At 32.5% G+C, this 144,179-nt stretch overlaps 1 protein-coding gene across 1 annotated transcript; it reads right to left on the minus strand.

Annotated features, from left to right (window-relative positions):
- Positions 1-44,745: 44,745 nt before the first annotated feature.
- Positions 44,746-103,497, minus strand: jus (julius seizure). The gene is made up of 9 exons (XM_068775134.1): positions 103,248-103,497; positions 62,722-62,877; positions 61,771-61,917; positions 54,695-54,835; positions 53,082-53,196; positions 51,216-51,312; positions 50,210-50,294; positions 48,632-48,673; positions 44,746-45,430 (listed from the first exon to the last, which is right to left on the minus strand). Exons 2-9 carry the CDS (start codon positions 62,837-62,839, stop codon positions 45,303-45,305), a joined length of 873 nt encoding a protein of 290 aa, XP_068631235.1. The 5' UTR covers positions 62,840-62,877; positions 103,248-103,497; the 3' UTR covers positions 44,746-45,302.
- Between the last annotated feature and the right edge of the window lie 40,682 nt (positions 103,498-144,179).

The following is a 144,179-nucleotide window of genomic DNA, read 5'->3' on the forward strand; positions in this document are numbered from 1 at the left end:
ACTTAAATTAATCTCACGAATTTTGCAAGTCTTATTATTTTTTGAATACTACTGTACAGTATAGGAAACACGAGGTTGTTTCCAATTTCCAAGAGTTTAAAAATCCTGGTTGGTCTTTATACTTTGATATTTCTTTTTTTTGTTCTTCAGTTTACTTCGGTCTACATTAAGAGCACAATTTTATATTTGATATCATTTTAAAACTTAGCAAAGTTTTTTTTTATTCAAAATGTTTATATTTGCACATCAGTATTCAAAAATACAAATCAACACAATTATATAACTAGAAATGCAACACAATTATATCACTAATTGATGTTTTCTTTTCGCATCTACAATCCCGTACCTGACTCCTACAACGCGATAGACAGTGTACACTGACGGTGATTCCATGAAATCCTGAGAAGTTATAGAAAGACAGATATTTTTTTACTTAGTCATCATAAGCGGAATGCACAACAATACATAAAAAAAATTAGCCCTGCGGATAGGAAAATTAAAATGGCAGTAGGTAGGCTACAACACGAAGAATAAATGGCCGCTGGGACCTTAAAGTTCTTGAGGAGAGATCACAATCTAGCAAATAAGTTAAGAACATTCACCCAAAAGGTAGACGACCTTCTTAAGTTCGTCTGAAGACGGTGCATGCGTGCCACTAACTACCGGCCTTTTAAGCAATCTATTATAAAGTAAAATCTTAAGTAATCCCAGCGCTGGACGTCATGTCGCTGAAATGAAGAAATGATTAGATATTTTTACTGAAAATTTATTTCGTAATACAAAATCTTATATACTTTAGTGAGAGGAACACAAATGAAAACATATCAAAAATACATATCATATTTGAAGATTGCGAAATTTCAAAGTTCTCGCGTCGTCAATCCGTCGACACATAGGAAGTTGTCTGGATCACAGGCAAGTAATATCCGGCGAACAAAGCCGAAGTCAAAAAGTCTCATAAAACTCAAAGCGGAATAAAAGTATAACAGGCTAATAACGTTTCATTTTGTTACGCGTATACAAAAACAGAGTTGTCGGAAAATTATAGCAAGTTTGGTAACGTTAATAGCGTTTCTGTTAAATAGCATGCTATTTATCTGTAGCATTTATTTATATGATATTTCTTTTCCTTTCACCCATTCTTTGAAAATGAGTTATGAAAGTAAACGAAAATACTTCGAACGTAAATACACAATGATTGCTTATTTTCCAACGCCGCATCTGCCGGCTTGTGGTTGCCACTCGAGAATCTTTCGGCACCATCTATTGCACTACCCCGCCCCGTGCCATTTCAGATGAGCAATTCTTCGAGCTACGTCGATAACCTTGGAATTTCTACGGATCTTCTCATTTCGCATTAAATATGCCATTAGTTACTATATTAATTGACAGTGAATGAAAAAAAATGTTTACCTTTGACATTACTAGATAAAAGTGATCAATTAATATAAATAAAATAAAATAAAACATAGTACGGATATAATTGCTTTCAATTAATGTAAACATTTTTTTGTTTCATAACTAAGTTAAAATATTTTTATGATTTCCGAATGAAAATTACGCTGAAGTTCGATATAAATATTATCATAAGACGAACGAAAACTGAAACATTTCTGTGTAACATTCCCCGAATTCCCTTTATTATAAACGCGCTTTAACATTTCATACGCGAAATCTAGACACGGGTAGGCAAGAAAACATTTCACTTTCGCAAACGAGGCAATGAAAAACTCCGAAAGAAATTTTATTTATCTCATTCAATGCTTTCGAACATCATATAATGTATTCGAGTCGTATGAGAAAAGTTAATTTTGAAATGTTACAAAAGATTATTACAAAAAAAAAATACAGTTTTGTAGAATACGTGGTGTTTTTAAAACTAAAAGATATGGGATTCTATTGTTGAAATAGATGTCAATATCTTAATGAGTGTTAGGAAAGACAGCCTTGTATCCGGCTTCACGCGCGAGTCTAACTTAAGTAAGAAAACAACCGATATTTAGCCACTTCCGCACATGCAGTGATAGTCGTGCAACAAAGTGCACCGCCCGCCGGCTCGCTGATAAATGCGTATGCGGCAAACAATGCGAATCATACAACCGCCACCGCCAAATTACTCAAAACGTGTTTCCTTCACGGGGCATCTTCAGGAGTTATGTTACACCGATTAGTGCCAAACACCAGAGTCTAACTTACCCTCATACTTGTACTTATACTGTGGACATTACCAAAGTTTAACTGCATTACAATGTCGTTTATTTATATTGTTAAAAACAACATCACAATATCCACGAGGAACCTCATATTGTCTGTGTTGTTTATTTATTAAATTAAACCAAGGTAGCCTACAGGTTTCATTTTAAGATTCACAGTGTTTGGAAGGCAAGACTCTTGTTATATACCTGGTAACTTACAGTCGTTTTACTGACTTAGACATAAATAATAAAAGATAAAATAGCCTATATTGTTGAAAATGATCATAGTAATAATATTATAATATAAATATCGGCAGACAGACATTAAATCCCTTTAGTTTTCCTTCCGTCAAAGGCCTTCTTTAACGCTTTCTATTCCATTCTTTATTTTCTTATCCATGTCGGACCCGCTATTTTCCTAATGTCACCTTCCAATCTTTTATTATGTCTACCTCTGCCTTATTTGCAATTTCGTGTATATCACTCTGCTAATACTCTTGTCAATTTATTCTTCTTCTCTCTCGTGTGCTCTGTTCATCTCCACTTTAATCTTTAATGTTTATTGCGTATGACTCTTAGAAAATTATTTTGCTATGTATATTATTTAATTTTATCCGTTATTTTCTTTTAACTTCCACTGTGCTTTTCTCCATTGTGTTTTGATAAATTTTTATCTTGCTTGTCCGTACAGGGTTGAATACATGTATTGTATACTCTTCTCTTTTACTTTGTTGGCATTTCGGTATTCTTGATAATATAATTACCTGACCATAATCGGTTTTAACGGTTAGCAATTTTTTTTAAAATCAAACCTAAGTACTGAAAATAGTGTTATTTAAAATAATATGTAGCGTTCATTTAAGAATTCCTCGTATTGCCGACCGCTACGTTCATAATAATTTGTTTGAAACAATTCTGCGTTCGAATTCAAATTCGAACGACTATTTAAATTCCAACGTTACCAGTAATGTAGACATCGTCTTTGAATTTGGGCCGATTTTTGATACACAATATTGTTTTATCTCTACATATTATAATTCAAAATTCACAAGCACGGGTATTTTATATGTACTACCATAAAAATATATAACGACTGTATTTAATATTTTTAATAGTATTTTATAAGCAAAACAGATATTATTAAAAGTTGTCACAGCAAGATGAAAGGATGCGAAAACTAATGAAGAAATAAATAATAAATAGTATTTTTTTTTCGTAAATAAATATTCTTGCTTTTCCAACACAGGAATAGGCGACTTAAAATTAGCTTAAAATAAGCACTAGAAGACTGCCTCTGCGATTTTTTTATCGAAAGCAAAAATGCAAACCGCATTGGAAGTATCAATTTTTTTGACAAGTTCCTAGCGCGAAGTATGACGAAACTTTTAAAAAATATTTATAACATCGGTAAAGCCCTAATAAAATCATGCAAAGATTAACATTTTCCACAACACATTTTCTGACAAATGAACTAACATCCTTTTGGTTCCAATGGCAATTAAACGAGCGCAATGCCTCGCCTAATACCACTTCAAATTCCTAGTTTCTTCTGCGGATTTTCTGATTTCAGATTCGATCTCGTAGCGAAACTCCGTGCATAGCATCTTCGTGGTTCTCTAGGTGACCTTGTGTCTTCTTATAAGGCCCACTAGTAACGACCACGTCAGGGATCCATAAGTTTTTTCCGGCAATACACAATCAGAAAGAAACAATCCAGAAAATTCCAAATTAAATCTCAAATTGATTGTAGACTTTTCGGAATTAATAGGTGAGCGACGTAATCTCTGAAAAGGTCAACTAGGAGCGCGATAGAAATAGTAATTACTAGCGCGGCTGTAGCATCCGATAATTACCCAATTAAACCGCAAAGAGTTGGCTTGTTCTCAACGCTCCAGTAATTCTCAGTGAATCAGTGGCGCTATAAAACCTTAACCTACTTGCTATTTGTAGAAACTCTTTTAATGCAGTTTCTTTTTTTTTTAAATTTAGAATTTATTTTACACTATCCGTAAGACGAGCAGTGTCATTTGATAGTAGATGACATGAGACTAGATGAAAATGTTTTTAGTTTTCTATAGACTGGATAGTCTACTTATCTACTATAAATTTTAACTCTATTTCATCACTGCCTATTTCCCTAATATAAATAAAAAGGTTAATACATAAATAAATAAAAGTTTCTGTGCACAAACAATATACAACATTTAGAAACTGAGTTAATAGTAATTACGTCTATAATTACAGCTATCACTATTATTCAGCCGAAATACACATACTGCTAGACTTTTACCTCTCCTATAGACTTCTAATAGGACTGGCTGAAAACGACTTGCATCCAGGGCCTAGAAGGTATTTAAAACAGACTGTATACGCAGATGTCGAGTCGTCTGCCCTAGTTTTAAATTAGCAAATATGACCATGTATCTAAATTTCGTAATAAGTTCAAATGGTTGCCGATTTGACTTCGCCGGAATACCTGCATCCTTTCACTTCTCTATGGTATACTCCCTCTTACCTAAAAACTAAATTTCTTCTCTTACGTGACTCACACGATTAGTTGCTTCGATCACCAGAGAACTTGAAATTGACTATGTCTGCTCATTTTACTATATTTATGGAGAAATCTTTCACTGTTGTCGTTGTCAGGTTATGGAATGAATTAACAGAACCAATAAGGTGCGCTAAATTGCTGTCAGCATTGAAAAAATGGTTACAGAGTACTTCTTTGGCCTCTGAAATAGGATAATGTCTAGCATTTGTAATTTATTCGTATTTATGTTATACGTTTTCCACGTAAATAAAGTATGTATATACATACATGTATATGTGTATGTTTGTATGTATTTATTATATACATTTTTTAGTCTTTATTGTACACGCTACGATACATATAAATATTTTCATAATAATAAACAAAAATGTACAAATGGTGGTCTTATCGCACAAGGCAATTTCTTACAGACAACCATAGTATGGAATAGGTAAAAGTAGAAGTAGTTACAGTACAGTTTAGTATAAGTAGTATGCAAACATACATTAAACATTTATTTAAATACATTATTTGTATTTATGTACATCATAAACTGCCCTCTCCTTCATGTCTTTTATCTCCATCCTAAGGTTGTCTGGTAGTGATCGCTCCGAGCGATAAGACGTCTTGTACTTATATATAAATTATTTAATTTTTTATTAGTTATTATCTTTGTTACATTTCATTACAGTCATTAAAGTTTTCGTGTACAATAAAATGTAAATAAATATGCTCATAGATTTCTCGTAAAAAAGTCTTCCAACGATGTACGGCGTTATTATCCATGATGTACAATAAAGTTCAAATAAATAAATAAAATTTGAAAATGGAAATAGTCGATTCCTTTGCGGAACATCAAAATTTCAAAGTAATCATTTTAATCCGCTCGTTGAAATGTAACACCAATTAATATCAGAGCATTTATCATTCACAAAGCCGGGGATTGCAACGCCTCCATACTGTCTCTATTGTTCGCACGCTGAATGTCGCGCCTGTAATAATTAAACCTCTGCAATGTCTGACTGGAATTGTCACAGTATTAAGAACTAACTGTTCACTTCTGCTAATATTAATTACAATTGTCGCTATGTGTAAAATTAAATTTCGCTAAGGTACATTGTAACATTGCATACACGATTAACGTCCCAAACATATTAATTAAAATTTTAACCAAACAAATATTATATAAACACGAGAAATGTCACATAAATTGCAATACAGTAAAAATTGTTAAAAATTTTGGTGGGGAACGGTACATCTCAAGTGGCGTAGAATCGTGGAAGCGTGCAATCGATTCAGCTGACCTTTGTTTTTATAACAAACATTTCAACGCAGTTTGCTACAGTTTGATTGCCCCGGAGAAGGACCCTGGCTTCGTTTGTGTTCACCAGCTACACGCCGGGTCAATTTGAATTCACGCCACTATCTTTATATTGCCCCACACGCCAAAAGGGTGCAAGTTTTATAACTAAAACAATCTTCGGTCATTGAGGTTGAAGTTATTCGTACTGCGTGCCGAAAAGAACACTGTCTACTACCGGCGCTCCATGTTTCGACCTGCTGCCGCCTGACCAGTCCTGGGAGATCATGCGGCTGCTTATTACCACCATCAGAGGAGTACCAACCTGCAGTGTAAAATCAGACCAGGCCTTCTGTCCACTACCCTTTTAAATTAAATATATTTTTCTTCTGTTACCGAGTCGCTGTTATCTTATCACCTTACCACCCACAGCTGAACACTGTACGATATTTTGAAATAGAATTAGAAGTTAACAGTTACATCTTAAAGTTTATAGGCTTTCCTATTTATAAATGCCATATAAACTAGGTGCCTTAAAGGACCACGCATTCATTTATTTATATTAATGTCTATCTTAGGTCATTTATGTACGTTGTGAAAAAAATGCCGGTAGAATTCAGTTCGAAAGAAACTAAAATCAAATTGAGTAGTTATTTCCTAAAAATTATTAGCGCATAAAAATGATTTTACCTTTTTGTGAAGTTTTTGTTAGTGCTACACTTTTTAGTAAATAGAAAGGTTTTCTTATCTTTATGGTAAAGCCAGTAAGCATATAATAATAGAGGCTACTACCACTGTGTTAATTGATGTTACACCTGCTAATGAAATCAAGTCAGTTATTTTAATACCTATTACTTTATTATTCATTTATTTAAACTTTAGTATATACCAAAATAATTATAAAAACACACATTAAATTAAACAATTTATATTAAGGTGTTACAAAAGGCGGTCTCATAAATCAATTCTATTGACAAACAAATCAATAGTTAATAGCCTGTAGCATTGCAACAGAGGAAAATAATAATGTAACGTATTTAAGAATGATTACATCGAATAGCTTTAAAGTTTGTAAATCTATTTCCAATCACCCTGTATACCAACAATTGTAAATGTGTCTCATTTCATTATCTACTTTCATCAATATAACCCTTATCATATTTTAATTGTTGATGTTAAGCGTCTGCCCATTGACAGAAGGTAATCTCCATAATTACTTTTTAATTTTTTCCTAAGTACACAGTGCCAAATACGTGCGTCGAGATAATGACGCCGTCAATTACTGCAAACGCGATGTAACGTATAATCAATAACTCTAATGGCGCCGCATCCATCACCCGGGGAGCTGATATCTCTCGTATTCTTTATTTAAAATAACCAATGAGACAAGCGTTCAGTATTTCATTTAAATGAGTGTACTGTCAATATATTTTTGTCTCGCTCGATCCGCGTCAGAATTGATTAGCGATAAAATAAATAGTAATAATGTCGTTAAATATAAAAATAATTTTGTACATAATGAAGACGTAAATTAAAATATCTATGAACATAAAAAGGTGGTGCAAAAGTTATGTCATGATGTGCCATAATTTTTACAAACGGCGCCAAATGTCACTGTCACTTTGACATTTATGATGTAGATATATCGGAAATTAGTTGCCAATAAGCAATGTAGTATATATACCACCTGTTATATACATGTATGTTGTATATATATATATATATATATATATATATATATATATATATATATATATATATATACGTATATCTACTGGCGTGGTAGGCGATAAATATACCTAGGCTTTTAGTGGTGTAAAGTATATGTCATATACTACAATAAAACAAATTTTCAAATTATTATATTGGAGGTAAATATGTTAAAACAGAGTGTAACAGTGACAGTTTCGTTGTTTTTACTCCAATTGAAGGTCCTATTCTCTCATATCTTTCCGATGTTTTAATTGTTTAGCAGTTTTGTAATTCCGTAAAATTTTGTTTTACATCATCAGTATAATTGACTTATTGAAAAAAATCTTAAACCCTTTTCATATGGTTAAAGTAGTAGATAACATATTTTTAAAAACAAAAAGCGTTGTCCAAAGCAGTATTTTGTCGTCGTCTTTTTATCCCATAGATAACGACTGCAATGCATAGTTCTCCCAAATAAATATATATGGATTACTAGCTGACCCGGCCACGCGTTGCTGTGAAAATTTAAAAAGTGGAAATAATTGAATTATACGGTATTTCGTTCACTACAAAATAAATTTAATTAATTTTAAGCGTCAACAACACGTGGTAATTATGCTGTTAAAATGTAGCTTATATGACACGTTCGTAGATTTACCATAGCAGCGCCATCTATTGATTACTTACTCAACCCAGTCGAAAGGTATCGACATCTGTTAGAATCATTTGGAGTTAACAGATAATTGTGACTGTCAAATAATAACAGACAATAATTAGCAATAAATTAAAATTGCGACTATAATTTGAGATTTAAACTATCCTATCTCTCAAGTTAGATCGAACTGCACATGGTGTGCGAATTTTATTATAATCGGTTAAGTGGTTTAGAAGTCCATTGAGTATAAACATTGTGACACGAGATTTATATATATTAAGATATGTAAAATAGTATTACGGGAATTGAACCCGTCATCTACAGTCACAAGTCTCAGTTCTTAACCGCTGTGCTACCGCTGCTCTAAAAAATGCAATATATCGAAGAAATCTCTCCTTAAATCATTTTTATATTGTTACACTAGTACAGGGGTGAGCAAACTTTTTTTACTCGGAGGGCCGCAGTTTCAAAAACAAGGGGCTATGAAGAAAATACAGTTTATATACAAGGTTCAAAACATTTTATAAACGTAGTATATGTTTGTATTTAAGATATTCAAAACTAATTAGACACTTTGTTATCCTTTAAGCCTTGCTTCTCGGCTTTTTTTTAATAAAAATAAATTAAATTTTTACATGCCTCAAGGGCCGCATGCGGCCAGCGGGCCACGGGTTGCTCATCCCTGCACTAGTATATCATGTATTATTTAACTAAAAAGTATATTCTAAGTTAGTATCTGTAGTGAAAAATCCGTAAGTGATCCTCTTTAACCATAATAAAAAGTGTTTGTGAATATTAAGAAATACAAAATTCGTACAGAGTATAACATTTCTAGGTATACCTGTAAAGGCCTACAGAAAATTTACACTCATCACACAACTAGTTCCGGTCAGGCGTGATGTAATGAACACTCTTCATACAAATACTTACGACACCAGCCGCCGTGTGCGCTCGCGCGGTCAAGGTCGGCCCGCGTCGCTCCCGACCGCCGTGCAGTCTTCGCACAACTTACTAACAATATATTACACACATACTACTAAGCAAGAAAAGGACCAATATATAGCTACTTCATGCAAGACGAAGGGGAGAGAGAATGCTTCCTCAGCTACTGCAGGAAGGTGGTGACAAATGCAATAGGTAAAAAAAAAACAAACACTAAAATATAGAAATAAAAGAAATATAGTAGTACCAAATATAGTGCAATAAACAGAATAATATAAGATGATAATTATAAAGAAAATACGTGTTAAATATTTGAACAAAAAATGTAATGTTGCAAAATAAAATAGTAAGGAAACCTAGAATGTAGTGGTTGAGGATGGATGTATGGCTAATGGAATGAAAGAGAAAGACTGGAAAAATTGTAGAATGAAAGAAACAGTGCAACAGATAAGATGATATAGAAGAAAGAGAAGAATGATAATAATAAAAAATATGAATAAATTACTAGAAATAAAAAGTCCCTGTCCCACACGAAATAGGGGAACGAGAGGTCCCCAACAGCGGGGACCATAAAAAAAACATATAGCTACTTCCGTTAATGCAGTAGTAGTCGCGCACCGCCCGCCAGCCCACGACTAATATAAAGCTACTTCCGCCAATGCCTACTGCATTGGCGGAAGTAGCTTTATATTGGTCCTTTTCTTACTTAGGATGGACCTCCGCAAGGTAACGCCTGAATCCATTAGATACATATACTACTACTTCTACGTCACAATACTATACACCTACACTGGTATAGTCCCTCTTCTTGCAAACTTCATCATTGTATCTGGAATATAATAGGCTAGCGTACATTTTTTAGCACGCAAACCTTCTGCACAAAGCCTAAGCTGTCAACATAACGTCTATCACATAAAATACAAAAACATTTATAAGAGTAAATGCAAATGAAATAAACAAAGGCTGCAGATCCTGAAATTGTTAAATTAGCTTTAAAACGATTTAAATCGCGGGAGGACATTAGATGAGAAAAGTTTAAGCTCGCGTTTGTCTTTGTTTTTGAGAGAAACAAAAACTGAACAACGTTTAGTTTGGCTCTGTTACTAGCGGACGACAAATGATAGGATATAATTAACGACTTTTATTTATAACAAGTGCTATTTCATACATGCATAGTATAATTAGTAAAATATAAGTATTGATAGATTGTATCTCTCCCCAGTGTTAACATAATACACTTATGAAAACAGCAATTAATAAAGAAAATTGGTACAAAGGTTCAGCTCATTGCAGAGGTCCTTAAATTCATGATTCATCATACTTAAGACATCCACCATTAGAAAAAAGGCACCCACAGAGATTTTCAATAGGACCTATAGGTAACGACATTTGGATAACGAGTAGTGTCGCGAGACTTTTCTAAAGTACTGCAAAAGGGTCATAAGTGAGACGATTAAAAGGAGTTCATAGGCAAAAAGTAAACAAGTGTTAAGACTAGTCAATACAAATACTTAAATCTAGAAAAGTAAAAATTAAAGATAAATAAACAAAAAAAAAATAATGCAATTCCGAACAAAATATAGAACAAACTTTAGTATTCTGGTGAGAATGCGAAGGAAGTGAGGTAATGAAATACGAAAAAATTAAAGAAATAAAATAATTTATGAAGATAAAAATATAAATGAATTTACAACATTGAATTTAAAAAAAATATGAACGCAAATCATGAAATCCGTGATAGAATTTTTATTTGTAAAAATAATCCCTATGTACCCAAGAGAGGGGAAGTAAGATTGACCCCCATAAATAGCGGCTATATTAAAAAAAGGTCTAAGGGCAAAGTATATATTACTAGATCAATAAAATAATTACTGACAATTACTGTCAGTAACAACAATGTTCACTTAAATGTAAAATTTCTTAAATTAGTTTTTTTACAATTAATAAGTTTTATCTAAGATATATCATCCGTAAATTAGATATAACAATGTGAATCTTTTCTTAAATAAATGTTAACTTAGTTACTTTCACTTTTATTATGAGTGACAAGAAAAATTCTCTCGAATTAACAACCAATTCTCCTTCGCCTTAATTCAATTCATCAACAATATTGGCACTTGAATTAATGTTAACAAGAATTACCGTAATCGAAGCGTAGTGGTAAATCGATAATCAAATTTACTGGAAGTAATTGCATATTCATCAATAAAGACATTGCGTCAGCTCTATTCAAGTCTAACTGTAATGTTCTTAGCTTTGTGATTTTCACACCGTAGGTATAAAATCAAACCTTTCCTGCACGTAGTAAATAACTAAAAAATATTCGACATCGTCACTTGCTTGATCAGAAACGAATAAAAAACCAATTCTATGCTCAATTCAATCAAACATCTTCAATCTTGTCGGCCAGTATCTTATTAGCAAAAAAAAAACAAAATAGAACACGTACGTAATTGTTACGTACTGTGGATTCTAACTCGAAATGAAACAACACTAGTTCAAAAGGAGTCATTTATTCACAAATCAGATGGTCACCCTACTTTAACACAAATTATGCTTTTGCTTAGTTCAAACTACACTTTTAAATCACTCAAGAAATCACTGTTCAAATAACTTACCAAATAGTCACTTTGTATCACTGATCGTAGATCTTAATCTCGAAGAACAACACTGTGTTGTCGACATGGGGAGTACATCGATTTATAATACAAAGAAGGTTCTAATAAGTTCGCAATAATACTCGGTTAGAAGTTCCGAGAACCGTACACAAAAATCTATAAATAACTTCAAGGTCACGCGTGTTTACGACACTTTTATGTGTTTACTTGGGGTCCACGTTTATTATTTAGAGGGTTATGTAAATCGTGATTAGTAACATAATTATGAAATATGAACATATTAAAAAAATATATCGAACCAATCCACTATTAGTTAGATATCTTCGTCAATTTTTTTCGAATTTGATTGAAGTTTTCATATGTCGTACAAAAAATTCACATAAAAATGTCGGAAATTTAAAAAAATCTCACAAAAAACGGAATTATATCTAGTGTAAAAGCAAAACAGGGCCCGAACTGTAGCTCTTTCGCCGACACTGTTTGTAAACGGCTCGTAAAGTTCAGTTTATTACTAAGTTCACCTTCATGGTGTCTAAGATTCGAGCCTAATAGCTGCGTTCATAAGTTACAAATTTCAACCACTAGTCCATCACAGACCAAATCTGTTACAAAATCAAAGAAAATAGCCTCACAGGTCCACACCTTAACCTAATTTTGAGTTATTGCTTCGCGTACCTCAAATCGAAGGCTTTTATCGGAATTGAAGCTTTAAAAGCTTTTCACAAATCTACGAAAACTATACCACGAGAAGCTAACAGGTGTATTATTATTGTACAATATTAGAAGAGAAACTTCTAATTCTAATCTAATGATAATGATAACCTGATAAACTCGATACATATCTTATACAGAATGAATTGATGATTGAAAATAGATCTAAAATTTTTAGATGTATAGCTAATTCATCATCAGTCTTTAAATCGTGTCTATAATGTACATAAATGAATCGATATTTCTATTTACGATTGATATAATTTCTCTTTTTATTATTATTATTATTATTGCGTAGAATAATTTTTAGCGCTCGTAGATGAGTAACGTAGGTGATGACTGGCAGCGTTGTGATGTGATGCAATTCAACAACATTATGCTGAACCATCTACCATTCACGACTACTAACAACTTTTTTCTTCTTCTTGAAGTGCCATCTTCTTACAAAATTCGGCAACAATTTTAATTTTTGACCTCTAAAAAGCGAACGGCGCTCTTTCCAAACCACTGGCGTACGTTTTTCAACCAGAATATTCGTCTTCTAACCACTCTTCTCTATCAGTGAACCTTATCCTTTACGATAAGTTGCACCATCTCGTATTTTGAGTTTCTTTTAACAGTCACTTAAGTAGTTGGTAGCCAACTTAGGCTAGCTTTGTTAGATTGATTTACCTCCAGGCATAACCCCTGTCATGTAACTTAGGTTGCAATTGTTTTTAATATTGTTTTTTTTTTCTTTATTATTTTTCGTTGTAGAGACTTGATTAGGTAAAGCCCAGTTACTAGTGATAAAGAATAACATGAGAAATCATTGAGGCGAATGTGTAGTTTATATAGGATTGCCAAGTAACCTTTTTGTTTGCTTTCGCGGAGTAAATCTTCCGGATCTTCAAGGTACTCTACCTCTGAGAGGATAGACAGAATTATGTAGAATATCTACCCACTATAACCTACTCGTTGGTCGGAAGAACCTCTTCGGACTCCCGTGTCACCATCAAGAACTATTTTTATTTTTCTCACAATCCGTTGCGATGGACTTAAAAGCCCGTCTGAGGGTATGTTTAGGTTGGTTGTCACTATCAAGGAACATGTGGTAACTTGTTTTCTTATCTAGGTCCTCGACTGTGAGAGAAAATAAGCTAAAACAGCGTTGAACAACTGTCCCCAAAGACGTAAGATAACGATGTCTACGTATAGGGAGATAAGGCTTCAAATTTAAGGAGTTTCTTCCCGGAGGCGATTCTTGAGTTAGGATTTACTGCGTGTACGTGTGAAGTGGGGCACATGTTAAGGATAATGTTACATCTGTCAGTCGCACGAGACGAGACAAATTGGGGCGAAGGCTCATTTCTAGAGCGTAACAATACTAACTCCGTAAACATATTACAAGTTCATTATTAGAGACGCGTTTTCGTGTATTAACAGCTTAGTAATTGTGGGTTCAATTGTTGTAGAATTACATAAGAAATGTATCCGATCGATACTTAGTATAATTCACCTTTTAATGAGACATCTTTTCATTTTATATATCAAAATTTAAGGTAACAAGAGATAGTTTTTGATACAAAAATGAAAAGCATATAGTGCAGTGATTTTAAATCAATTTTGTGGTACGTCAACACATCGCACATCTTCTTAAAACTCGCAATAAAACTGATTTTCTTTTAGTAACAAATTATAAATTTATTTATTAATTGTGGTTTTATTCCAAAAGATTCTTTAAAATTTGTCACGGTGGAAAATTCCACCAACGAACGTTAAAATTCGTTGACGACAAAAACGGGACGTGGAAAATTTGAACGTTTTTGATAAAATTCGAACAACACAAAGAAGTATTGAAATTACATAGTTAAGAAAAGAAGAAAGCATGAGATTATAATGTGTGCTGTTTAGATTAAAAATTTAAATAGCGGTAGCCCAGTGGTAGAAGTCTGAGACTTGTGATTGTATGTCGAGGGATTGATTATCGTGTTGCAGTCTTATATAATTCAAACTTGCATTCAATAATTGTACAGGATTGCCACTGACCACAAATATGTTTCCAGAGAATGGACAGTAGTATCCTCTGCAAGACATAATAATGCACTGATATCTTTGGGGAAGGCCTATGCCTTTCAGTGGACTTCTAGGAGTGAAACAATGAGGACTTGATAAAAAAATTAAATACCTGTCGCACTCTATAAGCCCTTAAACTGAAAAGGCAATAGGTTAGATAGCATGTTATGAAGATGATCAATGTATGATCCACTTTCATCTTCAACAAATAATTATAGTGCCACCCAATTAGACAGACCAGGAAAGAACAAGACAGGCAGACTCTAGGCTGAAAACAGCCTCGTACATGGAAATCAACATCTTATCAATATAACTAACCATACTCATCTAACGACACTTTTTAAGTATAATAAACCGTGATTTAAACAGGGTGTATATAAAACGTTATAAAGATAGATAGGCAGCTTCACTTAGTAGCAAAATAATTCGCACAGTGTTGCCATTAAAATAAACAAAGACATATTAAATTTCAGTATTGCTATTATTATACAAGAAATTTTGTAATTTTTAATAATTATTTATATAAAATTAACAATAGATTTTTATAAATAAACTTATACGAATAATAAACATTTGATGCTAGGCAAATTATTATATATTATAACAAAACTGTATAGTTATTTGAAACGGTTAGCTGAATAAATGATTAATCGTCAATTATCAATTAATAATCACTGTTACATTTGATCGGACACGGCAAATTATCGCGGCTTTAACGGTCGATTAAATCGTAACGATGTTAACATTGGTTGATTTTAGTTAAATTTTGTGTTTTGTTAGTTAGCCGTGCATTGCAATTTTAAACTAGAAGTTAGAGATTATGAGATAACACAGCCTCACACAGTCACTAACTCTGGACAGTCACTAGGGCTGCAAAGTACTTCGATAGCTCACTTCTCAACAAGTAGGGGTTACCATACACAAAAGGCGCATTTTCTCAGAAAATCCAGAAATTTTCCTCCTTCCTACGTCCCCTATATTTGGAAATGGAACATGGCAGTGGTACATATATCTTACGTCATTCAAAATGTCTGCCCATTGAACGTTGTAGTCAAAAATCTAAAATGTGAAGGTTAGACATATAAATCATGCGTGGATGTCTCCTGATGTCCGATGGCGATATTTCAGACTCCCTACCTACTCTTGAACATTCTGTCTGTCTGATCCATATAACAGATACGACTGAATTCGTATCCTCAAGCTTAGCAAAGGACTGAGCAGTATTGAAATTACATCATAGAGTTGTTATATAATATAGAAAAAAATAAGACACAAAAGAAAAAATTATGGGAAAGAAATAAATATTGTTACCAACTGTGATAAGAGAAACTATGATAAATACTGTGATATGTTTGGGAAAGGCGTAGAGAAATAAAAGGTGATGGATAAGAGGATGAGAATCACGCCAAGAAGTTAAAGATCTTAAGATGAATAAAAGGGAAGACAAAGCATCAAAGATAATATGTAGAAAGAAAGAAGAAAAACATTCCTGAACAAAATTATTACCCAAATATGTAATGTCCCTATCCCAATACATGATAGAAGGAACTTGAGGCCCCCAAAAATGGAGGCCGCAAAAAAAACTAAGGACTAGAGGCGATCCGATAGCGAAAACTTCACAGAACATTCGTGACGTGGGTTGCAAGCATAGAATAGATATTTATAGCAACGAGAAGGCCCACTTTGTGCTATATATGTATGTATGTATGTATGTATATATATATATATATATATATATGTGTGTGTGTGTGTGTATATATATGTATATACATACATATATATATAGTAAACGGATTGATCACAGTATCTCTAGAACTATATGACCTGGAGACTTTAAATTTCATAAAAAAAATCCTCTAACCGAGTAGAGGTAAGTTAAAAAATTAAAATAAATACATACTAATATGAAATTCCATCCACAAGTATTTATTTCATTCTAAGATGCCTTTTTATGTTTTAATTGACGTCAAATATTTGACAGCATAGGGGTAATGTTGTTTTTACTTGGTAACGTTATATTTATGCAAACATTAACAGAATAAAAAAATCCGGTAGAGCTGTTTTCAATTTAAACGCTTAGCGACACATTTAGTAGTAAATTTGTATTTGTTTAAATCATGTGTTTTGCATATACTGTTTGATATGTAATTTGAAATATTAATAAAATAAATTACAGTTGACTTTTGTAATAACTATTTACTATTAAAGTTACATAAATTTTAACTTTATAAATGATGCTAACTAAAAAAAAATACGAGCGCCATACAATTACATTAGAGGTAAAAATATTCACCTAAAACACCTTTTTTCTTCCTAAATTGATATAATTAAGTACATTGATTGATTTTCCATTATTCAATTCCAATTGCTCCTTTGTCAATGTTATCAGATAAAAGGGCTCTTTGAAAGGTTTTTACAGCGACGAATAGAATTAGACAACGGTGAAAACATACACACCACAATACAATTAATCTTATTGTATGTCGAATATATTTATCTTTTATTTCGTTCGTAAACCGAATTACGAATGTCACGTGCTTTTTCACTAAAAATTTACGTTCAAAAATATACAGAATAAAAAAAAATAATTTTACTGTTCTTGGTTGTTTAAATGCTTATAAGTAATAAATACACTCAATATACACATAGAAATTTGAAGTTAAATTGGAAGAATTCATGTTCCTCTCAATACGAGTACTTCAGTGTAATAAAAAAAGTATAAAAAGCCTCTTATATGATCCATGTTTTTGGAGAGCTTTCGTTTCCCATTTCATTTTTTGGGACTGGGGCTTTGATTTTACTAAGTTTTCTGTAAAATTTTATTTATTTCTCTTCTTTCTTTCGTCACATTACTGACATTCTATCTTCTTCCTTACATTTTCTTTCATTCTTATTGCTTTTATTTAACCACCTTCTGTGCATTGCTTTACATACTTCGCCACGTTTTTTATCCTTCCTTAAATTTTCTTTTACGATTCTTATTTTATTTTTCTTTCTTTATTACAGTTACTCTTATATATATATATATATATATATATATATATATATATATATATATATATATATATATAGAAGTTTATTTCTTTGCCTGTGTTCTTTGCCTTATATATAAACATATATATTGTTTATTTCTTCAACTTTATTATAATTTTTGGATATTGCAAGATAGTGTGGCGGTATCCTGCGTCCCTTATCAGGGAGGCGATGTTGCCACTGTCTATTTTGACTCCCAGTTCTGTCTTCAAATCTGTTGCCAAATTACGATGTAGTAAGTGATTACGTGCACTAAGGTCTCAGTATAATACAGCTGAAAAATTTCGTTACAGGGATAGTATTAGAGAAAAGCCTTAGATGAATGCATGGGTTAGTAGGTAAAAAACAAATGAATCAATATCATTTTAGTTAGCTATAGTTGTAGCAGTTCATATACAAGCTGTATTGTATACTTATTAACTAGTTTTGCAACTTGTGTTATAGCAGACTTAATACCTTATATGTATTCTCTACCTCTGAACTTATTACCTATTATCTCTGTACTACTCGTACAGAGATAGCTAGTAAGCAGGTATGTTTATTTTATGTTAAAATTTATAAATAATATATAAAATATTTTTACTGTGTACACGTAATTAATACTATATATATTATTTAATTACTAATAGATATATACTTAATCACAAAATCAAGCATACGTAGGCGTTTGTTATATATAAAAAAAATAATACAAACACTTTTATAAGTACACAGTGGTCCGTTAAGGCGATAAATTCATTCGATCCTATGTCGACGATCATAAAGGGAGCAAATGGGGCAATGAAATCTTACAAAGACTAGGTTAAAACCGTTGTAGCCACAATGTATCTCGACCTAATGTTTATATGTTATAGATACGGTTGAACACCGTTTTATTTGATATAGGAAAATACGTTGTTATAATTAATATTGTTTTTCTACTTTTCAGCCGGTAGATACGCACTGCAAAGCATAGACCTGCCCCAAAAATCTAATCTTTTCCTGCTTAAAACCAGGGACTTCCCACAACCTTAAGTAGTGGGAGGGGGGACTTACCCATGCCGCATCTTTCGGCTCGTGATTGCCACTCGAAAACCTTTCAGGCCTAACGGCCATCGATTGCACGATCCATGTGCTCATCCATTTCCCACTTCAGACGATTAATTCTTCAAGCTACATCGAAGATCATGATTCTTCTGCAGATCTCATCATCTCTGATTCGATCACGCAGAGAAACTCCGATAATAGCCTTATAATAATAGCTATATAATCAATGAAAACTTTTTTTTAATTTCAATTCTTAAAACAGAAGATTAGGTGCATGTCTCAACTAGTTCAACTCTTTTATTTCAATTATTACCTTTCTTTTTTCTCAATTACATACTTGTAATTCCGTGAGGCCTATTTTATTGACAAATGAATTACACAATCACTTTTTATAACTTCTATATCTATTACAAAACATATTATATACTATATAAAATATATGTGTAACTAAAATTTGTTATTTAAGTCATCTCAGTGGACCAACATTACATCCATCTTTGATAATGAACAAGACGTGTTGTAACTTTGTCATCCCAGGGGGCAGATTGCCTGGCCTTGTCATATATCCGCTTCCTTGTCGTACACTATAACATCTCTTTCACACCAAGGTTTTTTCCGACCATAATGTACCGTTAGCAACTTGTTACCGTAGGCTCTAAAAGTTTAATAATACATTTAATGTAACAATTAATGTTTTTAACATGTCTATAAATAAAAAAAAAATTTTGCAATTAAAACATTAAATCTGATGCAAAAAGCTATAGAATTTGTAACATATGTATACAACCCAGAAAATTTAACTAGAAAAAGTAAACTAGTGTGAAGAAGAAGAAAACAAGGCATGGTATAATTCTAAAAACTCGACTTCCTCTGCTTATAGCTTAAATATGTGACTTATACTTCCTTCCTGCTATATTATATGAAGCAGAACTAAAACAGTTATTAATAAACTGAGAATGACACAAATCGCAATGTAGTGAAAGGTGGTGGGTGTCGAAAAGGTGGTGGTCACCACTTGTTTAGTGGAACAGAAAATAAAACAAGTCACGGATATCCGCCTATAAATAGCAATACAGGAATAAAAATGGGCCGATGACATTTTCAAAAATCCGAAAAATAGAGGAGACAACGATACCAAAAAATACTACAAATACAGTGACGTAATCAAGGTGGCAATGGGATCTTCACTTTACAAAACATGGAGAAACATATAAGAGAGATGAAAGAAGACTGAATCTAGGGGGTAAATGTGAAAATTTTTGAATTTTTTTTTTTGACTTGTAACACGTTTGTCCACAAAAAGCTTTAAAGTTTTTGCATCTTTAAGACATTTTATTATTATTTTTTTTCTATTAGAATGCTACAGGGTAATTAATACAGGCATCGCAAACCTAAACAAATATAAAATAAAAAAATTATTTTTAATATGTATCAATCCTAACTTTGAAGACACATTTTCCCTTGTTTACATTATCACTCCGTTATTTATTATTTCTAGGATATTATTTAGACATATAGTACATTAATAGACATGATCATCATGGTTTTATATCTATAAATAATCATTTATAATAAAAAGTGTGACAAAGCATATATGATTATGGTTTAAAACGAGACCATTAAACCGTAGAATAAATTATTCAAATGATTAATATATGTGCGAAAAGTGGAGTTATTTTAACAAAAATTAAAAAAGAAATCTTTTTTGTTAACCCCAAAACCTTCTTTCTATATTTTAATTTTTAATACAAATAAGTAAAAACTATCGATTTGTCTATCATATTTTAGATTTCACTAACAGATTTCAAAAATAATTAAAAATCAATAAGGCGTCAACTAAAGCTTGAAAAATTTTGCATGTCATTTACATAATATTCGTAGTGCCAAAATTCCACAGGGCTTATCGTTATAATGCAATGTTAATAGATAATTAGATATTATTCACTTACTACGCATCAACGTGTTTGTTCGTAATTAAGTATACTAAATAAAAGGAGTGTAATTCATTCTATATGACAATTTATCGTCTCTCTGTGGTTGATTTAAGCTGTCATAGTACAACAGAAAGTTATACCAAAAAGGGAAAGGCATATTCAATGAAATGTTAAGTTATATAGAAGAAGAAGAAAGAAGGAGACCCTGGTCATTGTACAGTAAACAATTTTCGTAAACTTCCAAGAAGAAAGAATTAAATTTTCGACTTTTCTTTCCAAATCACCGTTTATCTCCGTATTAGAACTCAAAAGAGCGTTTCTTTCGGGCTTATATTTCAAAACCATTAGTAAAACCATGATATTGTCTCGTCTGTTTCACGTAATATTTGATGGATAGTAGCGCCCTCTTCGTACCATAATATCTCATTGCGATGGCCAACGCGCCTGCCAAGCGTGGCGATAATGAAATACAACACCCATAAAGCTTTAAGAAAGGACTATGCATAAGTAACTAAAGGACCAATATTTAGCCACAAAATGCACCGCCCGCCAGCCCGCTAATAAATGCGTATGCGGTAAATAATGTGAATTACACAACTGCCACCGTTAAATCACTTTAATATTGTTCAGCGGGCTACAGTGGCTAAATATTGTTCCTTTTCTTACTTAGCATGGACCTCCGCAAAATAACGCCCGATTCCAATAAATAGGACTATGCCTTTCAGGGCGTTTATCGCCTGAAACGAAGACCAGAAATAAATTATGCGTTTGTTGTCGGCGTTTTGAAGATCAGAGTGTTTTTGGTAATTTTAATCTAAATTGAAATTTAGCTTAATTTTATTCTAGCTTGAATCAAATTGGGTTTGATGCTTAGTGGATACTGATATGAAAAATAAATATTATATCTTGTTAAATATATCTTTTTTTTTTTCTCTGGTGTCCTCCGCATTTGGGGACCTTTCGTTCACCGTTTTTTATTATAACAGGGACTTTTATTTCGATGCATATTTTATTGACATTCTTCTCTCAATATTCACAGTTTCTATTCTTTCTTCTTTTATCTTTCACATTATCTTACATTCTCTTTTCGTTTATTCACAATCTCTTTGAACTCGCTGTTTATTATTAATAGTTTATCTTTCCTATAACTTATTTATACTTTTAATTTCTATTTTATTTTTATAATTTTCATTTCATTTTGCTTTAACCAACTTCGTAATTATGTGTCAATATTACAAAAGTACATGGTGTCACTCTCCGCCCTGCTCTCCGACTCCAGTTAGCAATCCCATCTTTGTTTTACATATACGGGACAGATAATTATTGCGTGCACACACACCGCAGGGTCACAGATATAACGAAGAACTCTCTTTAAATTTAAACCTATGTAGGTTTAACTATAAGGAGAAAGCCTACTCAGGGAGTCATGAGTTCTTCGTGAACTTTTGGACCAGAACCTTATCGAGCACTTTCCAGAGCACCCTGTATGTTGATGCTGTTATATCAAAAGTCACTTAGAGTGCGTACGAAGAGCGATCTACCAAATGGTCTAAGTTTAAGTATGACAATAAATCCATTGCGTGGACATAATTAATTAAATCCCACATTTAAATGTAAACAACTAAAAGGTATTTACGACATGCATGGACATTTAGATAACACTCCGTGCAGAGTAGATGAGATTAATTATTCCAGCCTGACGTACATTGATTAATTAATAGCTCGCTTATCTTGACGTCCAATATAACGCAGATAATTCTATATTTCGTATAGAAATTGCGACAATGCAAACCAAATCCTAGCTAGACAGACACATGAAGACAAAGTGACAAATTCAGGAATACATCTTAAGTTGCAAATAATTTAAAAGTGATCCTACTTAATTGTGTTAACTTTATTATTTACGTGACTAATGTAATTGATAGATTTTTTAAATAAGAAAAAGTAGTAAGGGCGGTGGAAATAGATTATATATTTATTTATATATAAAGCAATTATAAACACAATAAAGTACATAATTATAGCTACAATAATACATAAAAACATCAAATTAATTCGACAAGTTTGCATTTACCTGAGAGAGAAAAATAAAATACTAGAAAGCCTAATTATTTAATAAATAATCAATTGCCAAGAAACATCTAGAATGGTATTGCGTTCATTAAATGCTGTTTCGGCTACGGCCATACAAATCGAAAGGGACAGGTAGTACAAAACAAAACGTACATACTTTAGGAATAGGCTATAAAACTTAAAAATTGTATTTATTTGTGTGTCTACTTTTGTGACACATGAAGATAAATTTTAGTGAAATGTTTCAAGAGAGAAAGACTTCACACATTAAACGAACATTTTCTCATTACTTCATGTTAATTCTTCAGTGATAATGACATTCAACAACTCTTCATTAGTACTCCTCTTAATGTAAGGATTAAATTCAAAAGACACAAAATACAAACACGGTATATCTTCTTACAGCTGTAATTAAGGCAATTGAATTCAAGTGACACCTTCGTCTTAGCATTACTACAGTTTCTGTTGAATATGAACCTCGTTCAGTTTCGAGTTTTACTTTAACTTTTTGCTGGCATTTCTGTCTAAAATCAAATACGTATTTATTAGGGGCACCGGAAAGTAATATCGCTTTCTTAAGTTAAATTTACACGACTAAATTGAAAACAAGTTTGTGTTTCTAATCAACAATATATTCACCTTCGTTATCAAAAACCTTTTGCCATCTAGTATACAAATTTTCAATGTCGGCGCAGTAAAAATCAATCGGTTTTTCTGTAATATATGTCCATAGAAACGACGTTACTCTCCAGTCCCCTTACTATAATCGTATACGTTGTTTCTTTATCGAAAAATTTGTAGTAAAATTTGGTAATTACGTTGACTATCTACGTTGGACATAGGTTGTCAACTTCTGTCCGTCTTTCTATACACGGACAGATGTAATTTAAATATTATTATTGATTGTCAATTTATTACTAATTTATCTTTTAAATTTAATTTACTTTTGGCTCTATTCTGCTTCGCAAGGTGTTATGGTTGTGGTAACACATTTAAATTTAAGTTAATCTTTCTACAAAATTTATTATAATTCACGCTTCTTGTAATAATTATAAAGGATTGCCACAGCTTACAAACAAGCTTTAAGAGAATGGGCAGGCTCTCAGGGCTCTGTGTTTGGCACTAATCGGAGTAACATAACTCTTGAGGATGCCCCGTGGAGGGGTGAAACGCGTGTTGAGTGATTTGACGGCAGTTGTGTAGTTCGCATTGTTTGCCGCATGCGCATTTGTCAGCGGGCTGGCGGGCGGTGCACTTTATTGCACGACTACCACTGCATGTGCGGAAGTGGATAAATATTGGTCCTTTTCTTACTTAGAATAGGCAGCACCGTCCTTTGCGTAACATAGTACTAAATTACATCATCATATTCTACTAACGATTATCGTATATCTCCCCATAGATATCTTTGGAAGAGGCATACGCCTTGCAGTGGGCATCTATAGTCTATAACGTTGACGATTTTATAATATAATTTGGTTTTTCTTCCTATATCATCATTACTTTTCATTCTGAAACCATTGATTTTTGGACAAAGTACCATATATTAAGTGACCGCAAATGAGCACGCCTTTAAGTATGATTTACTCTTGTAATAAATTTTTACGTTACTTCGTAGAGAATGGACAGCAGCGTCCTTTGCGTACCATAATACAACACTGCGATTTCCAACTTGCCTTCCAAACGTGTTGATTCTAGTATATCATCTCACAGATATCTTTGGGAGAGGCCTTTTCCTTGCTGTGGGCTTCTCGGGTGAGAAGAGAGAAGAGAAATAACTTTATGAAAAAGGCATTTTAAAAATTCGGATTACTACATATTAAAATTAAATGTTATTTATTATCTGTCTTCATCTTCTTTATCTTCTATAGCTTCTTACAACGTCATGCAGACTTTGTACCACAAGAGGAGGTAGTATCACTTTTACTACTAGAAATTATTAACCTATTAGTTAGAAATAGAAATAGAAACTTCGAGAATAGCCTTATAATAATAGCTACATAATCAATGAAACCTTTTTTAATTTCAATTCTTAAAACAGAAGATTACGTGCATGTCTTAACTAGTTTATATACTTTATAAGTAAAGTGTATGTCTAACGAAGTATGTCTAATACTTCGCTGTCCTACTCTATTATTTTTCTTTTATTTCAATTATTACCTTTCTTTTTTCTCAATAACATACTTGTAATTCCTTGGGGCCTCTTTTACTGACAAATGAATTACACAATCACTTTTTATAACTTCTATATCTATTACAAAACATATTATATACTATATAAAATATGTGTGTAACTAAAATTTGTTATTTAAGTCATCTCAGTGGACCAACATTACATCCATCTTTGATAATGAACAAGACGTGTTGTAACTTTGTCATCCCATGGGGCAGATTGCCTGGCCTTGTCATATATCTGCTTCCTTGTCGTACACTATAACATCTCTTTCACACAAAGGTTTTTTCCAACACTATATACCGTTACCAACTTACTAAGCGTAGGCTCTAAAAGTTTAATAATACGTTTAATGTATCAATTAATGTAACATATTTTAATTTTTAACACGTCTAATTAAGGAATAATTGTGCAATTAGCACATTAAATCTGATGTAAAAAGCTATATAATTTGTAACATATGTATACAGCCCAGAAAATTATAATAGAAAAAGCAAACTAGTGTAATGACTTCTGAAGAAGAAGAAAACAAGACTCGGTATAATTCTAAAAACTCGACTTCCTCTGCTTAGAGCTTAAATATGTGACTCATACTTCCTTCCTGCTATATTATATGAAGCAGAACTAAAACAGTCATTAATAAATTGAGAATGACACAAATCGCAATGTTGTGGAAGCTGGTAGGTGTCAAAAGAACACTTCTTTAGTGAGACAGAAATTAAAACAAGTCACAGATATCCGCCTAAAAAGAGCGATACTGGAATAAGAATGGACCGATGACATTTCCAAAAATCCGGAAAAATAACGGAGACAAAGATACCAAAAATATAATACCATAAATATAGTGACGTCATGAAGGTGGCAATTGGATCTCCAATTAACAAAACATGGAGAAACATATAAGAGAGATGAAAGAAGACTTAGTCTACAGGGTTAAATATGTAAATTTTAAAGAGAGTGACGAGTAATACGTTTGTCCATAAAAAGCTTTAAAGATTTGCATCTTTGAGACATTTTATATTATTTTTTTTTATTGGAATGCTGCAGGGTAATTAATACAGGCATTGCAAACCTAAACGAATATAAAATAAAATAATTATTTTGAATTTGTATTGATCCTAATTTTGAATATACATTTGTATTATCATTCCGTTATTAATTATTTCTTGGATATTATTTTGACATATAGTACATTAATATATAGGAAATTAGCTATACATTTTCCTATTAAAAGATTTTATATCTATGATTATGATTTAAAACGAGACCATTAAACCATAGAATCAATTGTTCAAATGATTACTATATGTTCGAAAAGTGGAGTTATTTTAACAAAAATTGAAAAAAGAACTATTTCGTTAACCCCAGAACCTTCTTTTTATACTTTACATTTTTAATACAAAAAAGTAAAAATTATCGATTTGTCAATCATATTTTAGATTTCTCTAACAGATTTCAAAAATAATTAAAAATTAATAAGGCGTCAACTAAAGCATGAAATATTGTGCATGTCATTAACATAATGTCCGTAGTGCCAAAATTCCACAGGGCTTATCGTTATAATGCAATGTTAATAGATAATTAGATATTATTCACTCACTACGCATCAACGTGTTTGTTCGTAATTAAGTATACTAAATAAAAGGAGTGTTATTCATTCTATATGACAATTAATCGTCTCTGTGTGGTTGATTTAGGCTGTCATAGTACAACAGAAAGTTATACCAAAAAGAGAAAGGCATATTCAATGAAATGTTAAGTTATATAGGAGAAGAAGAAAGAAGGAGACCCTGGTCATAGTACAGTACACAAACCTTCGCAAACTTTCAAGGAGAAAGAAACAAATTTTCGACTTTTCTTTCCAAATCACCGTTTATCTCTGTATTAGAACTCAAAAGAGCGTTTCTTTCGGGTTTATATTTCAAAACCATTAGTAAAACCATGATAATGCCTAGTCTGTTTCATGTAATATTTGATGGATAGTAGCGCCCTCTTCGTACCATAATATCTCATTGCGATGGCCAACGCGCCTGCCAAGCGTGGCGATAATGAAATACCACACCCATAAAGCTTTAGGAAAGGACTATGCCTAATCACCGTCCGAAAAAGAAACGACGCCGGCCTTCCGGCGTCGCCGCCGCGAACAGCGTGGGCGATCCGAGATAGGATCAGTATCCTACCTTAGATTGCCGAGTGGTCCACGCTGCCGTTATTACACAACTCTTCATGCATCACACTTCAGCAACATCGATTATACACGCGCACTAACCGTGCGTTCTACCAGCCAGCATGTCCGCGACCGATTGTGTCTTCGAGGGGCCGACCAGGTTGTTCCTAGGTTGTTCCCGTGTTCCTGAGCATCATCGTCGTCGCTCTCCATAAGTCTCACCACCGTCCCTGATACGAGTTCCGACACTCGAACTTTGTTAAGTTTTAAAGTTCACGGACCCCTCCGTTCCGTGAACTCATACAGATGAAGCTGTAAAAGCCGCAAGGCTAACAGCAACAACTTCTCCAGAAACAATACAATACAATACTATGCCTAAGTAACAAAAGGACCAATATTTAGCCACTTCCGCACATGCAGTGGTAGTCGTGCAACAAAGTGCACCGTCCGCCAGCCCGCTAATAAATGCGTATGCGGTAAATAATGTGAATTACACAACTGCCACCGTTAAATCACTTTAGTGTTGTTCAGCGGGCTGCAGTGGCTAAATATTGGTCCTTTTCTTACTTAGGATGGACTTCCGCAAAATAACGCCTGATACCAATAAATAGGGCCATGTCTTCCAGGGCGTTTATCGGCTGAAACCAAGACCAGAAATAAATTATGCGACTGTTGTCGGCTTTTTGAAGATCAGAGTGTGTTTGGTAATTTTAATCTGAATTGAAATTTAGCTTAATTTTATTCTAGTTTGAATCAAATTGGGTTTGATGCTTAGTGGATACTGTTATGAAAAAAAATTATTATATCTTGTTAAATATATCTTTTTTTATTTCACTGATGTCCTCCACTTTTGGGGACCTCACGTTTACACATTTTTTACATATTTTATTGACACTCTTCTTTCAATATTCACAGTTTCTATTCTTTCTTCTTTTATCTTTCACATTATCTTACATTCTCTTTTTCGTTTATTTACAATCCTTTCACACATCGCCTCACTTCCTTCACCACAATCTTTGAACTCACTGTTTATTATTAACAATTTATCTTTCCTATAACTTATTTCTACTTTTAATTTCTATTTTATTTTTATAATATTCATTTCATTTTCCTTTAATCAACCTCTTAATTGTGTGTCGATATTTCAAAAGTACATGGTGTTACTCTTCGCCCTGCTCTCCGACTCCAATTAGCAATCCCATCTTTGTTTTACATATACGGGACAGATAATTATTGCGTGCACACACACCGCAGGGTCACAGATGTAACGAGGGACTCTCTTTAAATTTATACCTATGTAGGTTTAACTATAAGGAGAAAACCTACTCAGGGAATCGTGAGTTCTTTGTCAACGTTTGGATCATATCGAGCACGAATTTCCAAAGCATCCTGTATGCGGATGCTGTTATATCAAAAGCAACTTAGAGTGCGTACGAAAAACGATCTACCAAATGGTCTAAGTTTAAGTATGACAATAAATCCATTTTTGGGACATAATTAATTAAATCCCACATTTAAATGTAAACAACTAAAAGGTATTTACGACATGCACGGACATTTAGATAACACTCCGTGCAGAGTAGATGAGATTAATTATTCCAGCCTGACGTACATTGATTAATTAATAGCTCGCTTATCTTGACGTCCAATATAACGCAGATAATTCTATATTTCGTATAGAAATTGCGACAATGCAAACCAAATCCTAGCTAGACAGACACATGAAGACAAAATGACAAATTCAGGAATACATCTTAAGTTGCAAATAATTTAAAAATGATTCTACTCAATTGTGTTAACTCCTTATTATTTACGAGACAAATGTAATTCATAGATTTTTTAATAAGAAAAAGTAGTAAGGGCGGTGGAAATTGATTATATATTTATTTATATATAAAGTAATTATAAACACGTTAAAGTACATAATTATAGGTACAATAATACATAAAAACATCAAATTAATTCGACAAGTTTGCATTTACCTGAGAGAGAAAAATAAAATACTAGAAAGCCTAATTATTTAATAAATAATCAATTTCCAAGAAACATTTAGAAGGTATTGCGTTCATTAAATGTTGTTTCGGCTACGGCCATACAAATCGAATGAGACAGATAGTACAAAACAAAACGTACATACTTTAGGAATAAGCTATAAAACTTAAAAATTGTATTTATTTGTGTATCTATTTTTGTGACACATGAAGAAAAATTTTAGTGAAATGTTTCAAGAGAGAAAGACTTCACACATTAAACGAACATTTTCTCATTACTTCATGTTAATTCATCAGTGATAATGACATTCAACAATTCTTCATTAGTACTCCTCTTAGTGAGAGGATTATATTCAAAAGATACAAAATACAAACGCGGTATATCTTCTTACAGTTGTAATTAAGGCAATTGAATTCAAGTGACACCTTCGTCTTAGCATTACTACAGTTTCTGTTGAATATGAACCTCGTACAGTTTCGAGTTTTACCTAAACTTTTTGCTGGTATTTCTGTCTAAAATCAAAAACGTATTTATTAGGAGCACCGGAAAGTAATGTCGCTTTCTTAAGTTAAATTTACATGACTACATTTTTAACAAGTTTTTATTTCTGATCAACAATGTATTTACCTTTTTTTATCAAAAACCTTTTTCAATCTAGTATACAAATTTTCAATGCCGGAACAGTAAAAATCAATCGGTTTTTCTGTAAAATATGTCCATAGAAACGACATTACTTTCCGGTCCCCTTACTATAATCGTATACGTTGATTCTTTATCGAAAAATTGATAGAAAAAATTAGTGATTACATTGACTATCTACGTCGAACGTAGGTTATCCAATTCTGTCCGTCCTTTTGTACACAGACAGACGTAATATAAAGATTAAATAATTTTTTTTGGCCACCGCTATTGGAGGCCTCTCGTACCCCTAATAAGTTGGGATCAAGGTCTTTGTTTACAAATAAGTTTTTCAGATTTTTCATCTTTATTCTTCACTCACTGTCATACTTCTCAATTTCTTTTATTCTTACCTTATTACAATATCCTTCATTTTGTTCTTTCATTCCTTCTTACTTTCATCGCCTTCCTTTCATCATCTTATTACTCTTAGGTGGCTAGGTACATTTTGTTATTCTTTATTTTATTATTTACATATTCTATTTTTTTATCACAGTTTTCTTTGGGTTGTGCTTTCTTAATACATTACTATATTTTTCTTATTATATTTTTCCTATTAATCTTAATTTAAGATAATCTTCCTACAAAAATTATTATAATTTACGCTTCGTGTATTAATTATAAAGGATTGCCACAGCTTACAAACCAGCTATAAGAGAATGGGCAGCACCGTCCTTTGCGTACCATACTACCAAATCTCATCATCATATTCTACGTGACGATTTACTACGATACGATGCCTTGCAGTGGGCGTCTATAGTCTGAAACGATGACGATTTTATAATATAATTTGGTTTTTCTTCCTACATCATCATTACGTTTAATTTTGAAACCATTGATTTTTGGACATGGTACCATATATTAAGTGACGGCAAAAGGCACGCTTTTAAGTATAATTTGCTCTTGTAATAAATTTTTACGTTACTTCGTAGAGGATGGGCACCCGCGTCCAGTGCGTACCATAATACCACACTGCGATTGCCAACCTTCTTACCAAGCGTGTTGGTTCTGGTATATCACCTCACAGATATCTTTGGGAGAGGCCTTTGATTTGGTGTTGGCTTCTCGGGTGAAAAGAAAGAAGAGAAATAACGTTATGAAAAATGGGCGTTTTAAAACTTCGGATTACTACATATTCAAATTAAATGTTATTTATTATCTGTTTACATTATCATTATCTTCTGTAACTTCTTGCAACTCATGCAGACTTTGTACCACCAGAAGGGGAGGTAGCAGTGGCGTAGCTAGGGGGTGGCGAGCGGGGCGGCCGCACCAGGCACCACAAGCAGGGGGGGCACCAAAGTTAGAAATTAAATTTTTTTAATTTTTTTTTGAATGATGAATAATAAAATGTTAAAAGAAAAATGAAAACCATTATTTAAAGTAAATAACATAAAAAGAATATCGAACTTTACTATTTTTGTGTTAAAAAAGTTGATAAATAATATGAACATTAAAAAAAATAAACGGTTACAAATTATAATATACACAGTGTTTAAGCCTTTCATTCGCAAAACACAAAGTGTTTTTTAAAAGGGCCCTAAATGACAAAATAATAAATTATAACATTATTGCAAGATTATTTAATGATAAATAGATTAAATAATCTTGCAATAATGTCAATAGAACATGAACTAGTCGACACTATTGATTTTGAAAATGTGATTAATGACTTTACAGGCCAAAAAGCGAGGAATGTTCGTTTTTAAATTTTCCCAATAAATTTTATTAAGATCTAATGTTATTTAATATTTATTAATTATTATTTTGAACCAAAAACAATATATATAACTACATTCTGTTCTGAATTTTGAAATTATTTAGACTCTTTAGGGGGGGGGGCACCAAGCCCCAATCTGCCCCAGACCCCAAATACCATAGCTACGCCACTGGGAGGTAGTATCACTTTTACGGCTAGAAATTATTGACCTATTAGATTGAAATAAATATAAAATATTCACCCCTTTAAAGCTATTATTTATTTTCAATCACCGTATATGCAGGTAAAAATTTAAATAATATATATCTGTTGGGAATGAACCCTGTGAATAAATACCGCAAGTAAAATTCCTCAGAAACTAACCACTATAGTATTCATTAAAACGTTTATGATTTATGACTTTGTAATGTTAGGATGTTCGGTCGCTCGGCTGCACCTTTGTAAGTAAATCAGGCCCCAAATGTAGATAATGTAATCTGCTCATTCAAATGTAGCCACGTTGATTAATATCAGAGCATTAATCACCCGCAAAGCTCGGCTATTCGACGGCCATTGGAGATTGTGTGTATTGTTGACAAAATTGGTTTCGCTTTTCAATTCTACGGGAGTAAGAGAAATCATTAATAAATCAATCCGATTATATTGTCCCTATTTCAGTAACACAACTTTAAACAACGATTTATTTTTATTTTTTTATTATAATTTTTAAGGCACATCAATAATTTGAAAGTCAAAAAGAACACTTTATTATAAGCTTAAAATTAATACAAGTAAGACATTATATATGTTATAAAATCGATTCTATTAAATACGACTATTTCACTTTACACAACTTTGTCACGATTTATTCGTATTTACTAATTTTATTTTAATTTTTAAGCCACATCGGCAATTTAAAAGTTAGTAAGAAGACTTTATTAGAGGCTTGAAAATAATACAGGCAAGATATTATACATGTTATAATTTTAACTACAGGAACCCTCACTATATAATACTTTAAGCTGTATTGTGTACAGCTTACAGTATTATATAAGCTATAGCGCTGATTTTCAATAACAGATGAAGTATATTGTCATTTTTATATCTAGTCGTTAAAATACAGAAAAATAAAATCTTTAATGAAATATATCGTTGTTTCAACCAATAAACACCTACTGCAAGGCTCTAAAAGATTTCTATGGAGAGATATACCATAATCGCTAAGCTTGGTAGGCGGGTTTGCGAGCGGTGTAGTATTATGGTTGTTTGTTAACATTGGTAATCCTATATAAATAATTCACAAAGTTTGGTTTATGAGATTGTATCCCGGAAATCAAACCCGCGACCTATGATAGCCAGCACTTAAAGTAATATAAATGAAAATTATGAAAATTAATATTGACTTAATACACGTATAAATATCAACATGATGACCGCTTCGCCACTGCCCAACTATTAAGCAACATGCTTCCAATATTAACTATTTCGTCGGTCCACCAGTGGGGGACATACCCACACACTGCAGATGAACAATTCTTCAAGCTACGTCGGTAATGTTGGTTCTATATGGATCTCCTCATTTGTGATTCGATCTCGTATTCACATATTATGATTATTAAATAAGTATTTATTATAATACATATCTGAATAATACATCTGCAATTTTCATTATTATACCGTTTAAAATGAATTATAAAAGAAGTCAATTCAACAGAATGAATGCTTTAAATTTTTAACTTCCGTCCTCCGTTCAACTCGAATCGGACGGAATCATGGAAATTTTGTATGAACTCTTTTCAAACAAAGTGCTACTCTTTTTAACTAGTATTTCAATTTAATTTCCAATTCCATTCTCGACCTGCGCACGTCCAAGCGGAGCACTAAATTGAGTTTATTCTGTATAATTGTTCGTTATACATTCTATTATTACAATGTAACCGGATCAAATAGAAGTTTGATTTACAGGAAAGAAAACTGAACTATCTAGACAGAAGCACATGTATGTGATGTTCTACAATTTTATTTACTAAGGCTAGTCTGGTACCACGCAGTGTGGGCACGGCTTAGAATATGCTACATTTCCTTCCATAGGTGTCGCATATGTCAACATAGGAATTAGTTTCCAGATGATAGGCAGCAGCGACCTCTGAGAACCATAATACCACACTGCGATCGCAAACCCTACTACCATACGTAGATATTATTCTATATCCCATCCATAAATGATAAAAAAGATCGCAGGAATTTGCTAAAAGCCTAGCATGACTGCTTTTGCAATGCGCGTCAATCGGCTAAAAAGAAGTCTGATGCCTTACATCGTATTTCTCATAGTTGAATATGTACAAAAGAATCATTTCTGCCTCTTTTTAAGCCATCAAAATAAGAAAAAAGTAAAAGGCTTATTGCCATCACCTCGATTGCACGGAAAACATAATTTTACATATTTGAACTATACACTTATTAACTTGTGGATTTGCCTCAGATATAAAGAAGTGGATATATTAGTATATGTATATGTAAGGTAAGGAGTATATGTCACTAATCATACTATATAAATAAACCAGAAGAACCGTGATCACCGACGTAGCTGGAAGATTCTCTCGTCTGAAGTGGAATGGTTACGGCACATCGCTCGTGCAACGAATGGTTCTTGGAGCCGAAAGGTTCACGAGTGGTGACCACGAGCCGGTAAACGCGGTGCTGGTAGGCCCCACTAGGTAGACCAACGACATAAGTCGCGAGAATTCGCTGGATGTGGGCAGCGCTAGACCGGTTATCTTGGGATCTTTGGGGAAGGCCTATTCTTTACAAAGGGCGTCCATCAGCTGAAAAGAAGTAGAAAAACGAGAAGAAAAACAAGATGAAAAAGAAGAAACAAAAACAAGAAGTAAAAGAAGATGAAAAAAATTAGAAAAAGAAGATGAAAAGAAGAAAATCCAAGAAAAAAAAAACAAGACAAAAAGAAGAAAAAAAAGAAGAAGAAAAGAGAAAAAGAAGATGAAAGAAGGCGAAAAAGAAGAAGAAAATGAAAAACAAGAAAAAGGACGATGAAAAAGAAGAAGAAGAAAAAGAAGATTCTAATAAATTTATTTCTATTGGAATGCGACAAGTTAATAATTTTTGACAGTACAAACACAATCATAGCCGTATATATGTCACTGTAAACTTTTTATTGTCGTATTACTAGTATTAAAAAAAAAGATTTTTATACTTTTATTTTGAAAATGTATATTCTTACTATACTATCATTACGATATTTATTATTACAGCATAAAATACGAACTCGTATATTAATTGACAACAAGAAGCTTTTTTACATTTAAAGTTACCCCTTTAAAACTAACAAATCACTTTGTATATAAAAGATATTTCTACTTGTATTCCAACTCATCACATCTCTGGAACAATCTATTTCTGTTTCACTTTAGGAGTTACTCGAAGTAGACGCGGGTCAACATGATTGTCCTTTCTTTGTTCAAAGCGTATAGTTGGACGATACTCGCATTATTAATTTAGTGTTTATTGGGTCAGCTACATATTTCTTTAAATCGAATATTGATATTTGTATTTGAAACAGAATTCGAATGTAGAACCTTAAAAAGTGTTTTTATTGTTTTCTTAAAGTCATCAAATCATTCCTTTAACATGTTATTACGTCACAAAATCGTGCCGACAGTCACGCGAGCTTTGATTGCCGACTCGCGTGCCCCTTATTACCTCTTGTTACTTTTAACACGGAAAATAATTTATTAATCAATAAGAAAACAAGTATATTCGATTTCGTATATTGACTAACAAAATTTTTACTTAAAATTAGTTATTTTACTCTGCTTTTATTTTTAAGATACTGTCTATACGAATATTTAGCAGTAAATTAAAAATAATTATATGTTTTAAATATCCTAGCAACACTCCAAAGCCGAACCAACGCGGGACGGAAGTGAAGCGAGTTAAAACATAGTTTAAATTTCATTTATTTCTCATAGTTTTACAAAAATCAATTTCATATACTGGTCCTGCAATATGGGATGTTTCTGATATTAGCTGAAAAGAAATGCATGGTACAACGCCATCTATCGCCAAATGATGCTGTTAATATCTTCGTGTCGACTTCGTCTTTCGATTCTGTGAATTTTGACAGAGTAAAATCAACATAAACGAGACATGTGTCTAGAGAGGAATTGAGAGGAAAGAGTGGGTTTGATAGTGCAAGCCATTATTCGAAATTTGAAATTTTTTGCGAGCCGCAATTTAATAAGCACTTAAGACACGCAAAACAATGTTTTTTTTTAAACAAAAATCATATTCGTTGAATTTATTTAAACAAAAGTACAAATTATGTGTATTAAAGTTAGATATAATGGCACACGTATATGTCAGCGCTCCTAACTATACTTAAGATGCCGGTTAGTTAATTATGATCGGTGTTTGGATTTCGCTAATTATATTGAAGAATAATAATAATATTTATTCACACCAGTAATTTATTTCGGTTTCCCAAGAGCTGATATAGGTAATATAAATTTAAAAAATTTAAATAATTCGATAATCAATCGGAGCCAACAATTATCGTGCATGTGGCTCGCGAGCCGCAGTTTGGCCACCCCTAGAATAGACGATTGACGAAGTAGTCTTAAAAAGTAATAAATTTAATTAAATAAAAAATTAAAAAAATTATTTAAATAAGTTCTCATTTAAAAAGGAAAAATGCCACAAATTAACGAGGTATTTGCAATAAATAAATAAATCTATATGAAGTATTTCCATAAAAAATTAAAAAGAAAATTAACAAAGGTGTGATGTATGTGCCAGAGAGTGGAATGTCTAAAAGAATCATGTCACATGTCGCAATACAAAGAAAATGTAGAGAAGAATGTCATAATATTATAAGAAGTGGGAGATAGAATGTAAAAGAGATTATTGTACATTTTAAAAAAGACAATGTAATAATGTCTCCAACAAGAAAATTTTTAAATGTGTTACGTTAGTTACCTAAGAAAAATGTAAAAAAAAAATATCATACTACCAAAAAGAAACATACAAAAATGACGCAAACTAATTATGACATGTATTGATTTGTTACATTTAATTATCGCTAATTACAGCTACAAATGTAATTAAGATCAAGCACCAACTTTACGTAATTAAAAAAAACAATAGACAGTATTGTTACATCGACATCATATCCTACATAGAAAAGCTGTTAAAGAAATCGATTTTTTTAAACTTGTCAACTATAATTAAACAAAGGTTTCTATAAATAATGAGCATTACACACAATAAACATATAAATTAATTAACGTTTTTTGTCTTGTCTTCCCGATTTGCTACAGTACGCAAAGTCAACTGAAGTACTGGTCACTTGATTCTTCTTATTTAACTGGTCTTTTTAAAATTCTTGTTATTATCGAAAATTAATTATTGTAAAGGTCTACTTAGAAGATAAAGGTTATAAGAAGATAAAGGGCTATATAGTGCATACGCGTAAGCACTCTATAAACAATGTATTAGGGTATTTTAAATAAAAAAATATTCATTACGTCATAGGATAAAAAAATTTGAGTTCAGAACACCAATGGTAGATCGTTTTAATTGATATTATATATAGAAAAGTGTTGAAAGATAGTGTAAAGATAGAAAAATACTTGATATTTTTATCGACTATAGAAGAAGCATTTTTCTACAATATTACATGCTTGCCTAAAAGAATCCTATTTACTCTTATCTTGAAGACACCTAAGTTATAATTGTTGGGAAACAATGACTCCCGTAGATTGTTCCACTCCTTAGCTGTCCGCACTATAAAAGTATTAGCAAAATGCTTAATGGGAATGGAAGGAATTTCAACCGTGTACAGATATCGTGAATCCGTGCTTTTTATTGTCCGATAGAAGAAAGGATATGGGAGAATTATTTGGTACAATCTCTCAGCACTCTCTTAAAAGTGCAGTCTGTAGAATACTGATACTCTTCGCCGATGCTCCAAGTTTTGAGTATTCACGTAAAAAATATATAGATTATCAACAAAACATTTCCGACGCCAATACCGCCTCTCCTTTTTTTCGTCTCGGTGAAATCCCTTATGGTATGTGTAATGGACACCGTTCTCTGGAGAATATATTATGACATATCATCTCGCTTTGTATAACAGCGTCTTCACACTGCGCCGGTTTACAATACAATGTGTTTTACTCCCTAGTAAATAGTTATAATTATATACGTAGTATGTAATATCCCACCGTTACTAAAGAAGACCAAGTGTTAAGCCGGTGTAATATTTGAAGATCAGAAAGTGATCTTGAAAATGAAAACCGCACAGCGAAACAATAAATATAATATTTATTGCAAAGAAAGAACACTTAGGCGTTAAATATTAACTAAGATAGATCAGAGATAGAACTATGTCTTAGCTATGATGCTGTTACGAATAGACAGACTTTACTTAAGGGAGAAGGACTATTTATATTTGTTTAAGTTATTAAACAAACTAAATTTTAGCTTAACATTTAAGCTCAAGCTTTTAACTAGACCTAGACTTATTTTAATTTTAATTATAATTCTGATAATAATTTAAATTATAATATGAATCACAATTGTGTTACAAACATTGGAAGCTTCCTGAAACAAAAACCATTTATTTATTTATTTTAAATAACCTTTTGGTCTTTGTTTTGGTAAACTATCACTTTCAATAAATTACTTCTTAACTTGGATAAAAATTAGTACTTATATTACTTTAAAAGTATAAAAACATCAGTTAGGTATTTAGACAGTTTTTCAAAAATACGGCACCACCTTTATATACAACTAAAGTTTCAATGTCGTTGGTCTAATGTCACACCACCCTAAGGTAGAGCTTTAGCTCCCTGTTAGGTAAACTCGACTTAGGCTCTTATCGTATCTGTTCCATGCTATCGTTATATTCTAAGTAAAACAGAGAAACATTGATTGTCTAAATACAATCAATAACGATAATTGTGAGATCATAAAAATAGCACATGATTATATTATGTGAAATTCACAACAGAGAATGTTTAATACATTCCGCTATCGAGCCGAACTAGTGAAGCGAGGGTGCGGATACATAAATTGGGAGAAACCATCCATAGATAAACCCCTGGCTAACATAAATTCAGGGTAAATAATCTTTGTTATAAGCGTAAGAGAAGGCGTAAGAAATTTATGAATTTTGTATACTTTGATACCGTTATAATTAAAAATATATAGTTTATTATCGCTAAATAAATAAAATACAAATTGTTTTTATATTCCTTTTTTCTTTTTGATTTGAAAATACGACGTGAAAACAAGCTAAATCGCTGTTCGACCTCATATCGGTCACGATCCCAAATAAAGAAGGAGGAGAGTTTCGATAGAGCTACCGTAAAAATAAATTAAGGAAATTGGTCGGTAGTTAAATATCATGACATTGCATGCACAATGCATATGGCGGCTCCATATTCATTCAGGCTTGTCTTAACACATCTCATTCATGAATAAATCGGGTGCCCACCGCATGTACTAACTCAAGAAACAGGGAATTCCCCTTGAAAAGCATTTCTTCGTGTACACAGGATCACCAGCCTCAGGAACTGTCATTATTCTTTTCCCAATCTAGTTGCATCATGGCTATTGAGGGTGATGATGCCTTTACTGTTCATAAATTCGCCACCAAAGAAAATTCTCGAGGCCCATCTTGGAACGTCAATCTTGCATCGATGTATATAATCCTCTAAAAATTTTTTGTACATGTATACAATTACAATTAAAGAGCAATTAATAATTTGAAAGTTTACTTATGTATTTATACTTTATTGTATACCATAGATAAATACAAAAAAAAACAATTCATATACAGATAAAAGGCGCTCTTGCAAGGCGATCTCTACCGGACAGCCTTTGGATGTGAAAGTGTGTGCCTTTTGATGGTGAAGAGAGACTAAAACGCAAGGCCCGTTTACGGTGTACATACATACAAATACATACACTACTCTACACAAATACATAAATGCATACAAATACATACGTTATTATACACATACACATGTACAAAAATACTTATATAAACATATATACACATTAAATTATGTATTAAAAAGAATTCATGCAAAGATAATAAAAAAAAAGTTTTTAAATCTCAAGTATATATAATCTCAAGCGCTTTTTGCGCTGTGAATAAAAGAATAAAAGCAGCGACACCTGATATTAAGTAAACATTGCAAAATAAGCTCGAAAATCACCTCCGCCACGGTTACTTGGAAACAAAAATGTAAGAACGAATTTCAGTGGTATTCAAATTCTGTATAAGCTTCTTTGCTTGCTTCGTATTCAAAGCCCGACTCGCGTTGCTTTGCAGCCGCGCAATGTTTACTCATGCAGTTTTCTTTCTAGAAAATACGAGCGGAGTAGTCAAATTACTAATGAATCATTCATGGCAGCAACGGTTCTAATTGAAATTTATATCGCACGAAATACGTAGCTAGTGTGGGACAGAGATGATGCTCTACGAAGCCGAAATTAGCCGATTGTCTCTTTCCAAAGGTCGATGTGCAATATTTATTGCCGGGCACTGTAATATATATTTGTACCTGTGAGGGTAATCCAACTTATTCCTGTACTATGAATGAGAAAAACTATTCATTTTGCATTGAGAAGTTTGAAAAACACACACACACACATATACGTAATCCAGATCGAGTCACCGCGCTAAGGTAAACTTTCACGCGTATAATTGAATACAAAAAGTTTTAACGAGACCGAGTTCAAATTTTGTGTCGCAGTATCTGTATGTTTAGAACTAATAACGAATGTACCTTTTGCGTCGTAATTATACGATATGCAGTAATTACTATTTTTTAAATAAAACTTGTGTGTTCAGTGCCATCTTTTAAGTTTAATACCATTTTGATGGTTACCATCATCAAAATTTCATCCAAAAGACGTTTCTAGCTAGATATAGGCCTTAACAAGGACGTCTGTTCATCTAGATCGACTAACAGAAAAGATACAGACACACACACACTTATATATATATGTGTGTCTCTTTATATATAATATATATATGTATATATATAATAGGTTTTTAAGTTTCTTTTTAACTTTTTAACTTTAACTTTCTTAAGTTAAATCACACGACTACATTTTTAACGAGTTTTTATTTCTTATCAACAATATATTCACCTTCGTTATCAACAACCTTTTGCCATCTAGTATACAAATTTTCAATGCCGGTGCGGTAACAAATCAATTCGGTTCTTCTGTAAAATGTGTCGACAGAAACGACGTTACTTTCCGGTTCCCAGAATATTTAAAATATTTATAAAAATATAGTTAAAAAGTCTTTTACAAAAAAAAAAGCGTCTTTATCTCTTTGATGGTAAGATTCATATTTTAAATTCGTTTTTTTTCTTAACCGTTAAGTAAGAAAGCGATAAAAGAACATTTTTTTTCCTTTCTCAATCATGATGTGGCATTTATCGGAATAATACCGCTTGTTCTCAATTATAGTGTATTCAAAGGGCAATAATTCCACAACCATGGGTCGGGGATAGGGAAACGCAGATGCAAAAGAAACGCCTTTTAATGTTCTAGAGTTTAGGCAACGAAAATGGCAGCAATTCTGCCAACCAACAGCAGCACTTTCCCTACTGTTCTATTATGAGTCTTCTTGTTTTTATTTCTCTTCAGGATGTAGTATGACTAAGAATGCTGCCAGTATCGACTTTTATAGTCGTCAACGACAATCTAGTATGTAATAATGAAAATTGGTTCAGCTGATCTCGAGTTATAAGTGTTGTAACAAACCCGTCTTTGTTTTATATATATATATATGTGTGTGTGTGTGTGTTTGTATATATATATATTTATATATATATGTATATATATATATAACATGACATTCATTGACTGTTAGGCTGTACGAAGTTCGCCGGGTCAGCTAGTAGTAATAATAGTTTTGAATTCACAACTTTGACTGGAACGGCTTAGCACAAGGCCGCTTTTCCGAGATACGCGGCTCAGCATGATGCGATAAAAGATATTGTATATAATATATTTTATAACTTTATATACAAGTTTAAGTAGCATGTTAGTATGCGCATGCGCTATTTTTAAAACCAGTATCAATATATTTTTTTAAATTATTTATATGTTCAATGGTTTAATATTCATTAGATGTCAACTTACACCCAGCGTTGGGCAGACTTTACAAGAGCTACACTAAAGGGTTATAAATAATACCAAAAACGAGACTAAGTATCAATTTAGACATGATTTTTGATTTATGAAATAATCTTCTAAGGATATACTGGCCAGGAATCATCAGGAGCCGCTGATTATATTGATTAGATTATATATTATATATAGACAGATAAATAAGAAACTAGTTTATAACATATGAAGCTAAGTTGTAAGGTGTTAAATCAATTAGAAGTAATTTAATTAGATATAAACAAGTGTAACAAAAATAAACAAGCTATATCTACATGCTAAATGTCATCTATTAAATGTCACGCTTTTTAATAATAACATTAAAATTAAAGTTCAAATAAAACTCTTATGGTAGAGTTAAGTAAAATAGTAAATAAATAAAGAAAAAATAACTTTAAATGGGGTAGTACAAGGTCTCTGTCGTTTTAGGATGCAGGTGTATGGAGACTATACATAATATAATAGATAAATAAAATCTTCTTTTTCGATCTACCCATTGTTATATATCAGGGGTGCCCAATTTCTTTTTTAATTTGATAGCGCGAAACATTTTTCAAAATTAGAAATTTTTCGCGAGCCGCAATTGAATACGAAATTAAAATATGCAAAAAAATGTTTTTTTTTCATCAATAACATTTATTAAAATTATTTAAACAAAACAATATGTATATTGAATTTAGATATAATGGCACAAATTTTTGACAGCATTAGTTAGTTCATTATGATTGGTAAATATTACTAATTTTATGGTAGAATAATAATAATTGTTATTCACACTAGTTATTTATTTCGACTTCTCCGGGGCTGACATAGGATATATAAATTATTCGACGATCAATCGGACCCAAAATTGATTGTTGAAAGAGTCGCATGTGCCTTGCGAGCCGCAGCTTGGCCACCCCTGTTATGTATTATGAAACCATCCAGAGTAGCAGTGAACACAATCCTCTTGGATGGTCTATTTGATTGCATTTTCATCACCCATCGTTACTACAAATTCTTGGAACCATACTATACGTAGTTTTACTTTTGGGAATAAATGATAGTTGCATACTACAAAGCTGTGATTGTTAATAAAATTACTCAACAATTTCTCACCTGCATTCGTCAAATACTCGGTGTTTGTTTCGTTGAGCTACGCTTTATTCCGGCTGAGGTATCTACTGCGTGCGTACATTAATATTTGCCGAAACAATAGTCAAATACAGTACCCGACTATAAATATTGCACATAGACCTTTGGAAAGAGACAATCGGCTAGTTTCTACTTCGTAGAGCACTATCTCTGTCCCACACTACCTATTTGACGTTTTGTCAGTCGTTGTATTTCGTGCGACAGAGATAACGCTCTACAAAGCCGAAATTAACCGATTGTCTCTTTCCAAAAGTCGATGTACAATATTTATCGCCGGGTACTATAAATGCTAGTGCACCATTATGCTGTTATGGGACCGAACTAGGCTATTCTTTTTCTTAAACTGTATCTTCTTCATTTTTAAAATAATTCTTCTTTGAATTCTTTTGATTGTCTCTGTATATCTTTCTTTATGGTTTCCCTTATTATTGTTGAGACAAGGATTACATTTCCAGGTATGATAGTTTTTGTACAGTTTTTCTCTTTCTTTCTTCACAGTGTCTTTCTTCTGTTCTTTTTCTTTCCTTTCATCCGTCATAAAATCTCCCACATCTTTGGATTCTCTTCATCCTTTCATAAATAGCCTTTCAGCTCTCTTCTCCATTCCCAAAAATATATGTGTATATCCTAGTATAATTATTAGTTTTCTCATCATATTTACTGTGTATCATGTCAAATACTACCTTACAGACGCTATAGTCGAATTTCAATATCCTTTCACTGTACTAATCAATTAATTTTTAACTCCATTCAAAGTATCAGGTAAAGTATAAGATGTAAATGATCATGCAAAATATCTTGAATTATAATATGACCCAAACTTGCTGATATATCTTTGTGGGTAAATCTCTTGTCTGACTCTACTATATGTAGCACAGCTTCTATGTTAATTTGTAGCTATTGAAAGACGCGTTACGTCCCGTTGGTTACGTAGATCTTCGCTGTTTCTGCTTTAATATTTAAGCATTTTGTATCGATTAGAAAATGTATAGAAAATTCTTCGATAACATTTCATAATTATGTATTAGTTGTCTCTTGCTCCAAAGAGTTTGGGAACCTTCGTATTTCAAATAAGTGGATGTAAAGATGGGAAAATTAAATGAAATGAAACACGATTTTCAGAAGTATAAGTTATAATAAAATTTAATAAAATTAAATTATAGCATATCTTAATAGAACTAGCGGTGTTTGAAATATATATTTTTTGTTGTGAGCGACATCATTTAAGATTTTAGTATACACGAATTTAATATGTGATTTGCATTATTTAAAACGTACGTGAATTATCTATTTAATAGGTATGTACGTCAATTCTTCCCCTTAATTGATGTACATTCCTTATTATTTATAGCTAATGAAGATGAAATATCATTCCACGCATCCGTTCAAAAGTCAGTGTTCATAAACTCTTTCGCTTTTGTTATCTTATATCTATAGAGATAAACGCTTGTGCGTATTGCAAAATTCTATCATCAAAGCTCCCGAAGTGCAATGAAGCCTTCTTGTGTAAACTTCCCCGATTTACACAATCTTTTGCTTATAATAATATAATTTAATCTACTTTTTTAACTGAGAAAAAGAAAACTCTTAATCTAAATTCACAACTCCTCGTACAAATGCCCTAAGTGTGTCTAAGTCTTTTTTTTTTGTTATAATTTTAAAGCTTTTATTTGAGTTGCTCGATTATATCATAGAAAGAAGCACAAAGCTTTTCCATCCTATTCTTCCGCGAGACAAAACACAGATCACTCCCGTTAAGGAGATGGTCCCGATAAATTTTTTTTAAATTTATTTACTTTTTATAATCTTAGACACTCCTACTATATCATAGAATATCTAAAGCATACGAAACTTAATATTTTTATCTAAATATTTAAATAAAGATTTACTGTTGAAGTTATACAAAAAATTTTCTAATAATAACCACTGAGTTAAACTATTACTCTACAAAATTTGCCAAAAAGCGATTTACTTATTGCTAAATAAGCTAAAAATATTATCAATCTATCACCCTAACTATAATACTATGAATATCATTGAAAATTGGTGTGTTCTAAATTTAAAAATCAAGTGTGTAATATATTTAATGTTTTAAACTAGAATCTGTGAGTACGTAACTATAATATTCTGATTTATTCTTAACAATATATTTAGATATACGGCGCACAAACATCATTTAATTACAATCTATAGGCACTTCGAAAGTGGCTGAAATTGCATACGAATATATTGTGCATAATTAAAACGCTTAATACTTAGCGAAGTCTTTCGACAAAAGATAAGCTTATCTTAATTTATAGATATAATGTCGAATATTGAAAACTTTTGGACTGGGTATCTTTTGTTTACAAAGTTAAATTTTGCAATTCGCATCGTCGAATTTCAATACCCCTATATAAATTTATATTGCTTAATTTAAAATCAATTTTGTATTTTTTTTTGGTATAAGATCAATTTCAGTTTGAATTTTATTTTGTTTTCGATCTTTATGCGTCCGGTGCACGAATCTCTACAGTCACAGATGTAGGTCCGGTAGTTGTTGGTGAACGTAGAGTGGCGGATCTTAAAGATGAAGCCGAATGACCGCTGCTAGCTCTGGAACCACGACGAGATCCTTTAAGAAAAAAAAATCAGATTGTACATAACAGCTTTATTCAAAATCTCAACTAAATTCATCAAAGCATGCTTAAAACTAATTCTTATATTAAATAAACACCATGCTTATATAAGGAGAAAATTTTTGAGTCACATTTCAGTTATTCTCGTTATTTCTACAAGCGTTTTTTTTGTTTCTTACATACCTAATGATACTCCTATTAAATTTAGATACTTGAATTAAATAAACATAATTTTAATGTTTATAATTACAGTATATATTTACTTTTAATTTTCCGATGTTTTTAGATTTGCAGCACTAACAGTCAAGGGTACAGAGGTGTTGGATGTATAATCGACATTTTTAATTACGTTCAAATTTATTTATTGTTCTACGCAGAATAACTTCACGGTTTCTCTTAATATTATACACGAGTTTAAGTTTAATTGTATTTATTTAACAAAATAAATGTTTCGTTTAACTTTTTTTCTGAAATAAAGGTGGCCGAAGCTATTCCTTATTACACCAGCTATTTGCCAGTATAAGTTTCGTCAAAATCGATCCAACCAGTTTAACCAAAGCAAAGAGATAAACAAATATTTAAAAATTTGTGATTTTAGTATTTATACTGTATATATATATCCACATATATGTAGTAAAAATCGATTATTTTAATATTACAATCAAACATCCGTGTATTTATTTGCATAGATTTGTTTCCAAGTCTAAAGTATCTAAACATCTTCTCTTTTTGAATTTGAAATTTTTTTTTAATCATATAATAAATATATCGAGCAGTGGACAGATATTTATATATTATTAAATAGGATACCTTTTTCATTACTTGTCGGTAACATTACATACTTCACATATATTGTTTATCTATAAGTACTTTTTGGAAGTGAGCCTTATATACATTACAAACACATTCGGAAGACAGTTATGTGCCGAGAAGCAATAAACTCGACTCTTTTTCAAGCAAAAATATTATATTAATTATTATTACAAGATATATTTTATTTCGTGAGCAGATATATATAAAGTAGTATGTACCGATATGAAATTTTGCCTCAGTGTCATGTGGTGACATTATCTTTCCCGTGACCTCATTCGTGATTACTATGTCTTATACGTCCAATACTTCTGTTCAGCCTGTGACCATGTGTGCTGTCATTTGAAAAGCAAACATTAAAACTTAATATAACCCGATAATATATTTGTTTTTTTATTTCAACGAGTAATACTCGGGTAAATTTAGAAAGTCATTGTGGTATTTCATCTGTATCGCAAGCTTAAAGAATCCTATTTAACCCATTACCGCCCTCTGTACCTGCACAGGTACAACTACTTAATCGATAAATTATGTATTTTATCTGTGGTAAGTGTTGAAAGTAGTTAGTAATTACAAATCTAGTTGACACTAGTTACCATATAATAAATAAAAATAGGCGGTGGCGCGAAAACAAATGTCACTTATTTTGTAATAAAATACGGAGTCCAGACACGACATACAAGGTAAGATTATTTTGTTGGTTTTTATCAAAAATAGTGAAATATTTCAACTTCTTTTTTTATTTTTATGGAGTCTATTTATATGTGTTGGGAATAATAACATAAGAATTAAAGTTTATTACAAAACTTGTAAAGTAGGGTTTGTTTCATTTGTTGTACACAAGCGGGTACAGCGGGCAGATTCGTACTAAAGTTTCGTTTTGTTTACACTATTACTTATAAGTTGAAATGGCAAATCGGAACCTATTTACCAGTTATAATAGACTGGAGGAAGCCTTGGAATCAATTATGGCTGTTGAAAGCAATGATGAAGAGTACGATATGGTATTAGTGCCACCAGATCCGGCTGTGGTGAGTGATGAGGAAGAAGGTAATGAAGATAATTTGGCGGCTTCAAGATTCCCTATGGACGTTCCAGGGACTATTGAGGTAGGTCGGCGTCATCCTGACTACGATGTTTCGGAATTGAGCGACAGTGATGATGAGCCGCTAAGACCTATTCCTGCAAAACGTGCCAAAAAATGTGATGTACATTTACCTGTATGGAGGAAAACTCAGCCAACCTATAGTTCTACTTATGAAATTACCGATATGATATGAAGAAGAAGCCTAGGGAGGAATATGATTATAGTTTTGATACAAAGAATGAGATAACTATGGTACGTTGGAAGGACAATAATGTCGTTACAATGGGAACTAATTTTGATGACATAGAGCCTCTGGGCAAAGTCAAACGATGGTGTAACACCAGGAAGCAAAAGGTTGACGTAAATATACCTAAAATGTTTGTCAACTATAATAAAGGAATGGGTGGAGTTGACCAAATGGATCAGTCTATCAGCCTTTATCGGATTTCAATAAAAGGAAAAAAGTGGTGGTGGGTTATATTTACCTATTTGTTAGATATGGCGATATCAAATGCTTGGCGACTACATGTTTTGCTCAGTAAAACTAAACAAGAGATAACTTACATGGACCAGTTATCTTTCAGACGAATTATTGCACGGACTTATTTACGTCCAACGGAAACTAAGAGCCGTCCGTCATCCTCAGCGGCACTAGGGGGTCGGAACAATAATGGTCATAATCCTGAACGGATGGAAAACCCATTGCGATGTGTTATCTGTCACTAAAAAATTCTTTGGCGTTGCGAAATATGTTTGAAAACGCAATGTGTTGAACGACCTTGTTTCAAACAATTTCACTCCTAAAGCGCCCATTGTACACGGCTGAGTACACCCCTAAAACTTGATATGTAAATATATTTTTTTCATTTTATCTTCTTATATATCATATTTTATCCCTTATGGACTAATAAATAGAAAAACAATAGAAAAATATACTGCAGTTTCATTTTGGGCGTTAATGGGTTAATTGTAATAGTTCTTTGAATTCAGAAAATGTTTATTATTCGAAGAACATGCGATAATTTTAAAAGTTCTTCTAACATGTCTTACGAATTTTTTTTTTCTAATTCACTGCAATTCATCTACGATTGTCATGTTCTAGTCTAGTGAAATTTTAAAGCGTAATTAAATCTACTGATATATCGTTTGGTTATAAGCTACGATGTTTTGGAAATGCTTTCGTCTAAATGGTCAATAAACAATACCGTAATATACTGTCTCTATCATTTCTTAATTAAAGTTAATTGTTAAGAATTAAACTCGATATGATGACGAGGCATAATGAAATTTTTAAAGTAACCTGAGGACTTTCGGTGTAGCTGATGACTTTGATGATGGCGTGCTGTAGGTAGATGAAATTATGCATGAATTTTTATTAATTAAAAAAAATATATCCATTAATCTTTACATGGAAAAGAAACACACGATATAACACCAACTAAATTGTTTTTTAAGCATATCAAATATAATCCTCTTTAACAGAAACATCGATACGTAAAAATATACAATGGAATTAGATATCTTTTTTAATATTTATCCAAACAGAATTTATTTTTCTTTATATATGTAGGAAGTAAAATCATCATATATAATCTGTGGTAAATAAGTGATTTTTTTTTTAAATATATAATTCCAACGTGATACTTTACTTATTATTTCCATATTCAAATATATATTAATTAAACATACAAAATAAATGCTTGTGTACTGGTTAGAAAAAAGTGTAAAAATTTTGTGAAAATCATTTATCAGTGAAAATTATTAATTATTTATTAAAAATGTTTTTTATTAAAAATGTATTCCTGTGTGTACAAATTATGCTTAGCAAATAAATGATGTATATAATAACGGCTTATTAGATCAACACTCAAAAAATTCTAGATGTATTCTACGAATTTCTTTTATGTACAGGGGGAGCTAAAAGCCGTGCGGATGTCAAAATCAAATTACAACACAGCAATGTTACGTAAGTTTTCTTTTCACGACTGTATAATTTTGAAGCCTGGTCCAAAAAAAAGGTTTCGACACTCGTACATAGTCCATATACATATTTAGTGAAAAACTAATATCGCGTTGAGTGGACATTCCGTGGTTTCAACGGAGTCCAGATCTTACTTCATATGATTTTTTTTTGTCTGGGGTGCCGAGAGCCGTGTTTTTAAACGGTTTTATTTAGTTCGACCCGTACAGAATTTATTAAACGGTTTTTTTTAGTTCGACCCGTACAGAATTTATTTGTTTATTTATTTGGGTCAAAATTAGATATTGAAATTTAAGCACCTTCCCGTTGTCAGATTGATCTGAAATTTGGTACACAAATTTAACTTAGATGACAATACAATATAATAAAATCAATAACATTATAAATCTAAGATGGCCGCCGATACAAAATGGCGGATTACATATTTTTCCTTAACCCCCTCAATATGGGTATCAAATGAAAGGGCTACACTAGTAAACCACGATGATTATGTCAAAATATAAAATTCAAGATGGACGCCGTTCCAATATGGCGGACTAGGTACATATTTTTCCACAACCACCACAATATGGGTATCAAATAAAATAATTTTATTTTCTAATTACCCGACAACGATTGCCCAGTTCAAAAACAATATTCACTTATTATCCGCCATCTCAATAGAGATGTACCAGAGATATTTCTCGAATTTACGACTTAGATTCAAAAAGTGGGTACGTTTTTATGGCTCTTACCATAGTGTAGTTTTAAAAAAAAATCCTTTGAATTTAGTATATTAAAAAAAAAGTTTTTTATTTGTGATTTTTAAAATGCGCTTAACTTAATAGCTCACCCTGTATATTTGCGTATAAAAGGTATGTAGCGAGTGATTTAATTATTTATGTATCTATAACCTACCCGGACTGGGCGAGTGCGGTCTCAGTTCCTGCTGGCTGGCCTGCCTCGAAGGTGGACGCATGCTTACTCGCGAGCCACGGCGATCCTTAAAATACACACATTATATACATCACAGATTATGGCACTTATCTAAATGTAAGCAAAATTTGAATTATTAATGTATTGGAATTCCATTATAATTTCAACCGTCGAGGTTGTACAACAATTTTTGATTTTAGAGAGGAATATTTTTGGTGTTAAAAAATCCTCTCTAACTTTACTTCGCCTTACAACATACTTGCAATCGACGTTTATACATAATAAGTGTTTCTTAGTAAATTCAGAATTCTACTGGTTACGTGATTAGTTACAAATTTTAGAAAACCCGTTTTGTTAACATTGGACTAATTTCCAAGTGCTTTCGACAATTTTTTTTTTTTGGCCCGCGCTATTGGCAACTTCTCGTACAACCCCTGTCTTGGGTTCACAAGGAGAGTTTATTTACTAAATATTTTTTTCACTTTCTTTTCTTATTACTTGCTCTCTTCTTTTGTTTGTCTCAATATCTCTCACTCGTTCCTTTTTTTATTTCCTTTGTACCTCACCTATCATGTGTGCCCTTTTTTCCCACACCATTTCGTCCTGGACTGTTTTTTACAATTTCTCATCTTGCACTTTTTTATTTGTACTTTAAACTACTACACTAGTACTTTACATCTTATTTCTGAATAACAATCTTTTATCGTTATTATCGCACAGCTATTTTTCTTTACCCTCCAAAAAATCGTTAAGTTTTGTTATCTTTTATTAACTTACTCATTAATTTATTGCAATACTCCAGGAAGGTCTGGCAACTTTCCTCTGATTCCATTAATGAAACTTTTACATGTTAACTACTAACGGATCGTATCATATATTTATATATTAATTGCTTAATTGTTAAAACTTATGGGTTCTTTGTATTTGCTTAATTATCCTTTATCGAAAGTATTTTACATATTTTTTTTTTCAAATAACAAATCTTTACCTGGGAATGTAGAAGTTTAGAGTCACGGAGCAATGAAACGTTCATGAGTCGTGGATTTGGTGTATTGAAGATGGTACGGTTCTCCCTCCATCGCGCTCTGGGAAGAAGATAAATTAACTTTTTATACTAATAAATAAAATTGCACTGTGTGTTTGTAATATTAAAATAACCGCTTTTGAATACATGCATATGAATGTATAAATATGCAGGATCTGACGGCCTATCTGTGTGTCTGTTTTTTTCGGTTACTCTCTGAAATAGCTGGACTAATTTTGACGGGTCCTATACTGGCCGGTATTTAATAAAATAGAGAATAAATGATGATACTTTCATTTTAGCAAAAATTGTCAAAAGAAAAAAACCTGAACTAATTTTTTTTTTCTAAAATTCCCCGCCGACGAAGTCGCGAGCACAGCTAGTATTCTATGTATTTGTAGAGATTTATATGTCAAAAAATTATTACGTACTATATTCACATACATCATCATTTCGGCTGTAAGTTCTTACCATAGATTTCTAAGAAAACCGATTTTGTAGTCTTCTACCTTCTGAGGACTTCATCAAAGTCGTTTTTCCACCCTGTGAGTGTACGCCCTATCCTTCGCTTGCCAATACCTATATCTATATGATTAAAATGAGCAAAGAATATGTATATGTGTATAGAGAATATTTTGAAACAACAGTCGACGTGTTTTTTTTTTTTTGATTATTTTCTGTTTAAATTTATCAAAAAAGGATTATTGCAAATCGTGTACACTGTGTATCGAACGAAACGTACACGTCTGCTGGAGCGTACTACATATTGAGGTTTAAACAGGAAAGCAGACATTGTAACAGGTGATATTGGAGCAGCCAGTTTTGTTATCAAGACGGCTGTTTCTGATGTGGTGATGTTATCGCTGCCGTTTAAAATCGTACAGATTGTGCGTTTACACATTCAAAATATAACCTGAAATCCTTTTACGGGATTTATTTAAAAAAATCGGGTCGCTTGTAGTCAACAAAAAATAGCAAGATGGATTGATAATTATAAAGATTTTTTTTTTAATTTTCTATGGACGTCCTATAGGAGTGAATTTTAAAGTTATTAATAGCATTTATGCGTGACGTTAATTAAAGGTCAAAGCAGGCTATAACCTCGGCAAAAACGTAATCATCTGAATAAACTGGAGAATGGAAGATACGTAGACGAACGAATGTACATAGCCCAGACCTTTGGCAAGTTAATATAGAAGTGGTTAAGCTACATAACGCAGAACGGATGGCCCCGGGAGCTTTAAGAATCTGGAATTTTTACCTCGGACCAGTAAGCATGGCGAAGATTGTTCTAGAAATCTTTGAATGAAGCCTATGTCCAACAGTGGTCCTCTTATTTATTTATTATTTATTTACTTTATTGGAGATAAACAGTAACAAAAGGCAATAAGAAAGTACTAACTAAGAAATATAAAATTAATTACAATTGTTACCTTATAACTATCTCACTAAGAACATTTAATGATTTATAGTTAAACAATAACGAAACAAATAAAAACATTTCTAAACAGGGATCAAAGATCCAGCGCATTCTGCATATCACACCGCAATAATTACGAGTCACAGCAAGCCGTCACGTTACAATGATGTTTAAATTGTATTGTTATAGCTCAAGTAACATTGATATACGGGTTCAAAGAATTGTATTAAAAATAATGATTTTAAATGCGCATTAAAGCATCTAAAGTACGAATAAAGTTTTCTAACTGAGAATTCAGGAAGCATATGTCCAGCATAGGAAACATCGTATGACTAAAATAATGACAGTGATGACTATTTGTTTGTTCCAATTAGATAAATAATCTAAAATATAAAGAATGAATCACTTGCCTGCTAAATAACCGTAGAACGACGCAAATGATTACAAACATCAGAGCCATCCCAACGAGGACGCCGATCATCGCCGGGTCGAGGGTCTGTGTGGACTCCTCCACTTGTTTTTGAGCTGCATACAATATATACCTTACTTTAATCAATCAATCTTGATTCCATGATCTTGGTACATATGGTGAAGTAGATGAATGGCGACCACGAAATCGCAGCCGTATGCACTATCCCGACCAGGTCTGAACGACCTGACACAGACGTAACAAAGTGCGTCACAGTCTTTGTAAAATGTGTCTAGGTCTTGAATAATGAGTAGTACGTGGCAAGGAGGAGGATATCTGACCTTCAAATAATGTAGGTACACATTCAAATCATCATCATACCAGCCGATAGACACCGACTGTAAAACTAAGCCTCTTCCAAAGGCTAGTCTTGCGCTGCCTGCATCCAGCGACTTACCATGACCTTTACCTTGGTCCTAATTGTGGGGGGCCTTCCCACGCCATATATAAAGGCTCGTCGGCACTACTCATAAACCACCCGAGGTGCCAACGGCCGTCGCTTCACTAGAGAAGCGCCTCTTCAACTGCCGCTCCAACTTCTTCTGCAGTTCTCTGTTCTTAACAGTTTCAATCTCGAATCCAATTTTAGAGCAAAGCTTTATTACAATTAGATAATTTAAATTATTTTAAATTTTTACTTTGTCCCACTCACAAGTCTGTACCATTTCCGATATTTTTTTCCTTAAAGTATTAATGACATAAATATACATTTTCAGGGTCGAAGAAGGCTGCATCGCCTCTTTTATGGGCAACGATGAAAACCACCCTATATTTATATAATTCCCCAAAAAAGTAGTACAATATACAATAGAAAATAATAAAACTCGGAAGTAAGTCAAAAAGGGTCAAGCAAGATCACAACCCAGTCATGAATAAAACAGGTTCAGTAAATAAGAAAACATAATAAAATGGCTATAATTATTTAAAAATAAAACTGGAAATAATAAATACAACCAAAGGGTAAAATGAAAAAAAATTGTTAATATTGTGATAATGTAACAAACTGTGGTCTAGGAACCACGATGAGGCAAGGAAGGTGATGCACGGGAGACGATTTGAATGTGAAGAAAGATTGTGAAGGATGAACAGGGGCAGCTTAACCTATAGTGCAAGGTGTGCAATGCACACGAACGCCGCCGTCTCAGTGGGCGCCGTGGCGCTCGCTGAGACGGCGGTATAGTTACGCCTTGTGTTGTAAGTTCTATGGGCAGCGAAACAGAAGTTCGATACATTTCGCTTTTATTACGCTGTCCATAAAACTTAAACACAAGACGAAACATGAACTACCGCGGTTCGCTGCTTAGTTTCGAAAAAAAAAACAGTGCTACAGGCAAAAAAACAATGAATATTATTCTGCCCTCATAAGAAGAAAGGCCGTAACTAATACTATACTATAAGGTATACCTACTTATAAAATAGCTTGTTGGAATATGGAAAACTTCCTTGTTACGAGAGCAAAGTTAAGGAGAAAGTGTATTAAAAGAATAAAATGAAAACATATGACAGGGGGAATGGAATGTCTCCGAAAAGGAACGACATAAAAAAGAAACATACATTTGCAAATGATCGCGCCACCAACGGTCACTTCTGGCACCATCTCGTACATGCAGACGCATCTCTCGTTCCGACAAGTTGTCTTGATCACGGCAGCCTCGCATTGTTGGTTGAACATACACGTCTCATTGATGCCCGCAGCTGGAAACACACAATTCCATCATTACTATAACATCACAAATTTATTACTAACAGACAGTAAATTAGTTTTTCTATTATACATCAGTATTTTATTAGTGATGAAGATCTCCATCTCTTTTGTCTTTAATATTATTTTTCTTTATAATAATACAAACGTAAATGAAACAACCTCCCTAACAACATTATAATACAATTATAGTATAGCTCTATAATAAACTAATAATTAAATTTTCCTGTTATTATTACGTAATATAAATGTGACATTCAATTGATGTGATAAATGGTTATATTGTAATCATTTAGATGTATGCTAGCTGTGGATTTTCAAATAAATATTAAAAATTAAAATAAATAAATCTTATTAATTTGATTATTGAATATAATATTAGCTTCCTCATAAAAATCCAAACAAATTTGTGTTATAAAAATGTATTCAATGAGCATTATATTTTATTAATTGTATTGTTAATATAATATATATATTAACTAAAAAAAGAAACAATTAATGTAGAGTTACAAGAGGCGGTCTTATCGCTCGAGGCGATCTCTACCATACAACCTTTGGATGGAGATAAGAAACGTAAAGGAGAGAGAAGTTTAGGGTGTGCATACATACATTACTATACATATATATATATATAAGTGTGTGCGTGTATGTGTATATGTATATATACATACATACAAACTGAAATACACATAAACAATAAACCTATTACTATGTATTTAGTAAACCTATAATATTTCTATTATAACATCGATCACATACTTGGAAACTTGTTATGTAATAAAACCTAATAATACATCGAATTTTTATTAACGTCTATTCACACTAGTAAGACTATTCCATATCATTGGTTTTTTTTTACAAAAGGCATTCTTTAAAATTTTTTAGTGATCACTCTCTTACGTTTATTCATATCTCAGCTTCTCTACACTACTTGTGACCACATTTTCAACCTGGTTAACTACTAAAATGCGCGCAAATGTGACACGTGAGCAGCAGGGTGAAGAAGGCAGATTAACAACAAGACGTCTCTTTATAAATATTCTGTACCATGTCGATCGCGCCCTTCCCTGTCTCACCTTACATGAATTTATTGCTTTTTGACTCCTTCAACACCTGCCACAAATAAATAGCTTTATACGTAATCCTGTATTTGGTAAGCATCACAAAAATACATATAAAAGAATTCTCATTTAAAAGAGTTTTATTCTTTGTAAAGCATAAGTACTATGAATAAAGCAATACTTATTTTGAGACGTAAGTACAATCTCTAGAGTATTGACTTGTTTATATCTTACGACATTTTCTTTCTCCTTTAAGTATTTGAAGCGATGTACCGTAGCGAACTACGGTGAAATTGTTTCTTGAATAAATTATAAGGTAAACCTTGTTCGCTAATGCTCCTACAAATATCACAAAGAACATTTGAATATTTTTAGAACACGTCTGGATTTATTTATGAATGTATTCAAACATCTATTCGCATTTTAAATATGTTATTTTTATTTATTAATCCTAATTTATACCGCTAGTGTTCTTTTTACAATATTATCTTTCGCATTAACTAAACGCAGACAGTTGGGAGAGGGTTGCCGCTGTTTGATACGTATCTTTCTTCTCCCAGCTGCGAGGCACGACAGCGTTTTATAATTTTAACAATTTTTCTCTTATGGGTAAATACAGCTAAAATTTATACATATTAACAATACACTTTGTAAGTTTTACTCAATTATATATTAGTTGATACATTATTTTATTTCAAGTCGCTGCCCAAGTGCTACAGACCGTTAAATGCCTTGAGGTTTAGGACAGTGTGCCGGGACAACTCATCAAAAGATTCTGCTGTAGATTTTTTCTTGAGAAGGTCCGGTAAGTTCAACGGAGGTATATTAAGGTTTTCACATCACGTGATTACGTCTTTTGGATTCGAATCGGAAGCAGTGTCTGAGTAAATGATGAAAGGTCTGTACTGTGGAGTCGTCACACGGGCAAGTCTCATTATCGATTATTTTAAAACGGTGCAGATACTGCTTGCAGTACCCGTGCCCGCTTAGTAGTTGTGTGAGTTGAAAAGATGTCTTAATGAGTTTTCGCAGTTTGTTTATGTCGGTGAATTTCAAAAGGAGTCCTATGGTATGTCGACCCTGAACCGAGCTCTCTTATCTAGTCTAAACATGTTATTAAAATTTAAATGTCTATGAAACTTATTTATGAGTAGTGGCAATACTATACAAATAATTCACAAAGTAATAATTATTTAAGATTGTATCTCAGGTCTCGAATCCGCGACCTACGACCGCGAGTCTAAGACTTTTACTGCTGGGATACCACTGCTCAATATTTTAAAGTCGTAAAAATAAACTAATATAACATATTTGATAGAATTCACTTTATACGTGGTTATTGGAGGTGTGTATAAAATCTTTAAAGATTTTTGCTATCAATTGAACAATACATCTACATCCTTGAAGTTGTAACTCCTATTTTTTATTATTTATATATATATACTGTAACATATACAAATATCTGTATTCTTCATAACATTTTGTATTACAATTTCCTTAGCTATCTTAGCAGTACTTACTAATATACACTTGTCTGTAGTAAAATTCTACCTAAAAAACTCTGTTGTAATAAAAAATATCGCTTATGTTCACATTATTTAATACACTAACTCCACTTTTTGCTACTACTAAACATTAGGAATAATTTGTTACTCTCGCACAGTAATGTTTTAACCCATCATGGCGCCTGTCAGTGTTGGGAACGATTTTTTTTAAATGATAAATGAAATATTATTGTTTATGATCCTGTGATCTTTAATAAATCCAGAGCAAGCGATTTTGAACTGTATTTTTAAGAAAATTCGATATAATTTACAGTACCCGGCGAAAAATATTGCACATCGACCTTTGGAAAGAGACTATTGGCTGATGTCGGCTTCGCACAACTAACAAAACGTCACATAGGTAGTGTGCGACAGAGATAACGCTCTACGAAGCCGAAATTAGCCGATTGTCTCTTTTCAAAGATCGATGTACAATATTTATTGCCGGGTATTACAGCTTACTTTATTTCGGACAGATCTGACCCGTACGCATCCGGGGAGTTCGAACAGATATGTCCATAAGCAGTTGACAGAACTAGAACAAGCATGACAAGACATCGATAACGGACTTTGTAGATTTGGTAGGTGGTGTTCAAACTGTGATATATTTTTTTTTATTTGCCTATTTTTTCACATTTTCTATTTCTTTTATACACACGTGTGAAATTAGAACGTAAATCACTTAACAATTTTCATTAAATAAAAAAAAAATCGACAATAAATTTCTATTTCGACATTACTGGACTACATAAAAAAAGAACTTATTCACTCTAGTGTTATTAGTGTAACTTGCGTTTTATGTGAGTTCAACGTTAATTTACATAATAAGGATGTACGCAGTTACGTTTTAACAAGATGACAGGATAGATGGAGCTATTTACGAAAAACGATCACGAACGCTTATGTTAATATGGACATGCCATTCGGATTCTGGAATTTCAATAAAGAACTCGGGAAACTTGAACTTATTAGTTGAAAAGTCTGAATTGAAATCTTGAAAATTAGAAAAGTGGTTTATTTTCTGTAATTTGTTTTCTTGTAAAACTGGGCTATATATCTGTTCCGATAGTAAGAATAATTATTTGGTTAAATTGATTTTAATACAAGCGATCATGAATTCAGCGAAGCCTTCGTCCAACAGTGTACGTTTTACTGGTGACATGATGATTTTTTTTTGCGTTTTATTGTTAAAAATACTTGTATAAAGTACATTACGGAATATCTGCATTTTGTAGACTGTTTTTTTTTTTAATCTGACTCGATTTTTTTAAAAAAAAATTAAATAACATACTGTTGAAATACATATTTTGAAAAGAAAATGTAACCCGAATGAAGAATAATAATGGCAAAGTTACTAATCATAAAATGATTTTTATAAAAACTTCCAAAATTTAGCAAAATTTTAGTCTAATTGCCCTGACGGATTCATTTATGTTTTTATTTAAAACACTTCTTTTCTAATGTATTTATAATGGCAAACTTAATTCCGAAGGCATTTTCGACGATTAACCATTTGGAATATCCAGAGATAAACAAATGAAGGTGAATATCATAAAAGACAACAAAATAAAGTGAAATCAAAAATGAGAAGGAAAATAATCCCTAAAATAAAAATTAAAAAAAAAAACTTTGTATAAATATACTAATAGCTACTACTATCTATAATTATATATAAATATTATATAGTACATATACTTAAATATCTACATATACTATTTATTTATATAAATCGCGATGATTAGATTTTATTATTTATTATCTTTATAGATAATAAATAATAAAATCTAATCATCGCGATGAATTCGACAGCTTGTCAAGCAACAGCTTTCAAACCTTCGCTTAGAATTACGAATAATAATTATTAGAAATACGTCGTAAAACGAAATAAAATCTATTCTTTATATATATATATATATATATATATATATATATATAGGCATATATAATGTTTTCTTCTACACGACATTTTGAACAGTAGTACCGCAGCGGTAAGTCTCGCGATCAGAAGTCGCAGGTTCCATTCCCAGTATACAATGTATTGTAATATACATTTTGTGCATTAATTATCTAGGATTATCACTGCTCGTAAAAAAGTTCCCAGAGGATAGACTGCAGAGTCCTCCACGTACCATAGTGTCACACTGCTATCGCCAACCTTCCTGCTAAGAGTATGGGAATCCTACGCCTTACAATGGTCGTCTATAGGCTGAAACGATGGCGATACGATATTTTTATTTAATTAATTTAATACACATTTCTTGGCTTAAATAGACATCGAATGATCGACAGCTGTCATGTTTATCTGTAATTTACGTTATGGTATATAGGTTAAGAAAATTTTTGGTGTCTCCATTTGAATCTTAATTCTTAATGAAAATTTTTGATTGATTACCTTTTAAGAGTTTAACAATAAATTATTTACTCTTTCTTTTTTTATTAATAACTGCATAATAATAATATTAAACTTGAGCACATAATACAATCACTTGTACGTCAAAGTTATTCAAAAAAACGGGTCATTATTTAAATGAGTTCAAAATAAAACTATATAATCGTAATGCAGACAAAGGCAGGCCTTGTATAATTGTACGTTGGTTTAATTATATGACAGAACAGCGGCGCCGTAGCGTAGATGACGGCACGCGAGGTGCAACTTTAGAGTTGCATCGATCCTCGACTGGTTTTTACCTCGCGCTAGCTTTGGAAAGCTATATACGCCTCAATTTATTTCCATAACGTTTTCAAACCGTCGCATTGTTATTAAAATAATTATAACACCTCACGCTTGACACGGTGAAATTATCGTAAATAATAGCAGGCATACTGCTTGGGGTCTTGCAACGAAATTACAAATTGTACATGTTAATTGTGTACATATAGGTTGTTCATTATAGATTTTAAAACTTTAAGGGGGTATTCTATATAACTAGTTCTTGGGGAGATGCAGATGAGAGAGAAAGGGTAGTAGGTAAGTAAGGTAAAGGAATTATTTATTTATTAAGGTACACCATCAGCATACAAAAAAAATGAAGTAAAAATGATTGCACGTAAGAGGTAACATCGTTGTATATAAGAGCAATCATCAAGAGTAGTGGAAAGAGAAGAGATTATAAAGAAAATGTAAGAGAAGTAGCAGAGAAACGTCTGTGAAGAAAGTTCACATGACAAATAAATAATTTATGACAGGAAAAATTGTAAAATTTACGTATAAAAGTAAACAATTTCTTGCCAGGTTGTCATCAATAGAATCAACTATCCGAACCGTGTAGTATATGTATAAATAAATAATTAATTTTACGTTTCAACAACGTATTGACTTAGCGAAACATTTCCAGGAGAATAAACATTAATTTCATTGTTTTATTCTCTCCAGGGTAGAGAAGGACGCGTAGCAGCACGCGTAGCAGCACGCGTAGCAGAACGCGTAGCAGCACGCGTAGCAGCACGCGTAGCAGTTTCTCAAGCTACGGCGTAGAGTCGCAGTCGAGTACGCAACGTCGCAATATAGTAATATTATGCTATTGCGGGCTTATTCCGTTTACATTAAATTCTGCCTTTACAGGTAGTACTACATCTTGTTAATCTTTAAGAGATTTTTCTAATGTAAAATGAAGGAAACTAAATGCGCGGGAAAAATTTTCGACAAGTTTCCAGTAACGGGTATTACAGACTACTTTTGTACTTTTTTAATGAATATATTTACAGTAATGTCCTGTTATTATAATCTATTTTAAAGAATCGATCATAAACTAAGCCAAAGTAACTCGAAAAATAACTGTAATGAAACTGCTGCGGTGAAGGAGTTGGCAGAAACGTACACATGAATAATATCCTATTGCATCCTTACTGATAACGGTCAATTTCATATTTCACTCGAATGAAATCGCGAAGGAAATCACTCTCAAAAATGTTTTAATTTAATTTTCGGTAAAATTTATTTTCCGTTATAACTCTGATAATTTTCAAAACATACAAACTCATCAAACACATTGTATAAGATTGGGATTGACTTTAGTGGACTGTATTTAATTAAAAGGCCTTGGTCCAGAGAATGAATAAATTTATTAAGACTTAATTTCACATGGAAGCGAAAACACGTGTGCTCGGTAGCGGTAGGGAGCAGAGAGCGAGCACAGATAAAAACATATTTTACAAATTCGCCAAACCATAGACAAGATCTTACCTAAAACATTTTTGGTTGGCACTATTGCCAACACACATGAATGCACAAAAAATACCCTTGATTTGTTATATAAATTACCCTTGTAGGTTAAATATATTGCAAGTTATTACAGAAATTTGTTTTTTTTTTTTGTTTCTTACCTTTAGCACATTTATCGAAGTCATTTGATACAGGCATTGAAGGATCGCAGCGGCAATTCTCCCCATCGCATATTGAGTGAGGAAAGCCGCATTCTATCACCGAATTGCAGGAGTCTCCGTACATTTTCTTTCCACGTTTGGATGGGTCTGGAAATGATTAGATTCAATCATCACCATCAACACGTCAGCCGATAGGCGCCCACTTCATTCAACGACTTTCCGCGAACATGATTATGCAGTCGGCTCTCCTAGTGGGGGTTTACCTATGTTGCGTCTATCAACTCAGTGTTAAATCAAATAATAATATAATACTGTGACCAAAAAGTAAGGTGAATTTATTTTTATAAAATGTAAATTATTTATTAATTCTTCCAAATAACTTTTATCACTTTCAAAATCATTTTGCCCGTTCGATAAAACGTACTTTTGCAAACGCATTTTTCAGTCCTCAAAACAGTCGGGAAATTCTTTATCCTATTTCATTTCCATGACTTTTGGACTTTTGTTTTGATTTTTATTACAGCCAGAAGTCGCACAGAGCTATATCAGGCGAATACATGGTTGCAGAACGATGTGAATCGGGTTTTTAAACTTTTTTTTTTTTTAAATTTGGGCGACTTTGGCGCCAGTCGAGACTTTAAGCATTTAAGGCATAGAGACGCGTTTAAGGCACAAAAAATCGGAGCCAAATGACATTCAAACTCTTGCAAAACAAACGTTTGGCAAATGTTAGACAGTACTACAAACCTAGGAAAAAAAAAACGTTACACTTTACTTTTTGATCACAGATTACATATAACTAGATATCTCACTTTCAATTTTTATTCAGAAAAATCTATAATTGTTCATCTTCATTCTAGTGAAATAGATTTCTTCAGTCGGAATATTAAATATCAGTAAGGTTTATTAACTTGAGATATACATCTTGGGACATTAGGGTAGCACTCTTACCGAATTCAGTGGTAGTGGAGACTTCCGGCTCGGCTGAGGTCAGGGGCGGAGAGGAGAGCAGGAGGGACACCAGCATGGCGAGCCCGGCCGCGGTCCTCCTGCTGTGAGGGCCCCGCATTTTGCTCGCTCCTCCTCCGTCACATATCAAGGAAACGCCTGGAAGGTAACATTTCTTCAATTCTAAAATTCTTTAAGATCTTTTCGTGTTTTTTAAATTGTAATATCTTTAAGAAAAAAATATAAACAAATTAAAATAATGATTGTTGCTTCTCAGAACGTGGATAAAAATTTATTCTATGTTCTTGAAAACTAGAGTTTTTACAAGAAGCGTAGCATTGCATTGTCGAGTAAGTAAATATTTTAGTTTACACTTTGTCATAAAAAGCTCCTAATGTTTAGAAAGCTCCGAATGTTACATTTACAAAAGTCATAGGACTTTTTTTATTTTGTCCCAGTTTTCGGACCTCCCGTATGTCCCTTTCGTGGGTGGATAGTGATATTTTATTTTTTAACGGTTTTATTTAGTTCGACCCGTACGGAATTTATTTGTTCATTTATTTGGGTCACAATTAGAAATTGAAATTTAAGCACCTTCCCGTTATCAGATTGATCCGAAATTTGGTACACATATTTAATTTAGATGACAATACAATATAATAAAATCAATAACATTATTAATCTAAGATGGCCGCCGATTCAAAATGGCAGATTACATATTTTTCCTTAACCCCCTCAATATAGTAAAAACTAAAAACACTAGTAAAACACGATGAATATGTCAAAATTTAAAATTCTAGATGGACGCCGTTCCAATATGGCGGACTAGGTACATATTTTTCCACAACCACCACAATATGGGTATCAAAAAACCGTTTAACTTAAAAGTTTTTTAAATATATTTATTTCACACGATTTAGTATTTGCACTTTTCTACACACATTCATTCCCCTATAGTTTATCCCATTTTCTTGCGTTCCTTTACAAACCTTGTTTTTTTCTTCCACACATCGCTTTATTTTCATCATCCCTCCAGAATACTACTGTTTACGTGTCTTAGGATGTTTGTGTGCCAAGAGTTACTATACTATGAATGATTTAAATAAATATACATATTTTCGGAACGCAATTTCGCCTTCAGACACACAGAAAAAAATATACCACCGCACTGAGTTTCTTTCGACTCTCAGGTCTTAGCTTTTTTTCCCGGTGTTTATATTTAGGCAAATGAATTTAAAAATTTATTCTCACAGTGTAATGTTTAACAATTAGCTTCAATGTAAATTTATTTTGATACTTGAGTAAAGTAGTGCTAACGGTGGGAAATAAAACAATTTTCTTTATGGTTAAAATTCAAAGTTTAGGCTATATGTTTGACGTTAATCAAAACCAGTAAAGGTGTCTTAAGGTGTTATTAAAATCATGTTTCTTGAAGCATTTCAATCAAAATATCACCGTATTAATACTAAAACAATGTAAATTAAAACAATCGTAATCTAGAACTTTATTTATGATGCGTAAAAATTATCTTTGATAGGCTTGCAAGCATATAGAACAACTTTTGTCTGTGGCTAAATTTTGAAGTGCAAGCATTAATTTCGATGCTATAAAAGTCAGAAAGGTTAACAAAAAAGGTTAAAGGATACGTGTAAACCTCGTTTGTTAGTTTTTTGGTAATTGAGATGGGAGGTTTTGTTTGTACCAGTCTCTATTCCGTTTTGTGCACATCATCCCACTACATGTTCCGTGTTAAACACAATTTGAAGGGTGCGTATAAAGTTTACTTTGTTGTTCGAGCTCAATAGAGACAACTCTGACTTGCTTCTTCTAATGCTACCATAGAAGTCGCAGAAGAAATTTTCCCAAGAGGAATCATATTGTAGAGCGGTGACACTAACTGGCCACCACCATGACTTGATTTGTCGCCTTGTGATTTTTTTTATGGGGACATCTCAAGAATAGAGTTACCTGTAATTCTTTGAAAACACTTGTTGTTTAAATTAATTAAACTTATATATTCAAGAATAAATGGCGCAGGTTCCAATAGTTGAAAATATCAGGTGTGATTTTGAAAAAATATCGTTTCGAAGAATTTTTTTGGGGCCTTTAGAGATACATTGATATTATAATTTTCGAAAAAAAAAATTATACTCCTTTTTTGTTAAACAAAAAAGGTTTACGTTAGTCAAAGAAAAACATGTAATTTACAATATAATCAAAAGTCTCGTGTTTTATTTCCACATAAAACAAATACTAAAAATTTGAAACAAAAAATGTAAATTATTTTTAGTATAGGTGTAATGTTTCACCAACAAAGGTTAAGGAATTCAGTAACATAATTAATCCAAAAATCCTTCCCTTAAAATCAACATGAAAACTGTTTAAATGCGCTCATAAAATATGGTTTTCCAAATAAGCCTATTAAATGGGTTCAAACAGCGAAAATTAAATAGGTTTGCGAGGAAAATGCTTTTAACTTTTCTATTATTCCTTACCGACGAAGGTAACCCCTTAAGCCTCTTATAGCAATTACTTCGTTTCATGTTTCGTCGTATTATTTTGAATTTCATGAATGTACCCTTTTCAATTAATATTCATGAAGAAAATAAAATATTTCGAGCGCCTTATGAAAAAAAGTATTGAAGTTTTAGAATGTAAGTATTTGCATCATTATAATAACAAAATATATACATAGTTGTTTATACAGGATGATAAATTATAGGTGTAAAGGCTTCAAAAGAGGCAAATAAAATAAGCTATATTTTCTGTAATTAATGAACGCTGTCTATCCAAAAATCAATGATTTCAGAAATGATAAATAACATAATCATAAGATGGTAAGAAAATGCTAATAACTATATATTAAAATGAATTATTTTTTGCTATCTGTCCATTTAGACCTTGCTGTTAGTGGCCTGTCGCATTTTATTTAAAAAAAATGTGACTTATTTCAGAGTGATCACTTTATACACGGTGATTGGAGATATATATATAAAAGCTGAAAAGGTTTTTTTTACTTATGAGCTTTACATACCATCTTTAATATCATGCTGTATGATAAAAGTAAATAAAACAACAACACCGTTATTATCCTTCTATAGCAAGAATCAAAATAATAACACTTATTACATTGATTGTACCCGATATTATAAATTTAAGTACAGTTGAAGACAGTAGATATTATCAATATAAATTTATCACAAATATACGAGCATTAAGTAAGAAAAGGACTAATACTTAGCTACTTCTGCTATGTAGCAGTAGTCGTGCAATAAAGTGCAGACTACTGCTACATAGCGGAAGTAGCTATGTATTAGTCCTTTTCTTACTTAGGATGGATTTCCGCAAAGTAACGCCTGAATCTATTAGCAATGTACGAGCATGTTACTCAAAACGAAGATGAATTTTTGAAATTAAAATATTTAATTCTTAAATATTTCTCATAAAAATAAAAAGGCCGATCAGTTCGGCTTTTTTATTTTTTTAAATAAATTAATAAATGGAAGTACCTGGAGACAGGTCCCATAGGGCACAGAACAGACAGCCGCTGGGGTCTTCAGGTTTTGAAGGATAAATTGGCGGAAAAAGCTTATTACACAATAAACGAATATTAAAATAATAAGAATCCTTAGTAGTGATGTCGCTTGATTATTATGATTTCGTTTATGCTCTATCTGATGAAGTATATGCATGTATAAAACTGTGTTAAACTTTATTATAAGATATGTTGTTGTGGAGTTTCTTCCTGTTTCTCTTCCACAACTATAACACCTTGCGAAGCAGAGCATAGTCAAAAATGAAATAGATTAAAAAAACATTTATTAAGTTGCCGAGCAATAAGAGTCTATTAAAAGTTTTTATGTTGAATAAATGTATTTTATATTTTTCTTTACAAGTGAAGACTACGGACTAGTAAGCATAGCTAGGCCATACAAGATTGACAGTCCTTTGTTAAGGGCATCGGAAGACGTTGGATTTAAGATAGTCAGATATATTCAAACGTTTTTATTGCAAATCAATGAAGGAGGCCTATCTCCAGCTGTGGTACTCCTACGACTGAAATCATAATTAAGATTTATATATCGTAAAGATTTTAAAATCAAAATTTAATCGTCTATTTGTTTAGTGTTTAAAATACTAAGGATTTAAATTGTTAAACCACACAAAACATGTTTCAAAACATACTTTTAATAACACATAATTGCTCAGTGAAATGTTTTATACATTTATGTATGAAGTTACCATTACATTAGCTTAAATATCGAATGTTATAATCAGGGTACGATAAAGCAGTAAATGCGTTACGATAATAATAAAGAGGCAACAACCTTAAGCGATAAAACCTCAAAATCGAACACGAAATAGTAGTACAAACGTTCGTAGATAGAAGTAAATTACCACCCGTACATATATTTCTTTCACAAAATTAATTCATATATAATGACAGCGGTGTGACATCGATGGAATTCGAGTCGTCGTTCGAATTTTAAATTTAACGCGTAAGAATGATTTAAAACAAAATTATTGTGGTCGTAGTGGCAAGCAATACAACAAGAGTAAATATGTGTAATTTTTGGTAAACTCTATACTTCTCTTTCTTATGAGTGGAATTCTCACCTGCTCTGTCTCTTTTTCAAATAGTGGTAACAATAAAAAGACGTCCCTTTATCGACGTTGTACACATGTAAACCTTTTACACCTCTAACCAATCATACTGTATAGTAATTATTTAAAAGTAAAAAGACAATAAACGTTAGGAACCTGATCGACTTATAAGTATCATTGTTAATATGTAATTATATATTGTCTGATGTGGTGTCATTCATCAAAACTTTTCTTAAAATTATAGGTTACAAAAAGTTTAAATTTTTTTGTGTACTTTAATCATATTTATAGCACAATGATAAAAAATTTACGTACGTAATCTTAAACTTTTAGTTTTTCAAATTTAGTCTTTTCAAATCATATTCATCATTCATCTCATCATATGGTCCTATTGTATACCTGTAGGAGAGGCCTTTGTTTAGCACTAGGCGTCTAATGGCTGAAACTATTATAATAGTTTTATAAAAGGTAGTTTTATTTTTCTTAAATAGCAACACTACTCGACCCCGTCACTCTTTTGTGACATCTTCCAGTAAAAGGATTGAGAGTGGTGGGGTTGAAACGGCGTTTTGATTATTGAGTCGGGAGCTCGATCACTCGTTCGATAACCATCTAAGTGATAAGTTATCTAGTGGAAACTATACTAGTTGGCCTATAAGAGTATTAAAAGATTGAATAGAAGTATTTACTGTGCTGTGATTTGGAGTTTATCTGATACTGTGTTAGTTGAATAATATAACATATGTAGTTATCAAATATGAAATTGTTAAGTGTAACGAATGTTCAAGTAGTAACGAATTTAATTCTCAAGTTTATATTTATATATATATATATATATTTACATACACACTTATATTTATATATATATATATATATACATGTGTGTATGTAAATATATATGATGAAATGATAATAATGATAGTAAGAAAAAACGTTTCCAAAATTGCGGTAGCTACGAATTAAAATTAATTATTATTCGCTAACTGTCTCTGCAGACAGTACTGTTAGAAGTTATTTGCATGTTGCACAGATTTTCACAACAATCACTATACAGAGTGATTGTAAAGATGTGTAAAAACTTTAAAATTTTCTTTGCCAAATGAGGTATATATTCACCCTTCTTGAGGTTTTTACACATATAATAAACACCATACATATTAACACTACTCTATAAGAGCTGCAAAAAAAAATATAACGTGGAAAGGTAAAATAATATTTTAACGAAAACATGCTCTTTATTCGATGGCATATAATGCATACAAAGCGTGAAAAGTCTGCGGCGCACATGTCATAGGCTGACAAGCCATTACCTGCATCACTGGATATTTTACTGACTATCCCCAACCACAATATATATCAGTTACTTCACTTTTTAAAACCACGCGAAATATATAAACATATATTTTTTTTGGTTTTTAGTGTAATTTATTTGTTACATAGAATAATAGGCATGCTTTTACACCAACGGAAAGGAATAAATGCCTATGAGATAAATGCCTCCAAGGATCCTTACGTATTTATATATATATATATATATATATATATATATATATACATATACATATATATATTTATATATATATATATATATATATATATATATATTTTTATATATATATATATACATATATATATTTATATATATATATACATATGTGTGTATATATATATATGCGCTTCATACCTTAGGCCTGCCCCAAAGCTCGATTATTGCACATCCCCCATCTATGGGGGTATACCATAATTGCCACGCTAGGCAGGGGTGTTCGCGATCAGTGTGATTTTATATGGTACACAAGGCTCCCAGCTGCCGATCATCTGGAAACTTATTTGTGACCTGTGGCGATCTACAATTATTTCACAAAGTGTGAATTATTTAAGATTGTATCACAGGAATCGAATCAGTGACCTAAAATAGCAAGTTTCAGTCCTCTACCGTCATCCACTCCACTGCTCATTCTTTGTAGTGTACACAAAAATAAAACATTAGGTATTTTTATTTCATTGTGTTCTCCATAGATTTGTAATTGAGTAATTTTGAGCAATCTCCTTGGATATTGCGCATCGGAGGAAATATTTTCACATAAAGAACTCTTTTGTTGTTTAAAGCCATAAGGCTGATATTCTTTCGTATTTGGTTTTTTTTTTTAAATGTTATGCCACCTATACAGGAACACATAACTGAATCATTAATAATACGGTAACTTTTAATATGTTTTTAACTTATGTGTACTGCCACTAAACCTACATTAATATACATATAAATATTTATGTATTCGTTGTGCCACTACAAACGGAGAATTGTCTTCTTTTACTCGTTGCAACAGATTAACTCTATTTTTAATCATTTCATAATTATTAATGGAATCAGGCGTTACCCTGCGGAAGTCCATCATAAGTAAGAAAAGAATCAATATCTACCCACTTCCGCACATGCAGTGGTAGTCGTGCAACAAAGTGCACCGCCCGCCAGCCCAAAAAATGCGTATGCAGCAAACAGTCACAAGTCACTCTGTGTTTGGCACTAATCGGTGTAACACAACTCCTGAAGATGCCCCGTGGAGGGGTGAAACACATGTTGAGTAATTTGGCGGTGGCGGTTGTGATTCGCATTGTTTGCCGCATACGCATTTATCAGCGGGCTGGCGGGCGGTACACTTTGTTGCATGACTACCACTGCATGTACGGAAGTGGCTAAATATTGGTCCTTTTCTTATTTCATGATTTTTGTTAATTAAATTTGAACTTAGTAAGAATAAACACGTGTAGTTTGTTGTGCTATCTATAAAATATTGTAATTCTCATTTATCTTCTTTTCAGCTGATAGACGCCCACTGGAAGAGCCATAGTCCCCTCAAAGATCGCATCGATGATCAGTGTTAAGCTGCCTGCATCCTGCAAACGTAACTATGTCTTCGGTTCACCTAGTAAAAGGCCTACCGCACGTCTACCAGTTCGTGGTCGCTTTGCGAGAACCTTTTTAATGCCAATTGAGATAATCAATTACTTGAGCTACGTCCTTGACCTTGGTTCTTCTGCAGTCCGATTCTATTTCGCAACAAAACTCCGAGCATAGCTCTCTCCATTGCTAAGTAAGAAAAGGACCAATATTTAGCCACTTCCGCACCACAGAGACTCTGTGTTTGGCACTAATCGGTGTGACATGGCTCCCGGGGATGCCCCGTGGAGGGGTGAAACACGTGTTGAGTGATTAGGCGGTGGCGGTTGTGTGATTCGTATTGTTTGCCGCATACGCATTTATCAGCGGGCGGTGCACTTTATTGCACGACTACCACTGCATGTGCGGAAGTAGCTAAATATTGGTCGTTTTCTTACTTAGGATGGACTTCCGCGAGGTAACGCCTGATTCCACTAAATACTTTCCATTGCTCTCTACGAAACCGTGATATAATCATTTATTGTTTTTTTTAATATTATTTATCGTACACGTTAAGATACATTTAATAAGTTTGACAATAATATACAAAAAAAATACAATGGGCGGTCTTATCACACAAGGCAATCTCTTACAGACTACCATAATATGGAAAAGGTGAAAGTACTAATAATGGGTAGTTTACGTGTACAAAAAATACATATTTACAAACAAACCAACATAAACATACATAGACATACATACATAATATATACTTATAATAAATAAGGTATAATACATATTATAAATATAATACTTATAATATATTTATAATAAATAAAAACTGACTTCGATCAGAATTGGTTCGATCGCACTTGCCTCAGAAAGAAACGGAAGAAAAAAAAGAAATGAATTAACAGATAGATAAATATAGGTCCAGTAAATGGTTCTTAACCATTTTCTTGAAAATAGGAAGTTAGTTAGCACGTCTTATATTCAGCTGTAAATCATTCCATATGTTATAAATAAGTAATAGTTATAAATAAATGAGATTGCATTATAACATACCACGTGAGTATGTTCGTATATATATAATTTAGCAAATTTGTTAAGAGAGTTTTTATATTTTTTTATAACTGCTAATTGGGGTGAAAGCTTCGTACCTAAGCTTATCCTTGAAATTGAGGGGAAGCCCCAGCGTATAAAGTTGTGCTACATAAATTTCGTCGCTTCGCCCTCCCAAAATTAAAAAAATATCCGCCTTTTCTTTTTTAATATTGAAAAACCTTTTTTCATTAAAGTCTCAACTATTATACCTACGAGACAATTTTAATAATAAATATAGATAATATTAACACGTTTAATAATTCTAATCGTGCGCTGAAAGTGTTTTATAATAAAAAAATCCTAGTATACGACACCACATACGAAGCCTTCAACTTCACAATAACACAATCTCTTTAGATTAAATTAACTTAAATAAATGCTTACACAATGTGTAGACTCAATAAATAAATAAGTTGATATATGCCTCACGTTATTGATTCGAAAAACTCATATTGATTGTGGTGCAAATACTCAGGTGGGTACTTTATACAGCTATTTTAAATGTAACTGATCCAAGAATTATATAAAAATTAAATTGCAGAACTGTACCGACAACAATTCGTTTTTAAGTTCGATAATTTAAAAACACTTGAAATGAATAAAAAATGTTCCTTTATTTATAAATTTATAAATATTAGGCAAAGCTATGTCAGTTATAAGATTTATAATTGCAACAGCTGAAGTATTTTTTATGATTTTTGAGTTTTTGGAGCTTTGGATTTTTTCGTTTTTGACTTCGTCAGAAATAGTGTTATAAGTATTACAGTAATATATTAATGCAATGATAAATATCTTAAGAAATCATCAGTCGCGTAAAAAAATAATCTAATAATTGTATGTAAATTTGAAAATTCTATATATGTGTATTTATTGACTATTAGACGGAATGAAGTTCGTCGGGACAACGTCGGTGAAAATTTTCGAACACCGCTTATACTTCTTTTGCCTATTTTATCGAATACCTTTTTTCTTTCTGCGGTGATGTACGTTTAAAAGTGAAAATAAAAATAAATATATTTAATTGCAAAAAAAACTTTTAGTTAATAGAAATACACAACGAGTTATTTTATGACAAATACTATATTTCTATTTACTCGTACTGAATGATAGTATTTCTCACTATGTCTACTAGAGTTATGGTAAAAGTATAAATGAAAATTTATTTAAGGGTACGTGATCAAAAAAGATCAGGAGCACAATTGAGAAGATGGGCAGAGGAGCCAAGGGCACCAACGTAGGTCAAGGAATCGCTCGTCTGAAATATCAGTGGGTGAGGCATATCACGTGCAGCAAAAGGTTCTCGACTGGTGACCACGACCCGGTAGACGCAGCGTAATTAGTCCCCCCCCCATCCCCCACTAGGTGGTCCGACAAAATAGTTTAAATCGCGGAAAGCGCAAGTTCGGTCATCGTGGCGAAATTTAAAGCCTTTCTGGCTTTGCCTTGCTATCGGCGTATATCGATTGAAAAAGGGAAAAACGAAAAAAGGTTGCGAACCACTGGCTCGAGGCACAAAACTGCGGTAAATAGAACTCGTAATCTTTTGCGCATGACCGAGCTTTCATAATTAAATATAAAAGTTAACTGTTTATCGGTTCATTGTACCGAATTCCATTAGTCTGTGACATGGAACTTCCATTAATCCCTTACCACGATAGCATTGACTTTATACAGGGTGATTGGTTATTGATGTAAAAGATTCGAAAGGTTGAATGTACAGCTCATTTTGTCTGAATGTCTTCTGGCACTACAAAGCCTGCAAAAGCACATAATTAATTTTAACAAATGGTTATTAGAATTTTGATAACCCTTATTCTAGTATTAAATACGTTATTTATTTCTAAAACCATTGATTTTTGGATATCATGTGCTGTACATTAGTTGATAGCAAATAAACTGTACTTCCACGTCTCCCTTAGTAGCCTGATTTACGAAAGTGATTTTTTTAATATGACTGTATTTGCTTGAGGGTCTAGATGAAGGGAAAAATAGATTTTTTTTTAATTTCGTTGGAAAGAATATTATACAACAGTAAAATACGTACAGCCAGGTTTAAAAGATTGGTATCAAAATTGAAACTCTAGGTTATTAAGGGTTAAAGACCCTGTTACCGATCGTCCTATATTACACATTTTTAATACTAATTATTTATTTTAAATCATCATTATATCAGCTGATAAAAGCACACTTAATGAAAAAATCTTCTCCACAGATATCTATGGAGGGATAAGCCATAATTGACACGAGTGACAGATGGTTTGCCGGTCGCAGTGTTGTATTATTGTACGCAGAGGACGCTGCTGCCCATTCTCTGAAAAAATGTTTGTGAGCAGTGGCAATCCTATATAATTAATGCTCAATATGAATTATAAAATTGAATCCTGGAATTCGAACCCTAGGCCTACGATTGCAATTCTCAATCCACTACCGCTGGGCTATTGTCTCTTATTAGTAAACAAAAATTATTAAAATTAACCTAATTAAAATCATTATTCTTATTCTATTTACGTAACTATATAGTATATATCTTGACGAATTATCATTAGAAACTATATTAAAAAATATTTTACTAGTACTGCCAGGTTTTGTGTTTTTAAATGAAACCAAATTTAAAAAAAATATTTTAATTTGATATTTCTATTTATTTCAATTCGCCTTTTATAAGCCAATAAAAATTTTGCCATTCAAGCAACTAATTTATTAATTTTTATTAATATAAATTTAATTAATGTACAGAAAAATTTACTATCGACTATTAGTTTCTGGCTTCTGTATTTAACCACATTGCCAAAAATTATATTCAATTAGCAAGTGTCACTTTATACTTAAAAAATATCGAAAATATTAATTTTATGATTCACTATCATTCCTATTTATTCATTGAACCATTTTACTTTTAAAACCATTGCAATTTAGGAGTCATATGACATCAAATACAAAGCCTTCTGACTCCGTCAGGAAATCCAAACTCAGTGACACCCTCTCTGAGACCGTAGCACCTGGTTACTCCATGGAGCATCCGTCCAGGCATTCTAATAGCTCCAGGACTTCCCAACCTAGTAATATGAATATCTGTCTCAACCGAAGGAACCCTTTGGCCTTGCTAAAACATCAGTTTGTAATTGCCTGTTAAGCAACAATGTGCTTTCGTAAAAAAAAATCTAAACCGTTAATTCTATTATATCTACCTCAGAGTTCCTCAAACTTTTTTGTGTCGTAGACCCCTTGCCATGTTTTTCCGTGTTGGGTAGACCCCCTAATTACCTGATATTGATTTCCTGTAAATTTCTAACTGTAGTGAAGTTTAGTGTTAAAAACCTAAAGTAAAAACACGTGTTAATTTATTCATTTATTAATTGAATTTAAATTAAAACTATTCAAAATAAAATTTTGCATCTGTTATGTAAAATATACGTAACATTAAATAAACAAAATAAACTATAAATAAAATGACATAGGTAATAAGTCAATATTTTTAGTGAGAAGGATGAACCTGATGCTTTAATAATAAATTATCAACATTTGGCGTCAATTCAATCTGTTTTGATATTATAAGATAGTATGATGTAAGTAAATAGGTACTATCAGTGTATGTGTTGAGATCCACTATCGTGGACCCCCATTTTCATTTCATGGACCCCCAAATTTTTTTTTGCTGACGTAGACCCCTTGCAGGTTGTCATAGACCCTTAGGGGTCTATATAGACCACTTTGGGAATCACTGATCTACCTTGATAAAATAGAGACTTTAATATACTAAGAAATATATTGTTTTATTTATGAAAGTATTGAAATCTTTATGTATTGCTATATATATTATATATATATATATATTACATTAACACATTACACAAATAATTTGATTATTCCAGTAAAGTTATATTTGGTTTTGCAAGTTAACCAAACTCATTTGTACGATCGGCCTTTGCGGCTTTGCTGCCTAACTTAGTTTCTGCAGCCTGTCTTCACTTATGTCTAATTTTAGCCGCTATTTCAGACCACGTGTTTAAAATAACATTTTAGTATGTATATCCAAACGTGGCCAAACTTCAATGGTAAACTGAACTTATGAACTATACGTTGTTCTATATTCGCTATGAAAAAATAATTCAAACGTCAATTGATTAAAAAAGTTATTTCAAAAACACAGATGATGCTTTTTGATACATAGAATAGTTAATTTCAGTTTTTAGAAATTCGTTCTTATTACATTTAAAATAGATGACGCAACATCAAAGAAGTTGGAATCATTGAAGGAGGCCGTTATATACTCTCTTGAAAAATTACGACATGTTTTTCCGAAATAAAGACACATTTTTTGCCCATAACGATACACTAACAGATAGTAATATCTTTAATTTTGTTTTTTTTTTAATATGTTTTGTTTTTTTTTACCTTTTACAAAGATATGAAGTTATTTGAGACGATAAACTTAAATAATTCTTTTATTATTATCATTACTTAAATGTAATATATACCTTAATGGTGGTTGGTCATATATGTCTAAGATTTGAAATGATAAAAGTTTAGCTCAGTTATTAGCAATAACCTATAAAGATTTTATACCTATTTCCAATCATCCTGTGTAAAGATATCACTAGGAAATATGTTAAATTATTTTTTTCTATTGAAATGCGACAAGCCAATATTTATTACCGGTTAAAAATTTGCGGGAATAGGAAGGAACTTATAAATATCCCTATAAGAGAAAAAATTAAACAAAAACTTGTGATAATTTTTTTATAAAATAGGCCAATCTGCAGTGATGAATAGAAAAGAGATTTAATTGTAGAGTGAAAGAACGGAAAGATAGATAAAGAAAGTACGAAAATAAAATAGGAATATGAAAAAAATAATAAGAAAAATAAAAATCCCTGTTCCAACATAAATAAAATAGAGGTGAAACGAGAGATCCCCAATAGCGGAGGCCTTTAAAAATATACAGTAATCTGAATTTTGAAAACTCTTTTACTTACTATATTTCAAAAACCATTGATTTTTTGTACAGTATATCATACGATAATTGACAAAAAATCATCTAAACACCTACCTGTATAACAAAATATTAGTATTAACAATAACAAAACTACGTCAGATACATCATTGTTTTTCTAAGAAAAACTTTAAACAGCAACAGAGAACAAATGCTTGAATATTAATGTACTAAATACTGCTTAGACCGCAGGAACATACGAACAATTTAAATTTAAACTGTAATAATACTTTGGAAGTAAATAATCTACTTGTATAAGTAAGTTATTTGACCAGACCTGCATTCAGCTGGGAAAACCCTCTTTTCGTTCCAGAATTACTTTCTGTGACAACTTGTATTATATATTTTGTTGTTATATTCTTTAGAACTTATACAATAAGGTTGAGTTTTGTATAAAATTTCAACGCATGCGTAGTAGAGATACCGCAGTGCGCGACGCCTGTGTGACTACAAGCGTGAGGTTTCCACATTAAACAGAATGTTGCCATACCTAACTTATTCGCAAACATTTGAGCTAAGTATCCGATGTCAAAGGAAACGTTATTCGATATTTACTCAACCATGTAGTACAACATCCTTAATGTAATCAAACCGCAAAAAGGACCTTTTTCTGTTAAATCAAATGCATTCTTATTTTATATTTATTTTATTAATCAACTTTCCGTTTAATAATATAATATAATTATTATTAACTGTTTAATCTATAAGGACGTTGGGCGTTCCTATTGTCAACCTATGTTAACTACTGGACAAAAACGATTGAAATGTTGTTATTTTTTTACAATTCTAATCAACAAAATATAACTTTACTTTTGTTCCGTATAATATGTTATTGCTTTTGTAAATACTTGCCTATTGCAGTTGTACGTATAACTAGCAACAATTATACTTGCTTATGTATAAACTTTAAGAAGAAATATATAACAGAAAAACAATATTAATCAGTTCTCTTTGATAACATTAAGCAGCAATCGTAGAACGTTTGCTCACAAAGTGGACAGATGATTTAATTAAAGTCGTCAGAAGATTGGATACAGATGACTCCCACTCGCCTTTACAGGAAGTCTTTTTATATATCTATGTATTTTTTTACATTTTATTGTAAACCAAAACTCTAATGACTGAGATAAAATGTAACATAGTAACATAGATAATGACATAAAAAATAAACAATTTGTATTCAGTTGGAAGAGGCGGTTTTATCGCTCGCGGGAATCTCTAACAGACAGCCTTTGGATAGAGATGATAGACATGAAAGAGAGGGCTATTTAGTGTATACATAGTAATAAAAAAACTTAAAAATTTACTACACATTTCATTGTATATGTGCATACATATATACACATAAAAATACATACATTACTATGCACACATACTTATATAAATATATTTTTATATCTATGCCCAGCAGTGAATGTTCTATGGATATAATAATAATACATTATTGACTTTTACAGTAGTAAGTAGTGGTTTACGTAAAAGTAAAAAACAATCTACGCTTATACTAAGGAAGGAATCTTTATAAATAAGATTATGTTACTGTGTTCCTAGAAATCAGCGCTTTAGTACGAATTAGGCTATACTGCAGTAGTAATTTTAGTAAGGCTTTATAATTATTGATATTGTTACGTGTCAGGCTCCAATTAAAATGCCACTAAACGACAAAACTCCCCGCCTTATTTTAGAACACTCCTTAAATAACTCAGGATGGTAATTTCTAGACGGTTCTAAGCTTGGTGGGGAGGTCAGGTAACGAAGCAATAAAACCACCAAAAGTACGAGCGTCTATTGTAGCCTGTGCTCTATTTCATCTCACCGCCTGCCAGCTGCAATAAGGCGAGACGTAGTAGCCCGCATAACGTTATTGGGTTAATGACCCCTCCTGCACATTTTGATGCACGCCGTCAGCCCCGACTGGCTCGTTCGCGGAATTCGTTCATAATTCCCTGCGGCCATCTTAGTGTATAATATTTGAGCGATCGTCACAAAATTTATAACCAGCCTTTCCTACAGACTTTGTACTGCTAGAAATAATTGAACTGTCCTATTCTAATAAAATAAACTGTTTTATATAATGTAAATTTAAAAAGCGAGATATTAATAATGAAGTGCCCAAGCCCAATGTCAAACAAAGTAAAAATGGGTAAAGTTGTTATCGAGTGACGTGACCAAAGGGAATGGGGATTATTTTTTTTTATTTATAAGGCAAAGTCAAAATAGCTTGAAGATGCCCCGTGGAGGGGTGAAACACGTGTTGAGTAATTTGACGGTGGCAGTTGTGTAATTCGCATTGCTTGCCGCATACGCATTTATCAGCGGGCTGGAGGGCGGTGCACTTTGTTGCACGACTACCACTGCATGTGCGGAAGTGGCTAAATATTGGTCTTTTTCTTTCTCAAAATAGCTTTATTACATAAGGTTATTACAATCGTTTGTAATCGTAAGCTAAAAATTTATTTCACGTTAGTTCGTAAAACGTTACGAACTGTGAAGAACTAAAAAGAAACTCAATCGGGTATGTATTTTTTTAAAGAATATATTAAAAATTTTAAGTTTTAAAAATAGAACATTTAATTTTTTTATTTAATATTCTTTATTTAACACACTAGGATACATTTAAATAGTTTCATAATAATAAACAAAAGAGTGCAATGGCCGGTCTTATCACACAAGGCAATCTCTTACAGACAACCATAGTATGAAAAATATAGAAATATGAATAATATTTCCAAACATATATATTTATACCAAATAAATTTAATAGGCTATTAACTATAAAATGGAGTTACATAATTGAAAAAAAAATCCAAACAGATGACACAACAGTCTAAATTATTATCAAAGTACAACAAAAATACGAATTTTAATAGTAAGCATAATTGACGTGAGTACCAACAAAACTTTGTAAAAACAACATTTTTTAATTCCTGTTAAATTTCGATTGTAGGATATTTCATGGTGTTATTATGCGAGTCGATCGTGAAGGTTTCTTGGGGTTAATGTAGAAACTTTTGTAACAACCTTCGAACTCGCACGGTGTATTAAAGTCGCAGGAATATTACAAATTAAACTATAATATGAAAAGAATTGTAAACACTAAAATGAAATGCGAGGTTGGCTTGCACACAAGTTTTACTTTTGCCGACAAAAAAATCCCAAGCCTAGACGACTCTTTATTAACTGTTTAATTATCTTTCTTTTGTGATGAATGGTTTTCATTATCACATCTATTGCTGGATACGTTGAAAGCACGCTGATTTCAACCGATCATTTTGGAAATTTATGGGAGGATTATTTTGGCATTACCAGATTTTGCAATTATTTTCAAGCCGCATAACACACAAGCCTTAACTTCGTAGATAGTCAGAAGAAAGATAGTTAACTAGCATATTATAAACCATCGATACTTAAAATTGTTAAGATCATACAAAAGAGTAAAATATAAACAGAAATAGTCTAAGGTCAATCACATAATTCTGGTGACTTCTAGAAACTTCTCATAACACACAAATTCGTATATCTTTATGTACATTCGACTAACAACGTAACAATGAAAGGTCCAAACGTTCCGCACGGCTGAGAAACAAGTCTGTCTGTATTGCCTGCGAATCAATATTTAAAACTGTCAATGCGCAAATACACAGGAATCATTGATTTTTAAATACGATTCGATTGCAAACGATCGTTGCTTTTTGTCCAATTTAACATTATATGTAAAAAACCGCACAAATAGCAATGCTATTTGTGTCCCTTTCTTGATCTTCTGCCAACGGTTACGGTAATATTTGAATTTAAAATTCGAATTCTGCTACCGGACATCTATTCGTACATCCTCCTGGTTTTATATATATTTAAGAAATTAGGAGTTCTCTATGGAATATATTATTCAAGCATGCATACTTTTTGTTTGAATGATGGAAGAAGACTGTGCATAATAAACAGTTATTAAACATTGGGGTTACAGGCAAACGCAGCTATCATAGTGGCGATCTTTTGAAGTGTCTTATGCCTTTCAGTGGACATCGGCTGAAAAGAAGAAGTAGAGCAGCAGGTGGAAAGGCGAACACGAGCTGGTAGAAGTAGCGTGGGTATACCCCGACTTGGTGCACCGGGCGTGGTCACGGAGAATCGCTGGATGCGAGCAGCGCAAACCCTCCGTCAAAAACCATTTTCGCGCTTTTTGGGGGAAATCTATTCTTTACGGATTGCGTCAATCGGTTGACATAAACAAATGAACGGTTAAAAGGAATTTCTTTGATCTCAGAGCCATAGTTTTATTGTTGTCCACTTTACATACGAGCATAATTGTTTATTTCATTTTACTTAAATTTATAATTTTGAATAATATAACACCACCGAGATATATTTTTGATTGAACTGTGAACGAATGTTCGTAAATAAATAAAAGTTTAATACTCTAACATGATGAAATGATTAAAAAAATGGATTCATCGTAAAACTCCCCTAAATTTACCGAACTAATCAAACGCCACCAACAGCATCCGGATTTGTTTAACCCAATTTACTTCGGGAACTTAATCAATTCGTATATACATACCAGGAGCTATACACATACCAGCAACAAATTTCAGTCGATATTATAACTTTTTAAGCAATTCGTAATGATAGGGCTAAGAGCTTACACGATCTGAATTTTAAAAGGTTGAAATTTAAGATCCTTCTTCATTATTTCATGCACAATGGTCTTTCAGAGCCGTATTATCGGTCAAGCTATTCCCGACAAATTCCATATTTTCATCGATCCTTGACGTTTGATTAGGCCCCTGCCGCTGTTGCTTGTTATCGAACCTTTTGCTCGGAACCTCCGCACTTACGAACGACTCAGATCTTTACTTAGATCACCACCTAAGTTTCGAAAGTTGTATACGAATGCACGGTCTTTAAATAAGCTTCGATTGCGAACGCGCTCTGTTGTTCAATCCAATGCGACACTGTGACTTAAATACCCTCACAAATATCAAATCTAACGCTGTACCGCCATCTCCGTCGTCTAACGGTTAAATAATTATTTAAATTTAAAATCCAAATTCTATCACCGGACACCCTAACAAGAGCTTATTTACATTATTAGTAACTTTGGATCACTTACAGTGATCACTAATGTACTTCGTTTGAAGAAAATTAGAAATATCCAAAATCAAGATCAGATAAAGTATACCTATATTAGTGTAATAGAGATATTTATTAAGCTTTTTATCACTTGAAAAGTCTTATATAAGTTCTAATATAAGTATTTTTTAATCATTATCATCATTTTAGATCATCACATCGACTTCCATGCCCAGTCTATTGGAAGCGACCTGAATCCATCGTCCAGCCTTTTCCGCTCTTAAAATTTCTTAAATCCAATAATTCATAGATATAATACAAAACAGATACTAATTTTTTGAAGCCGAGAGAACTATATAACAAGCTTAATTTTATTTAACAGGATTTGTGTAACGATATGTAACGTGAACGTTATATCACACAATCTTAGACGTGGGTTTAATTCTCGGAAAGTTGCACACTTTGAACGTTTTATGTGACAAAAAATTCGGCATATTTTAGAACAAATAAATTTTGATGGATCTACATAAAAACATAATATTTCGACTTCCTCAGAAATATCTATGGGAAGATATACCATAATTACCACGCATAGCAGGCGGGTTGGCAATTGCAGTGTGGTATTATAGTACGCAGAAGACGTTGCTGCCCATCCTCTAGAACAGTGATTCCCAAAGTGGTCTATTTCGACCCCTAGTGGTCTATGACAACCTGCAAGGGGTTTACGTCAGCGAAAAAAAATTAGGGGGTCCATGAAATGAAAATGGTGGTCCACGATAGTTGATCTCAACACATACACCGATAGTACCTATTTACTTACATCATACTATCTTACAATATCAAAACATTTACATTATTTATAAAGGTACCTATGAAGTATAAAAAATTATTATATATGTTTATAAAATTGTGTAAGTTGTAGGATGTTGGTATAATAGATTGGTTTAGTTGGTGTAGTAGATACAATATTTTATTTTGAGTAGTTTTAATTTAAAATCAATTAATAAATGTATAAATACACACGTGTTTTTAACACTAAACTTCACTACAGTTAGAAATTTACATGAAATCAATATCAGGTAAGTAGGGGGTCTACCTAACACGAAAAAACATGGCAAGGGGTCTACGACACAAAAAAGTTTGGGGAACTCTGCTCCGGAATCTTTTTTGTAAGCATTGGCAATCCTCTGTAATTAATGCACAAAGTGTGAATTATATAACATTGTATTCCGGGAATCAAGCCCGCGACCTTTGATCGCAAGGCTACCAATATTCAGAAACATAATATAGCCAACTTAAAAATATTATGGGCATAATCGAAACGCTTCCATAATCTTAACGAGTCTATTTTTAAGAACCACAGAAATAAACTAAAAAATACCGTTTCCTTTTAAAATTAAAAAGGCACGTACTTTGAAATACTTCGACGTTCTTTTGAAGATGGCATGCGGCTTTGTCAGTATTAATTAAAATATCTTGCTGAATAATGCCGAGTCGAGATTCCTTTGATCTTATCTCAAGGCGTGCTCGAGATACGAAGTGGCGGAGGAAATTTCTCAAAATAAAAACTTTTTCCATATATGAATACACAGTTTTAGACCTTTAAACTGGTGAATGTACAGCTGATTTAGTATCAATTAATGTTACGTAAATATTACATAACGTAATAATAAAATAGCAAAAAAAGCATTTTTAAGATTCTAATTACTACATATTAATTTTAATTACTCGGTTTACTATCTGTCCTCACAGACTATATCAGAACTTACTACCCTATCGTATTTTAGAAAAATTAATTAATGTAATGTGTTTCAGAGTGATCACTTTAAACAGGCTGATTCTTAACAAATGTGCTGTACAATTAAATACCAATACCAATACCTTTTTTTTTATGGTCCCCGCTGTTGGGGACCTCTCGTTCCCCTATCTCATGTGGGACAGGGACTTTTTATTTCTAGTAATTTATTCAAATTTTTATTATTATCATTCTTCTCTTTCATGTATCATATTATCTGTCGTACTGTTTCTTTCATTCTACAATTTTCCCAGTCTTTCTCTTTCATTCCATTAGCCATACATCCATCCTTAATAACTACATTCTAGGTTTCCTTACTATTTTATTTTGCAACATTACATCTATTGCTCAAACATTTAACACATACTTCCTTTATAATTATCATATTATATTTTACTGTTTATTGCACCATTTTTAGTACTACTTTATTTATTTTATTTCTATATTTTAGTGTTTGCTTTACTTTTTTATTCATATTCAAGTCTATTTGAATCTATTACTGTGTTTTATTTTTACCTATGGCATTTATCACCACCTTCCTGCAGAAGCTGAGGAAGCATTCTCTCTCCCCTTCGTCTTGCATGATGGCCGAGATACTCCTTTCCACTATCTATTTGCCCCTCCGGCATTCGGAATCTGCGCGCAGTCTTCCGAATGCCGGACAGTGGGCCACAAGGTGGACCACGGTCTGACCCACGCCCGGTTGACATAAGCACGAGGGGTCCTCCTTGAGCTTGAACCTGTGAAGGTACTCAGAGAACCTCTCGTGACCCGTGAAGAACTGGGCCAAGACCGTATACATCTCGACACTGCGGAGCACGTGGTAGGCTGATGTGGCGTCCGGGAAAAATATCCTCATCACATCACAAAATATCTCAATCACCTTTATTTAGCTGTTACACTTATAGCAAAACCGAAGACAATTTTGCCTGTTTTTAATAAAACTATAAACTTTTTTGTAATGCCTCCGATTAATTATATAATAAATTTTAAACAATGATATAATGATGACAAACAAAACTAGTTACAAATATTACATTCAAAAGCTTGGAAATTAAATTTTCTAAACACAGTATTAAACAAATCGGTGAAATCCATTTTAAAAACTAAAGTTGATTTCATGTCGAAGTATTAGATATAGGATTCATAGCAATATTATTCAAAATTGAAGAATATTAAAAGGGATTAAATATATTTAATTAAAAATTGCTTACTCTGTATCAAGACTGGTCCGGACGTGCCACATTTTGGATTATTGATTCGGTAGACCGACATATCTCTATAGGACAAGTAGTAAGCCAGCCAAATAAAACTCTCACGTTTCTGATTCGCACAGCCCGCGTATGTAAGGATTTGCGATTTAAGATTTATAGCTCAGAGTCAAAGTAAATTACTTACAAAGCGTGCTTCATCTTCGACCACATTGTCACTTTCCATCGGACGCGTTGGCCATCAAACGAGGACAAGAAAGAGTAAAAAAAATGTTGAATGAATAAATGCTTAATATTGATTTATTTACACTTTATAATTAAACTCTGTATAAAAAAAAAGAAAATTTTACGAAAATAACATAGAGAATAATAAAAAGAAACAATTTAAACACAGGTACAAGAGGTATTTACGCTTGAGGCGATCTCAACCGTTGGATGGAGATGGGAGACATGAAGGAGAGGCCAGTTTATAATTTTTTTTTAATATGGTGGTTTTTAGATTTAACTATACTCTTTCCAATGGAAGACATTCAAATTCAAGCACATCCTATCGACAATAAGACACGTCCTGGATCTTAATTTGATTCTATTTTCTATCAAATTGAGTTTATCTCTGAACATTCAGCGCTCAGTGTAAATGCTCCATAATAAGTAAATAACTTTCCGAAAAACATCGGAACAAATAAACGCTCAAAAGCCTTTATCGTACTAGTTCTTCTAAAGCCTCCAATCTAAAAACACGAGTTTGTATGTCATGAAATAAACTTGCGCAGTCATTTGTCTCCTCGTAAAACCGAACAGTTAAGATGCGACGTAAAGATCGAAATAGTCTTTTGGGTAACAATTAAAATGGATTTACAATTTGAAAACACGATCGCTGAAACAGCGACCGGCACCCGTTGGTACGGAACGTTTTTAGGGGAAAATGACACCTCCAGTGTTAGATCAATAAGTGACTATTCGAGAATATTATTCTGGTAAATAGATTCAGACTTGTTATATGTTTAATTGGAAATCATTTATTACGTTATAGAAATTTTAATACACTAATAAACATTCCTCACCTTTCATTAATCATGATATTAATGTATTATTTAATTTGTTTTTTTTTTTTTTCATAAACAAAATCAACAACACAAAGAGATTCTGTATTGAGGTGGATAAGGTTCGCTGAAAAAGTTGAAGACCTGGTGACGAAGAATCAAGATTTACGTTTTTTTTTTTTAAAAAAAAGAGTGATGGATGGATGAAGAAAAAAATTAGAAAAGAATTATTCTATGTGAAAATATTACGAAATTTATTAAACGTTAAAAGCAAAAATATTCGTTTGCGCTCGCACCACACGTTTATTATGAAATGGCCTCCCTTTGTAGATTTCTAAATGGACCGACTTGACGCGGCTATCATCATCTTATGACGATATTAACAAGGTCATTTAACCACTATGTGGGTGGACATCATACGCTACGCTCATTGTTCCGACCTGAGTAACTATCTGAGAGCTGAATAAAAAGCCACTGACCTGGTATAAGAAACCAAAAATATAAAATTGCGGAGTATGGCGAAGGGTGAAAGATGAAGCATTTACAGTATGAAAATAGGGAGAGAGAATGAAAGATAAAGGGAAAAACAAAAGAGAAGAAAACCTTAAAAAATGTATAAAAAAAACTTGGTATAAATATCCGAGTAAGCACCTCGCCTTAGGAAGTCATTGTAACCGCTGTTCGTTGTGAAAGCTGTTCGCGAACCTCTTTCCAAATTTATTAATTTTATTACGCGTTATATTTCTAATATAACAGATGCGGGATTTTATTATTTGAGGAACAAATATTGGTGTGGCTAGGAGATTTACAGAAGGCCCCTGGTTTGACCTCGAATACTGTGAACATTACTTGTAGCGGCCACACTTGTCAATATAGCTTGTGTTTTTTATTGCAAAACAGATATCATATTATACACGTTTACTTACATTATCGTCTTGGGTTTATATTTACTCAAATTCAACCGCGAAAGACTACAAATTATTATACAAATATATTCATAACAGTAACAAACTTAAATGTAGTGTAGAACTATTTTCTTTCATTGTACTAACGGTAAATACACAAATTGTTAAACAATGAGGCAATGAAAAAATATAGCCCGTGAAATATTCATTCTCATTAGTATATAAAGAAAACTCTTTTTACGTATCATCAAGTAAGAAAAGCACGTAACAAGGGAAGCCGTTACTAATGATTCTTAAAGAGTTGGCTGCCTTTTGTTTAGACGTACTTCGCTAACTGCCCCATTTCTTAGGCAGCGATTTAAGTAAGCTCCGACAATAGTAATGAGGTATGCAGTAACATTGAAAACTGTCTATTGTGCGTATTTCGAAACGGAGAATCTCGCAGTTGACGTGTTGATTGACGAACTGTTATTATTTTAAGCAGGAATAATTTGTAATAGAATATCAGAGAACTTTCTTACATTTTACTTGTTTCACTGATGTTTGTTGACTTCGCAAACAGTATTATATACATGCGTATGTATATAGACATATATATATATATATATATATGTCTATACATATATATATATATATATATATATATGTCTATACATATATATATATATATATATATATATATATATATATATGTATAGACATATATATATACATTTACCATTATATATATATAAATATATATATATAATGGTAAATGTACAGAAAACCTTTATTAGATTTATAAAACATCTCTAGTTTAAAAACTGTAATAATAATTATATTGGTATTTGCAATAAATAAAATGAAATCAAAACCTTCCATATGTTATGTCTTTGGCTCGGAAACTAACTGTTTCTAAATTGAATTCTGAATCGGAAGGTAAATCAAAATCAATTCGAAACATTCTTCATTCAAATCGGCTGTTACATGCATTTTAGATTCGTCTATCAACTGACAAAATCTCGTCATTGTTGTCCCTACAGGAAGCTACTACCAGCTCGGAAGGCAGTTCTCAAAAGAGCCGGCGAAAAACTCAACAATTGCTCGTCAAAAATATAGTTTTAATAATAACAATAATTAGGTTTCCGAGTGAGCATCAAAAACATTTAATTCCACGCATAAACATCAGAAAAAAATTCTCTCTGTTCGCCCGATTATATATATCCGAACATATAACAAATCAAAGCTTACAAATTATAAGTGTTCAGTTCCAAGAAAAATTGGTTAATTTAGATAAAAGATTTTATTAATATCCGTTCAAACAGACAAGAGCAATAGAACACATGCTTAATATGCAAGCGAAAGATACTAGAAAAACATCAGCACACACAACAGAAAGCAGGCCAAATACTTTTTTCAGTTGACATAAAACATTACAATTAATGTTATCATTTACTCGAATGCATTTAACACGCTGCGAGTCTATTGAACTAGGCGACACGAATAAAACTAATGTACATTAGCGACATGCAATGGTAAATTTGCATTTTTAATATGCCGAGTTGCATCGAAATCACTCGCTGTGTAGTTGCTGCGATATTTTTTTTTTAATTATTCATTCAATTTAAAAACCATATCGTATAAAAATTGACATACTGTACATATAGGCTATACCTTTGTGATGTCCATCTAATGGAAATTTCTTATTTAACAGTACAATATAAAACATGACATAATGATATTCTTTATATTTCGGTCGATTAAAAGGAGTCTTAAGTGGCTTTAGCCATATCGACTGTAGTCAACAAAGTAACTTCAACAAATTACCAGTTGTGAGGAAAATAAAGAAGAATCAAACACCTGGGTTATTGCCTTAAAGTAGAATTATAAATAAATGCTTTAAAGAATGGTTAAATCAGAATTATTAAATAAAATGTAGAAAAGGATATAAAACAAAATGTATGAATAAAATGTAATATTTTAAGAATGTAATGCGCTGCCTAGAAGATATGAATGAAATAAAATGTGAAGGAAGGAAGAAGGTTGTATGTCAGATATTGTGAAGAACGAAAGAAGAATATCAAATAAAAATATATTGAAAACCTTAGTAAAATTAAGATATCTTGCCCACAAAATGGTAGGACACCCCACCAGTCCGATCAAGTCATGTCAATAACTGAACTCCCTGAGAGAATACTACCCTGAGGAGACCAGAAAATAGGATGACATAGAACAAATTCTTCATTGATTTCATCAGGTTTCTAGAAAGACCTTAGATAGAGAAGAATGAAGCATAAAAACACGAAAATTACGTATTGAAACGGAACACATAAATCTTAAAGTATCAAGAACGTGTCACTCGTACTTAGAAGACAAAGTTAATAATTCCCTACCCAACTTCAACGGCAGTTCGCGATTTGTACGTACATAAAACCTCTGAAACTGTCTTTGCATTGCAAAACACGTGGGTTCCGTACGTGAGAGAATGTATAATAGGATTGTAAAGGTAAGGTATAAAAGAAATAATTTCAACGCGCATATCTATGATGCTTCTGGTTACACAGCTATAGACAAAGCCAGACGTAGGCTGTTGTCTTTATTAAAAAATATATGTATAATAATTCTAGTCTGGTCTAGACTAAATCTAGTCGTAGAATAGAAAGCAAATTCATGGACTATTTCCCTCAATTTCGCTACTCAGATGACAGTGGATCGACTAAGTGGTTTCCAAAGCGAAATTCGCTTAGTAACTAATAATACAACCCGTTGCTATCATTAAGAAAATTGGTCGGAGCGTAACCTAAATCTCGTAAATTCACCAAGTTCAATTAAGACTAGAATAGCGGCCAAGCTACTCAGGGTGCTTCCATAACTTGTTCTGATTGTTAATGGACTTACTATATTCAGTTTGATGGTATCAACAAGTAGTCATCTAGTCATCTATTGATTATTGATACAGTATTTTGGTTCAGTCGTGTAATGGCAAAAGAATATGTCGTACACGTGAAATGAAACCAAACGAAAGGTAGAGCAAAGCAATAACAGCCTAATAAACTATTATCATAGGTATACAATACATGGTGCTAATTTAAACGAAGCAATCTTGAGGTAACTAACTTATGGCATGAAAAATATGTGATATTACCTAATCCACGCTAAGTTATTATGATTTTTTCAACCTAACCATGCCCTACCTTAGCCTTTCTAAAATTCTTTCTCCTCCCTATGTAACATATACATTTTTTTATATTAAAACTAAAGTCGACTTACGAATTGCTCCCCTGTAGGATGTGGGCCTCAAGTTAGAAAACACTAGTATAATTTTTACTGGCTTACTCGTTGAGTAGCGTCCGTATTCTATAACCAAAGAGGCAAAATAAACTCTGGTAGTCCAGCGATAGAGGACTGAGATCAGCGATCGTAGGTCATTTGTGCAATCATTATATTGGATTGCCACTGCATACCATAATACCATACAGCGATCGCTAACCTTCCTGTAAAACTTTGTGATTATGGTATATCCCCTCAGCCATCTTTAGTAAGGCCTACATCTTGCGTTTTTTTATGACCCCCGCTATTGGAGGCCTCTCGTACCCCTAATTAGTTGGGATCAGGGTCTTTGTTTACAAATAAGTTATTCAGATTTTTCATCTTTCTTCTTCACTCACTGTCATACTTCTCAATTACTTTTATTCTTACCTTATTTCCATCACAATATCTTTCATTTCATTATTATCATTTTCATCCTATTTCTTGCGTTAGGTGTCTATGAGCTGACGAAGCAAAATTCAGATGTGATAGTACCAGAATTGTAATACCAGTTATTCTAAAACGACGCAGTAGAATATTCTTGAAGACTATAAATTTAGTTAACGTTTTAAGTGAGGAAATTCTTGCAAATGATTATTAAAAAAAGACAACCTTCGAAAATAATAGAGAGGACATCCCTTACGCGAATATTTCATTCTTGTAAATTTATATTCAATATCTAAGATGGTTCAAGACTTTGTTTTCCGATACATTACATAATATAATATTTTCGTTCAAACCATAATGAAATATTCTCTTTTTACGAGGTACTGCCTTTCTTTTACCAATTTTATGTATACCAAAACACAATTCAGAATTCGAATCCATAATTACATTTATTACTAGAAATTAATTATTCTATTGCGTGAAAACATCGTATTCACTTTTCTATTAAGCTATTAGACTATGCTTTAATTACCAAAATTAATTAACATAAATCTTATTTTACGCTCTGCCTTCATTGGGAAATTTATTTTTAATCCACCACAATATCTACAAAATAACCTTCATTGTTTTCTTATTTTGAGCGATAAAATCGCATTAAAATTTATTAATAATTCTCCATTAGTAAAAATAGTTAGAATATTCTTTATTACCAATAATCCATTAAGAGTAAAAATTTCCTGACAAATTAATGATGCATTGCTTGAACCATCGTCATTATTAGGAAGCCCACAGCTGGACATTGACTTCCTCCATAGACATTTAATATGATTAGTTGTAACAATAAAATATAAAGTATCAAAAATATCGCATTCAGGCATATTAGTGTAAAAGCACATTGAGTTTACGTTCAAGTTATTTCGTCAAACAATAAATGTAGTTATAAATAATGAGCACGACCTAAAAATGTAGGTTCTATACATAACATAAAGTGTAACTCTTGTTAAAAATGACACCACGTGGTGATTTGGCTGTAAAACAGTTTGACTTTGCCAACTTAAGTATAATTTAAGCATATGAATGGATTATCCAACTCGTTAAATACATAGCCAATAATAATAAAATGAGTTAATCTTCCTCTTTGTTGCCTTTGTTTGTACAATTACATTTAATATTTCTGATTTTATTTTTGCTCCTCTTTCTGCATGTCACGGTCTTATAAAAGTATTTCAACTGTTCTGAAAGTATTTCTTTAAATCTTGTGTTCTTATATCACTAGTGTCTTGTTTGTCTTTCACGACAGCCTTACAATGTCCTATTTTAACATTACGATTCGTGCGAACGTATTCCCATCCCTACTCTAAATTGCCATCCTCAGGTTGTACACCAGTATCTGTTCGAATATCTTCCGCTTTATCTTGTGTATTTCTCCTCCTTGCGATGTATTCCTCACAAATGACGATCATGACTACTTTTGGATATCGCGCAGTATATAACACCAGTTGTTCAAAATAGACGAAAGGTGTAATCAAAAACGTGTATTTCGTAATAGATGTCTTGCAAATTAGAATAACCTAAATAAAAATGTAGTTGTATTGTTTCAAAAGATGTTAATGCTTTAATGCCCTAATGCTTTTACAGCTTCATTGGTAACGAGTTCACGGAACAGAAGGGTTCGTGAACCATATGAAATCTAATGAAACAGTATATAGTAAGTAATAATTGAGAAGAATAATAAAATACTACTCGAGAATTTTTGATTAAACTAACTGAAATTATAATATTAATAAGTATCACTATACGGATATTGTAAAGGAATAATTTTTTTTTACACAAGATGCTGAAAAACTTATTTTCTCCTATATATCTATAGTATTAGACGGCAGAGGACTGAATCCGACTAAAAAAACCGTCTGTGCCTGTCCTCTACACTACTTATTACTTCGACTAGGGTAATATCAAGCGTGGTCTATCAGGTCTGATCGGACTAGCGTATAACCATCTGTTCAAACACTTTTCCGGTGATCAAAAGTTTTTCTAAATCGCCACCGTCTATCCTGAAAATGTAACCTAAAAACTCAAAAATCTGCTTTGTGCATATAGTGAAAACACCAATGGACACTCCAAGCTTCATCTCATGTATAATAACCTGTAAAATAATACGTAACACACATTTACAGTTATTCTTTGTAAATATTATATGATTGTTACAAATGAAATAACCGTTATAAATAACAAAAAATAATTCATCATGACAAATCACATATTATTGTAATTGAAATTCGAACCAGTTTTAACTATAATAATCTGGTCATAGTTCCTTTAAATTAAGACCGTTATCCATTTGAATTTAGAACTCCAGACTAAAATATCGGTAAGCTTAAAGTTGTTAGTATTCTGAATCGGCAATTTTATAGGTATGGGTCGAACGCTACATAAAAGTGCAGATTTATTAGTTTCCGTTTCAGAATAATTTTTTTTAATATCATTCAGGCCAGACATATCCAACGTAAGTAAAGTGGCAGGATTCCAAAAGAGAAGCCAAAGCGAGGATGAAATTAGGGCACATAAATAAAAAGATAATGAAGTTAAAGAATAGAGAAAGAATGATAATAGTCTATTAGAGTTCATCGTCACATCAAAACGACCTTTTAATATATGTTCTAATATATCAGTTACTTTTCTAGAACATGAGAGGTCAAAATAAACCTTATTTCTTTAACATGAAAGAGACAACTTCAATCTGCCAGCAATAACCGCTCCAATTGAATATTGATTCGAAGAAAATAAATAACATCTCTTGATTTAAAAGTAATTAAGAATGCTACGTGAAATATTTATCCGTAACTAATCTATTTATAAAAGTTAAAACCTTTTTATTTATAGGTATCTCTTAATCAAAAATAATCAAAAGATGTTGAAATATATCATTATTTCGTTTTTCATTATCAACGAAATAATATTAACAGTTTGAGATCGGTGATGATTTATTTATTTTAAATAGGTTTACAAATAGCAAAACATAACATGAATTTAAATTAATATCGTAACATATTACAAATTTAAATATGTTTACCTTTTGTGGGCCAACGTACCAGTGGTCATAATTAAGCATACTTTTGTTTCAATGTCAATAAATAAACGTAATAATAATATCAAACGACTCTCTGAATAATAATAAAACAATAGTAGAGATAAAAATAGTTACAGAATCAGTGAATTGTACTGTAGATTAAGATAGTATAAAAGATATAGTAGATATAATAGCCGTATGGCTTTCCACAATAGGCCAGCAGGCAAGGAGATGAAAATAAATAATATATAAGATAGACAGATAATACATAAATACTTAATGATAAGGAATTAAAATTGGACCTAAAGATGATATAATATAAAATAATAAAATAGAGCTTAAGAGCCTAGAAAAATATAAAATACTATAAGTTAAAATGTAAAAAAAGCAAAGTGCAAAAATAGAGGTAGAAATATAAAGGCGAGAAATAAAAAATCATGATTTCTGTGAATGACGTTAAACGCATCGACCCAAGCTTCCACCAACATTTCAAAGGCTCTAAAATGGTTTCTAAGGCCCTAAATGTCAGAAAATTAAAATTGTGTCGATCACATATTCGTCATTTCAGTCGTAGAACGTTCACATGGATATGTGCCTACCCCATAAATTTCCTATAGGATCGGAAGCGGCCAGTGTCTGCGACCTTACCTTATGCTGTGCTTACCAGGCTGTTTATGTTAAACTAGAATATTAATCTACCCACTCCTACTTTAATTTGATAATCTGAGTCGAACCATCACCACTAAATTGAAACCGTTGAAATATGTTATTCATCATTAGAAAACTGGCACACCATATAACGTCATATGATGCCTGGACTAGCTAGTAGGTTATGGCTTGCACACTATTCATATCAAAAACAGCCAGATATACAACAAAACAATTTGCAGTGACTTAACAAAACGAAAATACAAACAGAATTCAGAATAGGTCCGCGTCGAAACGTTTCTAGCTGCCTTTGTTAAATCAAGTCCATGTTTAACCTACTCGTTAAGACCATTGTGGCCCCATTTCACGTGCCCCGTGGATTTGTTTCGAGTTGGCTTAACGCCAGTTAAGCGCGTACAAGCTGAATTACATTTGTTCGTAATATACACAGACAGACATTATCCAATTCTATGTCTATGATATTTATATATTACGTCTTTGATAATAATCCTTTATGGCAATCCTTATTTTTCTTCTTTATAGCCGATGGAAGCCCACTGTAAGGCATTGCTCTCTAGCAAAGATTCCCATGCACGCATCCAGCGAATTTCTGCGACCGTAACTATATCTTCAGTCCACCTGGTGGGGGGCGTACCCACGCCGCGTCTACCGGCTCATGTCTTCTTATATTCTTCTATTTACTAGAAGATTAATTCACTCCTAACATATTTAAAGTAAACATATAGTAATTATACTTCGTATATAAATTTTGGTGAAAGTTATTCCTTTCGTTAGTTAGTTAAGTATTCCTATGAAATCTTTTTTATAGATAATAATACACAATTCACCTGCCTTCAAAGGAACTGCAAAATTGATGTTTTTATAATTAAATTTCATGTTATCAAATATGCTAATAATGATTTGGTTAATAAACCATTTCGTAATTAACGAAATCGATAAAGATGACTCAAAATAAATTGTGCAATGTCTTAAGTTTAAATTTATTTTAGTTGGTAGCAAAGCAATGCACGCAGGGAAGTTTATGCTATAAAGCTGGCATCGAGGAACGGACACTAATTCCGAGGTTGTTCCCGCGCCTTGTATTAACAACAATAGCTGTGATGGTAGAACCAAATATTGTATGCATTGCAAATATGCAAATTAATAAACATGTAAAAATATATACATTTTTTATGTATCATTGAATTACGTTGGAGTAAATATTAAAAATTACGAAGTGAATACGCCGTCACGGAATGTCCGCATTAATATTTTTTCTAGAAAAAAAAAATAATTTCCACTGAAAAATGTTAGTTTCAGTGAAAACAATTTTAAAAATGTATAACGGAGCGCGAGTAATTTTTCCAGTTGCCACACATCTGAAAAGGGTAATTTTACGTCAACGATCGCGCGAGTGTAACACGTTCCGGTGGCAACACTTGAAGAGTTCGAGCGAAAATACTGCAATATTACTGGCAACACCATTTCTTTTGATAGCCGACCTCATGTAGTTTTATAGCCTTGGATTCGAAATTTAAAAACATTACGAAATCCTCTGCTGTTAAAGATATTATCTAACAAATTCTACTTCGAGACAGCAGAGTTTGCATCGGTGGTACAAAGATAAACCTTGTCTATTTTCATCAAATGTTACACTTTTGTAGGTAACTGTCTACGGTATTAAAATACACACCCGTGTAATATCTTCGATATTATCATGTAATAAATATATAAGTAATGAAGAAATCCTGTCATTGTGTAGATTTTAAAAGTACTAATAAAGCTATGGCAAACATCGCTCTACTACTGTTAGGTATCCAGAAAGTGACCACAAAAAACACCCTAGTTACTTATGGGCTGTTCTTAGATTAGAGCGCTTTTGGAACCCTAGCAGCTTTTAGTTGAAGAATGCGAATATAGAACAGCTCGTTCTGATTCAATTTCCACAAAAATGGGCTCTTCCGGCATTCTTCTCAAGAAAAAGCAAGGACCTTTTCTGGTGGATAATTATAAGGATAAATTAATAGATATATTAAATATGCCTAACTATAGTAAGTAGTGAATTCAATTATCGCCACACTTTGCCACACTAACCAATAACAAAATATCAACGTTAAGGAAAATAAAAATAGCAAACCCGCGTACCTGAGGACCTCAAAAACTCGGAAGATAATAAGGAAATTCCCCTCCGAGCCCACTTATAATTGCGGATACAATAATTCAGAGAAGCAGTTAATGCTTCAACAAAAACAACGATATTTTGTATTAATTAACGACAACCATACAAAACCTCTTAAGCGGTGGTACCCCGGGGTAAAGCCTGATACTTGCAAACATAGGTCGCGGGTTGTTTTCCCGGCATACAATCTGATATTATCGCTACTACAATAATAAACAAGTTTACAGAAAATTGGCTGCAGCGTCCTTTCCAAGCCGCCTGCCAAGCGTGGGGATTATATCCCTCAATAGAAATCTGTGGGTGTATATGGTCTACGAAGACGTCAGACAATAATGTACAAGATAGCTTACATATATCATCGTCGTCATCACCATTTAAGCTGATGGACACCCACTACAAAGCCTAGGTTGCCTTTAAAGGTTACCGCGATCACTGATATTGAACCACGCCCCGTGTTACTAATATAATGTTAACAAAAAAAATAGTAATAAGGAGATCTATATGTGAACAAAAGTACCCGACATGGTTCAGTGAATTAGCAAGTTAAAGTGGACACTGGCGTCTTAAGATTTTGGACTGGGGATCACAGAAAGCCTAGATAGGACGTGCATCCAGGAGAACATACGACCTTTTTAAGGTTCAAGTAGATTTAAACCGTCCCTATTAGAAATTGTTGGATGAAATAACGATGGTTAATTAAAACCGTTAAAAAGCTAAGAAATATATTCAAATAAACTAATTGGACAGGAATATAATACTAGAGGTTAATGTACAAGTAATCATAAAGTCTTCATTTAAAATAAAACAAGACACTCAAATACCGTAACAATTTTTACAGAGTCTGAACGCACTTCACAGACAAAAGGCCGCTATCTCGAAATCAAAAATGAACAAGAGGTCCGATAGCACGGTCCTCGAGTAAAAATCTTAACAATGCTTCACTTATCGGCATCGGTTGCATTGCATCAACTTTGTTTGACGTTGCTTTTGGCATGGCTCCAAATTAGTTTCACATATTTTATGGCAATTGATGACGTCATAATTTATGAATTGTGACAATAAACACTTCGGTTGAATGAACAATGTCTTCACTTGTTTTTCCTGGATCTTCTCCAATTTCTTCTATGCTTTGTTACTGTAATGAAGAATTGAGGAATTGTTGAAGAATGTTTTGAGGGTATCATGGAAGTTAAATATCGAACGTCTCTCAGTATGTCTTATTGTTTATTGAAATACACCCGCAACTAAATGCGTCTTATCGCTTTGAAAAGACAACAAGAGTAGAGTGAATGTCTTGAGGAGAACGTGTGTAGAAAAAGCCCATCTTATATTCTAATAATCCTACAACAGGCTTCGGTGAAAAAAAACCGGCGACATAATTATGTCTCTGGATGCAGCCGTCCATTGACTGGATATAGACGACAATTGGCTGATATAATAATGATGAAAGGAAAAAAGGAACGTGTCTGTTAAACAGGCTATGCAATGTCCTCCTAGAACAGCTAAAAATAACTCGGAAACTCCTCAAGTTCAGAGGGTAATTTAATTATTCTTCATATCAAAATGAAATGTTCTAATTTAAGCATAAATTTCAGATTAAACTGTCTCTTTAAAACATTAAAAACAGTTTCTTCATATTCTGCAATCATAGTGCGGAACCAGCTTGACAATTTCGACACACTTGTTAAGATAAATAAAATTGAAGGAAAAAGACATTATAAGAATTCTCGTTAATCGTGTTATAAGGCATGTTATAAGCGTGAAATAAGGTTGTCAGCTCGACTTCGACGCCTTAATATAGCAGCCTTCAATAATTAAGTAATTTTTTTTTTATCCTTTATAGGCCAAGTGTTCAATCTCTGTCTCGTCTTATCTTAAGCGATGACGATATCTACAACGAAATCCATTCACTTTTTTCTTGAAGACTCCTAAGTTATGATTGTCTAGAAACAATGACGCCGGTAAGTTGTTTCACTTCTTGACTGTTCGCACTATAGAAAAATGCTTAGTGCGGATGGAAGGTATTTTTACCGTGTATGAATGTCGTGAATCCATGCGTCTTGTCCGATGGAAGAATTAGGACGATTAAGTTGTCGCTTTTATATTCAGTTGACGTTATATGCAGTCTTAAAGGCTTCCACAGCTTCGTATAACTTGGCGCTAGTAGATCGAGAATCAGGAAGCTATTAAGTTTTCAGTGCAAAGTTTCTTACTCGAGTAGACGTGTATTGCATTCTCAATTTCAACTTAAGTTATTTTAACTTCGGTAATAAATTCGTTTAAATTAATGTGACTGTTTATTTAAAAGTGATAAAACATATCAAGTGTGATAATATTTTGTATATCAATTAAATTTATTTTAAGTATGAAAATCACACATATATCTTCGTCGTTTTAGTCGATGGATTCCCATTGCAAAACAAAGGCCTCTCGTAAAGATCGCCACGAGGTACAGACCAGCGCTACCTTCATCCCACGACTTCCCACCTACCTGACTGAGGTGACATTCGAACTATGTCATCGATCTACCTAGTGGAGGCCTATCCACGCCGCGTCTACCGTCGTGGTCGTCATTCCTTTTTGCCACAACCGCCATCGTTTGCCCCTATATCTACTTACACCTATTTAAAGGTGAGAGGAAATTTTATTCTTTGTTTTAAAAATGAATTAGTCTTGGTATAAGTAACGGTAGTAAGCTATATGAATATTTGTAGGTATATTTACATCTAATATAATTTACGTAAAGTCGATTCCAAAAGACATTCCGATATGGAATATAAATTCCCAATAATCAATCTCTATAAATACAGCAGATATGTATTCTAGATTGAAACGAAATCAATATAAATACCAAAATACTACACAACTAAGGTGAAGAAGTACTACGGCGTAGTCAAAGAAATAAATTCACGCGAGCATGAATTTGTATGCAAGCAGGAGCCAGAGGTATAATATTGAAATATATCTATAACCTACTGAATGATTCAGTCCTGCCAATATTTCTTCGACTTCATTAGATAATTTAAACTTCAATTAAATACAGAGCGTAAAGTAGGTCGGCGAACGTTAATGCAATAGAAGAAAACCTGCAACGCAGGTCGTCAGCCCCGAGAACCGCGTTCGTCCGCTCTACAACGCTATGAACCAGGCACTCATATCTTGAATCCTTGTAATATTAAGACAATATGTCTCTTCTTGTTTTTTTTAAATCGATAACGATGACACGTGACATTAACTATGCCGTCATTCTACTTAGTACCACACAAGCCCTTCCATCTAGTGGTCGCCACTCTAGAAGCTTTCGGTCCACCATCGGTTGCACGACCGAAGTACCTCACCCACTGCCACTTCAGACGGCCAAATAAGTCTTTACAACTTATGTAATCGTTCCATATTAAAATAGAAATAATGGAAGACAATGAGAAGGACAACAGAAGAATTGATGGAAGATCTCAAGAAGGAAAAAGAGGAGAATGGATACAACAAAAAAATTATGAAAATTTATGTTAAATCATGTAATGAAGGTGCACGATGTTTCTCCAAAAACGGGAGTAAGTAATAAAAAAAATAATATGAAAGTTATAAAAAAGCTAATTTTAAATAAATGTAATATATATATTCTATTCGTATAACCATAACGAATATATTTATACTAATAAAAAAGGTCAACGCCCTGTTTTTTTTAAAAAGAACATAAAATGCGCTCTAAAATAACATCGTTTGGTTCTCTAAAATACTGATTGCGTTGTGTTCTTTATTTGAAACTACAATTTCGTGTCTTGCGACGGACTTATTTGCGGAAACACTGCATTATGTTGACCTTAATGAAATGTAATTCGACGTAAATCAGCATGACTAACTCTTCCTAGTCTAACTACTTAAGTGCACTTTTTTTCTTAATTACTAATTATTATACTTGTATTTATATATCTATATGCCTATAAAAACAATATATAGCTTGATAAATTAAAATAATCGTGGAGAGAGGTAGCCTAGAGATGGAGGATGAACGATCATCGGTTGCAGGTTTGATTCCCCGGATACAATCTTATAAAATTCACACATTATGCATAGGCCAAGGATGGGCAGCTGCGTTCTTTGCGTACTATGGTACAATTGCGATCGCCAACCCGCCTATTATCAAGCGTGGGATCATAATATATCCCCCCATAGACATCTTTGGGGAAGGCCTATTCCTTGCAGTGGGAATCCCAATGAAATTTATCAATAATAATTTAAGTTAAAATTTTATTGCCTATTTAACAAATACGATGATGTATATATAATCATTATCATCATTTCAGCAACAACATGTCCACTACTGGTCATAGATTTCAGAAACGATCACCATCTAGCGTCTTCCGATCTTAATTATATATAGTCTGTGTTATTGTGCGAACATATGTGTGTATACTACATATAACATGTATTTTATGTATAAAGATATACATATAAACAAAGTAAACTAGCCATTCCGCTATTTCGACGATGATCCAAAGTTTGTGATGACATCGACCATTAATACATACTTTTGTATCACTCGACATAAACTAAATAACCTTCATTTGTAGTTATATATCTTTTTTAATATATTTCGTAGTTGTTTCAGCCCGTACACGACCACTGCAAGGTATATACCTCCGACAAAGACATTTATGGAGAGATATATCATAATCGCCAGACTTGGCAGGCGGGTTGATGATCAGTGTGATATTATGGTACGCAGAAGACACCGCCTATCTTCTGGAAACTTGTTTGTGAATAGGAGCAATCAGCCAACCAGTTAGGTCAGCCGATATCAATCAGCCTCTGGGCTGCTCTCTGTATGGAGTCCAAAGCGAGGTGGTACTTCGCCGATCTGTCTCACTGACGGCTACAGCTTACCGTTCCGAGGTCTCCACCCCAAAACTTTATAGCCCTAGTTCAGTGTTGGCCTGGTTGAACTGGCACAGGTATCCTAGAAAGAACCTCGACTAAGGCTGTTGGAACCCGTTAAGCAATTAGATTCGAAGGTGTTAGGGAGTGACGTATCACTTAATCCATTTCTATGTGGAATTTTCTAGAAGTTTTCTGCATCTAATATTACTATCATTTCTAAAAATGCTTCGTTAATGCTATCGAAGAAGTACCAGAAGAAATTTCAACAGTGCTTCTGTCTATAACAAAAGTAGAACCTATAAGTAAAAAGGAAGATATATGATCTCGGTGAGAAACTGTTTAATTCGATCGAGAAGGTTCTAGACATTTACCAGAATCCATAGAGTCCGACGCTTGAATTTCTACAATTGGATAGGAGTACAGATAAATCTAGAACATTATGTACTGTGCAAGGCATACTCAATTTTCCATTTATATATACGAGGGCCAAACTGAAAGTTTTTAGAACTGGCAACTTAAAAGCATTATATTAAAAAAATAAGTTTAAATTTTGAAAATAGAACTCTTTACCAATAATATTGAGTATACATTTCATTCATTTGTCATTAGTTTTACGATTTGGCGGCAAATTGAAAATTGTCTGTGCACGTCAGAATGAATTTAAGCCGAGAAAATTTTCGTGCAATGATTTTTTATGACTTTCGATGTCATATAAGTCAACAAGAAAGTTATGATAGACTTCGATTGGCTTTTCACGATGAAGCCCCATCTCGTGCCACAGTTTACAACTGGTTTAATGAATTCAAACGTGGTCGAACTAATCTCACCGATGATTTGCGTGAGGGACGGCCTTCTACAGCGACGACTGAAGACAATATCAGTGTTGTGCGGCGTATGATAGAGACTGACAAAAGAGTGACCTATCAGCAGATTCGGACAAGTCTAGGCATAGGTATGAGTCAAGTGCACAAAATCCTCCATGAACATTTAGCGGTCAGGAAGCTTTGTGCCCGCTGGATACCGCATAATTTGACCGAGGCTCAAAAACTCAGCCGTGTTGATTGGTGCCGAGAAATGATTCAAAAATTTAACGGAGGTGACTCAAATGCTGTGTTCGACATACTAACGGGTGACGAAAGCTGGATTTACTGTTATGATCCGGAAACCAAAAGTCAGTCTGCTCAGTGGGTGTTTCCTTCCGAAGAGTTGCTAACTAAAGTGAAGAGAGGTCGAAGTGTTGGAAAAAAGATGGTGGCCTCGTTCTTCGGAAAGACAGGTCATTACGCGACAGTTGTCTTAGAGGATCAGAAAACGGTTAATGCAGAGTGGTACACTAACAACTGTTTGCCACTTGTCTTGGAAAAAGTTCGAGAGAAACGACCTCGCAGCAGGATCCTCTTTCATCACGACAATGCCTCGTCGCACACCGCCAGGCAAACGATCGACTATTTGGCGACCTCAGACGTGGAATTACTGGGTCACCCGCCGTATAGCCCCGACCTCGCACCCTGCGATTTTTATTTATTCCCGAAAATAAAAGAAAAACTTCGAGGAAAACATTTTATGGACGCCGAAGAAGAAGTGGCTGCGTTTCAAAACGCCGTCGAAGAGACCCCTAAGGCCGAGTGGGCAAGGTGCTTTTCTCAATTGTTCCATCGAATGCAGCGATGTATTGATGTAAATGGACGCTATTTTGAAAAGTTATAATAAAACTAATAACTTGCTAGAATGCTTAGTTTTTGATTTTCTAAGAACTTTCAGTTTGACCCTCGTATTATCTGCTTGGATCACCTGAGTGCATCCTAAGATAAATGCCAGTTGGGCCCAATTAGAAACTAAAAACCAATTGAACACGTTATAAACGCGTTCGTATCTTACAATAGACTACAGAAAATTCAGTTAGTTTTTGTTTAGTTAAGACAATTCACAATATCTAACAATAGAATTTATATTTCAATTATTTTTTCGTAATTAATTTTTTTTAATTGCACAAGAGTCTCTTGTAAAACGTACGAAATAAAGAATCTGGACATAATTGATGACTTTTGTATCAAGACATATTATTATTTTTGACATTATCTTCTTTCGTTTTATATCCTATCACGTACATTGGGTTGAACTCTTCACTCGTTTCGTCGCTTCCTAATTAACTTCAAAATAATCGTTACTAGTGCAATTTAAAACCGCCGTTATATAGTATGTAATATTAAATTATACAGTTTGTCACGCAATCGGCAACAAAGGACTAGGTTTCATGTAATTAATGAGCACATTATAAAAATCAAGTGTCGCGTGACTTAAATGTATTTCCCGTTGATAATCAGTCGTTGATATTAACAATTCATACTTTAATTAATTATATTTACATTTTAAAAATGTATATATATTTTATATGCGTTAAAATACTAGCCATATATACGTTTTTAAATTTAAACATTTATTCACAGTTCAAATTAAAGAGAAAAAGTTGCTTACCGTATCATTTCGACGCACAAAGAACTCCTATACACTGAATTACCCCGGCTTGTGCCAAGCTGAATCGAACCTTATTCCCCTTTGCCACATGTGTTAAATCCCGCCAAGCACCTACTATGAACACTAGAGACCCTGTCACTACGCTAAAGCATTTTAAATACTACCCATAAAGGGTTATAATCAGAATGAATAGTTGTGGCAATTTTTTTTTTATGCAGATTACGACGAAGCCGGCAAAAGCACAGGCGCGGCCAAGTCACTGCGGCGCCTGACTACGGAGTTGACTAAGCTAGTAGCGTGACCACAGAGGTAAGTATCGATATATTCAATTCGAATAACTTCGACTGTGGTTGGTTAATTCGACTATCTCGACTAATATTATTTAAGATGGAGGATACTTTTGAAAAAAAAAACAAATTTGTTTACAAATTTTACATTTTAGTTAAAATCGTTCTAACATCACTGCCGCGTGTTTATACTTATTCATTTTCATTGTTTTGTAAATTTTTTCATGTTATTTAAAACATGGGATTAGTTTAAACAGTAAAAGTTTTAATTATTTCATGTAAGTAATTGTTTCAGAAATATCAAATGACATATAATAATGTAGTGAAAAAAGAATATTTTGAATTCGGATTTCTATTTATTTAACTTTTATAGCCAGAAGTTATTGGTTGGTAGCATTCCGATAGTAATATTCCATATTACCTATATATCTTTCTAGGGCGGGTAGTTGTTAGAAGTGATAACAACTTGAAGTCCGAAGTAAAAGTGTGTATATTCACCAAGCTTAGGTCATATTTCTACCGATCTTAAAGTATGAAAATAATGTTCAACCAATAAAAAACTGTCAGCTTATCACAAGAGAAATATTGTAGAATGCTCTCTTTCACCCTATGAAGAATTATATTTTTATGGAATTCCCCTTTTTGATGCGCCTTTGACGATGATGTAATATAGTTCTTAAAGTGAATTTTAATTAATGTCATATTTCTAAGGGATAACATTATACGGGTTGAATGGAAATGAGTGTTAAAATTTAAAGGCTTTAAAGCTCTGAACATGTTATAAAAATGTAGTTATTTCGCAAATGTATGTGTATTGCAATTGAAGTGTGATCATTATTCGCTTTACTCTAAGATGCAGCAAGCGTATGCTTTCTTGGAAGTGATTTACTGACTATTGGCAAGATAAAAAAGTTATCTATTTTATTAGGCAAAGTTTCTTAATTTCACCAACATGAACATCAGCGTCGTGTCAAATAATCCCTGGTTTCTCTGACAATTTACAACTTTCCTTCTCATACATTTTTTTGGGTATATAAAATATATTATTAATCATAAAACATATTAAGGTATAAGAATAAACACGAAAATCTTTTTTCAGAAATTTAAATAAAAATAGGTTATATTAAATAAGTATAAATTATTTTATCGATATGTCGTAGATACATCACTATTAATGTTCCGCGCATGCGTCGTTTACGCCAGACATGAAGACGTCAAAAACAGTGTACGCGCTTTGTGCTTGATATAAATGATTTAATTAACTGCCAATTCTCTATAAAGATTTATTTTAAAATTTTTATTAATAAAAAAAAATTGAATATTTAATATATTTCTAAATGGTTTTCAATTTGAAAACCAACTAAAAATATATACATAGTTACAGTAAAAATTTTAGTATATTTAAATAATAATATGTAACTTATATTATTAATTGTTTAAGTAAAATATCAATACAATGTAAAGACATCTTTGGTTCAATTCGTAGAAGTCAAATTTAACTCATCTGATAAACACGTAGGATGTTGCGACATCTTCTTATGTAACATTTCTCAGCGAACCTTTTTGTATAAACCTCTTCTATCTGAACACAATTAAATCTTATATTTAACCAATCAATACATTTCATTGTTATTGAAAGGTATACTTATTACAATTTTTTCCGAAAAAAAAAACGAAAAATATGATTTAATATTCATTATTTGTTTTAAGATAAATGATAAAGTGACATATATACTCACCAAAATTACAAGAGATTAATCCTCAATTCGTAAAAGAATTATTATGACTATTCTAATGTAAATTATTTATAATGTATTAATAAAGCTCAGATGGGCCTTATAAGAAATCTCTTGTACATCCAAAGAGCAATGGAGATTTTTAAAAAAGAAAATGAAAAAGAGAAAATTTGAAAAAGAGATTGGGGATTTCGATCTCACAGCATTAGAATCAGAAATGAGAAGATCCGAAGAACCAACATCTCCGACGTAGTTCAAAGAATTGCTCGTTTAAAGTGGCAGTGAACAGGCCACATCGCTCGTGCAACTGATGGCCGTTGAGGTCAAAGGTTTTTGAATGGCGAGCCGGTACTGACAACATAGTTAAATATCTAATGGATTCAGGCGTTATTTTGCAGAAGTCCATCCTAAGTAAGAAGACTCTGTGTTTGCTACTAATCGGTGTAACATTACTCCTGAGGATGCCCCGTGAAGGGGTGAAACACGTGTTGAGTAATTTAACGGTGATAGCTGTTTTCGCATTATTTGCCGCACGCGCATTTATCAGCGGGCTGGCGGGCGGTGCACTTTATTGCACGACTACTACTGCATTGGCGGAAGTAGCTTTATATTGGTCCTTTTCTTACTTGACATAGTTAAAGTCGCAGGAAGTCGCGAGAAGTCGCTGATTACGGGCAGCGCAGAACCGGTCATAGTAACGATCTTTGAGGGAGGTCTATGCCTGACAGCGGGTGTTCATCAGTTGAAAAAAAAACAGAAAATGTATAATTCAGACATTAGTAACATTATCATAATTTAAATATTCCATTTATAACACAAATTTAATACAACATACATTATGGCTTATATTTCGGATTAATTTAAAACTTAATTGAAATTACTACAAAGAAAAATATCATATGTAAATCAGCTTCGAGACTATTTTGATAGAAAAAAATAACAAGAAGAGGCATAATTTGAAAATGTTTCCTCTGGAAAGCTTTCTTCCTCAAGACTCTGTGCTTAAAAATACTAAATAAGAATCAAAAATCTATTGTGGATATAGTGAATTATTAAGATGATTATTATTACACCGTGACTGCTCTGAAATAGAAAGGAAAACCAACATGTTCTAGAAACAAATCGTATTCCAATGTGGTGGATGGTGCATGGGTAACTATGTGAACCGGAGACATAATTCAGGTCGCGGTAAGTGGCTGGAAGTCTCGGGAAGTGGCGGGAAGTGGCGGGAAGTCACGGGAAGTTGCGGGAAGTCATGTGAAGTTATTTAATACTTGAAATAGGCGGGTGATATTGATAATGAACTGCCCTCATCGCGTTTTGCTTAAGAGACTTGTATACTAGAAATTAGAATGTAAGAATAATACAATTGCAAAAATGTAAAAGAATAATTTTAAAACTGATTTATTGATATTACAAACCATTCATGTCTGGCTTTGTAAATGTATAGTATTTTTCTCTGTCGATACACGACGCAGTGGATACATTACTCAAATTAAAAGTCGTGCTATTTTAAATTATATTTCTGCTTAAGTAATTTCACATTCGCTTTTCTAATGTTTTAATAAATCGACATGGGAAAATCCATACCGGTATTGAACGAAGTCAACGAACTGTATACGACAGTGAACAAAGTGTTTTTCATTAATCATGAACGCAATTGTTATATTTTAAATCTACACATTAATAATTATCGACTTTATAATATAACAAAGTTATAATATTATCTTTATAAATAAAAATAAATAGATAAATATATTGATGAACGCAAAAACGAAAGGTTCTTGCAGAAAAAAATAACTGAAGCGACGGTGATGTGGTATTAATTTTAACTAAACTGCCAAACATTTGGTAACAATCAAAAATAGTAACTCTTTTGTGAACAACGGTGTACAGTTCCCCGGTGATAAATATTGCACATCGGCCATTGAAAAGAGAAGCCGAAATTAGCCGATAGTCTCTTTTCAAAAGTCGATGTGCAATTTATCTCCGAGCACTGTACACAGTGGCGATAATAGGCGAATAAATGATTATTATGATTATTAGAAGAAGAAAATAGTAAGACGAGATCAGATGCTGGAATATTACTCAATTCTATGTAATCTTTTTCTTTTCTATGTTACCTTCATTTATGGGAACCCGTCCTTTTGGAAATTAAGGACGCTCAAAAATACCTGCAAGTAAAAGGGTTAAATGTCCACCAATGCCATATAAAACTAAATTCTTTACAAACACATTTCATGCAACAAAGAGATACACTAGTACAAAACGCTGTTATAGCAGCCAAAATAATTTGTGAAGAGTTAGAGATATCGACTAAGCGTCGAGTTAGAAGGAGAAAAAATATGAGTGGGGAAAATTCGACGTGGAGACGTGGGGCCTTAGAAGAAGAAGTACTAAGAGAAATGTTTTCATCTATGGACAGAATTATAAAGGAATAAAAGAACGCTTCGATCAGTTGCATGGCCTTGTAAGAAAATATTCGTGTATAATACCGTGTAACCTACTAAATGAAGAATTTGTATGTCATATATTGTATGAAATAAATGACTTGATTGACATTGATAAAGAACAGTTCCATATTAAAAGAAAAAGGATCCAGGTTTTTAGGCTCAGGCTGTACCTACACTAAAAAAAGAGGCAAAACATTAGAAAATTATCTTATAATAGTAAAAAAATTATAAATAAATTTAAGAAATGCACAAATAAAACTATAACTTCTTTCGATTCTCACTTCTTTATTTATTTACTTTGCATCGATATTCGATAGTTTTCATAAATCAGCCGTCCTAATAGATACAATATTCTAGAAATTTGTTTAATAACTTGGAACAAAACTTTGAGGACCTTTTCACTAATGCACAATCGGATCAATTAGCGGTCTCTGCGAAATGTTAAATGCCTTGCGGAATATTTTGTGGTACCTCGAGTGATGTGAAAAGGTTAAAAAGTTTTGTAGTTGTGGATGTACGACTCATTTATCAGCAAAAATCTTTAAAGCACACACCTATCATCTTAATTAAGAATTATAAATGTAATACAATAGTATATAGTAAGGAATAAATGGGAAGAATAATTAAAAAAAAAACTGAAGATATACCTGAAATGTATGATTAAACTAACTGAAATTAAAATGGTAATAAATAAAAGATCGCTCTAATTAGGAGTAATGAACAGAGATATAAGTATTACTGTATTTTGTTTAATAAGAAAAATTGGAAATTTTTTTCATTTAAAATGCTGATAAACTTATTTTACACTATATGAAAGGTTCCTGTCTTTAACTGCAGAAGATTGAAGCCAACTAAAAATAAAAAACACACATATCACTTTATAAAGTGATCATATTAAAATATGTCAAATTAAATTATTTTTCTATAAGAATGCGACAATAACATCTGGCAGTAAAAATTCTACAGCAATAGATATTAAAAAAATGTGTGTAGTGATTCTCATTTTGAAAACTTTTTTTTTGCTATATTATCTTTACGTTATCTATTATTTCAGAAAACATTAACTTTCGTTGGCGGCAAATGAAGTTATATATTCGCGCCTTTAAAATTTCTGTTATACATATTACAAAAATATTCAAGCAAGTGTCAGTCAGCATGATTTACAACAATCGAAATGTAAAATTATTTCATTATCATATATGCAAGCCATGCAAATGCATTTACTGGAAAATTTATTATTTCTGCACGAACGATTTAATTAATTTGGCTTTTTGATTGCAAGCAAAAATGCTCATAGATATAATAGGTAATGGGTCAACAGTATATCAAGCACAAACTTTTCAAATTTCCTTTTAATTTTGAAATATTAATTTAATCAAAATTATTTTCGTACAGGCTGTTATGTAGGAGAGTGTAGATATTTTGCAGGTGGAAAGAGTTAGTCTATACAGATATTTTTAATAGGGGCACCGTAGTTTGATATGTTTTAGTTTTTTTTAATTATAGTGAAAAAGCCGGTTTCTTGGAAAATTGCTCCTCAAGCTATTTGTTATATAAAAACACGATGATGATGATGTAAGATTACGATATACACCAATACCTCGCTTTGCGTCGTTTCGTTTTGCGTTTTTTCCTAAGTTGCGTCGCTGCTTAATTAGTACTAATTTTCACTGTGCGTCGTTAGATTTTCGAGGTTGCGTTGTTTAGGGTTCGCGACTTTAATTTTTTTTTATTTTTTTTTCTAAAAGCAACACTTTTGTTTCTAATAGCGCCATGCCATCAAAACTCGGGGATTCTCTTTCTAACTAAAAATCAACACAATTTTAATAGTTTTATTTTCACTTTGTTTTGTTTATTTTAGAGTTCAGTTTCAATTACGTAGTGTGTTGTAATGCAGTGTTGTGCTTTTTTTTAAAAGAGAATAATAAATTTATTTAAATTTTTACGTCTTGTTTCTGGTTACAAAAAAGGTTATTATTATTCCAATTTATTTATTGACTGAGTTATATTATTTTTGTTTTCTTAGTGTTTACTTTGTTCAATTTTCTTTTTAAAAATAGTTGTATTTTCGTGACCCTGGAACCTATCTTCGATCTTTACATGGCTTGCTATAGATAATCTTAATTCACTTTGCGGCGTTTCAATTTGCGTCGTGTTTTTTTGAAATATAACCACGGCGCAAAGTGAGGTATTGGAGTTCTAACCAAAAGAAAGAATACAAAAAAAAATCTCATTAAGTTTCATAAACTTCAGTGAGTCTTTAAAAAAAGTGCTATTAAAAACGATTTCCAGTGATTTATAAAAATAGTTTGTCTTCTCTTTCTTTTAACGTATAAAACAACAAGATACACCTATAACTTACAGAGTTGAAGACACATACTTACACATACACAGAAATACACACATAAATTACAGATAAAATAGAATGGAGTTTTATTAAAATTAAATCAACCATAAGAATGCAGCGGTCATGTTGCCGCCCAAAAAAAATTCTGCAGAATTTAACAAAAAAAATCACAAAAATATACACATCTAGGCTAACACGGCGTGAGTAAACCTACTATTCGGTAGACCGACGACATTGTTAAGAAATAAAAAAACTGCTTTCCCAAACTCTTGAGAAAAAGAAAACATTCAGAAAAGGCCAAATTGTTTACTGCAGCATGTGGCGCAGAATACAAGGCTCCGTTTTGAACAGGGTGTGCAATATATCGGAAGACATTTTGATGACATATCCCTAAAAAAAATTAATCTGCATTTTGATTCTATCGCTTAATTCTTTTATTAAAACTATGTGTCAAATATTATGTTTTTTATTCAGGTTTTTATCATAAATCTACTCCCAGACACCCAATACAGGAGTATAGATAAGAAATGATAATATAACAATGTTAACATTCAGTATTTCTGATGGGGTTGGGAGTGGTACATAGAACGGACATGTTTTATATAATTACTTTGTACATACAACCAAAATTCACTAATTGCATATCAGATTCCAGCATGATCTAATGGATGGCTGACAAAATTTTAGTTACACCGAACTAACATATTAATACACCGAAATAACATAATATATTCCAAAAATCTATTCCAAGTATAATAAAGAAAAATGAAATATAAATTAGAAAAAGCAAGTGTTTTTGAAATTCGAATTTAACTTTTGTAGCTTTCTGATTTGGTCAACACGTACGGAATCGAGTCGTGATCACTTACGACGAATAACAAATTCATGGTCACCCAAAAAGCACTGAACATAGAATCACAAATGAGGAAACTCGCAGAAGAACCAAGGCAACGCCCAAAAATCGCCTGAGCTACCCGCTGTGACTTCCCCCAACCTTAAATATGTCATCGGTTCACTTTAAGGGGATTTACCCACGCCGCGTCTACCAGTTCGTGGTCGCCACTCAACAAACTTTCGACCCCAATAACTATCGGTTGCACAAGTAACACGCCCCGCCCAGTGCTACTTCGAACAAGCAATTCTTCGCCGACTTCGGTTCTTCAGCAGATCTCCTTAACTCCAGTCTCTACTAAATTAAAAATGAAACGACATATGGAAATATGTTTATTTAGGTAGGCTTTACAATTCTACTTGATCGAGCAAGTGTGGATAGACACTTTCTTTCAGCACGATCATTACAGAAAACGTTACTCGCTCATCTTTTGTCTTTACTATTTGGGAATAAATCAAAGTTACATGGTGTAACATAGATACTAAGAAAGTCAAAATATTACCACAATTTTCACAGAGAAATACGTTGATTAAAACCATATAAATAGTAATATAGGAAAGCTTCAACATCAAAAGATTTCTGATAGTGTTGCTGACTACCATCAACAAATCTTAAAAAAAATCACGAAAAGTATTTTCATTTCTTAAATCCATAATGACATTGTAACGCATTTTTATAGTTACCGACAATTAGCTAAAATAAATAATGAGTATTAATTTATAATTTTAAAATACTTTTTTTGTTATTATTAAAACTGCCAGTTCTAAAACCTTTTAGTGTAACGAACACACAACTTTAATCATAGTACTGCATTTATTTTATCCACTTCTCCATAAATAGTAGTACATAATTATATTTACGTAATAAGAGTACACAAATAATTTATTACGATTTTAAATAAAACCGTTAATTAATAGAATCGTATAGATTGTAATGAAAAAGTAAATTAAAAACGTTTCCATATATTTCGATGAGTTAATATAATAGTCACTTTTTTCGCAACAAAAATTTTTTTGTTTTATATTCCACGTATTAATTAGAAGTTTCATAATAGAAATATTGAGCTCCGAAAAAACACATATAACTGTATACGTGCAAATACAACTTTTTTTCATTTCAATTGGAGTAACAATGGTTTTCTTGTATTTGCAGAGTAATAAATAAACCTTTGTTAACCAACGATTGTTGATATAGACAATAGAAATAGGAGAATGTTGAAATTAAAGCGAAGATGGCCATTTACTCTCTTATCTGGGTCGTAAAAAACGTTACAAATGTTCCTTTTTTAAACATTTTAATAGAAATTATATATACTTTTTAATTAATTTTTGAAGAGTAGACACATGAAACATACATACATACACATACACACACACACTCTCATGTATATATATATATATATATATATATATATATATATATATATATATATATATATATATCGTATGTATATGTATATATATCTCGTTTGAAGATTATAGCTCTTTTGCCAAGGTTACGAAAACTGAATGAATTAGTGATATATATCTTAATATTACGTACATTTATAAATAATGCCGATTTAACATACCGCGATAATAGGAACTTTTTATTCATCAAAGGAAAAGTATGGAAATAATCAATTACCGTTGACAACAACTGTAAATTTTCTCACAAGTTGTATCAAACAGATGTTTGCATTCCGTTATTAAATGCATATGATTATAATAACAAGACGGTATGATTCGATTTGCGAAAGTTTTTTCTTTGCTTTAGGTTACTAATATTTAAAAAAAGCTAAATTTTCATAAAAAGCATAAAAATACCTATCACCAATTTATAGATCTTGGTTAAAAAATTGAAGATACATATATCTCCTTGCCGAAAGGATGATGGTTGATAAAGAATCAATTTTATTCTTCACTCGTACAATAAAATTAATGTTTCTTATGTTATATAATTATATTAGGTACTCATATGGTTCAATTATATAGAAGGTCAAATATGCCAGCTATCTCATCATCATCAATTCAGCCATAGAATAGCCACTAAGTCAAAGGCCCAATCCCCATTGATTTCCGATAGACCCGGATGGGCGAAAAAAATAATCTCCAGCAGCCATCTGTTCTACGATGTTTGTCACCTGCTTACTGCCACTTAGACTTGCCAATCTGCTGGATTTTATCGATTAGTTTATGAATCTCTTCCGCTCGTACAGCTGTAAATAAATCCACTAATGAGGTCCGAAGTGAGAGACCGCATTCCAATGGCCTAAATCATCATTGATAACATACATTGCATGTAAACATTAAAATACACCTAAATTTTAGAACTAAGGATAGGATGTAAGGTGATGAATAAAATAAATAACGATAAATGGATAATATATAGAGCAAATGTTAAAGAGCGAAAAAACTATACAAAACATAAAAAAGAGATGAAGAAATTATTGCCCCAACAAACTAGGGGATGGAACGATAGGTCCCCAATATCCGGGGTCACAGAAATATTTCAACAAACAAAACGACCAAAGCATGCCAAGTAGTCATCAGTGTACAACGTAGGCATTATACAAACTTCAGTGATGGTTTGATGGGGTGTTAGCTATGAAGGAGCCATATTTTTAAAAAAAAACTTACATTGCAACGTATATTGAAGGTTATCTTAGATAGGGGATCGTGGGAATGATGTCTCTGTTATTATTTATATAGCATTTGGAATATATTGCCAGATCTGAGGGTACAAAAGTATTATCTCAAGTATTATACCATTCACACCATTATAGAAATGTTTCCGATGAATTTTGCTAGTAAGTTGTCGCACGAGTAAAACTGCAACAGATGTTAGTTTTCTCATAATTATTCATAATGCAAGATGCTTCAGTAGGCTATTACGCTTGTTAATACGCCAATGCGGTATGGTTATCGATTAAACTGGATGTATAATTAGTGTATCAATAAAAGCCTTTAAATCTTACTGATATAGTAATAGGCCAGGAAAAAGGAGAATCAAAGAATCAAGCGATTTTAATGCAGAGTAACATGAAGCTATATAAGTAACCCCTCAAATGTTTACTTGTTTGTCCTAAGTATTGTTAACACAAAGTATTTCCAGTAATGCTTTAGGCGACAAGACACTGCGTTGACAAACGACACCTCAAAGAGCTACTCTTTATATTTATTCGCAGGTTTTTATCTATAACAAGCTTCTCTCTGTTCACTTTAAGTTATCATAACTACACAGATGAAAATCTAAGTTATTCTGTATATATTTTAATGACGTTTTAAAATTATATACAAAAACCAGACAGTGGTTAAAGTTTGGCAATGCTCGCTTGGCTAAAACAGGAAAAGGATTTGTTTTCTCATCGTCCATCAAAAACTCACATCTGGTAAATTTTAAAATTCCACCTGTTCTACGCTATGTAATGTTTGTATATGTTCTGTCAATACAAGCACGCCGTACGGAGAAGTCATGCCGTTTACTTCACACAAGAGTGTTTTATTGAAGCAAAGATAGGTAACTTAAATGTAACTTTCGATATTTTTTTTGCATAACAGGGCACCCCATTGCCTTTAAATAAGTAACGAAGATAAATTTTGCATAAGATTTAAATTTTTTTTTTATTTCATACATATAGCTGAAAAAAATATGTACAAAGAAATTCGCCAAAGCTGTACACAAAGTTTGCTGGCGAAGATAAGACGCCTGTTATAAGCTAATAATATTAAACTATTCATTTATTTATTCATTCGTAGCAGTATTTAGACCCTCACTGCAAGGCGTTGGTTTCTACCAAAGACAGCCACAATGATTGGTCTTGCCCTGTCGACATCCGGCAACTTCCCAGAACCTTGATTATGTCATCGGTCCTCCGTGCAGGAACTCTACCCAAGCTGCGTCTACAGACTTGTGGTCATCACGCTAGAACGTTTTAGTCCCAACGGCCATCGGATGCACGAGTGATGCCGAGCACCTATTAACACTTAACATGAGCAATTCTTCGAGCGACATCGATGACTTTGATTTTTCTGCGAAACTCTTCAGGTCTATTTCGATTTCGTACTGAAACTTTGATAGATTTATATTACGCTACCTCGAATCATGTAGTCAAATAATAAATATTTTTTTTAATTATTTATAGGGGATTACTCACAGCAATATATTTTATGGTAAGTTTATTCTAAAGAGTTGTATCGCTGAATCATTAATTCACATTTCTTTAGTTAGTTTTGTTAAATAATATAGGAGACAGATATATTTGAGTTCTTTAAGCATAATGGTTGCTTACTGATGGTCCCAGACACTTTCCTTATTTGACTTGTCTAGATAGATACAGTTGGGATATGTTATTTACATTATTGAAGTGACGTATGTAAGATCCCCGCTCGAATGGTGGCGCTCAACGGGGCGTCAAGTGTGCTAATTGAATTAATAATAGTGCAATGAACACAACTAATTATAAATGCCCTTTACTTTACCTTTTAACCTATTTATGGATAGCTATGTATGTTATATTTTTTAAAAACGTTCTCTGTTTTATATTGTCATTGAGAAAGACATTGGTTGGTTTTCGAAACGAGCTAAGTATTTTAATTTGAGGGTACCTACGTCTCAATATATGAGTAAATACTCGCTGTACGAGTTTTAATAAATTTAAAATGTTTTTACAATATAGTTTTATTCTTATCTTTTTAATTGTACAATTAGCATCCGAAATAATAATAATAAAAAAAAACAATTCTTGTAACATTAGCAAGCATTTACGATAAATTAGTTTAAGCGCCATCTATCGGCTCTAATTTGCGCTACTTCCTAACAAAATTGACATTTATGATATTGCTGAATATTTACAATGTTGCCGATAGATGGCAGTAAAATTTACAATGCACAACAATGAAACTTTTTATTTTTGAAAGAAGATGTCTCTATCGGTAAAATAAATGTGTAGAAATATAAAATAAACATTTTTTTGTTATGTCATATTTGCGTAACGGGCGGGTGTTTAATATAAAGAATTTTGGGAATAGAAATGTGTATAAATACATACTAAAATGTATATTACACCTTAGTTGTTGACGTTTCGAAAGTATTCGTGCTAGTAAGCTTTTGTTTCATTGATTCATTAACTCTTTGTTACTGATAAAGGCCGGTTAATAATATGTCTTGATAATGAGTCTTATAAGCAAAGATATTAATAGTACACACTGGGGCGGCTTAACCTATAGTGCAGGGTATGCAATGCTCCCTAAGACAGCGGCGCCAGAAGAAAGACCGTAACTAATACTATACTATAAGCTATACCTACTTATAATATAGCTTGTTGGAATTTAAAAAAGCTTTTTGTTACGAAGGAAAAGTTAATAGTTATAGCCGCGGGGGGGTCACCTAGAGGGCGCCAGGGTTTCATTGCACACGGGCTTTACACGAGCTAGAGCCCCTGAGTACACACAACATCTATGTTCTCTAGTTACCGGTGTTAATAAGGATGTCAATAAAAGCTCAATTTGATTGTAGCTATAATCAATTTGAGCTTTTTTCGACTTGAACAATGAACGTGCTAGTTATAGATAATATGAAAATAATAATTAAATACACCCTGTCGGTCACAAATTGATAGTACCAAAGATTTTAAAATACAAAATCATGTTATCATATAGAATATCATATGACTTCATTAATTACGGTCTTACACTATCTCTTTAAGGTAGTCTTTACAAAGAGTGCTGAATATTAAAGCATATGCGAAATATAAACGATTATATTTTTTTAAATTTTATAGTAATCGATAAACATTGTTGAATAAGTATTATTAACAAAATGTCATGACAAACTTCTTATCCCTTTTTAGACCTTGTTCGTTGCTTTGTACTTTTAAAAACTGTTTGTGTATTGCATATAGTATAATTGAAGAAAAAAAAATTGAAACGTGTTTCAGAGTTATCTGTTTATACGTATTTTCTATTTTTTCTTTTTTTTTCCTTTCAGCCAAAAGAAGACCACTGCAAGGAATAGACTTCTTACAAAGATCGCCACAATGACTTATTATTTTATATTACATCTCAGCTCGGTTTTTGGTTTTATACATTCTTTAGAAGGAGATATAGCTTTCCTATCCTTATTGAAATGAAAGACTTTGTGAAGTAAACCGTTTAACTGTTTCATACGGAACGCGATTACGAAATGCTTGTATTGACTAAGTGGTGACTGATGATACTGCTAGTCAAAATCGACATTTTGCTGCTTCATCGAAATCTCACGGAAACAGAGGTCCGGAAGTTCAAAACTTTACTCTGGCAGATCGTATTCTAGCTAAGAAGATGACTTTTGCATAAAAAGGGACTATATATGTGTAAGTGGATGGTGTTGTGACTGCAGGTTAGCGAAGCGACAACTACTCGGCTGACGAAAGCTACAAGCGCTTCTCCTAATTGCCTTGGATTGAGAGCGGAAAGCGCACGTTCACCTGCGATACTCCTCACAGGACATCACGTCATTCACAATAGAACAAAACACTACTCACCACACCACAACACTCGTTATTATGGGGCGGCCGTCCGTTCCCTAACCGTAAACAGCGTGGGCTAACCGAGCTTGGATCCGGATCCATCCTTGGCTCGCCTGAGGCCCATCCTGCCGTCTCCAAGCCGCATACACAACATCAACACTACACGGCTCTACTTGGGTAGAGCGGTTTACAAAGTACGAACGTCATCGTACAACTGGAATTCGTCTGTCCAGCTTCTGTTTTATTTATAGGTTCATGGACCCTTCCGCTCCGTGAACTCAGTTCCGATGAAGCTGTAAAAGTCCCTAGGTTAACCGCATCAACTTCTACCAAAACCAAGCAGGCGCCCGTGGCCTGGGATGTCTTGACTAAGTTACAAGGTTATTTATACAATTGAATAAGTAATATTATGAAGAGATTCTACAGCAGAGTTCCCCAAACTTTTTTGTGTCGTAGACCTTTGCCATGTTTTTCCGTGTTGGGTAGACCCCCTACTTACCTGATAATGATTTCCTGTAAATTTCGAACTGTAGTGAAGTTTAGCGTTAAAAACTTTAAGTAAAAACATATGTTAATTTATACATTTATTAATTGAATTTAAATTAAAACTACTCAAACTAAAATTTTGTATGTGTTATGTAAAATATACGTAACATTAAATAAACAATTTTTTTACTTCATTGGTACTTTTATAAATAATGTAAATGTTTTGATATTATAAGATAGTATGATGTAAGTAAATAGGTGCTATCAGTGTATGTGTTGAGATCTACTATCGTGGACCCCCATTTTAATTTCATGGATCCCCAAATATTTTTTCGCTGACGTAAACCCCTTGCAGGTTGTCATAGACCCCTAGGGGTCGATATAGACCACTTTGGGAATCACTGTTCTACAGTCACGATGCATAGGAATTCTGCACTTTAGTCGTATTTCGAAGTCCGTCCCATAGCTACAAGAAGTTCAGTCTGTCTTTGGTTGAAGTGTGTTGCTGTTAGAACTCATAGGTTAACAACTAGGAAGTAGAATTTTTAAATACACATTTCTATTCAAATGTTGTGGTTTGTTTAAAAAAAGAAGTGTTTTTATCAACTTGCTCGCAATTTTTATAGTATAAACATGTAGTATCAAAATAAATTCATATCTCTATTAATAATTCACGGATATAGGGTCGTGATATATGTGTTCACGTGTTTATTACCGTGAATTTGAAACGAGTATTATTTAATCTAACGGAATTTTACGCAAGACTTTTGACTTTTGACTTTTGTTTGAATTATCTCAAATTTTAAACGTCTAATTTCAATAGATATTTGTCGTACGATAAAACGACTATACAAACAAATGTTAATATATATAAAAATAGATAAAACTAGAGTGTCTGTTTTAAATATTAAAATAACCTGTTTTTAATACAAGCGTATGAACGTACATATAAGTTCCATACATTAAAATTATATTTTATTTAAATTTTTGTTTATCTGTATTTCTGTTCGTTCCGGCTATTCTCTAATGGTTGGACCGATTTTGACTGGACTTATACTGGCAGGTAGCTGATGTTATGAAAAGTTACTTAGGCTATTAACTGTTATATAAGAAAAAATATTTAACAAAAAATACTAAATAGTATTACTAGTCGCAGGCATAGTAAGTATGTAACAGTGTTAGTACTCCTTATTACTAGCCGTTATTATATAGGGTTTTTATGTGCAAATTCCTGCGCAGGATTAAGTTTCAGTTCTTCATCTTATGACAGAAAATTCTTCCTTACTTTGGTTAGTAGAGGCTATAATGATTAAACGAAATGCCATTACCATTTAAGTTATACAGTTCGGTAATAGAAATACAAGATACATTTCCGCAAAAACCTTTAAAGCTTATGTTAAGATAAAATTGTTTAATAAAGCCTATTATTCTTTATTATTATTTTGATATACACGAGGCAAATAGTCAATTTTGCAGTCGTGGTTTCAGTTCATTGATCTCCACTACAAAGCATAGGCTTTCCATAAAAATATCTATGGGGAATATACCACAATCACCACCCTTGGAAGATGGGTTGGTGATCGGAGTGTGGTATTACGGTACGCAGAGGATGCTGCTGCCTATCCTCTGGAAGCTTGTTTGTGAGCAGTGGCAATCCTATATAGTGGTAATCCTATCCTGCACAAAGTTTGAATCCAATCAATCCCATCGCAAGTGTCAGTCTCTTGATTAAGTAACTTCTTTACAGAAGAACTTCTTTCTTTGAAGAGAAATTTGAATATTATTTCTAACAAGATGAGTTCTTCTAGCACATTTTTATGTACACAAGTTTAAATGTATTCGTCGAGAAAATCGAGAGTCATATTCACGAAAAGTGAAGTGTAGGTAGAAGTTAAATATCCTGGCTTTAAAAACTTGCGCTTGTAGTTTGGCAAGAACATCCATTCTCTTTTCTGTGCCGCGATGTATAAATCAAAATTGCTCTAATGGTTGCTAACTTACGTTACAAGATGTCGCTTTAAAAGGACGTTAGATTAAATCTCAGAAAAATGTTACCTAAGAAGAGTCCACAGTAAATAAAAAAAAATATTATTCAGTAAATCCTTTACAATAGTGTTCTACTACAGAGTATGTTATACAGGGTGATAGGAAATGGTTATAAATACTTTAAACTAGCGAATATCTTGTTCATTTGCTGTCCACATATGGTATACCCTATTCAAAAAATGGTTTCGGAAATAATAAATAACGTAATTATAAACTAAGAAAAACGTTTTCGACATATTAGCATTAATCATTGTTTACTTTCTGTTATTGCAGAATTTGCACTGCCAGAAGCTATTAGTCTGGCGATTTAGATAGAAAATTTAAATTAATGTAACATAGTTCATAGCGATCATTTTATACAGGTGGCTGAAAATAGATATAAGAGTGAATTTAAAAATTCATTTCATTTTAGACTTCGTCATCTTTTAACTAAACAATAAAAAGGTTGTATAAACTTAAATTCTTTTTTACAAATGTGCTATATATTTATATATATATATATATATATATATATATATAATACCTTTTGTTTAGCTGTTATAGCTTCGTCAGTCACAGGATCACCGATCTACAATCTGCGGGCTAGATATAAATTTCTTCCTCTACTACTTCTGCACGTTCTTGTGCGTCACTTTTTTTTATTGCTTCCCACTATTGGAGGCCTCTCGTACCCCTAATTAGTTGGGACCAGGGTCCTTGTTTACAAATAAGTTTTTCAGATTTTTCATCTTTGTTCTTCACACACTGTCATGCTTCTCAATTTCTTTTATTCTTACCTTATTTCCATTACAATATCTTTCATTTTGTTCTTTCATTCTTTCTTGCTTTCATCGCCTCCCTTCCATCATCTTAATACTTTTATGTGGCTAGGTACATTTTTTTTATTCTTAATTTATTATTTACATATTCTATTTTTTTTATCACAGTTTTCTTTGTGTTGTGCTTTCTTAATACATTACTACACTTTTCTTATTCTATTTTTCCTATTATTGACTAGTTATTTTATGTGCAGTTTATTAGGTACCTACTTATCTATACTGTTTTGTTTCTATTAACACTGTCACTCACCACCCTACGACCAAACGATAGGAATGATGGGCGAAGGTTGTCGTCGGCCATCATTACGGCGATGCTCTCTAAATCGTTCTTGTGCGTCACTTGCATTTGATGTGACGTGTCTGTGTAGTGGTGTAGGGGGGAGCAGTCCTCCTTCTATATCCTTTGCCACTGTTTTGACTGGATTATCACTCTGTATATCATATTTGTCTCAGATAAAATCATAAGAATACGTTTAAAGAGAACGAAGTATCGTAAGTTCCACAAAACTTGTAAGATTATGAACACGACTCCGGCATCGAACATCAAGTCGACTCATTTATTTCCTACTTTATGTTTTGAGCACGAGATGTTTATAAATGTTTGGACTTTAAAAACAGTTTAATTTCGTCTTTACTTCCCTGTTTTGTAAATAATTTTAATCGATTATATGTTGAGTATAATGTAATTATTTTACATCCTGAAATTTATAATAATTATTGTTTATGATTTTATTTGTTATTTGATATGCCCGCGACTTCGGTCCGCGTGGAGCTTAATAAAAAAATAATTTACTTTATTTAGAGTTTTAGGAATTTTTCTAAAACAAAAGTAACCAAGTTACTCCTTATAAGCTGATGTTATAAGGAGTTTCTTGGTTACTTTTGTTTTAGAAATAACATCAGCTATCTGGCAGTATATAATCCCATCAACATAGGTCAATGTCAACAAGAATGTAATTTTGGTTTATGTATCATATACTTTTATAAGCATGTAGTAAATATAATGCACCCAAACGTCATCTGGAAGCTTTGGACTCAGTTGACCGAAGAGCCCGTAGGTTAATTAGCAACGAAAAGCTCTCAAATAGCAGACTACACACCCTTGAGCATCGTCGTCTAGTTGCCAGCTTATCGGTTTTTTAGAGTATTCACTTTGGAGAGTGCTAGAAGGCTCTTTTTGAGCTGATTGAGCCATCTCCACTCCTTTATCGGACTACCAAGCGCGGGCAAAAGTTTCATCCATACGTTGTCGACATACCCAAAAGTTGAACTAAACGGTTTGACAGCTCGTTTTTGGTGAGAGTCACCAAGAATTGGAAGGACCTGTGTGGGAATATTTTTCTTGATAACTTGAACTCTGGAACTTTTAAGAGTATAGTGAAAAGGTTCCTTTTAGATGGGCGTATACGACATTCGTCTTCATCTACATTTTCTATCGGATGATATGGAAGACAAACGCCAATTCTATTACAACTATGTATAAAACAACCGGCTATTTTAATATAACAAACATACAATTTTATTTGTCTTGATTTACAACGCACTGTTATGTGTAATAAATTATACTCAGAACATTGACATTGACATATTTCGAAGGTCCTCTCAAGAATCACTGCTTTGGAAGTTATGTAACTTTTTTTAGTTTGTGCGGAGAGAAAGGTTGCGGAGCCCTGGTTTGACCTTCTGACAAAAAAGGGAAAGAGAAAGAATATCAGAGCTTCTCGTTCATACATGTTGACCTGGACGTCGGAGGAGATTATGCTACTCCAATTCCCATAACAAGGTGCGAGCTGATTTGTTGACTGTTTAGTTTAAATATATATATATATTTATATATATATATATATATATATATATATATATATATATATATATATATGAGACGATATATATATATATATGAGACGATATATGACTCATATATATATATATATATATATATATATATATATATATATATATATATATATATATGAGACGAACAGAGCTGCAGTCGTATATATATATATATATATATATATATATATATCCTCTTTGGTATTTTCTACTTTATGATATTTTCATCCGCGACATTTATTAATGTATTTTTTGCCAAAATAACTCGTTGTGAACTGAAGAACTGAGTTATTAACTGAAATAGAAAAACATTAAATTGTAATTATTAAAAAAAAATTAATATGAAAGCTAATAATTAAGGCAGTTATTTAATTAAACATCATCGAAAAGCGTGAGTTGGAACAATTAATTCAAGTTAACGACAGACTAATTGACAAGCTTTAACTTAAGTTAAAGAGTTGTGACATTTATCATGACTTGACATTTTCTTGACTTTAATTCAATTTAAATATTATCACTTTTACTGTCACAAGGCGCCACATTATTATTACTGGTTTTGAGTATGGCACCAATATTGCGGTTTTTAATTGACATACTATAAAAACAAAACTCTGTTTTTTATTCCATGTCTTTACTCGGTGACTATAAATGTATAATCAATTTAACATATTTTTATATCGAAAATCTTATAATGTCCAAGATATATTCTTGCGATATTTGAAAAGGTAATAAAAATGTAAAAAAATAAACTAAAATTTAGGCCGAGGAAAAAGAAAATGCATACAAGAAATAAGCTGTAGTAATAAAATAAGAAAGAGTTTTAATTGTGATTAAAAACCTGTATTTATTAAAATATTAAATAATAGACGAAAAACTTGAATGAAAGAAGTTAAAAGAAATTGTGGCGAAAGATGGAAGGTGATGCATGGATTTGACATAAGTAATATGTGAGTGTAAAGGATGAGAGAAAAGAGAATAGAAGAAAATCTAATGGAAAGAGAATTTTATTGAAAAAATTAAGGAAATTTATATTGTAAGGAAAAGTCCCTGTGATAGACAAATACGAGAGTCCCCACAAATGGGGACACATAAAAGTATCACGTGATGGTACCACTAAAACAGTGACAAATTTAGTTTACCGTCCGGAATTAGAAACGAGAAGTATAACAGATAAATCTTTCTATAGCCTGCTCAAAGATTTAGACTTTTCAAGAACGAACTTCAGCTAATTCCTGGAACATGTTTTTAAACTTTAGATCATTATGATGTCATCATTTATAATCAGGTAAGGAGTAGAGTCGGAGGTGCAAGTCAATGCATTACAAAGATGCCTTCCTAAACACGTTACACGAGTCGTCAGCCCCGATAACGGTATTCAGTCCCTCTCGCTTGGTATTTCCACGCTAAGAGCTTATACTTATACTCTATATTTAAATAATGTTATGCGAAGGAATGACGACGTCATAGAGAGACTTGTTATAAAATTAATTTCTTAAGGTCCACAGCTCTTGAATCTAAGAGCGCGAAGTGCCTTGGTAAGTGAAAATTGAGAGCAATCTAGTCGGTAAAAGGTAACGACATTGCAAGGTCTACAGCAAGTCTAACTTGCAACATAGGTCATCAGCCCCGAGAACTATATTTAATACTTGTCCCTACAGCATTATGGCCCCGACGCCAAGACGGTACGACATTTCCATTCCAACATCCAGTAAATATATAAGGTAAATTTAAATAGGGTTAAATTAGAATCAATTGACTTAAATGAGATATTTATTGTAAACGAAGTGATGCAACAGTGTTTTTCGTTGCACGATGCGATTAAATTACAAACAAATGTAAATTGGGACAACCTTGTTAATATAACATTAGATTATATCGTTAAAATGCTAATATGATTCTATAAGGTAAATATGAACAGTTGTGGCTTATAGGTTAAGAACCACGATTTTCGATCGTATGTTTAGGATTCGATTACAATCGTTATATGTGTGAATTATACAGGTTGTTTGGATATAGCTGTAAAAGCCTTAAAAACGTTAAGGTATATTATTTACTATCTATTAATGTTTTAAATAATTATTGCTTACTATATATCTTTTATTATACTATATATTTTTAAAACAGAAAAAAATCAGTAAATGTAACATATTTCAGAATAATCTGAATTATACGATGATTATAAAAATATGTAAGAACTTTAAAGCTCTTTACTGATATGGGAGGGGTGAATACATCTTTTTTAAAGACTGTAAGAGCAGAATTTTATCCAATACTGGGAATAATACTTAGTCCAATTATTCATATATTCGTTAGTTTATGAAGACAAAAAAATCTACTACTTAAAAGAAAAAAATACTTTACCATACAAACCACAGAGTAAATTAAAACACCAATCATCATCTTTTATATATTAAGTGTAAGGACGTAATCAAACAAAAACTATCATGTACTATTGAAACCGGCTTGTATAATACAAAAGAGCACGTGTTTATAAAGTAAATATTTATATGAAATACGAGCAGCTTTGCAAGTTTTTTTATTATTTTATATCAGGTAAAAATATGAACATAAAAAGCATTTTTGATACATCGAACTTAAAGTGATAAAAAAAATTAAAAATCCTTCCCAGGGATATACCTAATAATTTTGCAAATCTTTACGAGGAATTGATGTATAGATTTTTAATCTATCGACAGATAGACACAGATTCATTTTATATATATAGATGCGAAAAAAACGATATGCTATATCATGGTGACTACTATAATCCTACTTTGTCTGAGTATTTTTTTTTGCTTTTTTTACTTTATTTACTATTTTTGTTATTATATTTGTGGTAATGGCATTATAAACACTGGATTCGTGAGATGATGGATACCTTGTAATAAAAAAATTAAGCCTTCTCTCTCTATAGTATAAATAACAATGGAATTACCCACCTACGAGGCGTGTGTGAATAAGAAAGCTTGAAAAAAATTTCAAGAATTTGACAAGACATAAACATCATAAACATAACCGATGTGATAAATTTATTAAGTAGATATATATAAAGGGATATATACAAAAATATTCCGTCATTTACCGTTTTACAAGAACATAAAATTGCAAAAGTTGCTTTACAAGCTATAGGAATCTTCAATTTATTCCGTTTTCTTACACTACTCTAGTTGTTTTATACAAAGTACAATAAAGTATGTTAAATTCTAGAAATCGTACCTATCACTAACGATCATAAGACGCAAACATTAACTTCTAAGCTATATAATTAACATACACGTGATTTAAGTTAAGGTTATACATGAAATTGTAATAAATTTATTTTTAATCTCATATATACCATACATTTCCACGAGCAAAATAACCGTTTGAATCTATTAACAAAACCGGTATGCAGATGTTCTTATTATGAAATTAATTTGTAGTGTTGCATCATATGAAATAAGTACATAATGAACTAATAGAAAAACATCGCATAAATGTACTTACAAAAGGTACTATTTATTGTTGTATTACATTAGACACGTGTAGGAAACTATACACGTTCGATATCGTTTAAAGGCAAACATTTTTTTGCTGCTTTTTTGTTAGGATTCGTGGAGGCTTGACCCTTCGTTAAAAACCTTAGTTAGAGCAGCTATATTCTACTATACGAGATAGGTAGGTTTACGGGATCTTAGACCTCTAAGGCTATTTTTAAAATGTATTGAGTCCCAAGCTAAATTAGCTGCCAAAAATCTGGGTGTTTTCGGAAATTTCCGGGAGTATTTTGCAGGACAGCTCTTAAATCTGTATGTAGCACAATTCTGGACACGTGTAGAATACTGTAGCCATCTGTGATGGAATAGCAAAGTACCAGCTCGAAGTTTGGACTCCATACAGAAAAGAGTTAAGAAGTTCATTGGTGAGCGCTAAGATTCAGAGCTTGGAGCATCAGCGAAAATTTGCCAGTTTATCGGTGTACTACAGATTGCATTTTGGAGAATGTGCATCGGAATTATACCAAACAATTCTCCCATCTTCTTTTTTCCATCATACAACAGGGGGCATGGCATAGATTTACGACCATGATTGAAATTCCTTCACTAAGAGTTATGATACTAATTTTATAGTGTAAACAGCCAATATATGGAACAACCTAACGGGTTCCTTGTTTCTAGCTAACTATAACTTGGGAGTCTTCAAACCAAGAGTGAATAAAATTCTTCTAAGCAAACACAGCATCGTAGGCCTCGGCATCACTTAACATTAGATAGAGACAGAAGTCAAATGCTTTCTTTGCCTATAGTCGATAAAAAACCAAGGTCTAAAATAAAAGTAATAAAGTAACTCGAAGAATTGCTCTTCAGAAGTACTAGTAGGTGACGCACATCGTTCATGGAGGCGATGGCCGTAGAGGCCGTAAGTTTCTGGGTTGGCTGAAATTAATAGTGTAATTTCAATTTCTTGATAAAACTCTAATTATTTTGTTCTTTCAAAATCGACAGTTGTTGTAATGTTGCCTTTTCTGGAATACTTCTTTATTTTCCATCCGATTTAGAGGACTTCTTTGTTTTTTGGTTGAAAAGTTTACGAAATCGAACCTACGAAGGTCGTAAGTATCAGTTTAACCATTGTACTATTGTGCAGAACGCTAATCACTGATTCAACTATGTCAGCAATTAGACAAAGAAGGAACAAAACGCACACGATGTATTCAGATGAGATGGATATGCTTGTACCTCCTTCGCTCAACTGCTTACATATCCCACAAGGTGACTATAGTACTACTGCGCCTTAGCACAGCGCGGTGGGGACCAATGAAAAAGAGCATTATTTCATCTCCCCTTCCCCGCTTCCTAGCGCACATACCTAAGGCGAGGTACAGGGGTTTCGGTAGCATTAAAGAACTTGCGCACACACTGTAGTAATATTCAATAGTTCGTGATTATTTGATAATACATTGTATCAATACATTTTAAAAGACTCCCGCAAGACTTGCTTCAACGGTACAAAAAAAAACTATCAAATAGTCATTAGGATATAAATAAAATATTACAAAACACTTCGTAATTTATTCATAGTTTGTGAAGGTACAAACAACTTTTTATGAGCAGTTCCGTAATTTTATATCACGTTATATTAAAAAAAATTAATGACTCAAAAAATATTTAAAAAGCATATACCGACTATCGAAACACGTTGAAAGAAATCTTTTTTAATTTTATGAATACATTAATTATATATATCTTCAATTAAGAATCAAAGAGAACTTGAGCGCTATTCGATACTTCTTCTTGTATCTTCTTTTCAGCCGATGAGCGCCTACTGTAAGGCACTCCCAAATATCGCCTCAATGACCATCCCTGCGCTGCGCGTATTCTGCAACTTCCCACCTAATGGGGGACGTACCCACGCCCCCTCTACGGCCTACCTTCCGGCCTAAAGGGCCATCGGTGGCACGAGCGGTACAGAAGCAGAACCTTAAATAATTGCGACTATCATTATGAGAAAAATATAACCTTTTACTTCTTATCGTGGGTGATTATTAAATCAGGTACATGTTGGCTTTATTATGCTTAATTACTAAGATTTGCGGTTGTTGATCGCGGGTTCAGTTCCCGGGATACAATGTTATATAATTGACAGATTTTATATTAATTATTTAGAATTTACACTGCTGATAAACAAGTTTCCAGAGGCTGGGCAGCAGCGTTCTCTGCGCACCATAATACCACACTGCGAACACCAACCAGCTTGCCAAGCGTGGCATTTATGGTATATCCCCCCAAAGATCACCATAAAAACCGTTTTTAGGGGTTGGATCCGGGATCCATTCTTGGCTAGCCTGTGGTACACGCTGTCGTTCCAAGCCGCATACACAACATCAACACTACACAGCTCTACTCGGGTAGAACGGTTTACTACTTGCAAACGTCATCGTGTAACTGGAATGCGTCTGTCAAGCTTCTGTTTTATTTTTAAGTTCACGGACCCTTCCGCTCCGTGAACCCGGTTCCGATGAAACTGTAAAAGCCAAAACAAAAACAAGCCCCCAGAGATATATTTGAGTGGGGCTTATACTTTGCACCGAGCGTTTCTGGGCTGCAACGACGACGACTATGACGATATTATTTAAGAAATAACATATCTTTATTTATCACTTTTTACCTTTTTCCTTCCAATAAATATATAGATAGACTTATTCTTAGACGATCTGATTTAATTTAAATCTGTTGCAGTGCAGTGAAAATACAATAATTAAAATATTGCGGTACGTATGAATGTGTGCTTATCGAGTAATTACCTCGATATTGCACATCAAGACTCAAGAAAAGATAATAAATCTTATAATATAGGCAAAAAAAAATTATTAATTAGTTTATTTATTACGTGTACATTAAAGAGTTTTAAATAAATAAAAATTAAAATCAAAATGGCGGACTGTCAAACGAAAAATTTTTCCAGATAACTTTTGGACGAACTTTGTTACTAAGGAAGTAAAGAATTCTTGTATTAATATTCATTAATAATGCTTTAAAATCGTACAAACAAAAACAAATTATAAAATACGCACAAAAATACTATAAAAGTCAAGGTTTCTCCAGTTGTATCTGTTTGAATATAAATAAATCACGTTCTGGAACAATCGATATCATCAAAGTCGATCTTCTAGTTGAGGTATATAAAAATCGTTAATATTTAGCGAAGAATTTAGGTTTTTCGACCAGGTAGCGGCTTTAAAGACTTTCATTATTGTATTTTGTTTCAATTAATACTTTTCCACTGTAACACTTTTTATTGACTTTCATTACTTGCATAGTCCAGAGACATTACGCCTAAAACTAGCTCCGTGCGGCAATGGATAACGATCAACTTATGTTAACGATATAGAATACTTTCTTTTCATAGCTAAACATTATTAAAATCTAGAACATTCCACAAGCTTCTTGTATAAATTTAAATGACTTATTTATTATAGAAACAACATGATCACAATATAAAAGTAGAAGTGGCGGTCTTTCCTTAGGATAAATTACAAAAGTAAAACATATTTTTTTATAATTGTAAAAAGAAAGGTTTTAACACATACGACAACAAATAGAATCGTAAAATCAATGCATAAGAATGATGTAGTTACTAATAATATATACAAATAAATAAAATTAGTGTGTCTGTTTGTAATATTATGTTTACCTTTTTTACTACATGCATTTTTATATATAAACGGTACATGTATCAAAATTATATTATTTAAAAAAAAATTCAGTCTGTCTGTTTGTTTCAGCTAATCTCTGACATGGCTGGACTGATTTTGACTAGACTTATACTGACAGGTAGCTGGTGTAATAAAGAGTAACTAGGGAAATTTTTATTTTAGAAAAATTCCTCAACAAAAAAAAACCTATTTTTTTTTCAATTCCGCGCGGACGAGGTCGCGGCGTAGCTAATGTATAATATATTATTACATGCATGTACATGCATAGACGAACAAATATTATTAGAATAAGATACGGAATAATGAGAACACATGCTATATATAACATTTACAATTCGATACAAAACAATACAATTCTAAGTTCAGTTATACTTGTAGCCTATTAAAAGTCCAAAGAGATTTTGCTCTTCTAATCCACACATTAAGTCATTATATAGACGAAAAGCATATAAAGTTGTCGACATGCTGACGTACTGTATGTTATGTTTGTACATTTGCAACACGACACTCTCAGACGATCTTTGGCGATGTGCGGTATGTAAAAGCGAGGTAAGTAAAATTATAGAACCGAAAAGCAAGAAAATCATTCGGGTGTTATGGCGCAGACATATTATATAATGAAGAAAGCTTACATTATCATCATTTTTATATGAACTTTAATCTAAACAGTCCAATGGTTTTTCTGTTATTTTTATACTCTAAACTTTTATATAATGTAACGTGAAGAATATATCAAGGATAATATAAGCATTGATATATAATATGACTTTCTTATATCTCAAAATGAAACAAAACCACTGCGCCAAAGAACACGGCTGTGAAATATAAATAGAGAAATTTTGAAACCATATGTTTGAAATCATATCGACGTTCGTATTTATAAATCATCAATGTGATGTTAAAATTTGCACTTCGAATGTAGAAATAAACGAACTAAATCTTGCATAAATATCCCCGTGTAAGATATATATAAGATATTCTGTGATCAAAAATTAAAGTGAAAAATTATCATTTAAAACTCCTGGGCATTAGAAAGGCGTATATTTTTTTTCCTTGGTTGGTAGGACTGTCTATAAGACATTTACCAAGTGTTTATTTGTCAAAAGATGAAATATCATTTAGCTCAACCCGAAACATCTTGAAGTATGTTTGTGGGTGGGTGAAAATTGGTCAAATTTTTGAAAACGAAAGGGTCAGTGAATTGACTCATATCGTTCCACGACCATCGTATTCGCCTGATTTAGCCCCGTACGACTTCTTGTTATTCAGTAGGAGTTAAAAACCTAATCAAAGAAGATCTATAAGGCTATAAAGAAAAAGACTATTCCGATTGCTTAGAGGACTGGAAAAAGCGTTGACAAAAGTGCAATTTATTGATCCAGAATTTGGATTAGGAGAATTACTATGTATAATTAAATTTGTATATTATTATCAAGTTCTATGATTCTCTATACGAGTGACGAAACAACTCTTTGTTTTAATTTGTTGATAAAATTATCTGGTGAATTAAAACAACTTCTAAATTTTGATCTCCGATCTTTGACCTTTAACAAATGTTTGTAATGAAGTTATCTCGACATGGAAACCGACTTATCTTAACAATTTTAGAGTTACTAATAATTTTAATATACCTATACATGATTGCTGAGTCTATGAGGCGGCTATGAGCAGGCCACGCGGTGCTATAAAGAGAAGATGGTTGGGGTTTTAAGTTTCTGGTGTGACCACACAGCGGCAAGTGCGGGGCAGGACAGCCGCCTACAAAGTGGACAGACGACCTTGATCATCGGAAGACATCTACTACAGGCAGCTTTTAACAGGTCTTATTTCAAATGAAGAGTATACTTGATATAATCTATTGCAGGGGTGGCCAAGCTCCTTGATAGTTTGAGCCATTGTTCGAAATTTTAATTTTTTTGCGAGCCGCAATTCAAAACGCATTTAAAATACGCAAACGAATATTTTTTGACAAAAGTATAAAATATGTGTATTGAAGTTATATATAATGGCACACTTAAATGACAGCACTACTAATAATACCTAAGATGCCGGTTATTTAATTATAATCGGTGTTTGGATTTCACTAATTTTAAGGTGGAATAATTATATTTATTAATCACACCAGTAATTTGTTTAAATTTCCCAGGAGTTAACATAGGTAATATATAATTTAAATATTGAAATAATTCGATAATCAATCGGAGCCAAAAAATAATCGCTTAAAGAGCCACATGTAGCTCGCGAACCGCAGTTTGGCCACCCCTGGTCTATTCTATTCTAGTGGTACAAGTCAACGGCCTAATTTGTTTGAACCTATGCTTCCAAATGGTAATATCTCCAAACGTTGAACGTCATCTCTGATGTGATGGAGTCCTTAAACTATGAAAATCTTTAGGTAGGCAAAAGTCCAGCAGTCAATGTTCTGTGACTAAAATGATTATGATGGTATAAAGCCTTAACTTAATGGTCAAAATGTCATGTAGATTGATTCTATAAAATGATATTTAAATTCGACGGTTATTTTTAAATACTGTATTCTATTATCACAGCTGTTGAAAATTAAACATTATAATATTTGTCTACAAAAATTATAACAGGTAGAAGCAAAAGTAAAAAGATGGTCGCCTCGTTCTTTGGTCGGCTAAAACAATAATTGTTTTACAATAAAATAAGAACAAATACTAGTGTACATTTGATACACAATATTTGTTTTACTGTTGTTTTGTGATCGAAAACAAAGTTAAAACATCACAGTACTCCTCAGGTATTTCATACTTGGCCAAAAGAACTACAAATTATTTGTCAAATGTAAAAAAAATTGGTTCACCTTCCTTATAGTCCTCACCTTGGAATATGCGACTTTGATTTATTAAAGAAAAAAAAAGAAAGTATTGATTACGGATTGAAGATGCCGAAGAAGCGTTGGTGAGAAATATCGTGAAAGGAGTCCCAAGCACGACCGCTGCTTATTTGAATCTAAATCCCGAGCATATGGTGCGTTGAGGAACTGTTTTCTTTAGGTAATGAAGGATATTGTATGAGATGTTTCGTAAAAAAATCAAAATTATTTATGTATCAAAATGTATAAGGAATCATTTGCAAACAATATACTATAGTATATATATAATTTCAAGTTATTTAAAATTAAATATGTAAATATTACGTATTTTCGCGAAGTATGTAGTAGAATTTTAAATAACAAAATTAACATGCTATAAATAGCGCGACGGGAGACAGCGCGAGATGTAGCAGTGAGCATAGCTATGTTTCGTATATCGGCAGCTATTTATACCACCACGCGACATTCGTATCCACTTATTGCATTCGCTTACCGGCGCGAACGCACGCTTGCACGCGATCCGCGCTAAAATCGATTAATATAATCGATAATCCCGTATACATTGAATATCGATTATTAGAACACCAAGTGATATTGTGTTTATCTTGTGTTATCTTTGGTTATCATGTGAAAATATTGCAAGAAATTGGAAGTTTATTTTTTAATCCGCTGTATTTTTCATTGATTTCGTAAGTTGCATTTATTTTTTGATAATAATAATATATATAGCTATAATAACATAACGTTTCGTTATTTTATGTTACTTTTTTTTCTTTACTTTATATAACAATTAATTTTTTATTTAAATTATTATATTTTATTCTGGATTATTGATATTAATTATATCAAATAATGAAAGTTATATTTAAATTATATTTTATGGCCCCCGTTATTAAGGACCTTTCGTACTCCCTTATCTGATTTTGTCAGGGAATTTTTATTTTTCTTCTTTATTTTATCTTTCTATTATCATTATTTCTTCTTTTATTCGTCATATGATCTAACTTTCCTCTTCTTTCACTCTACAATTCTTTAGCATTCCTCCACATACTAATTTCCTTTCATGCATCGCCTCTCTTCCTTATTTATTAACTATAACAAATGTTTGTTGCAAAAAGGATAAGAAAATAGAAAAACCTTTGAATGTACTAGCAAATAATCTAAAATTGGGCTTTCGTCAATAAAATAAAGCCTTATATCGGAAACAAATACCTAGGGTCTTCAAAGAAAATGAAACAGAAATAATGCTATATTACAACTTAGTGTCAAGTATCTTAAAATACTGTAATGATATTAGACGACCATATTTCACATCGCTTGTGTTACAACTAGAAATCTTATGCCATCTAGCGTACATATTTGAAAGGTAAAACCAAGCAACTTTCTTACGTCAGCTACTTGCACTATTGAAATATCCGCAGAACATCTTGAAATAACCTAATTAATGCACTGACAATAAATAATTTCCCCATCTCCTTCCTTCCATTGTTTCAAGCCAATTAGGAATCTTCAAGACAGGAGTGAATAGCAGTAGACGTTGTCATCGCTTAACATCCGGAGGGATAGAAATCAAATGCTCCGCCTATAAAGGATAAAAAAAAACTATTTCTCAGAAATATGAACGATTGAACTTTTCGCTATCATTAAAATACATTTGAAATTACCTCTCTCAGTCTCTTTGAACGGGAGGACCTTTCAAAGAACAGTTCTAGGTGTAAATTCACCAAAACCTTCATCATCACCAGCCATAGGGACATACACTGCTGCACAGAAGCCTCCTCCATAGTTTTACAGTACCTAAGCGGATAGCATCTAGCATCTTTTCGCAATCTTTTTGTTCAACTTGTGCCTTACCAAAAATGGTCAATTTTACATATAATATATGCAGAGGTTCAAGAAAATTATTTAAATTTAGAATATCTGCTTTTTTTTCTAATATTATAAATGGATATAAATTCGGTACGTTATTCTATTATTGTAAGTTACGTAATGTAATAGAATTTTTTTCCTGTTTTACGTAAATATATTAGATTAAGTTTATATAAATATATATCGCTTGCTTCGGTTAAAGACTTATGTAAGTGTAAACAATTGCTTGCTAGACATTAAAGTAATTCATATCTATGTATAAAATAATCCATATTACCTTCTGTCACGCCATACATTGAGAATCATTTTACTCATTTCATATGACTTTTAAAATTATTATAAGGTTGTTATGAGAAAATAAAATAGAAAACTTGCGGGGAAATTAAAAATAAATAATTCAGAAAATACTACATATAGAATTATTTAATCTTTGAGTGACGCCGTAAACTCCATGCGTTCGATGGTTCGCCTTGAACTTCGCACGTTTGACAGTTCGCTCTGAAATTCGCGCGTTCGATAATTAGCGCGCTCCAAATGTATATGATCCTCAAACAGCTGTGCCGGTCTAGTTTTTAATAGTATGTAGAACGTTCCTATTAATAATGATAATAATTTACATTACGGCTTGCGTTTGTAATTTCGTTAAATAAACCGTAGGAGCAGTGGTTGAGCATTTGTGGTATCCACCTTAGAAATTCCTTGTTAAAGAATTTACGTTATGTTTTTGATGTTTTTTAAGTTAAATTCCAGTTCAAATTGATTATTCTTAGCTAAGACAGAACATCAATTTAGTTAGCTTATAATAAATAAATAGACAGTAAAGAATAAAATCTATTATTAATTTTTGGTTATTTGAAATTTTCCATAAGGATAATAACCATCTAATTTTTTTAAGTAATACATGCCTTGTCTCGTTTCTCCACATTTTTGTAATATATTTTAAATTTTTTTAGAAGTAATTTCTTGAATAATCTTTTTTGGAAACCTTAAACAAATAATAATTGAAATGCATATCCATGTATATCTGAATGTGACTTATAAAGGTTATTCAATAACAAAAGCATTGTAATGTTTATTTTTATAATTGCACGTCAGTCGCATTTACTTTTCTGACACTTCCTATTTCCTTACGGTCCTTTAAAGATAAATGTGTTTACTTACGTTGTTCACCTTTGTTGAATATTGTAAGCAGAAATAAATAAAAATTTGTGAATGCCTTTAGATTATTTATTTATTCGATCACGTTAATAAAAAAATCATTTTAAACGCGCAGTACGAGTCAACAAGAAGTCTATCAAAATATTTTCTCTCTCTCTCTCTCTCTCTCTATATATATATATATATATATATATATATATGTGTGTGTGTGTGTGTGTGTGTATGTATACTACAAGTCTTTATTTTATTCTTACCAGCGTAACCACCTTTTCAATCAATATTTCTCGTGATAAACTTCAAGAAAATTTAATGAAGCTATAACTCACAAATAAATAAAAACTTAAAAATTATTTTATCTTAAATCCGTATATTCATGCATATATGTATGTATGTATACATTGTATTTTCGAATGCGCAAATTTTAAATTGAACTGTCAAAATACGTAAAAAGTTTAGTACGCTAATTTTTAAAAAAATTTCAATTCTTTTTTCGAAAGAACCTTATACAAGATAGGAAAATTATAAATAAAAAAACAGATGAGTGAAATCGATACAGCCATTATTAAGCCGTTATTACAGTACAATAATAAGTTTACTAAATTGAAAAAAATAGGAAAAAATAATAAGGGACAACAGACAAAAATAATGCTTTAACATACATTTTGCGGCCAGTAACAAAATGATTGATGGATGTATACTTTTTCGTTTTTCTATTTTTGTTTATAAATCGGTACAAATATACGAGTTTTTGTACACATACATCATTATTAATCTGCCCGTTGCTTTATCATTTGACTAATAAAAAAGCATGATTTTTAATAATAAATTTAGGATTATAAAAAAACAAGAGATGTTTTATTATATGTTTAATATCTAAATCCGCTTCGTAATCAATATTGTAAATCAATTCAACCGGTCTAACAGGACACGGTATCCGCAAATGTAAGACTTTTTAGTTGTTTTTTTTAGTAAATTGGTGATAATATCCGGGTGGTGAAGACTTCGTTTTGGTTAAATTATTTAAGACTTAGAGACTCTTTGCTTTAGATGGACAATGCAATATTAGCTGAAATTTCTAGCATCTATACTTTTTTGTTTTAATGAATCAAAGGTGGATTTTTGAAACAGCTTGCTTGCTGAATGAAATGTAGGATTATTTTGGATTGTTTCTACTTTGTTATATACGTAATTCTAGCCGTCGGTCGTCTCCGTCTTTCACAGACCTTAACAAGATGGTACGTTGAACTGGCCATTCGACAATGTGATAGGCGGTCTGTGTACTCCACTTCAAAATCTGTTCTACACGCAACGTGGCCTGCCTACTGATACCTTCACAATAACTAGGTACCACTGGGCTATGTCAGTTATTTTCTTCTCTACGTATTTCTTCATTCTATTGCTGATATTGCAATCGCTTCACTACTCTATTTTTCCCTTCTTCCTTTGACTAATATTCTTTGCTATTGTGAACTTAAAGAACTCCTCATTCTCCCTCCGCGAGAGGCATGATAACCTGACAAACACTTATAAATATCCCAAGATCAAAAGAATGACTGACAACGTTGTCAATTCAAAATATACTGCATCTGAGTTAGTTGTGAACCCAGATAAAAGTGCTCTTGGAACCCTTGTGGCTTTAAAACGAAACATTTCATTATAGCGAAGATAAATCAAATGCCACTATTGTCATGACATATGTTGTTAAAATAATTATGTAGTAATTTTATAATCAGGAACAAAACTGGTCTTTGGACAAAAAATTTACGTTGGGTGATCGTACCCCAGCTACATCGATGACCTGTGCACGAAAAGGGACTATTCCCGCGTAGCTGTATAGTGTAATGAATTAGGTGTAGTGTAAGTTAAGTAAAGCAAGGACTACTCGGCGTTTGGGAGCGATACGGATCTCTCCTGACCGCCCTCGCGAGTTAGGGGGGCGCGGCCGCTATGTCATGAGTATAAGTGTGATGTATGTTCAATGCATCGTGCCCAACGGGGGCTCGATGTGAGGCGAATGTCCTGGCGTCGATGAGGGGAGCGGAATTTATTTAAATTCCGGTTTAAAGGCAGCGAAGAGTGTCCAGTGAATCCGTTCGGTAATGTTCTTGTTGGCTTCACTCTCCGTTAGATTAAAATTACAACACTTAAGTAGTTCGTTGCCCCTTACAATGAACCACTCGGCTAATGCGACATCGTTATATTAAACTTGTGTCAATGGTACTTAATGTAATCAATTTCAATAAAAATCTTATGCTTGTTGTGCAAATGTTTTTAATATACAGGATGGTTTGTTATGTGTAAAAAATTTAAATGTTTTTACTGCTCGTTTGCATGCAAAAAGTTCTAAAAGTTTTAAAACATGTTCCAACTTTCCAGGAGATTATCACTCTTAAATTTATTAAAATATTTTTTTTGTATTCAAAAAGGCATGCGAGTAGCTTCTGACAGTACAGTCAACAGGAACAGACAGTTAACAGTTTTTATAAAGATAGTAATCCGATTCAAAAAAATATATAATTAGGTTATTTATTATAAAGTTTTTATTGACAGTCTACTTAGTGCTCATTTTCTCTAAAAATGTGTATTTGAGTGTATTGCGATAAAATTAAACAATTCAAACGTTATTTTGTGTTTACTTAATGTGTAAAACCCTAATTCAACATCGACTAATTGTAAAAATTTAATAATTATGTATGTACATAAATTAAGGGGCAAAATGATGGTGGGCCCTATTTTGTTTTGAGTAGTATATATCAAATCATTGATTTTTGGATAAAGTAACTTTGGTTTTTGGATAGTTCACAACCTTAAAAATGTACTCCTATTAATAATCATCATGTAAAGGGATTATTCAACTACATTTGCATAAAGACTTAAAGGTGTCGAATTAAAAAAAATTGGCCTATGAATTATAGCCTGAAAATGTCTGAGGCATTTTGACAGATATCCATCATAAATTATATTTTGATACTTGTAAAAATATATCAATCTTGCAGGATTATCAGTTTTCATGGGACTGACATGAAAAAACGCTAATATTGTAAGTTAGTTTACTTAGTGAGTTGTGTATATTTTAAGTTGTAAAATAAAAAGCTCATTGTGAGCCTGTCAGGAGTTGAACTTAGATCTTGCGATCAAAATTCGAAATACTTACTCACTGGACTACAACTATCGCTTTTCTCAGTTTACACTTCTCAGTTTATAAAAACGCTATAAAAGAATTCTGAATGTACAAAAAGGCTATCAACTTAAGAGTGCTTTAATAATAATATTGTAAAGTATATATAACATATAAAACAATAAATACAAACGCACAAAAACTGATAATAAACACACACATGAAAACATTTCTTCATCGTTCCGAAATGATATCTTTGTACTTGTACAGTACCCGGCGATAAATATTGCACATCGACCTTTGGAAAGCGACGATCTGCTACTGTGGCCTTCGTAGAGATCTCTGTCCTACAATACCTATGTATCTTTTTGTCAGTTCCGTCTTTTTTAGTTTTTTTTTGTATTGTATGTCTGTGTGTGTATGCTTGTTACTTTATGTTTTTGTATATGTGCAAACGGACTCATATAGCATGGGACCATTGCGAAGCCCCGGCACGCTGTTCTCTCATAAACCCGCAGTGTTTAGCACGCATAATCTTGTTACATTAAAAATATATATATTTATATACAGAGGAAGAAACAGAGAAAGAGAGAGAGAGAGTGAGATAGATAGAGTAATTGTATATATATTTTTCAAATTTTAATTTAAAATATCTTTATTTATTTAGCTATTTACAAGCGTAAATTTACTTTTGAATCGTAAATTTACTTAAATAAAAAAGTTACTAAAGAAAATGCAATTTATGGTTAGATTCTAGATTTATCTATGGCCCACTTGGATCAGAATTCATTTACCTCGAGACATCCGTACTAACTGCATTAATAAAAATAAACACACACGCAAACATGACCCCGTTCTCGTTTTGTTTACATAAATTTATATCTTAATAAAGAAATACAGGTTTACTAAGGTATGATAATGTTAATTCGTGTCTCTATAGAAACACGAGCTATGTTCAGGTTAAGGACTTAGATAAGTTACAAGTAAACAGGCATCGATACGCAATGCTACGTAATAGATTTAAATGTGCAAGTAAACATTAAATGTACTATATAAATTGCAATAACGATAAACCCCCACAAAGTTGTATATAATAAATCATAACCGTGGAAATTAACTACAATGTGCAGACATACATAAATAAAATGAGACGGATGTTTATATATATATATAGTTCATTATCATTATTTTGTAATAGATTACTAAGATTTATTTTTATGAGAGTGGTATCCCTACGACTGTCAAAAAACGATGTACGTCAGATGAGGTGTATTCGCGATGTGATGAAGGACTGATGTCAAGTTATTTGTTAGAAGAAAACAAAGCATTTTCCATTGTTAAAGATTGTGTTGTACCTCAAATTGAGCCCCATTCCTGCATATACATATATCACGTTCACTGCGGGCCCAATTTTGAAGAACTTTCAGCTGGTGCGGCTGAGGTCGAATCAGCCTCAAGCTGAACTTCCTAGTAGTTCGGTTGAGGCCTTTTCTGCCTCATGTTCATCAATATTTTTTTACAATATTGAGTCAATGCTGAGCAGACATAAAGAAAGCTATATTTGTCTTTATCATACCTCATACGGTTGAGTGTAAACAGCCGCCGCACTAGAGAGAAAACACGAGTTTTACGCGCCGCACCGGTGCAAAGTTTACCATGAGGCTGAATCGACCTCAAGCCGCAGTGAACGTGATATACATCTATTTATTATAACCACCTACGCGTTGATTTATCACGATATCTCTGGAATTACTACAATTAATAATCTTAATACAACTTATTATAACCTTTTTGAGTTTTGCATTGAAATTGTCGACACACGATGGTGGTGGATTGACTGTTATTGGTTTACTTACTAAAAGGCTCGTGGTCGCCTTCCGACCACATGACTTCATTGTAATGACATATTAATACAATTTTTCTTTGATGCATTTTAAATATATAGAGCGGTTGTAACTAAACGGTAAAGGGCTTGAGATTGTAGGTCGAGGGTTCAATTCCCGGAATTATATCTTATATGATTCACACTTTGTGCAATAGTTATTTAGGATTGCCAATGCGCACAAATTTCTAGATGACAGGCAACACCATCTGTGTACCATAATACCACATTACGATTGACAATCCACCTGTCAAGCGTGACGATGGTATATCCCCCATAGATATCTTTGGGGAGGTTTAAGCCTTGAAGAGGGTGTCATCAGTTGTCATAAATGAATGAATTATTGTCACTTAGGAGATTTTACAGTAATCTCCGATTAAAATGTCGACGTTTGCTTTTTAACAAATGTTTAGGTTAATTGGTAGAGAATGTTAAGAGAAATGGGTTTAAATTATAAAATATTACCTATAGGTTTTTTTATGAAGGGTTTTTAAGATGTATTCTTTAAAAGAAGTTAAAAAGAGTTAGTCTCATAAATACATTACTATTTTTATCTTAATTACTATTTGCTAAGCCTGCAGATTTTTAATAATAATCTATTGAAGATGGTTCTTTAAAATTCATTATTCACATTATTTAAATTTTACTTTTTAATTGATGTCAACCGTAATGTCAATATCGAACGATAAGCGTACGAAACGTGTTAGATAACAAACATGTTATGCTAATGAACTCGCTACAATTTAAACAGGGGTTCTAGACTTCCGGCCCGCGATAAAATGTACGCTGTAACTAACAAGAAGTAATTTGAAAATATTTATTATTATGATAAAATATTAGCACAGGCCATATAGCGCAGAACAGTTGACTTTTGGGAAGTTAAAGTTACCTAAAAATCGGACAAGATAATCTTGTTAAAGCCTTTGCCTTGATTTCGAGGTGGAGATGGGCAAGAAAATAGAAGAGGAAAGTGTCACCTCCTGGTAAAATCGTTTTTTATTTTTTTTTTCTTGCACACCCCTATCTTCGAACTGGGCTTTTCACATATATATATATGTATATATATATATATATATATATAATTTGTTTACTTTAATATTTATTTTCCTCCTGTTTTTAATATAGAACCCTGGAGGGAGAGCGAAGGAAGTGAGGCGATGTATGGAAGGAAAGCATGGAAATGAAGGAGACATATTGTGAAGGAAATTAGAGAAAAAAATGAAAGACAGAAAAGGACAGAACACGTGTACTCATAAATACCTATGATAGGGGAAGAACGGGAGGTTTCAAAAATTGAGCTATTAAAAAAATATTAAAATATATATTGTCAAATGTAAAAGAAAATTTGACCTTGGTAACTCGATGTTAAACACTTTAATTAAGCACATCTGAAATAACACATTCTTGTCAAGTTTCTCATTAACAATTTAAATTGTATATCATCCATTGATAGTAATGAACTATAGTATGTTCCATTATCAGCTAAGTCAATTGTTATTGTAAATATAATTGTGAAACATTGTTACGGATATATAAAATCAATACTTTTTAGAATCTCACATTATTCATTCATGTAAGACAACCCTCGCTAAAATTAAAAAAAAATTATGCTAGAGTGAGCATTTTATTATTTTAACCTAAATGTTGTTAAAAAAAGTTGAAACTATTCCTTTTATTATTATGATCAATGTTCCACAGACATTAGCATCCGTACCTTTTATTGCTCACGTGTATGCATGTTTGAGTAAAAAAAGTCCAGTTTTTAACCTCATGGTATGTGCGACCACTTCCTCATTACTACTCCATAATGCCACCGTCAAGTTGTACACCAGTATTTACGCTAAAACTATATATATATATAATCACACATACACTTGTTTACACTCCCCTCTTCTCATACATACACACACAATCACTCACACACTAGAACTGAAGAGTATATAGTATCTTAAAATTTTATTATCTGTATTATTGTGACTTTTTATTACATTCTGTTGTATTTTCAATCGTTTTTTATTTTAAATTATTTCAGTATTGAAATAATATTAAACATTGTATGGGAAGGTGCTATTCTGCTAATATACAAGTATATCTGAGGTTAATAATCAGAGTTGTAATTAATATTTTTAAATAAAATTTTTATTACATTATTTTGTATTAAACGTAATTTATTTTTTTAACGAATAAAGATAAAAGGTTAATGACCTCAACAAAAAGGGGCGCACAACCACGAGGTCGCAATACGTAATATTATGGAAAATTTATTACGATTTTTTATAATTATAATTACCTAATGGTGCGTATAATATCCTCAAAAACTTTAAAAAGATGTTATTATGAAAAAAAAAACGTTCAACATTGCATATGTACTTTTTGGAACGGTAATACTGTAAATATTGCAAGCATTTGTTCTAGCTACGGATAGTTCTGTGTATATATTTATAATAATTTTCTAGAAGGCTTTCGAAGGAAAATTATTAATGAATTATCATCCGCCATCGTTTCAACCCATAGAAGTCCACTGCAATGCAGACTCCTCCCACAAAGATATCAATGGGAGGATATATCATAATCTTCACACTTGAAAGGCGGGTTTGCGACTGCAGTGCGCTATATTGTAACCCGGGAATCAAATCCCTTACTGCCTCCGCTGGGCTAGTAATTTTGGTAGCAATGAGCACTGAATTAGAGGTCCTTGAAAGAAGAATGTAACGTATTCTTTAATTTTAAAAGACATGCAAATTATTTCTGGAAATTTATATTCAAGTTGCAAGTCAATAGTTATTACGTTTATTAAACTCAACGATTTATTAATTACATGAAATGCCTTACTACTGAAAGAGAATAAAAATTAGACATGGAATAAAATCAATAATAGGTCACTTAAATCGTACTATATAGGGCCATTAGTTTTAGGTGTAAAAACTTTAAAGATGTGAATATACATCTTATTTATAGTAAATTAATATAATAAATACAGAAAAGTGTTAAATAATATAGTACGGAACACCTTATTTAATGACAAAAATGTAAAGTAATGCATAAAAAGTATTTTCTAAATTCGGATAAAAATGGCAAGATTGACAACTATGGAATCTCTATTCATAGACCGCAGTTATTGGATTTATATATAGCCAATGTAAAGGTTCATAAAGTCGGAAAACAAAGATTAAATCAACAAAGATTTCATATCAGAAAGATATAGGTGCAATATAATGTTGTTTTTGACATCCATTTCGCTATCTTGTCTATTGTTTCAAAATGAAAATATTTGCATAGTATTATTATATGATATTATTAAATATTTATTGAATAGAACGTTATTGTATTGAACTTAGTCAATACAACCACTGCAAGGGTGTAGCCTTCTGCAAAAGTTGCGACAATTACCCGTCTTGCTCTGACCGTAGCCTGCAACCGCATTTTAACATACTAGACTATATTTACTACTATATTTACGACTATATACTACTACTATACATA

Source organism: Battus philenor, unplaced genomic scaffold, assembly GCF_028537555.1.
Source record: "Battus philenor isolate CCGP_79_NKW_IND1 unplaced genomic scaffold, ilBatPhil1.0.hap1 SCAF_8, whole genome shotgun sequence".
Classification (NCBI taxonomy): domain Eukaryota; kingdom Metazoa; phylum Arthropoda; class Insecta; order Lepidoptera; family Papilionidae; genus Battus; species Battus philenor.

Bases quoted from the DNA above. Each gene is read 5' to 3' on its own strand.
- jus (XM_068775134.1), bottom strand. From the start codon at position 62,839: ATGCGGGGCCCTCACAGCAGGAGGACCGCGGCCGGGCTCGCCATGCTG. The intron at 61,918-62,721 runs GTAAGAGTGCTA...AATCATTTCCAG, and splicing joins CTCCACTACCACTGAATTCG to ACCCATCCAAACGTGGAAAG. The intron at 48,674-50,209 runs GTAGGTTATAGA...ATCTACCTACAG, and splicing joins ACCGCACTCGCCCAGTCCGG to CACGCCATCATCAAAGTCAT.